The 105,039-nt window shown below is 35.7% G+C and overlaps 2 protein-coding genes across 4 annotated transcripts; both read right to left on the bottom strand.

Moving 5' to 3' along the window:
* Positions 1-35,131: 35,131 nt before the first annotated feature.
* On the bottom strand, positions 35,132-101,891 carry rad18 (RAD18 E3 ubiquitin protein ligase). Of its 3 annotated transcripts, XM_048199536.1 has the most exons (14): positions 101,777-101,886; positions 101,428-101,667; positions 80,785-80,863; positions 80,610-80,671; positions 80,401-80,471; positions 73,090-73,382; positions 72,647-72,746; positions 68,903-69,084; positions 68,100-68,170; positions 65,745-65,805; positions 58,314-58,433; positions 56,795-56,933; positions 45,734-45,780; positions 35,832-36,032 (listed from the first exon to the last, which is right to left on the bottom strand). In XM_048199536.1, exons 2-13 carry the CDS (start codon positions 101,521-101,523, stop codon positions 45,756-45,758), a joined length of 1,299 nt encoding a protein of 432 aa, XP_048055493.1. In that variant the 5' UTR covers positions 101,524-101,667; positions 101,777-101,886; the 3' UTR covers positions 35,832-36,032; positions 45,734-45,755. The 3 variants fall into 3 exon arrangements, with proteins under 3 accessions (XP_048055491.1, XP_048055492.1, XP_048055493.1); XM_048199534.1 differs by lacking the exon at positions 45,734-45,780 and having other exon boundaries at positions 35,132-36,032; positions 101,777-101,891; XM_048199535.1 differs by lacking the exons at positions 45,734-45,780; positions 101,428-101,667; positions 101,777-101,886 and adding an exon at positions 81,269-81,467 and having other exon boundaries at positions 35,132-36,032.
* LOC125273826 lies at positions 86,762-92,646 on the bottom strand. Its single transcript, XM_048199537.1, has 2 exons — positions 91,060-92,646; positions 86,762-86,953 (listed from the first exon to the last, which is right to left on the bottom strand). The coding sequence occupies exons 1-2, from the start codon at positions 91,603-91,605 to the stop codon at positions 86,882-86,884; spliced, it is 618 nt and encodes a 205-aa protein (XP_048055494.1). The 5' UTR covers positions 91,606-92,646; the 3' UTR covers positions 86,762-86,881.
* Positions 101,892-105,039: the final 3,148 nt, after the last annotated feature.

Below are 105,039 nucleotides of genomic sequence, written 5' to 3'. Positions count from 1 at the left end.
TTCATTATTTTTTCCCACATGTCATGTGCGGGTCCTTTTGATTAACAATTAATATATTGCATGAAAACAAAACATATGTGACAAACAAAGAAACATGTGTTGTTTGTTATAACATGTACAACAAATTTAAAGTCCTTTGGGGGCATAGTGAGTGGGGCATGATATATTTCTCAACATCTTATATTTTTTCTCTCGGTCATTCGATGCTCTCAGCCTCACCGAATATCCCTCCATTTTCTGGTCCTGATAGCTGCACGATTATGGCCAGACATGAGCTCAGGGCGACAAAGCAGCAAATCTTTTAGAAGTGTCCTGAGGATAACACAGAAATAAAAAGCCATTTTTGCATCAGACTGGCATGCAATGTAAGCTGTGTTGGCAAAATAGTCCAAAATGAATTAGCTCAGGTCACTTACTCGCTCACTGAACCGCATGTTATCATGTCTCGAAATGAGCTGAGGATCATTATGCATTCATTTTGAAAACATTAAATTTTTTAAATTATTAAAAAATGCTAATTTTTAAGGTTTTGCAAAACAGAGGCTCCTATTTCATATTAGGTGTCCATAACAACTCTTTAATCAACTAACATTTAAATTAATAATTTGGTACATTAGCACTTATTGTGCAAATACATGTTTTTACAAGTACTTATATTTTAAAAAATACTTGCATGTAATTAAAGCTGTAATTAATTTCTGTAATTACATCTATAGTTACATTGTTGAGCCTTCCCTTACCCGTATCCCACCTCAATAGCAGCAAAAGTGTTTTGCAATGCAATGAACACAATAAGTATACAGTTTTTATGTAAGCACACAGTTGTTAAAGACACCTAATAAAAAGTGTGACCAAACAGGGTTTTGTTATTATAAATGGTATTTTAATACCAACACTATTAATTATCATTTAGCATGTCTCCCTGAGGCTGCAAAAAAAAAAAAAAAATTCTTTAGGAAATGCTATAGGATTGTGAATACGCACACTTAAACCCAAGAAACGTGTTGTATCCTTGACTGACCTCGTCATCAACCCTATTTTATGCTCAGCATGATGAAATGTGTGTGTGGCATTCAGACAAGAGGATTGACATGTTCACATTTGGTATGCACCCATTGACACATGCTGCTGCATAGCTGCATAGAGTCAACAAACATGCATGCGAGAGCGCATGAGAGGCAGTAGCCACGAGTGAGAGAGTCACAAACAAATAGACCTAGGAAGAGCATGGTGACCTTTTGGGAGAGACCATGTTTGACTATCGTAGCATTGAAAGCAGCAGAGCCATAATGAGTGTGTGGAAAAGTGAAGGGCAGTTCTTAAAATTCACCTCCATTCACCACTGAATCTCCTGAGTTCTCTCATCCCTGCTAGAAAGTTCTATATAGACTAGAAAAATTATTCACTGGAGTGCCTAGTGCCCACAATGATGGTAAAAGACACAGAGAGAAAACGAAACAGGACTTCAATGAATCTCAATGCAGGTGCAACAATAATTAATCCCAGAGAGTAGGGAAAAAGCCTATGGTGGGGACATAAACCATTGAAACCTACTGCACTGTGTCCCACAGGGTGAGCACTTGACTGATTAAATGATGCAGAGGCATGAAGGGAAAACGGGTTCAAACGAAAGTGTATTTGGATTGGCTTTTGCAATTGTTCTATTTTCAATTTTTTTTTAAAATTCAGAAACTTTTTGGCTCTCAGTGTTTGGGGGAAATCAGTGCCAGTATTACTCACTATAAACTACACTGCTACTATATATATATATATATATATATATATATATATATATATATATATATATATATATATATATATATATATATATATATATATATATATATATGGGTAATTTGGTTTAACCGTCCAAAGGCCAATACAGCCATTTCATTTGCAATTAAAATATCTTAAAATGTAATAAAATATATATATATTTTATTCTAGCATGATTTTATAACATCATACATCAACATAGAACAAAACGGAATTAAAATTATGTGTAGAAGTCTTTTTTTTGTTTTTTTGTTTTTTTGTTATGAGAAAGAATGTCCGGAAAAATGAATTTCATCGATTGGGTTTCATTGCCAAACCCAGACTCGTCCATCGGATTGCCAGACAGAGAAGCATGATTCGTCACTCCAAAGAACATGTCTCCACTACTCTAAATGCCATAAAGTAGACATTGTCATAATTCATCAACTTGCGTTCATTAGCAATCGCTTGGCATAAATCTGCGCTTTTCATTGATTGGCTGTTGCACGAGCCTGCAGAACGCACAACAGCGCCGCCTTAATATGGAGTTGGCCCACCCTTTGCTATTACAGCTTCAAGTCTTCTGGGAAGGCTGTCCACAAGATTTAGGAGTGTGTTTATGGGAATTTTTGTCCATTCTTCTAGAAGCACATTTGTGAGGTCAGGCAGTGATGTTGGATGAGAAGGCCTGGCTCGCAGTCTCCGCTCTAATTCATCCCAAAGGTGTTCTGTCGGGTTGAAATTCCTCCACACCAAACTTGCTCATCCATGTCTTTATGGACCTTGCTTTGTGCACTGGTGCGCAGTCGTGTTGGAACAGGAAGGGGCCATCCCCAAACTGTTCCCACAAAGTTGGGAGCATGAAATTGTCCAAAATGTCTTGGTATGCTGAAGCATTAAGAGTTCCTTTCACTGGAACTAAGGGGCCAAACCCAACCTCTGAAAAACAACCCCACACCATAATCCCCCTTCCACCAAACTTTACACTTGGCACAATGCAGTCAGGCAAGTACCGTTCTCCTGGCAACCGCCAAACCCAGACTGGTCCATCAGATTGCCAGACAGAAAAGCGTGATTCATCACTCCAGAGAACACGTCTCCACTGCTCTAGAGTCCAGTGGCGGCGTGCTTTACACCACTGCATCCAACGCTTTGCATTACACTTGGTAATGTAAGGCTTGGATGCAGCTGCTTGGCCATGCAAACCCATTCCATGAAGCTCTCTATGCACTGTTCTTGAGCTAGTCTGAAGGCCACACGAAGCGTTCAATTCAATGATTTGGAGGGGTGTCCCAATACTTTTGGCAATATAGTGTATATCTATAATATATGTGTGTGTGTATGTGTGTGTGTGTGTGTGTGTGTGTGCATGCATGCATGTATGTATGTGTTTATATATATTTCCACAACTGTATATTTATATAGTTTATATAGGAAAAAATAAATAACTGTTTTCATATATTTTAAAATGAATTTATTCCTGTGATGGAAAGTCTGAAGTTTCAACAGCCACTGGTGCAGTCTTCAGCGTCACATGATTCTTCAGAAATAATTCTAATATGCTGATTTTTGTGATCAAGAAACATTTCTTATTATTATGTTATGTTTTTTTTCAGGATTCTTCATTTAACAACAAAACAACAGCATGTTTTATTTTTTAAATTTTTAATATTATATCTGTCTTTATTGTCACTTTATTTTCACAATTTAATTTGTCCTTGATGAATAAAAGTCATAAAAAATCTTACTGACTTACTGACTACCTGAAAGGTAGTGTATATATAGTTATTTACAACACTTTTGTTTCATTTTGAGCCTGTATATCACATCTAATAGAGGGCACAGCTAAAACAAACCTTTCAGCTGTGCTGCCATTCTGGTTCGCAGAAGACTAGGGATATGTTTACATGACAACAAGTTTTTCCTTTGTGTTTTTCATATACAGACGACAACATTGTCAAAATTATCTTGTTCACATGGATCTGCAAAAATGACTAAAACCGCTGTATTATGCATGCTAGGCCAGTTGGCAAGGTTACAGTGTAAAGAAACACCACGTGCCAACAGACTGAACACGTAATGCGCATGAGCATAACATCACTGTTTTCACAAATTCGCATTTTTGTTGTTTACACGGAGACGACATCAGTATCATTTACAAAAAATTGCACTTTGAAACCTGTTTTCAAAAGCTTGCGTTTTCAGGCAATTTTTGGGCAAATTTCAGCAATAAACTCCAAAAAAACATGAGACTCATATTTTTTTTTTTATATTATCATATTCCCTGTAGGTGTTACCACAGCATGAAATCACCTCTGAATGCCTAAATACATCAGGGCATTGATCACTGATTTTAATAAAAGCACTTACATGTGCACAGTGAAAGCAGCTCAGAGACAGAAATCTGAATGCTTCTCTGGCTAACCTTACCTCAAGCATTAAGTCAGACTCTGCTCAGATTGTTTTACTTTGAAAAGTAAATAACTACTGCATTAGACTCTCTGAAACTTCATCCACCATGAATCTTTTCAATTCTCTCCTCCTTACTAGAAAATACTATATAGACCAGAGAAAATATTGAGATTATGCATGTCTGGTCCCTACAAAGGCTGATGTGCATGTGAGTTTGAGAGGCACAGAGAGAGAAAAAAATGAGGTAAACAACAACAGCATTAGATTCTCTGAAACTGTCAAGAGCACACTCCTCACCTCACTTTATATGTCTTCAATTATACCTGCATCCTGACTGAACAAAACAAAAAATGTAAAAAATAAAGTCTGTAGGGTTCCCACTAGTTTCACAGTGTTGGGGAAAGTTACTTTTAAAAATTATTTATTACAATAATGTGTTACTCCCTAAAAAAGTAACTAAATGTAATGGCCCTTTCACACCAACAGTGAATTTAATAAGCCTCAGGCTGAAATTCACATCTGTATAGTAGAGGGCACAGCTCAAACAAACCTTTCAGCTGTGCTGCCATTCTGAATCGCAGAAGACTAGGGATATGTTTACACGACAACAATGTACTAAAAACGGAAATGTTTTTCCTTTGTGTTTTTCGCGTACAGATGACAACTTTGTCAAAATGATCCCTGTTCACACGGATCCGTGAAAATGACTAAAAACGCTGTATTATGCATGCCAGGCCAGTAGTTGGCGATGTCACTTTGTAAAGAAACATTATGGATGTCACCATTTTCACAAATTTGCGTTTTTGTTGTTAACACAGAGACGATAACAGTATAGTTTTCAAAAACGTGCACTTTGATATTCATTGTCAAAAGCTTGCATTTTTGAGCCCCCAAAATGCCAATGTCATGTAAATGAATGACCAAAATGCATAAAAAGTTGTCAGTTTTTAGTTGAAAACTGTCGTGTAAACGGCCCCTAAGACCCAGGAGAAGAAAATTCAACACATTTACTTCAGTAATAATAATAAAAAAACAACAACAAAAAAACAAATGTGTTGTTTAACTAAAGTCATTTTGCTTATTCATATGGTTAAACTGAATCATCAAAAGTCAGCAGCAAAGGAAAGGTTAATAAAGTGAGATTAAATACATAAAGTATATTTGTGTTACTTAACATTTATTTATTACAGGTTTGCGTAACCTGAGTTTGCATTTCACTGTTTTTGTTAATATTGAGGAGTATGAATCTGTTTTTGTGCAAGTGAGATGAGACTTGTATTACTTATTTGAAAAAGAAACTCAGATATTTTTCTGTAAATGCATTACTCTACTAGTTACTTGAAAAAAGTAATCTGATTACTTCTGATTGTAATCTGATTGTGTTACCCCCAACACTGGTCTCACATGAATATTTACATGTGATTCAAGGAAAAGTGAATCTGCAATAGATGAAACCACAATAACAACCCCACATAAAAAGTAATGTTGCGGTCACAGTCACAGAAATGTTTTGGGAATGTCACTTCAACGTACAATGACCTATAACATAAAAACGGAAGATGATTGCAAGCAGAAAATTCTTGGAAGAAGTGAGTAATCTGTCTGGTGCAAACTGATAATGACACCCTGATCATACGCATCCGTCAACAGATAGAACACTGGCCTTTAAATCACTTCCTATTCTAAAACAACCTTTTAAAGATTATAAAGTGTTGAGGAAACACATGTAGCCCACACAAATGAGCTTTAACTTCTGTGACGAAAAAGGAATGGACAGAGTGTGAATTTAATGACTTCGAACACAATGCACACTAAGCACATCGGCTCTATAGACTCATTTAAAGTAAGTCTTGGGATTAAAACAAGTGTAATTTTCCAAGATCTGTTCCAAAAAGGCTGATGGGTTGTTTTTTCTCCTTCCCACTGTGGGCTTCTTGACATCGTCATGACAACAAATTTGTTTTAATCAGTGGAGTCCATTATAAAACAAATTTTGCGACTGACATGAAAAATGCCCTGAGGCTATAGTGTTGCATGGCAATTCATGATGGAAGAGATCTTCATGCAAATAAGCCTGTTTGAGCTAACGGCAAAGAAACAGAGAATCTCTATTTTTAAATATGATCCATGATTTGCAAGCACATACTGTATAGGTCACTGTCAAGACAGTAGGTCCCATATCCTCAGAGCTATATATAAATTGAAACTCAGAGCAGAGGGTAAAATTATGGCATCATAACAGTAAAACCCCAGGAGGAAGCTAAACAAGCACCACCACAACTAAACATGAGCACCTCTTAAATTTAAACTGCACCACTAGTCTGGAAAAACAGCTATACAAAACCACAAATCATTAGGCTTGTGAAATGAGAAACATAGTATATGTGACTGGTTCAAGAATGCTAAATGGCCACAGTGTGGTCAAGAAATGACCACAAGTTTATTTATGATTTGTAATGAGTGTTTTCTTTACTGTGTGAGATATTGATGTTATAAAGTTGTATTTGTATGATAATCCCCCTTATTTATTGATTTAAGCTCTGATTCTACATCCAGGGTTATTATTGTTAACTAAAAATAAAACTTAATAAAAGCTAGACATTTTTTTAAAGAAAAAAAAAAATACTAAAATTGTTTTGTATTAAAATACTAAATACTAAAATATTGTCTATCTTTTGACTATTAGGTCTACCAGGATTGTAGAACTCAGTGTTAGGACTATTTGTGCTCTAATGTGGTTATTTGTGCTGGAATTGTGTCATTCTATTTTGTCTTCAAAGAAGCATTTTAGTCCAGTTCCAAGAGCTTTCTGCCCGTGAGAAGGAAGCTAATGAAACCTGCCATTAAGGAACTATTAGTCTAAAAATACCTCCCTTGGGTTATAAATTTCACCTCTCCCTGAGGTAACCATTTAATTTCCGCTACCACCAGTTTTCACCTCTTCCCAAAAATGTAACAAAGTATTTACAGTCTCTCAGTTCTTGACTGAAGCTTAATAAACCAGCATAAAGTCCAAATAAATGAACTGTGAATTTTTTAATATGGGTTTAAAGCTCTGTTTCCGCATTTGTTATAGGCAAAGCAAGGCAAATTTATTTATATAGCACATTTCATACACAATGGTAATTCAAAGTGCTTTACATAGAAAAGGAATTAAAATAATCATAAAATAACAATAAAAGCAGAGAATAAATAAAAGTTTAAAAAATGAAAAGGTTACATAGATAATGTAAAATGCAATCAGTCGGACATAAAGTCCAGTTCTTTTTCTCCTTAGCCCAGTTAAGACACTTCTGACATTGTCTTTGGTTCAGAAGTGGCTTGGTACGTGGAATGTGACAGTTGTAGCCCATTTCCTAAAGATGTCTGTGTGTGGTGGCTCTTGATGCACTGACTCCAGCTTTAGTCCACTCCTTTTGAAGCTCTCCTAAGTTCTTACATTGGCTTCGCCTGACAATCTTCTCAAGCCTGCGGTCATTCCTTTCACTTGTACACCTTTTCCTACCACACTTTTTCCTTCCAGTCAACTTTCCATGAATATGCTTTGGCACAGCACTCTGCGAACAGCCAGCTCTTTCAGCAATGACCCTCTGTGGCTTACCCTCATTGTAGAGGGTCTTGATGATCGTCTTCTGGACAACTGTCAAGTCAGCAGACTACCCCATGACTGCTGTTGGGATCACTGACCTAAACCCAGTATTTATACACTGAGAATGGTAATTTAATAGAACTTGAAATTAAATATTCTAATAATTTGAGATACTGATTTTTTTATTTTGATGAGCAGCAAGCTGTAATTGCACATATTTTACATTATGTCTAATAAATCTAGAATATATTTAAGTTTTACTTTTTAATTAAATTAAAGAAAAAAAAAAATCATGATATTTTAATTTATTGAGATGCACCTGTACTGGTCCAATCCAATCAGAGTCACAATTTTATTTTCAGGGTTGTTCCTGCATCCTTGACCAATCAACCCTATTTCTATCATAGCCTAATCTTAGTCAATGATATAAATGCGGGGTAATTTTGCATCAATCCAAGACATTTTATTGAAATTAAATCTCATTTAATTCCCAAAATATATATAGAAATATAGAAGAAATATATAAATAAAATGACATGCATTAACATTAAAGAGGATGAAATTAATCTACTAATATTAATAAAAACAACAGCAACAACATTATTTTTAATAATTGTCCCCAGCATTTTTTGACAGCCAATTATTTTCCAAACACATGAAAACAGTGTGACATTTACTTTCCTCTAAAACTTGGACTAAATCCTCCAAATTCTCAGTTTGGAACAACTACGACTGTTACCTATAAAATCAAAAGCATAAGCAGCTGTAAATATTCTACAGGTATCACGATAAACTCTTTATTTATTTAAAATAATTGGCCAGTTCTTTTGTTATATTATATTTTCTACCATCACACTTTTGATGTATACAGATTTCTGTTTCATGTCTGAAGTTGAGAAAACAGGGAAATAAGGTTGGTTATAAAGTCAGTGAATACTCAGGGCTTTGCTCAGACCACTGAGGATGCATATGGGGCTATGCTTTAATGAAATGGAATTTTATACACATCTCCGGGGAGTCATTTTTTATTAAGTAAATATGTCAATATTACTGAAACTACAACAAAAAAGTTGTAACTAACCCCCAGACTGTCCATAGTCAGGAGTGTTTTCTTCAAAGTCAAGCAAATCCGTGCCTGCATAAACACTAAACCCATACTAATTGGAATTAGAATATTATGGAACATATAAAATGTTAAATTAGAATTAAATCATAAACGTAGCTAATTTTTTTTTGTCCTGAAATCAGACATTTGAAGCAAGTGGCTTTCATCAACATGAAGCAAGACTCTCAATTTGAGTTCCTAAGAAGGTATCACATGGTGTAATTATGTCTAGGGCAGGCTGTGAATGCAAATGATGCTCACTAAAGCTGTTCAAATGTCGACCTGATAATGGCGTCGCAGTGACGCAGGACAGCAGCATTCAGAGGACAAATTCAAAGCTATCGAATTGTCTTCCCTCATTCGCCCTGACACTAATTAGTCATTTTCATCTTGGGATTCAACACTCTCAGCCTTCTTTTGCACCGCACACATGAAGACGTAATGATTCTCTATAAATACTACTAATATTACTGTAAATCATGGTGACATTTGGCATAAGTGGTCTCGGCCAGATGCAGCACATTCAGCTGTTATGCTGTTTGCTGCCGTTTTGTCTCCCAGACAGGTAGAAAGATGCAGGTTGAGGAAGGAGAACAGTTGCATACTTTATGCATCCACATCGATTTCAATTCAGCTTGTACTGAGAAATCAAGTCCAAGCATGTGGAACTCATTTAAATGTATAAACAGAACAAGAATCTATAGATCCTGCACCAGTATTTGCTCTTTGCAAACAAATGGGCTACGATGCTTTATTCGACAAAGTCTCTTACATCATTATGTTTTGTTCTACAATGTAAACTGCGCAGACACCAAACTGTCTTATCTAGTTACTTAATAGAAACATACGATTTCAAAAATAAATATAACTGCTTTAAAATGAGCATTTTTGGTAAGGTGTGTGTATTTTACATTGTAGAACAAAACGTCAAAGTGTTGTCAAGTTATGTTTACCACAGGCTTTATTTTACTCATAAATTAGTAAAATCTAGAGGGAACCAGTGGCGAATTCGTCTTCCGGGTTTTGACGTCATCCCTGCACCACTCTATAGAAAGGGATTTTCACTGCAATATGCACATAAATGTTTTTTGATGCTAAAAATCAGATTTTATGAGCAAGTAAAATTAAAAGTAAAATTGTCAAAGCTATTTTTTCATGTACAAATGTGGTGAATAGTCATGAAATTTTTTGGCAAATGCTTTGGGGTAAACTGTGCCAGTCTTTAAGTTAAGAATGATAGTGATTTTCATCGAAATCCAAGAAATATTTTCAATTATTCAGAATATTTAATCTATTTTTTCCTCATTTATGTTCATTTTTAAAATGTACACATGTACCCTTAATTCAATGTACCCATAACATGGGGTGAGCTGCATCACAGGGCTTATAAAAGTCCTTTTAAGTCATTTCACTCGGCAGCCATCTTTGAAACGCCTCTCGGGCATCCTGGGCATCATGCAGCTCCAAAGCTGTTTGCCAAGCTTTCGATTAAATTTCATATTTGAAATCACCAATGAAATCTGACAACAACTGTCTCATAATTTTTTTTTTCCAAACGCTCGAATCATGACCAAAAAAAACAGTATTTTTATGCTGGATCAAGCTAATGCGCATGCGCAGACCTAAATGCGCGTCTCTTGTGCCTCATTTCGGAGGCGCGCGTCTGCTTCTAACGGCCGCTGCAGTGACACGATGACTTTACCAGTCGGCGATTGGCTCTTATTTAGAAGGCGGGACTTATTCCGCCATTTTGCGGGTTACACTTTCTCCCATTCAAAACAGTACGAGTGACCATAGACAGTAAAAGAACGCGACGCGAGTGACACGTCTTGTGTTATTCTATAGTCTTTGATAAAAGTCAGTAAAATATAAAAATATAATTTGATATATAGTAAAGTTTTCTTTGCATAGAAGACAATTATTCATAGTTTTCGGTCACATGACTGCACGGAGAGCTGGAGAGCAAAACATCCATAGAACTACAGCACAGGCATGTCAGTTTTCCATCTGTTTCAAGCCATGAATATTTAGATTACCTATCAACAGAAGAAAATATGTGAACAAAATGCATGTTTGGCCACTTGGGACCCATATACAGCAGTTGCTGCAATATTTCAAACAATAAAAACAGCGGGACATTCTAAAATGTTTAACATGAAAAACACCTAAAGTGCCTTAATGTGCTAAAACAGTGATACTAAAAGATCAAATTCAGTACACGTTACTGATGATGCATACTATATTCAAGCGAGCAGATGAGCCCAAAATATGAAGGCAACACTTTAAATGGTGAATGGTTTTCTATGGAAAATCGCTTAATGACAAACTGCACATTACATTGGTTTATCTGCTTGCCTGTACATAGTATGCATCATCAATAAGGTAAATATTGAATTTTGGTCTTTAAATATCAGTACTAGGTGCATTTACATGGAGCATTGTAATCGGTTTAAAAGTCCAATCCGAATGAAAATGCTCCTCAATCGGAATAAAATGCCAGAACCGAATGAAATTGTAATTGGTTTGAGAGTGGGATAAACCTTTCTATAAAACAAACAAAATAAAAATTCTGCCATGTAAACGCATTAAACCTATTACTTTGCATCTACATCATCATGTCAAATGGTCAGGGTTTGTCAGAATGCCTAATGGTGGTGGCAAAATGAAACTGGAGTAAAACTGAAACAACAGGCACTCAAACTGTTCTCTGATGCCTCAGGTCTGTCTGTGAATCAGTCTAATAGTGAGATTATGGCTGTACACCAGTTAGAAGACTCATGTATATCTGGAATACAGGTTAAACAGGTAGTTAGATGGGTATTGTAATTAGTAAATCAGCCTCAGAGAGACTTACAGAGAATTTTTCGCAAAGATTACAAAAAAAGAAAAAGAAAGAAATGTATCTAATCAAGCTTGTGTATTGATTTCCAAGGCTGAAGGGATCTACAGACTTGTACATCCTGCATTATCTCTTTATGTAGATTCTAAAATGTGTGCCGCAGTTGATAAAATTTTATTTAAATTTATCTGAGGCAAGACAGAGTATATTAAAAGGAAAACCATAATCATGTGTATCAGACGTGTATCAGAAGGAGGACTAAATGCTTTCGATTTTGACACTATCAATAATATATTTAAAATTAATTGGATCAAGCACTGTCTTTGTGAAAATAACCTTCCATGGTTCTTTATTCCCAATATAATCTTCAAAGAATGTGGTGGTCTTAATTTTCTACCTGCTTGTGATTTTAAATGCATTAAACTCCCAATTGAATTTTCACAAACAAGCTTTGAATGTGTGGAAATTAGTCTACAAACACAATTTCTCTCCCCATTCCTTTGTTATTTGGAATAATCTATATATAATATTCAAAAACAAAAGCATTTTTTAGAACGATTAGTTTAACAAAGGTTTCATTTTTGTTACAGACTTGATAAATCAGTTAGGTGACCTATATAATTATAAAGAATTTGTTAATTATTCTGGGACAAACGTATCTTCTAAAGAATATTTAAAACTCATTCATTGCATCTCCCTGAAACTACCCTATCTTATAAAAAACAAAAAGATATATAATCCTGTAATTGGTTCTCTTCCTACTCTGACTGTTGGGGGCCTTTCCATTAGGGATAAAAATGTAATAAGATGTATATCAGAGGAATATTAACCAGAGCAAAAAGTGCTTCACCTAAGGCAATGGTGAAGTGGAAACAGGATTATCACTCCCTTGTTTTTCAGAATTTGTGGTCAGATATAAATAAATATGTAATTTCTAATAGTCAAAGAAACTCACTTTAAAATAATAAACAGATACTATCCATGTAACGATTTTATTAGTAAATTTAAAGAAGAGTTTTCGCCATTATGCAGTTTTTGTAAAAAAAAAAAAAGAAACAGAAACAATCATACACTTATTTTTCAGTTGTAATTATACCAAATTATTTTGGTCCCAGTTTCTGTGTTTCTTTTTGAGTTATTTTACAAGTTCACTATAACTGATGTAATGGTCTTGTTTATGGATTGTGATACTGGTTTATTGGAAATGGATAATATAATTAAACTTCTTATTCTATTAGGGAAATATCATATACATAAAGCAAAATGAATATCGACTGTACCAAATACTAGACTATTTTCTGAAGATTTTTTTTATGACTCTCTAACTTCAATTCAGAACAAACGAAAAGCTGTTAATGTACTTGATGTATTAGAAACATGATTGATTTGTGATATAAGAAGCAGAAATTTGATTTTATTGTTTTACAGATTCAGATGTCTTTGTATTCCCCTATTGTTATCTTAAAAAAAAAAAAAAAAAAAAAAAAAACTGAAACAACACATTTATTAAATACACTTAAGGAACTCAGCTACAGACCTTCTCATCCACACACTTCTGCTTTTCTTCAGAGGAGGGAGGGGTAGTATTGAGATGCTCCTTAGAGATGCACAGCCACCAAAAAGGTCAGCTTCCTGCGTCCGTCTTTTCCTCACACCTTCCAGCAGTAATATGCTACAAATTCACACTGTTGCTTGATTAAGAGCAACACTTTACAAAAAAATAGCACGCATAAGAAATAACTCCATGTTGACAGGAATACAAGGCGGCAAACAGGACATATGCTAATGTGCGCATGTCACAAAGTCATTCCGATTGAAAGCGCTGGCACATGTAAACATCATATCAGATTAGATAACGTGTCATGTAAACAGTCCACCGAATCTTTCAAATGGAATGATTTTAATCAGAATGACAAAAAATTGTACATGTAAACGTGGCTGTCTTAACAAATTAGTACAAACCTGGTAAAAAGGACTGGCAAACAATGAAGGAAAACCTTGCTTTGCCCTCCAGGTGGGTGTTCCTATAAGAGTGTGACATCACTTGAAAACTATGAATAGGTAAGAAGTGGCACAACTTACCCCACTCCTCCCTACTGCTCCAAAGCACTGTGAAAAGGAATGAATGAAGAGAACTTCCTATTAACTGATTGGTAAGCCTTTCTTAAAATCAATTTCAATTGTAATCTTTGTTTTTGCATCAAAACATTTTTGCAAATATGCAAATATCAAAAAGATTAATCGCGATTAATCGCATCGAACATAAAAGTTTGTGATTACATAATATGTGTATGTGTATATATATTATTACATTTATACACACGTGTGTGTATCTATCTATCTCTCTCTATATATATGAATATATATATATATATATTTTCACACATATTATGCAAAAAAACATTTATGTTAGATGCGATTAATTGTGATTAATCGATTTGACAGTGCTAAAATAAACATAAGACATCAGCCATAAATTATGTAATTTTGGAAAAAATCATTGTCAAAACACAATTGCCTGTAATTAAACACTTACGGAGTCTGGAATCTGAATGCATGATCAAAGCTTCACGCTCAACTTGATTAAGCAACGTCCAGCATATGTTTATGGAAGACCTACGAAAGCGAACGTGATAAAAATAGCTTTAAGCTGCACTCTTCAATTAGTTGCCTGGATTGGCTTCGCATTGAATCTGTCCTTGGCCTGAACACACTGCCAAGTCGGAAACAACATGAGATGAGAGGCTTCTAAGAGATGGTGAAAGCACACTACAGACTGAGGGAGAGCAAACTCACATCTGCTCATCTGAACATACAGACTCTAAACTTGAGGATTACAGGCACAGAATTATGCAGTAAACATGATATAATTGTTCAGCTGAGAATCAGCATCAATGGTCTCAATAGACATAGCAAGCAATGATGCATTAAAAAACACATTAAAAACCAAATAAATTTATTCAGAAGGCAATAAACTCTCTGCAGGCAGTGTTAAAAATGTCATCAACTCCACTGCAACTGCTCACTTCTAATATTTGTATTATTTATAATTAAATAGCAGAGTACTAATCTGAAATTAATGTAAAAAAATTAAGATGATGAATGAAATCTCATAGATCAAAGGGCTCTTACAAATGGAACAGCTTCCTGAAATTCCCCCATGGGACGGTAAAGCACGTCGAGTGCAAGAAAAAAATCAACATCTGTGAAAGCCAACTGTGAACCTCTCCTCCTGAATGAATTTAAAATCACACAGACTAAAGGTAAACAACTTGGAACACAGTATGTTCAGAGACTGTCATACAGTGAGGAGGTAGAAGTCAGAGGTTTATCCATTACGCTTCGAAAGATTTCTCTGCATGTAAGATGTGCTTTCTCTCTCGCTCTCAATTTTTACTGCACTCTTTCCTTCTAAATTAAATCAGGGCTTTTCCCATGTGTTAAATAGAAGTCGCACCCCACTACTCCTGTGGTATTAAGCAGTGTAAACGTGTGTGTATTTCCACACTAGCACTCACTATGCTGCACTGCATTAAATCACATTTAATTTGCCCAAAAACTGTTGGTTTGAAGGAGCGGCTAGAATAAAATGAGGTAGTCTGAAGTTCAACCATCATCCGGTGAACAGCAATTCAGGTTATTCTGAAGTCTGATAATAAAAAGATCAGAGGGGTACCTGAGATACATTCCACCATCATAAATTACATTAACTGCAAGTTAATGTGGCGAAAGTACATCATATGGAGGACAAAACTTGGAAAAAATAAATAAATAAATAAATGTTAATGATAAATAAATACGCTACCATTCAAAAGTTTGGGATCAGTAAGATTTTAAATTAAGAAAGTAAGAAACTAAATTAAAAACAAAAAGGAAATTAAATGTACTTTTATAATTTTATTCAACAAAGATGCATTAAATTGTTCAAAGGGAGAAACAAAGATTTCCATTTCAAATAAATACTGTTCTTTTGAAGTCTCTATTGATCAAAGAATCCCACCAAATGATCAACATTGATAATAATAAGAAATATTTCTTGAACACCAAATCAGTATATTAGAATGATTTCTGAAGTATCATGTGACACTGAAGACTGAAGACAATGATGCTTAAAATTCAGCTTTTCCATCAGAGGAATAATTTTAAATATGCAATGTTTAAATGTTTAAATATGCACCCAGACCATCCAGATCGCCCCATGAAATGCATAGCAATACCTAAAAGTCATCTAGAACACCTAGCAACCACATAGCAATACCCTGTCGACCACCCACAACACCCTAGTATTGAAGTGGCTTCATCAGAATAAAGTAGAAAAGAAAAATCTAGTTTAACAACAAGAATCTTGTTCTTTGTAAATTATAATAAAGAACAAAACAGTGCTAGCCACATTTATACAAAAACTACATAGCTCACTTGAAAGCACAGTCACTTTCACACACACAAACAGAGCGAAGGACCTGAAAGAAGAAGAAACTAGGCAAAATAACCTAAAATGGTCTTGCTTCAGCAGCTCATCACACATTGTTGTGAATCCTCAGCAGGTTGGTTTGTTTTCAATTTCTCAAGGCCATCTGGAGGCAGAAGAAGAGATTGGGATCAAGTTGGATGTTACAGATTCTACAGTACTCCATATCTTCTCTACCTTAATGTGACTTGTGGGATGGCAGATATCTCCCACACAATCACAAAAGACATGATAGAACCCTGAACACAAATTACATGTGATTGTTGGTGCATCGGGGTTATCAGAGTTAGCTTTTCTTCCAATTGACAAATAAGGGAAAATTCAACTGTGGAGTCACAGTACAGTATGTGCGTATTGTTGCCTATTTGTGCACTCTGTGTTTGATGTTACTGGTCATTTGGGGAATCAGTGAAGTATTTTTCCATTTTTCAGTCCAACTGCATAACTACAAAAGGCTCAGAACTTGACCAAAAAAGTCAATTAAAACAATTGGATTTCTACATTTTTGCACTTTAGCAACATTTACATTTCATTTAGCAGATGCTTTTATCCAAAATGACTTACAACTGTGGAAACACAAGTGATTCTTTCTAATATGACATAAGTGAAAGAAAACTATTTTCTGTTTTTAAGAAAATATAAATGGTTTGCATGCAAGACTAGTCGGCATGATGCTAGGGTGTTGTGGTTGCTGAGTCAAAAGAGCCCACCTCTAAGGCTCTGTGATATTTAGGTCCTTAAATACAGCACAAGTCCCTATAGGTCAATGCATTTTTCGTCCATTTGATCAAACACCAAGTGAAAATAATAGGTACCACTACCTAGATAAAATGTGGCAAGCACCACTTCACTCTTTAAAAAAAAGGTTCCAAAGGAGGTTTTTGCAGCAATGCCATAGAAGGACCATTTTGGGTTCCCCAAGTCTTAAAAGAACCTTTTAATTATCTAGTGTAGAACATTTTAATAATCTAAAGAACCTTTTTCACTATAAAAAACCTTTTATGTAATAAAAAGGTTCTTCGTGAAACCAGTAAGGCCAAAAAAGAACCTTTATAGTTAAGAGTCTAACAATAAAAAAGAATATCAAACTACATTGCCTGGCCAAAAAAAAAGTTACTGTTTGGATTTCAATAAGAAAATACAGTGCTCAGTGTAAATGAGTACACCCCCCTTGAAAACAATATGTCAATGAACACAAAAACAATTTCCAAAATGTTGACTAGACTATGTTTAATATAACATCTGTTTAACTTATAACATGAAAGTAAGGTTAATATTACACATTTTTCAGTTTTACTCAAATTAGGGTGATGCAAAAATGAGTACACCCCACAACAAAAACTACTACATCTAGTACTTTGTATGGCCTCCATGATTTTTAATGACAGCACCAAGTCTTCTAGGCATGGAATGAACAAGTTGGTGACATTTTTCAACATCTATCCTTTTCCATTCTTCAAGAATGACCTCTTTTAGAGACTGGATGCTGGATGGAGACTGATTACTTAACTTGTCTTTTCCCCATAGGTGTTCGATTGGGTTCAGATCAGAAGCCACTGAATCACTTTCACCTTTCTTCAGAAATCCAACAGTGGCCTTAGATGTGTGTTTAGGATCATTGTCATGTTGGAAAAGTGCACGACGACCAAGGGCACAGAGTAATGGTAGCATCTTCTCTGTCAGAATAGAGCAGTGCATCTGTGAATTCATGATGCCATCAATGCATGAAATGCATGCCGATTTTCTTCAACCCTTCTCATCAGAAGATGCTCCTGTCGAGGTGTTAACTTCCATGGACGACCTGGACGTATCTGTGAGATGGTTGGAGTTCCATCTTTTGTACCACTTTTGCTACAGTATTCTGACTGATAAGTAAAGCTTTGCTGATCTTCTTGTAGCCCTCACCTTTCTGGTGTAAAGAAATTATTTTCTTTCTCAGGTCTTGTGACATTTTTCTTCCATGTGGTGCCATTGCTGACAGCATGAAATGGGAAGGGGTTTTAACAGCCTTTCTGCTGGACACCTGTGTAATGAATAATTAGACTCACCTGTGGTTGAATTCTTGTTAAATTAGACATCTGTAGTCTAAAATTTAGCTTTGCTCCAGAGACTTTCAGTGGGGTGTACTCATTTTTGCATCACCCTAATTTGAGTAAAATGAAAATTTTGTTCTCTAAGTTATAATATGAATCTTACTTTCATGTTATAAGTCAAAGAGATGTTATATTAAACTTAGTCTTTTGTTTTTGTGTTCATTAAGATATTGTTTAAAATGTTACTTTTCTAAGGGGGTGTACTCATTTACGCTGAGCACTGTACTTAAGAATCTATGGATGGATCATTATTACAGTGATTATTATGTTTCTAGCATGTTATATGTTTGGCAACGGTTCTTTTAACCCTTAAAGATGGAGTGTGTAGCTTTTCATTTCTTAAACAACCATGTAGGAAGACACATAATGGCCATATTCCAGGATAACAATGTCAAGATACACCTCTTGATGGAAAAAACATCACAACATTTATTTCCATCGAGAGGTGCATTGGTCAAGATCTTGTATTGACAATGCAAGAGGTGTGCACTCTGTAAAGTCTCCTCCAGCACATTCCAAAAACTTACACTGATGTTAAGGTCAGTGCCAATTCATGTGTGAAAATTATTCTTCATGCTCCCTCCCAACAATGTTGAGCCTGATGAATCTTGACATTGCCATCCTGGAATATGGCCATGATTCATCTTAATACATGGTTGTTTAAGAAATGAAAAGCTATACACTCCATCTTTTAGGGTTAAAAGAACCGTTGCCAAAAAATAACATGCTAGAAACATAATAATCACTGTAATAATGATCCATCCATAGACTCTTAAGTATTTGCCAATTAAAATCCAAACAGCCAGGCAGTGTATTTAATTTGTCAATATATTAAAAACATTATAATAACTAATTTCATGTCTTCTGATTCTAGTATTTTCAGCAGATGTGTGTTCTTGTGATCAAGCGAATCACATCAGTTTCATGCTTCATCGTGGACCACACGCTCATCAGCTGCTGCTGTTTGCTTCTATTTATGCCTTTATGGGCTAATCAAGAGCTTAAGACATGCAGCCATCTGCTGTCACAAGGCGTCAATGTTACATTTATCAGCGTCATTCAGGTGTAAAAATGAAAAGCAAATTTGATAATAGAAGGCTCTTCAATGAGGAATCAGCTGTAAAAACAAGGTGGGAGTGTTATCGCCATCAGTTATTGACACTAGATTATATGATTTTTTTTAAGTTCTTAATCATATCATGTTTACTTTCAGGATAGTAACATGAAGATACTGTTGCTTTAGCATTTATCATGTATTAATCATATGATAATGGTCATAAAATAATAATTATATGCTTCATGCAGCAATACTAATATTTCTGAAATACATGTTTGGCTACAGAGTTTTTTCAGTGCAGTGTTTACTTACTTCTGTATCCTTTTTATTTGAAAATGCCACCCCTTCAAAGAAACTGAGTTACATGATGTGAAGGGGGAACAGAGCTCTGTGGGAGTTACATACACTTGAGAGGCAATGCATCATGGGAGCAGACTCACCTTTCCGCCCATGAGATTGCAGTGGGAGAAAATCAGAGCAATCAATCTGGTTCAGGCCCTACACTAAACATGGTCCACTGCATGGCTGGAAAATAACTAAAACCAACAAAGCCATTTCTCAGTTGCTTTTATTCAAGTGAAACTTGCCAAAGCACAAGCCAGACAATTTGTGTTCAATCATCATAGACGAAAAGGGAAGCCCAATTTTCAAAGCCCAGTGCAGGTACCTGCATCTTTACATAGCATTCCACTTTAAATGAAGGATGAAACAACACAAGGAAGATTTCATTCCAGAAAGTTCAACATCAAAACACAGCGCTTGATCAAAAATAACGGACAGATAGTGAGTGTTCTGAAACTCTCATTGAGTGACGCGTACGCACATCTACTTTAACGTACAATGAGACTTCATATCTTCTTGACTGTGCTGTACTAGATACTGTACTAGTTACAGATAGACTGTTGAAACGCTGAACTATACAGGTGCTGGTCATATAATTAGAATATCGTGAAAAAGTTCATTTTTTTATTGTAAATTATTTTTAAAAATGAAACTTTCATATATTCTAGATTCCCTACATGTAAAGTAAAACATTTCAAAAGTTTTTTTTTTTTTAATTTTGATGATTAGAGCGTACAGTTCATGAAAGTCCAAAATCCAGTATCTCAAAATATTAGAATATTTCCTAAGATCAATCAAAAAATTGATTTTCAAAACAGAAAAGTTCAAGTTCTTTAAAGTATGTTCATTTGTGCACTCAATACTTGGTCGGCAGCACATATTACAGCAAATGACTTGCTCCTAGCACAAATTACAGCATCAGTGAAGTGTGGCATGGAAGTGATCAGCCTGTGGCACTGCTGAGGCACTATTGAGCCTTCAGATCATCTGTATATTGTTGGATTGACTGTTTCTCATCTTTCTCTTGAAAATATCCCATAGATTCAGGGGTCAGGCATGTTGGCTGGCCAATAAAGCACAGTAATATCATGGTCAGCAAACCACTTGGAAGTGATTTTTGCACTGTGGGCAGGTGCTAAAGTCCTGCTGGAAAAGGAAATCAGCATCTCCATAAAGCTTGTCAGCAGATGGAAGCATAAAGTGCTCCAAAATCTACTGGAAGATGGCTGCGTTGACTTTGCACTTGATAAAACACAATGGACCAACACCAGCAGATGTCACGGCCCCCCAAATCATTACTGACTTCAGAAACTTCCCAGAAGACTTCAAGCAGCTTGGATTCTGTGCCTCTCCAGTCTTCTTCCAGACTCTGGGACCATGATTTCAACATGAAATGCAAAATTTATTTTTATCTGAAAAGAGGACTTTCGACCACTGTTCACTGTCCAGTTCTTTTTCTCCTTAGCCCAGGTAAGATGCTTCTGACGTTGTTTCTGTTTCAGAAGTGGCTTGGTAGTCCTTTTCCTGAAGATGTCTGAGTGTGGTGGCTCTTGATGCGCTGACTCTGGCTTCATTCGACTCATTGTGAAGCTCTCCCAAGTGCTTGAATCGGCTTTACTTTACAGTATTCTCAAGCTTGCGGTCATCCCTGTTGCTTGTGCACCTTTGCCTACCCAATTTCTTCCTTCTAGTCAACTTTGCATTTAATATGCTTTGATACATCACTCTGTAAACAGCCACCCCATTCAGTAATGACCTTCTGTGACTTACTCTCTTTGTGGAGGGTGTCAATGATTGTCTCCTGGACCATTGCCAAGTCAACAGTCTTCCCCATTAGTGTGGTTTCAAAGAACAAGAGATACCTGGAATTTATACTGTAGGGGTGGTCATTTAACGAAACTCAAATGTAAATATTCTAATATTTTGAGATACTGGAATTTGGACTTTCATTAGCTGTACGCTCTAATCAACAAATTTAAAAAAAAAAAAAAAAAAAAAAAAAACTTTTGAAATGTTTTACTTTACATGTAGGGAATCTAGAATATATGAAAGTTTCATTTTTTAAAATAATTTACAATAAAAAAATGAACTTTTTCACGATATTCTAATTATATGACCAGCACCTGTAATATACACTCTGAACATGGCAATAGAAAAAAACCTGTTGTTTCAAACGTTGGTGACCATTACTGATCATGTGATCATTAAATACCCCAATTTCCTATTTAAGCTCTTTTCACAAAAGCCCACAATAAAGCAGAATAAGAAGTGTGAGAATGTCTTTTGGAGAATGAGCTTATTTTATGGGCAAATTAACTCATGACTGCTGTTAATATCTCTATTATTTACACTAATTACGTTCTCTCTTCCTCATGGAATGACACAATAACACAAAACCAGAACTGTCTTCATCAGCTCATACACTGATTTGGGTCTGAGCATTATATTTCTCAAATGAAACTGACAATGTATTTACTGTGTTGTACCTTAAAATTTGTATCACAGGGCTTGACATTACTTATCCGAGAGATTAGGTCACTTATCCAAAAACATTTTTGTTAAACTATACAGTTTGTGTTCAAACAGGAAGTTTGGAAATTCAACCATCTAGACAACTAGAAAATGTGCATAATTCAGATTACAGTAGTGTGTTTCTTCACTTGTGGCAAGATGGCCAAGGTCACTAATGAATATATATCACTTCCCCAGCCCTTTTTCATAAGGAACCACCATTTCAACTGCCAAAAGCCTATTATTTTGTCTGAAACTTAAAGTGCTTCATTCTGTTCTGAAATTCTACCCAGAATTTGAAAAAACTCTTTAGTTTATTGCAGTAAACAGAAAAAATGAATACAATAGCACAGCGGCACTTCCTTTATCAACAAATTACACAACACAAAAGACTATATTTATACCTGACATTCTCCTTCACCCGCAATCCATTATTCATGAGGTACCAAAGTAAGAATCATTCACAAAAAAAAAAAACCCTGCTACTCTTTATTTCAGTCCATTCCTCCTCAGATTTCTTCAACACACTCATACTAACCTATTCAAATCCTTTAATTTATAGTCATTATTCAAATCTCCATGTGATTACAATCCTGACAAGCTAATTAGGAGCTTATTATGTTTTGTCCACACTTGAACCCACTTAAAAATCCCTTGTTTCACTTGTAATAAAATCATTGCACAGGTATCAGAATAAGTGTTTCAGTCAATACTGTGCTTTATTATATGTTGGAGACATGCAGTTTATAGTTTCTCCACTAGTTTCCACTGATAGGACAAAGTCATAGGAGAGCCACTTTTAATGTCAATTATCAAAAGTTACATCCAGTGAAAAAAATACTATATTAATTTATAGTAAATACTATAGTGTTTTTGAACCATACTATAGTAAATTGTAGTATACTGTATAGTATTTACAACACTTTGTTAATGAATGCTACTGCATACTGTAGTATTAACTATTGTGAACTGATAAACTGTAATAAATAATATAGTATACTTAAGTTTTTACTACAGTAAACTGTAGTGTATTGTGGTATAATATACCCTATATAGACGTAGAAAACTATTGGGTAAAGTAATTTGTTTATATTACTATAGTTGTTATATTACCACAACAACTATATAATTACCACAACAAATTAATTCAAGTACTTTACTATACTATGGTTCAAAAACACTATAGTATTTACTGTAAATTACTATTTTTTTCATGTGTTAGCATATCTGCTTATCAATCTGTCATCCCTGAACATACAATATGCAATGCAATAAATACAAAAGGTGGAAAAATCATTCTTTATCATTTACCAGTCAAATATGTAATTGAGACAAGATGATTTCCATAAATAGACAAAAAAGCAGGATAACCTTAAAGGGAAAGTTCACCCAAAAATGAAAATTTGATGTTTATCTGCTTACCCCCAGCGCATCCAAGATGTAGGTGACTTTGTTTCTTCAGTAGAACACAAATGATGATTTTTAACTCCAACCGTTGCCGTCTGTCAGTCAAATAATGCTAGTGAATGGGAACTTCTACTATAAGAGTAAATAAAACTTGCATAGACAAGTCCAAATTAAACCCTGCGGATCGTGACGACACATTGATATCCTAAGACACGAAACGATCATTTTTTAACTCTAATACACCACTATGTCCAACCACGTTCAGCATTCGCTTAGTGAGGTCTGATCGCGCTCTGACAGCGGCAGTGATGTCTCGCTCTCATTGAAGTATATGCGCGAGACATCACTGCCGCTGTCAGAGCGCGATCAGACCTCACTAAGCGAATGCTGAACGCGGTTGGACATAGTGGTGTATTAGAGGTAAAAATGATATAAATACTGTTCGGTTTATTGCACAAACCGATCATTTCATGTCTTAGGACATCAATGTGTCGTCACGATCCGCAGGGTTTACTTTGGATCTGTCTGTGCAAGTTTTGTTTACTCTTATAGAAGAAGTTTCCATCCACTAGCATTATTTGACTGACAGACGGCAACGGTTGGAGTTAAAAATCATCATTTGTGTTCTACTGAAGAAACAAAGTCACCTACATCTTGGATGCGCTGGGGGTAAGCAGATAAACATCAAATTTTCATTTTTGGGTGAACTATCCCTTTAATGCTAGAATGAGTGAAAGATTTGTAGCTTGTTGCAATCCTTGTGAGGCATGCAAGATGTTCATTGGTGAGGCTTCCTCAAGAGGTTTCCTCTTTATAGTGTTCATGGTTGATAATTTTTCGGATTTTCTAGACTAATTTAAGTCGTAAAGTGAGCAGGATATATTAAAATGTAGAGCATGGATTCGGCAGGAGTGTATTCGTGGGCAGCCGGTCTCTCTGAGGATGTGTGGAACCCTCCCTAGCTCTACAGCGCCCCACAAATTTCCAACGTAAATCTGTGGTGAACAATGGAACTGCAGGGTGAACGTGATTTCACCAAGTACATGTTTCCTGGATCAACGTCTTTGTTGATCCTGGAACAACATTCCAATCAACCAATCAGATTTGAGAGACAAGTTTACCATTTATGTCAAGTTTAAGTTTACAACCTGGGTTAGGTGCTTCCACAACAGTGTTATTCAACTATCATTTCCCTCTGATTTTAGGGATAAGTTATGGGTAGGATTAGGTTTAGGGGTTGGGAAAAGGTTAGGACTCAATTTTTGGATAGGAATGTTGTTCCAGGATCAACAAAATATGTTGATCCAGGAACATGTCTTACTTGGCAAAATCACAGTGACCGAACTGCAGCGCGCTCTCATAGAGAGCCACTGGGGCAGGTTTCTGGCTGCCCCGCTCATTTTCACGTTCATATCATATCATTCAAGGTCATATCACAGTATTATTTTCTGCCATGCGAGCCACAAATTAAAGCTTGACGAGTCGCACAATGAGTAACACTGATGTTCAGCATGAGCCTCTGCCACTGGCCTGCAGTTCACAGCAAATGCATTTTACAACTGAGTTTGCCAATCTCCCTCATCCCACCATTTTTAAGACATGCCAATTTAAAAGTAGTTTGAAAATTGCATCATGTGCAGTGCCTGTGCCTAATGCTAAACCATAATTAGATCTTATTCCCACTACCACACACTGATACTGTTCAATGAATCTGCAGTATACTTATCCTCCATCTTTCTCCTCAAGCACACACAGGGGACATGCTTGCGTAAACTGGAGAGATTCCACAGTCCTTCTCTTCACACAGGACACGAGTGAGCCTCATCTAATGACTGTGACCTTTCTCCATCAGGGTCTGGCAGACAAAAAAAAACTTAGAATCACAACAAATACAGCAGTATTATCTCAGGCACCATAGCGACACCTATTATTAATTAAGCACCTTCAGCACAGAACTTATTCAGACACTGCTTTGAAAGGATGACACCATCTTCATATCTTACATGTTCAATAGATTGGTGTTGTAATATGCAGAAGGAAATGATTTGCGAGATGTACTGGTCGTTTGATCAAAAGGTCACATGGACACTTATTTGCATGGTACAATGTGAAAAAAACTCGATATGAAAAAAAAGTCGATATGAGATCAAAATGTACTTTCTTAATACACATCCCAGGTGTTTTTGTGTATAATTAATCAATCCATAGTGTTTCAAAGACAAGAAAGCTTATCTTATTAATGTTTCATCAAAATGTAATCACTCGCTTGAACAATAAAACAACTTTACTTTTGGTTTTGTTTAATCTTAACAACTTCGCAAGAAGGTTCATTAATATTAGTTAGGTATCATGAACTAATGATAAATAATACTGTCCCATCCAATGCAACTACCACAAGGTCCAGAAAGGTAGGAAAGACATAATTAAAGTATGTGACTCCAGTGGTTTAACCTCAATTTTATGAGCATTTTGTTTGCACAAAAAAACATAATTTACTACCTTTTTATGAAAATATTGATTTGCATCGCGCAGTCATGAGAGCATCACGATGCATACATGTTGAATTCACGCAAGAGCTGACATTGCTGCGTGAAAACGCTTTGGATAATATTTTGTAAATAAAGTGGTAAATTATTTTTTTTTGTTTTTTTGCGCAAACAAAGCACTTGTGTCACTTCATAAAATTGAGGTTAAACCACTGGAGTCACATGGAGTACTTTAAAGGTGCCCTAGAATCAAAAATTGAATTTACCCTGGCATAGTTGAATAACAAGAGTTCAGTACATGGAAAAGACATACACTGAGTTTCAAACTCCATTGCTTCCTCCTTCTTATGTAAATCTCATTTGTTTAAAAGACCTCCGGAAAACAGGCGAATCTCAACATAACACCGACTGTTACGTAACAGTCGGGATCATTAATATGTACGCCCCCAATATTTGCATATGCCAGCTCATGTTCAAGACATTACACAAGGGCAGGCAGTATTAACATCTGGATCTGTGCACAGCTGAATCATCAGACTAGGTAAGCAAGCAAGGACAACAGTGAAAAATGGCAGACGGAGCGATAATAACTGACATGATCCATGATTACATGATATTTTTAGTAATATTTGTGAATTGTCTTTCTAAATGTTTCGTTAGCATGTTGCTAATGTACTGTTAAATGTGGTTAAAGTTACCATTGTTTCTTACTGTATTCACGGAGACAAGAGCCGTCGCTATTTTCATTTTTAAACACTTGCAGTCTGTATAATGCATAAACACATCTTCATTCTTTATAAATCTCTCCAACAGTGTAGCATTAGCCCGTTAGCCACGGAGCACTATCAAACTCATTCAGAATCAAATGTAAACATCCAAATAAATACTATACTCACATGATCCGACGCCGGCATGCAGTATGCATGACGAACATCTTGTAAAGATTTAAAGGGGCCGCAGCCTGAATCGGTGCATAGTTAATGATGCCCCAAAATAGGCAGTTAAAAAAATTAATAAAAAAAAATCTATGGGGTATTTTGAGCTGAAACTTCACAGACACATTCAGGGGACACCTTAGACTTATATCACATCTTGTAAAAACTGGTACAAGGGCACCTTTAATGATGTCTTTCCTACCTTTCTGGACAGTGGTAGTTGCGTTGGATCTCTATGGTGGGACAGAAACCTCTCAGATTTCATTAAATATACCATTGGTATACATCAAGATCGATGATGAACTTGACTTTAAGTCTTCAAAACCTCCAAATCTTGGACAAAAAGTCTCTAAAAAGAGGGTGTTTTCTGAAAGTCTGGCCTGCCTCTAATGATGATCTACCCACACTATACATATACACAATATATGGGTTTGGGGTACTCATGGTGTCAGCACATCCTGATAGGTATTTTCTTCCCAACATGTCTGCTAACTACAAGATTACCTTCTACATGTTTTTAGAAATTTAATTATAGTGGTAGAGTTGCCATATGAAGTGTGCTTTCCATTTTGTAATGTTAAAGTACAAAACAAAAGTTTTATTTAAACTACTGATACCTGAGTGGGTAGCTCAGATTGTCAGAACAGTCACTTGACTTCAGGTCTGGCTCCATTCCAATCAATTCCTGATGGAAATACATCACACTATGGGAATAAAATGGAATAAAGTGAAGGCCATTAAAACAATACAGTCATGTTATGGGACAGTCGAACACGAAATATCAACATTGAAATTTAGTCTCCATTTCGAATGATTACTTACCTTTGTGGACATAAAGTTTCTTGGCTGCAAGAAAGAAAACACATATGCGTGTGGACTGACACCAACTGTGCAACAGATGTAATGATGTGAGTCATGGAATAAATGTTATTCACCACAGCTGGAGAGTGGTATTGTGATGTACTGTAGAGTGCAACTTAATTATCCTATCTCTCGCTATGATTTCAAAGTTAAGTTTCCATTTCACATCTCATATTCTATGCTATTCTGTTCTCTGAAAACAAGGACGTTTCTAAACCCGAGTGTTCTTGGCAATGTTCCACATAATTACGAAGAGGTCATGACTGGTTTGTTTGTGTCCCTTGGTGGGAATGGATTGGAAGCAGAAGTGAACTGAGAATGGACAGAAACATTGTTAGTGGAGCAGAATTGTACTGGGACGTGTTTCCGTGCTCACAACGGAGTGTCTGGCAGCATCTTCATGCAACAAACTGCCCAGTCAGTGTTCTGCTCAGACTTAAGGGTTTTAATTCCAATGGGGCTGAGATCAATGAGCTTTCACATTTGGGGGAGCTCACGTGGGTGAGGAAGCCACTAGAAGACGGGGTAAAATAGCGAAAGGGATGGGCATATGCGCAAAATCTGTGGAAGACAGGAACACTAAGCAATGTACTGCAGTGAAGAGAGAGCGGAGCACCTCAGGGATCACAGCAAATTGTTTGGTGTTGTTTTGCTATCGATTGGTCATGTTGCTCATGCTCCCTATATATCAAACTCTGCACTGGAGAGACTAGCACGGCATAAAAAATATCATAAATATGTGATGAACACTGCAGTATTGCCTACATCATTTCATGTCGCAAGATTTTTGCATCTGCATTCTGGGGTCTAGCTTATATCATGCTGAACGTCAGTCTTTATTTTTCTTTTCTTTTAAGAGTTTTCTTTATATTTGGGGTATCCAATGATGAATATGTAAAAACAATATTAATTTAGAAATGAATCCCCCAAATTTCATAAATAAAGTTTCATAAGTTCATATGACCTAATTAAAATCCATAATTACATATTATTGAAGGTTTACCTCTCTATTTTACAACAAAGTAGGCATGTACATTTCTGAAATATGACCGGAATTCATTTTAATTATGTTTTTGTTTGGGGACAGAATGACCCCAGCAGAAAATAAATGCGTAACTAATTGAAGAAATAAATAAAAGGCTCCGGCATCCACGCAACACTATGTATAGGACTAGTAGTTTGGAGAAAGGATGGAGAAATGCATAAATAAATAATAATCATCATGATCAGCTCTAGGAAAATTTCTCAAGTATCATGCTGATACAAACTAATGTTAAAGGGTTAGTTCACCCCAAAATGGAAAACTAATCCATATGAATTGAGCGGTTTAGTCCAAATTTTCTGAAGAGTTAAAGCCTAAATTAAATCTGTTCATCATAAAAAGCGATCGATTCTCTTCAGAAAATTTGGACTAAACCACTCGATTAGATTTCTGATCTCTTTATGAACTTTTTGAAGCGTCAAAGTGTTCGTTGCAAAGGCAGTCAATGGAGGACCTAACATCTCTCAGATTTCATCAAAAAGATCCTTCATTTGTGTTCTGAAGGTGAACGAAAGTCTTACAAGTTTGAAACGACATGAGGGTGAGTAATTACATAATTTTTATTTTGGGGTGAACTAACCCTTTAAGTATGTTTTTTTTAAAAGACATTTGAAGGGTTAGTTCACCCAAAAATTAAAATAATGTAATTTATTACTCACCCTCATGTCGTTCTACACCTGTAAGACCTTTGTTCATCTTTGGAACACAAATTAAGATATTTTTGATGAAATCCGATGGCTAGGTGAGGCCTCTATTGCCAGCAAGAGCGCCCAGAAAGCTACTATAGACAGTTCATGTGACTACAGTGGTTCAACCTTAATATTGTAAAGTGACAATACTTTTTGTGCACCAAAAAAACTAAGTAATGACTTTTCAACAATATCTAGTGATGGCCAATTTCAAAACACTGCTTTGAATCTTTTGTTTCGAATCAGTGATTCGGATCGTGAGTCAAACTGCCAAACTGCTGAAATCATGTGACTTTGGTTCTCCGAACCGCTGATTCAAAACAAAAGATTCGAAGCAGTGTTTTGAAATCGCCCATCACTATATTGTTGAAAAGTCGTTATTTTGTTTTTGTTTTTTGCCGCACAAAAAGTATTCTCGTCGCTTTATAATATTAAAGGTGCCCTAGAACTTTTTTTAAAAAGATGTAATATAAGTCTAAGGTGTCCCCTGAATGTGTCTGTGAAGTTTCAGCTCAAAATACCCCATAGATTTTTTTTAATTCATTTTTTTAACTTTGGGGCATAATTAGAAATGAGCCGATTCAGGGTGTGTGGCCCTTTAAATCTGGTGCTCCACGCCCCAAGAGCTCGCGCTTGCCTTAAACAACATAAAAAAAGTTCAAACAGCTAATATAACCCTCAAAATGGATCTTTACAAAGTGTTCGTCAAGCAGCATGTCTAATCGCGTAAGTACAGTGTTTATTTTGATGTTTACATTGATTCTGAATGAGTTTGAGGCTGTGCTCCGTAGCTAACGGCTAATGCTACACTGTTGGAGAGATTTATAAAGAATGAAGATGTGTTTATGCATTATACAGACTGCAAGTGTTTAAAAATGAAAATAGCGACGGCTCTTGTCTCCGTGAACACAGTAAGAAACGCGCCAATTGCCAACAAAACGCAGACATCTGATGCAGCTTTACTCACCACCCGTGATCTGTAAATCCAGCACTGAACTGGGACTTGTTTACAAAGCATTCATCACAGAAATCCTGGGAACAAACAAACATACATGCACAACTCCATTGCTGCCCCGGAAAAAAAAACTTCATTCACTGTTCCCTTGACGCTGGGTTCTTTGGGAAGCTGAAAAAGGTAATCTTTCCCTCACAACCAAAAACACACTCCTTTGTTGACAGGAGCTGCATCTCATTTCGGAGGCTGCGTCCTCCGGAGGTCGCATTTGAAGGCTGCATATGTCATCAAGGATGTCATATTTAAGAAAAGTAACCATTGACTGATATTCATTGTGAGGTGTAAAATACTGTAATTTCTTTCTCACTTTGCAATCTAACGGTTATTTTTCTTAAATGAGACCGCCTCGATGATGTATGCAGCCTTCAAAGGGTGCAGCCCCTGAACTGGGACACAGCCATTGTTGAAAAATCTCTCGGCTTCCGTGTCCTGAACGAAGTGCATTGATGTGTGTGCGCACGCTTATCAGGGAGAAGTGCCTATACAAAGAATGGCAAAACATGTCCACAACCGGAAGTAGTATATTGGCATAAAAATACTCCGTCATACGTCCATTTCTAGTTTTGAAACTTTGGCCATGTTTAGCATGAGATGCAAATTTTAACAGTGTAAATAAGAATGCATGAAACAGCATTACATGCAGCATTACAACCCCTCAAAAGAGCACTCAAAAGAGAAAAATTAGATTTAAAAAAAGTCTAAAATGTGGAATTGTTTCTTTTGCACTGCATCAAGAACAAACAAAAAGCATATTAAGGAGAGCAGAAAACTGATTTTTGAAAATGTGTAAAACTGATTGACATAGGATTTCAGACTTCTTTATGATTTTGGAAATAAAAACAAGTCCATGCAATGCTGTATGTGCATTCTGTTGCTATGGAAAGCTGTGTGTGTGTGTGTGTGTGTGTGTGTGTGTGTGCAGTGTTTTCAGAAGGATTTGTGGGAGTGTGTGTGCACATCCCTCTTGATTCTTGGCTCTGATGATAAGCCCCCTGCTTGCTTGAATGCCTTTCCAAACCCAGAGTCGGGGTGTTATGACTATGGATGACAAGCACAGGAGCTTTCCAGCCTGAGACAGAGGAGCAGGAAGACACAGATAATAGAGGGTAAAGAGATACAAGACATGTGAGAAAGTAAAAGATGGTCTCAGTCAGAGAATACAAACATAGGCCTATAGAGGAGTGATGAAGGAGGGGAAAGATGGAAGAATAGCATTTTAAAGAATAACAATAAAGCAATAATGTTTGAGAAATTAAAGGAAAAGCAGCAGAGAATGGAGGCCAACATTTTTATACCACAATGCTGTGGGAAAGTGCCACATTTAATGTGTGTGTGAAATCTATTTTAAAGACTTGCCTACTCAGGAAAATAGCAATACATGTGCACATTTGAGAACAACAATCAACCAATTTTGAAGCAGTAAAGCTGACATATTTCAATTTGTCACTTTTTTTTTAATCTGTATTTGCATTCGTTTTCAAGTATCGTATCGATCGCACACACAACCCCTATTTTTTTCCCTTTTCTTTTTTACCTACATACCCTTCTTTTTCGTATTGTTTTTCCTAAGACCTTGAGTAGATTGAATTATCTTGTCCCTACCGTGCACATTCAAACAAACACAAAATCAATTTAAAAGCAGCTTATGGTGAACACTTGACCAATAATTACAAATGACAGGCAAGCAGAGGGGATGTAATACTGTATATTACATAGAGAATGTCTCTTGGAAATAAGGTGAAAAAACTTCAAGGTCTAAAGGGAAAGCTTAATAAAAATGTGAAATCAACTAGCAGAAACAACAAATAGAGGCCTTGAAGCAATGAGTGACTGTTACTGTATTTTCCATTGAGAAATGTGTCCAATGCAAAGAATTTCCGCTAATTCCATTAAAGGGCTACAAATGGTGCCAAATGTTTTTGTGCAAGTTTTCTAAGCCTGTCACATGTACACCATTTTAAACGTAACTTTCACTGTAAAAAATTACGGTGATTTCAACGGTAAAAGACTGTAAAAATGCTATGGTGAAAAACAGTTAATTGGTTTACAAAAAGTTTCGGTAATATATACGGTGAATAACAGATCTAATGGTACATTTAATGTAATTTTAATGGTAAAATACAGTTAAATTTACAGTTTTTGGAAGTGAAAAATAACAAGTCATTGTATAATTTACAGTGAAAAACCTAAACTGACATTCCCAAAATCCCATACTTCATATTTGATGTATTTTCGTTGAAAAAACTCAGTTTCTTCTTAGTTTTTTTCTAATCAGTTATGTACGTTAGAGTTTTATGTTACATCTAATGTTGTTAAATTGTTTATTAAATTTTTTAAATTTCATGTGTGTTACCATGATGGCGTTTAGTGTTTGTGTGAATGATACTGTGTGCTCCTTCTATATATTAGTATTGTCCTCAGCTTGTGGAAAAGCTGCTTGTGATGATCGTTGATTCATCATGTGACTCTCATCACCACTGTGTTTGGTGACTGTCAGTGTATCACAAAGGTACAAAACAAATATTAGAACTTCATTAGATTGGTATATTATATTCTTTTTTACATTGCTACCGTATTTTTTTACAGTAAAGTTCTGGCAACCACAGCTGCCGTTTTTTTACCGTAAATTTTACGGGAATTTTTTTATAGTGTGACATTTATTTAAATGTTATTATAGCCAGTTTTGTGCTTTACTTTTTTCTTATATTTTGCAAGAGCATATAGAGGTGAAAAAATTTAGTGATTATCCGTTTTGCTGTCATCAATTACAAAGCCGTACATAATTTGAACTTTGAATCTTGCCATATAAAAATCCCAGTAAAATTTACGGTAAAAAACCGGCAGCTGTGGTTGCCAGAACTTTACCGTAAAAAAAACAGTAGCAACATAAAAAAAAAAAAAAATCAGTTAAATTTACGGTAAAATAACGTATTTCATTAAATGATATAATGTTAATTTCCCAACCTAATGAAGTACTAATATCTGTTTTGTACCTTTATAATAAACTGACAGTGTCATTCACACACACACTAAACACCATCATGGTAACATGCATGAAATTTTAAAAATGCAATAAACATTCATTTAACAACATTAGATGTAACATAAAACCCTAATGTACATAACTGATTAGAAAAAAAATGAGAAAAACTAAGAGGAGATATTTCAATGACAATATATCAAATGTGAAGTGTCACGCAGGGAATTGTGGGAATGTCAATTTATGTTTTTTTACTGTAAACTTTACAATGAATTGTTATTTTTCACTTCCAAAAACTGTGAATTTAACGGTATGTTACCGTAAAATTACATAAAATGTACCGTTAGATCTATTACAGTTATTCACCGTATATAGTACGGAAACTTTCTGTAAGCCAATTGAGTTTTTCACCGCAGCATTTTTACAGTCTTTTACTGTTAAAATCACGGTCATTTTTTACAGTGTAGAAACATAATTTGAGAATAAGGATGTGGACAGCTTCGAAGAAAAGCTCAGTTGCAATCTTGTAATTACAGCAATTCTCATAGGACGTGAACATTATTTAAATCACTGTTTATGTATATGCAACATCGACGTGAAATTTATTATTCTAAAATAACGTAAAAAAAAAAAGACTATTTTCAACAAATATATTAATATTACAAGTGTTTTAGAACAGTGAATACATTTTTGTGCTATATATTTTATGCTAAGTTTCATATCTTAATGTTACTATACTGAAGTCTAGCCTCAAGCTGACAACTGATTGTTCTGTGGATTGTAAACATTCTGAGGTGAAGTACAGCTTTGCAGCAGTAGACAAGTTTAATCCTTCCGAAAGAATGTTTCTAGTCGTGTAGTCATTAAGAGAATTATCTAGAGTGGAGCTCTGATACAAGAGAGATGCGACAGGACTTGAATGCAGAGATTGTTTACAATGCATGTGCATTCTTATGAGTCTGTTTATCTGCTTGGATGAGCATCAAAACCCTTGAGCACAGGAAACCCTCACTATTGATTACTCCTGACAGCGCGATTGGGTACAGTTCAAAAGCGGGTGGTAAGGTAATCTCTTAAAAAGGTACACTATGTAACTTTTTTAGTTCAAAATGAACATTTAAGTGATGAGCCAATACATCATCAATTCTTCTTCCAAAACATGTTTTTTGTCTTATCCTGATTCCCTATGGTAAGCCTATTATAAGCGTTTATATTTTAGACCTGGTGGAATGGGTTTGCAGGAAATTGTGTAATACGTCACTCGCACGTGCGTGTCTCATCATATCTGTAAATAGAGAAAAGATGCTCTGGCTACTTTGACGTGTCTGGTGTGGGAGTGGCATAGGTTAGTTGTCACAATGAGTGAGAAAGGTTGACATGGAGCAAGCTAAATCTTCACCCATTTAAAAAAAAGAAAAAAGAAAAGGCTAACAGTCTGGTGACATAGATAATGCAACAGAGCTCGTATAAAACGAGAAACAACAGTGGCTGAGCTTTGGAGATGGCGAGAACTGAGAGATTTGTTATGTAAAAATGGCATTTTTATTACTCAATAGGTAAAGTATTTTATTGAACAGATACATTTCCATAGCTTTCTAACAGAGTTCATTGGAAAGCATTATCTATTGTGAAGGATAATTTCATTATGGTGGTTGTAGAGCTGTGCTGGAATTTTTCAAGGAAGTTCCTTGTCTATTAATGAGTATAGCTAACATCTTCAGCTAGTCAGGTTGAGATCAAAAATATATTCTGGGTATTCTACAAAAAAGCAAATATTTAATAATGTTTATTATTAGATTTTTTTTTGTAGTTTTCTTTATTAAAAAAAAATAAATAAAATAAAAAGAGAGAGAAATAGACTTATTTGCATCTTATTTGTGCCAAAGGATTCTTGCTCCTGACATCCTTTTCTTCCAGCTCAAAAGTAATTATCCACTCAGAGTCAGGAGAAAAAAAAAAAAAAAAATGGCAGATTTCAAACCACATGCTTTTGGGGAGTCCAGCATCAACTACAATGTATGAATGGAAATTCTAACAAATTTCTTCAGGTATTTCTCCACAGAGACAGACATTCTTAGTTTTTCATTATATAATGAGTTCCAAATGAATTGATGAATTACATACAACATTTCTGTTGATTCAGTTGATTTTTGTTGTTTAATTGGAATATGAAGAAATGATTAAAAAAAAAAAAAAAAAAAAAAACCTATTGTACATAACATGTTGGCAATCAATTAATTTAGTCCAGATATTTAGACCACACATTCAGCTTTAAAAAAAAAAAAAAAAAAAAAAAAAAAAAACCTTGAAACTGATACTTTTTGGTTACATAATGAATTGGGAACGTTTCTTCACTGGGTCTTCAAACGTGTTCCCATGGGAATGAAGACCACGCACTGTACCAGGCTGCTCTGGACTTCTGGACAGGAGAACTTGGTCACCGTGTCTAGAGAGAGAAATTCACATGGTTGAAAAGGGCCTATTTGGCACTATAGCAAAGCACAGGTTAAATTGAGCAGAAAGCGAGAACTGAACAAAAACGAGTGTTACAAAACAGCTGAGGTACTGATCTCCCTCCTGAAAAGACATTTATTGCATAATCATTATTGCAGACCGTAAAAAGTTGCATGTCATGACATTACACAAATTAAATCCATTTTTTCCTCAATGGAAACCTTTTCACTTTCATTTTTAAAACATACATCTTGGGGGAAAACTACAGCACAAAGACTAATGATGATAGATAACTAAAGACATTAGAGCAGCAGCATGGTATCCACAGAGATGGCAGAGCCTGAAGATAGAAATAAAATTAGAGAAAAAATTGAAATAGAACCTGCAACTAAAGCCATTTCCTCTCTAGAGCTCACACTAAGACAATTATTCAGTGAGCCCCTAGTTAATTTAGCCATTTTTGCTTCAATTTGTGTTCAGTGCCCCCGCAATACACACCAAATTACACCCACGCCACAACTTTTTTGTATTTTTTTCTAAAATCATCCAGACAGCACTTCTGTCTCTCCATTTCTGCTTGATAGCTTTTTGCATAGGGTGATGAAACTGAGAAAATCACGAATCTGCTAAAAAATTAACACATTAACACTGAGTAAGCTGTCTGCAGTTCAATAAGATGTCTAAATAAAATAGCTTATAATACATTCTGCATGCAACAATGAAAAAAAAAAAAAAAGCATATCATTCCCTAGAATTATGATTCGCATGAAGTAACATCATTTGTACACTATAGCATGGCTAGAAGACAATTTCATAAAATCTTAAATTTTTGCACAAACTGTAGTGTTGTTGACTGCATTCATTAAAGGAACACCACTTTTTTTAAAAAAATAGGCTCATTTTCCAACTCCCCTAGAGTTAAACAGTTGAGTTTTACCGTTTTCGAATCCAATCAGCCAATTCTCCAGGTCTGGCGGTACCACTTTTAGCATCAAAACTCTTTGATCATTTTTTTTGAGCAAGATGCTATTGGTCACATCAGATTCAATGAACTATGCTAAGCTATGCTAAAAGTGGTACCGCCAGACCCGGAGATCGGCTGAATGGATCTGAAAATGGTAAAACTCAACTCAACTCTAGGGGAGTTGGAAAATGAGCATATTTTCAAAAAAAAGTGGAGTGTTCCTTTAAAGCTCATCCCTGGTACATATTATTATATTATATTATATTATATTATATTATATTATATTATATTATATTATATATATTATATTATATTATATTATATTATATATAAAAGGATGTCCAAGAATGTTCTAGTTCTAATATTCTAGTGGATGGCAAGTGTTTTGGACCCTGTACATCACTGACTGCAGTTGCCGTAAGGCCTGATAGTCAGAAAGCTCCCTCTTACTCTGCAGACAAATGCCTTTCCACAAACAAAATCTTGTATGAAGTCACAGTATGACCACTATTTCTAAGGACTGGTAATTCCACTGCTTCTCAAGGACATGCTTTTATCATTTAGAAGGACTCATCTGCATTCGCTTTCAAGTCACTATGTACAGTGTCTCAGTTATTGAAAATGAAGTTTCTTTGCCAATTTCTCTTTGTCCATTCTGGTTAAGATCATGTCTTGTCTGCACAATATCCTATTCCTTTTCTATTCTTTTTGTTCCCCTACAACAGAACAAAGGATTTTTGAGGGGGACTTAAAAAGTGAAATCCAAAAGTGGAGTAAAAGTGAAATCCAAAACATACCAGAATCTACACTTTGTTGTCCAAACATAATTTCCTCCTTAAGCCAAACTATTGAATGCAGAAACTATTTCAAAATGAAACGCAAACAATGTGCAACATATGCTATCACATAAAATAAATAAATAAATAAATTTCAACCAAAAGTGAAGTTAAGCTAAAGCTCATCTAAATGTGTCCTTGCACCTCCCACATTAAAATCACAAAAAAATATTACATAGCGTTAAAACATACAAGTATATAAATCTGTATATAAATTATTATTTTAATGGCTGTTATAAATATAGTATGGCTGTATATAAATTATTTTAATGTCAATAATGCCTTATAGGCTGTTTACACGACACCGTTTTCAACTAAAAACATAAAACTTATGAATTTTGGCTGTTCATTAACATGACAATGGTGTTTTGGTGGTCTGAAATGCAAACTTTTGAAAACAGGTTTCAAAGTGCAAGTTTTTGAAAATGGTCTGTGTAAACAACAAAAACGCAAATCTGTGAAAACGATGATGTCATGCACATGAGCATTACATTTTCAGTCTATAGTGTTTCATCGCCATCTAATGGCCTGCCAGCAGAATACAGCGTTTTTAGTCGTTTTCACGGATTTGTATGAATGGGGATCGTTTTGACAAAGGTGTCGTCTGTACGTGGAAAACTCAAAGGAAAAACTTCTCTGTTTTAAGCACAGCGTTTTCGTGTAAACATACCCTTAGACAGTAACAAATGCATCCCGCATTAGAAACATAAAAAGGTAGTGAAATTGTGGGCAGCGCCCTGAATTTGAACCCGAATTTTGGCTTGCATCCCTCTGGCTTGTTCCCCTACTACTCAATGTACTCGAATACAAAATCTGAATGATAAATTGAAATAGGTGCAAAGATGAAGCAATCATTCAGAGATGATGACTATTGACTGAATTCAAACTGGTAAAGATATCTAGTGCTTAAAGGGATAGTTCACCCAAAAATGAAAATTTGACGTTTATCTGCTTACCCCCAGAGCATCCAAGATGTAGTTGTCTTTGTTTCTTCAGTAGAACACAAATGATGATTTTTAACTCCAACCGCTGCCGTCTGTCAGTGGTATAATGCAAGTCAGCGGGAACTTGGACTATAAGAGTAAATAAAACACGACAGACAAATCCAAATTAAACCCTGCGGCTCGTGACGACACATTGATGTCCTTAGACACGAAACGATCGGTTTGTGAGAGAAACCGAACAGTATTTATATCATTTTTTACCTCTAATACACCACTATGTCCAACGGCATTCATCACTCGATTCGTGAGGTCTGATCGCGCTCTGGCAACGGCAGTGATGTCTCACGCATATACTTCAATGAGAGCGAGACATCACTGCCGTTGTCAGAGCGCGATCAGACCTCACGAATCTCGAAAAATTATATAAATACTGTTCGATTTCTCGCACAAACCGATCGTTTCGTGTCTTAAGACATCAATGTGTCATCACGAGCCGCAGGGTTTCATTTGGATTTGTCTGTCGTGTTTTATTTACACTTATAGTCCAAGTTCCCACTGACTTGCATTATACCACTGACAGACGGCAGCGGTTGCAGTTAAAAATCATCATTTGTGTTGAAGAAACAAAGACACCTACATCTTGGATGCTCTGGGGGTAAGCAGATAAACATCAAATTTTCATTTTTGGGTGAACTATCCCTTTAATGACAGATGCAGCAAACATCTCATGACCAAGGGATTGTGTAAGGAACTACGAGGGTTAAGCAGATGTTTTCATTATACTCAGGCTACAGATGCCAAAAGGCAACCCTCAGAATAAGCTTAAACTAGCAAAGAACGAGAAAAATGCAATGGTTCCTTTGCAAGTTTTGGTTTATGACTCTGGATTACTAGGACGACATTTGCAAAGGCTTATCCAAACATCCAACGATCCTAATATCTTCCAGATCAGCTCTTAACAAACGGAACTAATTGATTTGTCTCATCTGAAATGGAGGAGCTTTAAGATGGCTTCATAGCTTGAACGCAAGCCAACACGTTTCAAGGACCTTCACTGTCAAAAGGGTACTGCAAGTTTAGACAATGTGCACACATAAACAGCTCAGCCATTGCTTTTTCTGGGAAATGTTACTCAGTAAGGGACAGAAACAGTCAATATGATGCAAACTAATAAATAAACAAATAAATAAATGAGGGTGAATGTTGCATGTGTCTACAAAGTTGTTTTCTGTAAGTGAATAATGACAAAAAGTGATGGTACAAGGTTGCATGTTAAACAAGATTTTTATATCCTGAGATGTAAAGAGCAGAGAAGTTCATAAGAAAAAGTGGGCGATTGTGAAAGAGACAGACCTTTAAACACTCCACAGCTATACATATGGAGACACTTTCACATGAAGAGGGTTTTTAAATGACAAAAAAAAACTGTTGCTCTTGTCCTAGACTAAACAAACTTAAAAAATTGAAACAAAGCACCTTAAAAACAAAATTCTGGTACTAAAGAAAGTCAAAGTAAAAGAAAGTACTACAGGAGAGCTAAGTTATGTTGAAAAAATTGTATTAAACAAAACTGAAACTTAAGTTAAGAAGCCAAAGTTGTGATACATTTTTATTATTCATAAAGCAGTAATGGCTTAACATGCACTACTGTTCAAAAGTTTGGGGTCAGTAAGATTTTTCAATAAAAGCTGTGATACTAAATATTATTTCAATTTAAAATAACTTTCTATTTGAATACATTTTGAATTGTAATTTATTCCTGTGATAGCAAAGGTGAATTTTCAGCATCATTACTCCAGTCTACAGCCTCACAGGATCTTTCAGAAATCATTCTTTTATGATTTGGTGAAAGAAACAGGTTATTATCACAGTTGAAAACAGTTGTGTTGCTTAATACATTTTTGTAACCATGTAAAAGTCTTACTGTAACTATTTCAATTTAATGCATCCCTGAAAAACGCAACACTCAGTTTTATACAGCATTAATTTTGACAGCAAATTTTGATTTAGTTTTAGTCATAGTCTTTTGACTAAAATGCCATTTAGTTTGTCATATTTTAGTCTAGTTTTAGTCGACTAAATCTACAGTAGATTTAGTCAACTAAAATCTAATTTGGTTAAATTTTAATATATTAAGCATTTCTCTAGCAATACACAGATCCTATACACTGATATAGGTACATCTGATATTCCCCAAACTGTTTATGTTCACCCAACTGTACTTTGCTCACCAAAGCAGAGGGTTTTTGACCGTTCAAGTGCAAAAAAAGACGCGAAAGAGCGAAATTCAGTACTTTTCAGGGATTGACACTTTTCATTGAGGTATTATTATAGTTTTTGTTTAAAATTTGTATTAGATTTGATTTTTAGTTTTTCTGCTTTCATTATAATTTTAGTTAAAAGTTTTAGGGTTTTTTTTGTGTGTTTATGTATTTTAGTTTTTGCTTTTATATGTCTAAGTTTTTATTTCTGTTATTTTAATACCTCAGGTTAAGCTAAGGCTTAGAAACTAGATGAAGTAAAATAAGTTTACTTTTTTATACATTTATTTTTTATTTCAGTTAACGTTTATTTCAAGTAATGAAGATTTCTTTGGTTTTAGGTTTAGTTAACTATAGTAACCCTTATACTTGTAAAATATATTGAATAATGTGTCAAATGTTCTTAGTCTTTCCTTCCTGTGACAAATTAAATAGAAATGAACTTAAATACAGTTTATTGTGTAAACAAAATAACAATAATGACTAGGAAAAAATAATAATTATAAACCATCTCGAAATACACCATGACTCTTATTCTGAAATGTCTGCAGTCTGCACTGTAGCAGGCTGCTCATGAGGGTGATAAATATGAATTCTTACAACCATCTAAAACATACTACAATATAAACATTGTGTAGTAAACACTGTCATAATTCATCAACATTAGCATATAAGTAATCGCTTGGCATAAATGTGCGCTATTCATTAATTGCGAAGCAGTCAGATGTGCTGCTGCTCGAGCCTGTAGTGAGCGCAACAGCGCCCCGTTTCCCGCAGTTAGATCAGCACATTACACTTCAAATGTGCGCATTTTCCACACAGGACAGCAGTCCTGACTGGATATCTACCCAAATCGTCCCACTCTTTCATTTTCGTCTCGTTTTTATTCACTGACCAAATTTAAAGTAGATTTTAGTCATAGTTTTAGTCATTCAAAACACATTTTTGTTTAGTCATCGTCTCGTTTTCGTCCATGAAAAAATGTTGTTGAAGAAAATTATGACGAAAATTATTTGTCAACAACATTAACACTGGTTTTAAACAACATGTAACAGGTTTCTGCTCCAATTTCTCTACCCAATGGGGGGGGGGGGGGGGGAGTCCTTCACCTGAAAAAAAGAGGTTGAAGACCCTCTGAGCTATGGAAATTGGCTCAGTCGTATGCTGAAAGGAGAATGTGTGTGGGATTTGATGCTACTTAAATAAACCAGCTTCCTCCCTTCTTTATGCCTTTGCAAAGAGATTTATTGTATATCAATTAAGCAGGAGCTGGGCCTGCAGATAAGCCTTCTGAGAGCCATAGAAGAAATATTTTATTCATAAGAAATATTTGATCCATATGCTTAATGAGAAAAACACAAACAAATCAGTCCTTTCAGTCTCCTGGTTCATGAATCACACAAAGCGCTCGAGAAACAGTGAGTGACACTGAGCGCTTGCTTACGGCTCCCAAAGCAGCCAGTTCAAAAGAAGAACGAATGACATCGCCTGGGACACAAAGGCAGCCGTATGTCTTGATGAAGGTTTAACCAAACAGAGATTGAGTAGAGGGATTTTCTGCATTTTATAAACAATGACGAGGGCGTTAAAAGGACGATCTATTCTGGAAACGCATGAAATCTTTCAACATTCCTGTGTTTGGGAACAGGCTGTAAGAAACAGCTATGAGATAACATTTCACTTCTGAGAGAAAACAAACAGCTGAGAACTTCAACTCTCAACCTCATCTTAGCTTCAAAGTTTAAGCTAGATTCTTAAATTCTGATTGAAGAAAATTAGGCCCTTACTGTAATAATATGCTACAGGTTACAATTTATAAATTATGATTGAGGATCATCGAGTTATATATTGATATAATAGCCAATAAATCAGGCATTTTGACATTCCCTCTTGTATTGTTTCAAAAATCTACCTTAAAGCTTTGGGGAAATATATTTTTTCTGTTGTCAATTTTTTTGTTGAATAGCATGTAAAATAAATCATACTGTCTCAATAACTGCATTAAACATTAACAAATGTTTAGGTCAACTACTAATTAAGACTACAATGTCCTAAATCTCAGTATATGAAAACAGTATTTCAAAGGTAACCAAATTATATACCACTTCCAGAGAACTTTTTAAGCATGCATTTTGGGGTCATATTGGCCAGATATTAGACAACTGGTTTGGGTGGTTCTCAAATGCACTTAATAAAGTATTTTATTATCACTAGTGCAATACACTTTTCGTACTTAGCAGAAGTATGTAAATTGGGATTCAGCCCTGGCCTACCTCAGATGTGGTAAGAATTCACTTTATGAGTATGATGACAGTTCAGTTTTGGCTAAAATAGAAACATTTCTGAAAGAAAATCTGGAACATTAATCATGCACCATTTCTGTTATTGCTTATGTTAGGCATTTTAAGTGGCTAAACGTGGTTGGGTGGGTTATTATTAGTAAGCATGTAAGTAAGTGGGTCGGTTGGTTGGATCAGATATAAGCCTTTCAAATGCTCTTTCCCTGTAAAAAAAAAAAAAAGCTTTTTCTGCCATGTATGCTGATGAGCTGCACTATCAGTATCAGTGATCTCCACTATCCAGGAACATAGAAAAGCTGTAAAAACAGTGCAATTTCACCATCTGGACAGTTCTGGCCAAAACTTCTATGTGCAAAAAAAAAAAAAAAATAACATATATACACAGTGCTCAGCGTAACACACCCCTTTGAAAAGTAACATTTTAAACAATATCTCAATGAACACAAAAACAATTTCCAAAATGTTGACAAGACTAAGTTTTATATAACATCTGTTTAACTTTTAACATGAAAGTAAGGTTAATAATATAACTTAGAGAACAAAATAGTCAGTTTTACTCAAATTAGGGTGATGCAAAACTGAGTACACCCCACTGAAAGTCTCTGGAGCAAAGCTAAATTTTAGACTACAGATGTCTAATTTAACAAGAATTCAACCACAGGAGAGTCTAATTATTCATTACACAGGTGTCCAGCAGACAGGTGAATATAAAAGGGTGTTAAAACCGCTTCCCATTTCATGCTGTCAGCAATGGCACCACATGGAAGAGAAATGTCACAAGACCTGAGAAAGAAAATAATTTCTTTACACCAGAAAGGTGAAGGCTAAGAAGATCAGCAAAGCTTTACTCATCAGTCAGAATACTGTAGCAAAAGTGGTACAAAAATTTAAAAAAGATGGAACTGCAACCATCTCACAGAGACGTCCAGGTCGTCAACGGAAGTTAACACCTCGACAGGAGAGTCTTCTGATGAGAAAGGTTGAAGAAAATCAGTGACATTAGATGTAGTAGTTTTTGTTGTGGGGTGTACTCAATTTGCATCACCCTAATATGAGTAAAACTGAAAAATGTGTAATCTAAGTTATATTATTAACCTTACTTTCATGTTATAAGTTAAACAGATGTTATATTAAACTTAGTCTTGTCAACATTTTGGAAATTGTTTTTGTGTTCATTGAGACATTGTTTAATATGTTACTGACGTCCTGCAACAGACGTCCTGGCAAGCCAGCTAGCCTTAATATCATGTCTGACATAACACTTTCCCACAAAAACATTTTTCCATAGCATATTTATAAAAAGATCTGAGGTGGATCCTCGAGACGGGCTTGTGGGTAATGGGTGGGAGTGTGTTGTCTCTAAACAGAACTGAACTAGAAAGAGAGCAGCTACTGCCTGAAACTCTTATCCCCCAGTGAGTGGCTCATAGTGGGGGGCACTACTCAATCAAAGAAGAGCAATCCCTTGCTGAAAGAAGGCCTTACACACTCCAGATGTGCTGAAACTAGAGAGATACAACCCAAGCCAACAACAACTAGCTAGACTCTAAGCCTTCATTTGATGACTGTAGATGCAGGGATTTTTGCGGGACAACATCCTGTCAAAGAATAGACCGCATGTTTATTGCTGAAAGTATCAAAAAATTAACATGGGAAAATCAGCACTGGAGTCAGTGCAGTGCAGTCACTACAGTCAGTGCAGAATATATTCAACGTGAAAAACCCTGCATCGTTAACATTAACCAACAGACCAGCCTACACTACCGTCCAAAGGTTTTGGGTTGGTATGATAAAAACAATGATATGGCAATGATATGACATAAAATGATAAAAACCTATTTTTATATTGTAATATATTTTAAAATGTAATTTATTCCTGTGATGGCATGGCTGAATTTTCAGAATCATTACTCCAGTCGTCAGTGTCACATGATTCACATGATCGTTTTCCAGGATTAGAAAAGAAAACAAACAAACAGCATTTAATTAAAATATTATAAATATTTCTAACAATATTGTAATAAAAAAAATGTAACATTATAAAGGGTTTCACTGTAACTTTTGATCAATTAAAAAACAAAAAACAAAAACGTTCTGACCTCAAACTTTTGAATGGAAGTGTCCAAAAATATCCAAGGGGGGATATTTTACATTACATCTTACATTATGAAAAACAAATTTATGTAAATATTGGGAGTTATCATGAAATAATGAATCATGCACAATAAGAAAAGGAATGTGCATCATCCGAACAAAATGAATCAAAGGGAATAAAACAATTAAGAAAAGCAATAAAACGTTTATGATGTGTACAAATTTTTATTTTTTATGTGTATGTGATGAAGTGTGAAATAGGTGTTATTTTGTTGTATGTGAAGAGCTACTTACTTAATTATCTGCTGCCATGTCTTCAACAGAAAACATCTGAGATGGAGCTGAAGTAAAAGACAGAAAAAAAAAAAAATGTAATATTTAATATGTAATATTAAAAAAAAAATCTGTAAGGATTCAGCATGGACCAGTTTATCAGTACAAGTGTCTTACCAGGTCTATTACAAAACATTGTGGGTTGGAAGAATGCCATTACAAGCAATATAATAAATGACTTGCACTCTGTCAAATACATTAATATAAACATGGCTGCGTGGTGTAAAACATATTTTTGTGTTATGCTAAAAAGCTTGCCCAGGCATAATGTGTTTATAATATGTTTGTTTTAATGGTACTCTGCTCTAAAACCTCAGAGGTTTCATTGTATTGAAGATGTTGTAGGAAATCTGAGAAAGCGATTAGGAATAAATCCATACAATCTATGGTTCCCTCTCAACGGGGAGATATCTACATTCAGATTCATTCATAATATGGCACAATTTTTAGCATTTTGACACAAACTGGAAAATGGCCATATTTTATTATTCTACATAGCCTGCATACAAAAGGCTATCTGGAGAAACGGACCAAAAATGTTCCTAGACACAAGCATGATGTTACATGATATTTGCACAAAGTAATAGTATAATATTTTAAAGACTGATGCTGTCAAAATCAACATCTTGACAAGGTATAGACACAGTTGACACTATGAGGTGTCTTCTGAAGGCACATGCTCTTCACTCAGAAATATTGTGATTCTGCAGGCATGGGCTGAATTGTGAGACACTAGTAGTGACGATAACTTAAGTCAAGACACAACGCCCTGTCACTGTCACCCTGGTGCTTTGGGCCCAACTCTGCTTGAGAAATGATTACAGAACTGCTCTCTACTGATGAAAAGCATGAGGGACACAATAAACCAGCCATTTGTCATGTAGGAAGTGAGGAAATTGTGAAGCTGGAGGCAGTGATGGAAAGGGGAAAGCAGTGACACTGGGGGGAATTGGTTGCACAGGACGCCATGGGAAATGAAAGAAAGGAAAAAAGCAATATTATAAAAACCATAATTGAGCCCCCAGCCATGCCTGACTTTAATTTTGATGATACAAAAACAATATACAAAAACATACCAGAGACTGAAAGTATTATTAATCAATAGTTAATGTGGCAGATGCTGAATAAGCTAACCTTCACTTTTATTATTACACAAATAGGAAGAGGAGGTAGGCAAGCATATAAGATAGAACTTTGTTGAACTTTGACTTTTTCCTTTTTGAAAGGTGTATTCTTAAATGCTTGAAATAAATTGTAGACAATTTGTACCTACATATTAAGGATGTGTGAGGATAGTCGACTAGTCGATTAAACAATACTACTGCTGCTGTTACTCAACTTGGAACTTTTTTTTTGCACATATACCCCCAGTTTCACAGACAAGGCTTAAGCTAGTCTTAGACTAAAATGCATGTTTGAGCTGTTGTACCTGAAAGCAGCTTGCACTGACATATCTTAAAATACGTAATTTTCATTGTGTTTTTCTAGTGAACGTTTATAAAAGCTACTTAAATGCCTTAATTGAACTAAGGCCTAATCCTGGCTTAGGCTAAGCCCTGTCTATGAAACCGGACCTTAATGTTTTGCTTTATATTTTTACAAAGGCTACATTTAAATTACTGTCATGTTTTTGTTACATTTTAAAATTAATATATTATTCTGAAAAAGTGTATATCTGGAGTTATGGTTGGGCTAGGGTTATAAAATGCTTTTAGCTATCTACCATCATTATACATCATGGTTATTAATTGCAATCTTTGGTTTAAGTTCAGCCTAATGCAACTTTAAGCTGTAAACATTTAAGATCTGAAATCAGTTGAATTTATTAACAGAAGGGCCGAGATGATTTAGTGGAAGAGGAAGAATGAAAAACCAAGAAAAAGAGAGGGAGCCACATGTATCAAAAGCATTTACAAAATGACAACAAGGCAGCCACACACATCTGTTTCTGCCCTGCATAAGAAGAACGGGATGTAATACATTCTGTCACAGTTTAAACCAAAGTTTGTTTTAGATTCAGGGATCAAGTAGACCCAGAAGGGCTTAGATTAATGTTCACCAAATTTACAATTTAATAAATATTTACAGGACAGACACTTTCTATATAGGACAAATACTTTCTACTGAAAAAGTCACATTTCCTTACCTCCATAGAAATATTGCTGTTATTAAAACAAAAAGGGGCCAGACCAAATATTACCAATTTAACAAACTCTTAATATTTTATTTCATTATCAAAATATATATTTTTTTACTTTTCACTCAAATGTACATGCTAATAAGTAATAACAGAATAATTTAAAAAATACAAATTAAAAATAAATATTTTTTTGTTAACTTTACACACCTGCAGTCACACACTTCTTCATATTACCTAAAGACCACAAAAATGGTAAAGTGGAATTTCCTGCTGAATCACAGGACATACAGAGGACATGGTACCACTGTAACTTCAAAGGAGAAGAACTTCAAAACCTTTTTCTACCTGTAGAGTTTTGATTGGTTTTACACCTATGAATCACCTCAATGTCACGGTTCAACAAAAGCACTCAAATACATAACTTCAGGGTGAATAAATGCCACAAAGCAGATCAACTCATCCTATGAAGCTGTGATTTCAGACTTTCTTTAACAACAATCAGAAACTTTTTTTTTTTTTTTTTTTTTTTTATTTATCCTACAAAACATTTTTATAGTTTATCCTGATCAACCTTTTCTGATAAAGACTTCAATTATAGGAACTTTGTGCTTTTATAAAGGAAGAGACAAGTTGAAATGTAGTACAAAACAGAAGACTTGCACCAGAATTCAGACTTAAGCATTTTTACAGCATGAGCTCAAAATTTCAGGACGCAAAGTAATAATAAAAAGGACAGTATCTTGAAAAAAAAAAATTAGTTCATAGGCTGCAATATTTTAATAAGCATATACAAACTAATCCCTAGAATACAAGAACCATCCATGCAAATAAGATCCTAGTATCAGTTAATTACCCAGAGTGCCAAAGCAGAACACCATCCATCCATCCCAAGACTCCAGTATGAGCTTCAGTTGTGAGCCTGTAATAGATCTTATCACTTCTGATTTGTGTTCTTACACTAGTGGGGCTGCCAACGTTGCTGTATTGATGCATCGCTTAAAATTTACTCTAACCTTTTGACTCTTTTGTCAGCAAATCAAACATTTAGATTGAAGGATGTGCCACAGCTACATATTCTAAATTAACTGGCTGATGTGAAAAACAGGAAGATGTGAAACATCTACCTCCTTTTTGTGTCCATTAATGTGTAGATTCATCTGGCAAGCCAACTAAAAACAGCAAATGAAAATGTTTTTCTCATTATCATTCACCTTAGGTAAAACGGTCAACCCACTTCCTAAAGGCACAATGATTAACATCTGTTACTGGAGGCCTTTTACAAATTAATAAAACAAATACATCAAATTATAGTGCCCTTGAGCAATCAATCTCCATATATAAATTTAATAAATGCTGTGTGTCCCACAAAAGGCGACATGCAGTGTCAAGAAATGAGGGCCACTTTAGAGAGTAAACAAGTGAGTATGTGATTATTTTTTCAGTTTAAAAATGGCAAAGATTATTCAAGTTCAGTCATAAACTCTTTACAAAGGTTACATTCTTTCAATGAAAATGTTCAGTCTTAAGATGAGCATGACCTGGCATGAATATTTTATGAAATCTGGTTAAAAGTTATTGGCACATCAACAACATTTTCAGTCAACAAAACCACACTGATAATGAACTTCATCACACATTCTACACCATTTTCCACAAAACTAAATTCCAGTCTGAAGTTTCTCAGGAGACTTATTTAACAAATTAACAAATTATAGCACTGCACCAAAATATAACACCATTAAAAATGGATTTGTAAAATGACCATTACGACTAGGGTACTGTTTTGCAATGTGCAGCAGCTGCTCACATTTAAAGTGTAAAGGGCATTTTGTGTGCCACAAAGGACAGTGCAATCCAAAATGCATGCAAAATGCACACTGAAGAAACTAGGTGCGCTATTCAAGTAAACACAGGCAGTTTGTAAGTAAAGGTAAAAAAATGGGATGCATAAAGTTACTTAATGTAACTAATGTAGCCTTACAGAGTTGTCAATGCTTATGAATTCATTTATACAGATCATTAATAATGTTAAATCATTATTGTAAAAATTAATGTTTTAACAATTTTGACAATATGAAATAAATAAAAGACCTTCTGAATGTGGTGAATGTGTTAGTGACAAGACAACCCTAGTTGGGAGCAGTAATTGAAAGTGGCAACATATCTAAAACGATGATGGTACATCATGGATCACGTCATCATGGATCTTTGAAACTATGTAATTGGAAAACTGTCTCTAATGGTTGATATTCCTTTATGTCCATTACTTTTCTTAGTAGTAACACTATTTTATCAGTAGATTCAGGGAAAGGTTGTTAATGGAAGCCTTGACAACATCTAAAAAACATTTTTTAAAAGTAATGCCAGACTGATGTGCCCTAAAAAGCCTGTTTTTTTTTTGTTTTGTTTTTTTAAAGCTTTGCTTCAAAATGCATCACAATGACCATTTTAAAACTGGACAACAGTAGGGATGGGAGATATATATATATATATATATATATATATATATATATATATATATATATATATATATATATATATATATATATATATATATATATATATATATATATATATATATATATATATACACACACACACATACACAGTGGGTGCGGAAAGTATTCAGACCCCCTTAAATTTTTCACTCTTTGTTATATTGCAGCCATTTGCTAAAATCATTTAAGTTTTTAATTGATTTAATTTAATTTTTTTTTCCTCATTAATGTACACACAGCACCCCATATTGACAGAAAAACACAGAATTGTTGACATTTTTGCAGATTTATTAAAAAAGAAAAACTGAAATATCACATGGCCCTAAGTATTCAGACCCTTTGCTGTGACACTCATATATTTAACTCAGGTGCTGTCCATTTCTTCTGATCATCCTTGAGATGGTTCTACACCTTCATTTGAGTCCAGCTGTGTTTGATTATACTGATTGGACTTGATTAGGAAAGCCACACACCTGTCTATATAAGACCTTAAAGCTCACAATGCATGTCAGAGCAAATGAGAATCATGAGGTCAAAGGAACTGCCTGAAGAGCTCAGAGACAGAATTGTGGCAAGGCACAGATCTGGCCAAGGTTACAAAAACATTTCTGCTGCACTTAAGGTTCCTAAGAGCACAGTGGCCTCCATAATCCTTAAATGGAAGACGTTTGGGACAACCAGAACCCTTCCTAGAGCTGGCCGTCCAGCCAAACTGAGCTATTGGGGGAGAAGAGCCTTGGTGAGAGAGGTAAAGAAGAACCAAAGATCACTGTGGCTGAGCTCCAGAGATGCAGTCGGGAGATGGGAGAAAGTTGTAGAAAGTCACCCATCAATGCAGCCCTCCACCAGTCGGGGCTTTATGGCAGAGTGACCCGACGGAAGCCTCTCCTCAGTGCAAGACACATGAAAGCCCGCATGGAGTTTGCCAAGATGGTGAGAAATAAGATTCTCTGGTCTGATGAGACCAAGATAGAACTTTTTGGCCTTAATTCTAAGCGGTATGTGTGGAGAAAACCAGGCACTGCTCATCACCTGTCCAATACAGTCCCAACAGTGAAGCATGGTGATGGCAGCATCATGCTGTGGGGGTGTTTTTCAGCTGCGGTGACAGAACGACTGGTTGCAATCGAGGGAAAGATGAATGCGGCCAAGTACAGGGATATCCTGAACGAAAACCTTCTCCAGAGTGCTCAGGACCTCAGACTGGGCCGAAGGTTTACCTTCCAACAAGACAATGACCCTAAGCATACAGCTAAAATAACAAAGGAGTGGCTTCACAACAACTCCGTGACTGTTCTTGAATGAGCATCTCTGGAGAGACCTAAAAATGGCTGTCCACCAACGTTTACCATCCAACATGACAGAACTGGAGAGGATCTGCAAGGAGGAATGGCAGAGGATCCCCAAATCCAGGTGTGTATCTTTCCCAAAAAGACTCATGGCTGTATTCGATCAAAAGGGTGCTTCTACTAAATACTGAGCAAAGGGTCTGAATACTTAGGACCATGTGATATTTCAGTTTTTCTTTTTTAATATATCTGCAAAAATGTCAACAATTCTGTGTTTTTCTGTCAATATGGGGTGCTGTGTGTACATTAATGAGGAAAAATTATGCTTACAAACTTAAATGATTTTAGCAAATGGCTGCAATATATCAAAGAGTCAAAAATTTAAGGGGGTCTGAATACTTTCCGTACCCACTGTATATACTGTGTTAATATATATATGTATATATATATGAGCTGAATTAACATTGCTTTATATTATATAACATCCGCATTTTTGGTGTTGTTTGTCTATTTGCAATCCGTTTTGGAGCACGCATACACAATTCAGCCTTAGGAACAGCGTCTATGCGCGGATTATTGTGCTTTCAACGTTTTAAAATGTAGATAATAATTATCAAACATTTACTGCAATTTAGCAACAGTAAAGACTGCATTTTACAACAATCACCAATTGTGCTGATTCTGATGTTAAGTTTGGGTTTAGGGAGGAAGGAACGCACACAGCTGTGAAGAGAATGAAGGTGTGCTAGACGAAACTAGTTTTTAATAGTTTTACCTCAGATATCTTCTTTCTGATCCTTGGAGGCCAAAATCGAAATCAAAAATAAAATTAGCTTAATATCACAGGCCTAAAGTGTAAGCAGACGTTTAGTTGTTTAGTTCTCTCCTTCAACAGGGCTTTCATGTGAGCGGGCGTGCTGTAACTCCTCTGCGTGAACGCGATCGATTGCTCTTCTGGATTGCGAAAGCAAAAATGCATCATACACAAATGTCCTAATATTATTGCATACAGACACAGCTGTCAACTCTGGCAAGATAGAATTCACAAGATAATGTCTATATTGCAATAATAAATGTACGTGTATTTTCTTCATAATTTCTCCAGTACCGATAGCAGAACCGTTAACGTCAGAGCTTATCGATACACCGGTCTTTCATAATTTAGCCCCGGGGCCAATTTAATACCAGGTTTCGGTACCCATCCCTAGACAACAGTAGGGTTGGGTATCGAGAACCGGTACTATATTTCCAAGAACCAGGGATTCGAAAAAAATGTGCATATTGATTCCACTTTACGATTCCTGTGTTTGCATTTTAACGTGATTTTAAACTATTTAAGTGCAAGAAGAGGTGAAAGAGAACATACCGCGCAGTGTAACACATATCAGAAGCGTGGCCACAGAGAGCCACTGTTTCAGTACATGTTCCTGACCTGTGTCCGTAACTCAAACAGCTGTGCATATTTGCACTGCAGAACAGATAGTTCCGGGCCGGAACTGACTTCTCTTATATATTTGCTTGTGCTTGAATGGACCAATATGCACAAAATTGCGTCAATATATCCTCGTAAACACAGTCGGATTTGTCTTAAGTGAACGTAAACAGATGTGTATTTGTAACAGTATTTTGAATCCGTGCGTTCGGTCTTAAAGTGACCGCAGCCTAATAAACGTAATAAACGTGCCGTCTGTCATTAATGTTAGTCAAAGAAAAAAAGAAAATCACTCACTGATCATAATTAAATATCTTTTGTGACTTTGAGGATTAATCTATATTTTATTTATAAAAAGAAAACTATGCAGTTATTTTATTATTGATTTCAATTTCTGTACCTGAAATGTGTTCATTTGTATTTATTTATGCCATTGCTAATTTATCTGTTTGTTCTTATTTTATTACTGACTGTTTACTTGTCTTTAACCATTTAATGTTTAAAATTTATATTAGTCCAGTTGTTTTTTCTGTTATATTTTTGTTAAAACCATTGGCAAAATTTCCTCTTGTAGGCCTAAATGTTCTGTACGCTGCTGATTTTTGTTCATGTTATTCAGTTACAACAACAGAATGTTTTTTAAAAAAGACAGAATAAATATGTTTGATATCTATATGTTTTGACTTTTTTTATTTACATTTAGTCATTTAGCAGACGCTTTTATCCAAAGCGACTTACAAATGAGAATAGTAGAATCAATCAAATCAACATGATAAATACACAAATAGGTGGGAGAAGAATAGAAATCAAGGTAAGTGCTGCTATTACTGGGTCAAGTGCTGACGAAAAAGATATGTCTTTAGCATTTTTTTGAAAATGGCTAGAGACTCAGCTGCTCGGATAGAGCGTGGCAGGTCATTCTACCAGCCAGGAACAGACCCGGAGAAGGTCCGTGAGAGTGATTTTGTGCCCCTTTGTGATGGCACCACAAGTCGCCGTTCACTTGCAGAACGCAAGTTTCTGGAGGGCGCATTTTTTATTTACCTTATTAGAATCAAACCTAGGATTCGGAATTGATAAAATTCAAAAGATACTCAACACTAAGCCACCGAAGCTCATAGAATAAATACGTATGTTTGATACTTTATAAAGTATGTATATACCCTGTATATTCAATGCATTTATGCAATTGATACTTAAAGTATTTGTAATTTATGACATAGTTCCATTATTCTGCTATTTTTTTAGCTTAAATATATATATTTTTTTTGTTTCTTTGTTGTGAAAATCAATAAAAAAGCAAAAAAAGCAAAAAGGTAATGCAATAAAATCCAACAAAATGACTGAATAGATTCTAATGAGAAAGGGAACAAGGAGCTCTCAATCACCTAAATATCAAAGTATGTGAAAGCCTGTGAGATTAAAAAAATTCTCAGAATCCATTTCCTTGGTGACTGACAGGTTCTTTTCTGCCAAAGTTAACATCCCATGCCTTGACCTAAACAGCTCACAGGATAATTACAGAGCAAAAGACCTGTCAATATTGCTTTAAAAACAGCAGGAAATTGGCTAATGTACTCTGAGAGAGGAAGTGAGCCAATGAAAAATCATATGAGACAGTCGGGAACAGTGGATAGAGAGGGCACTGGAAATGATTTAGAATGTTTCCACACCTGAACGTGTTCTCAATCTCAGGATCCCAATAGCAGTGATATTTAATACTAGAGATGTGGACATGGTCGTATTTGAAGTGGACTAGACAAAGAAAGGCAGGGAGGAAGTGCCCTCAGGTTAGGGTTTGCAAGCAGCTGTGGTTAAACGGTATTAATTTCATCACATAATCCAAGACAAATCAAAGCAAGTCCAAGGATCTATTAAATTTTTGTGGCTAAATGAAATGCATACTTGTTTTCAAGACCACATTTAGTATAAGTATAACAAAGTATAACAAAAAGAAAAATTAAGAGACAGCACCTTGACTACAAAATAAAAAAGAAAAATCAGCTTCTCCGACTGAACTTGAACTGAATAATAAATACTAAGTTATGATGAATGACTGTCCATGCTGACAGATCTTCCCCACAAAATTTCTCCACATGAAAATTAATTAGCAAATGCATGATTTCAAAGTGCATGCATTTAACACAATACTATGCTTGCAAACACTATGCTGTTTCAAAGTCAGGCCAGTTTGTCTCTATATATACAGTATATAAACAATTATCAGCCAATTATCGAATATTATCGGCCGAAAATGGCATTTTTGGTTTTTGGCCGGAAAAGAGAAAAGCAGGCGAAAATATGAGCCAAAAACATATGCTGCCCTGCCCCTCAGAGCTCAACGCTCAAGTTTCACTCTATTTATTTATTGGCTTGTATATATATATATATATATATATATATATATATATATATATATAGATATAGATATAGATATAGATATATATATATATATATATATATATATATATATATATATATATATATATATATAAAAGAAACTTTTTTTTTTTTTTTAAGCATTCACGCACGGATCTCTTTTGAAATATAAGCAGTAATGCAGTTTGTTCTGTCCATTTAAACCCTTAAGACAAAACTGGCTGTGTTACATTACATTAATTTTGCGTCATAAAACCATACTGAGACGCACATGAGAAGTACATTAAACCACTTACACGGAGTCGCGCACAGCCACATACGTGAGCACTCTTCACAAACAAAGCGTCAGCATTTGAAATTGAAAGCAGCCTTCTGTAAATGAGTTTCATATTTTAAATATATAAGTCCACTGCATTCCAAACATCATAAATGATGCCTTTGTAGAGCATTTGTAAGGAAAATACCGACGGGCGAGACCGCGCACTGCATGTGTAACATCAAACAAAGCACGCGTCTCTTATGTGCAGTGAAGCCCGCAGATGTTGTTGTAATTCGCTTCAACCTTTCCGAACTTTAGGAAATATTATTTTACGGAAGATTCGAGTGGTGTATGTGTGAGAGGACATGGAAGCAAGCAGAACCCGGGTGTTTCTTAAGCACACTCAGCGTTTTTGTGCATCTGAATAAAAACTAAGCTGAAATTCTCAGAATCGTTGGAGAATCATGATGCATTGATGGATCAATTTTTTTCTCCCACCCCTAATAATTTTTTTTTTTAATAAAACAGATGGTTCTGGATGCTGATTTAGATAACAGGGACTAGATCACATTAAACAAATTTGCTAACTGTGTTAATATTTTTTTTTCAAGGGCATGATGTATTCTGAATATATTCATGACTTAAGAACATTGGTAAACAAAAAGCTCAATTTAGTATGGCCTCGCATGCTTTATGCTTAAAGGGATAATCCACCCAAAATGCAAAATCCCATCATCATTTACTAATCCTCATATCATTCAAAACATAAAAAAACAGATTAAGAACAAAAATATTTTGTGAAATGCCTCACTGTTATTTTTTTGCTCATACAATTGAAGACAATGGTGACTAACATTCAACAAAATTTCTTCTTTTCTGTTCCGGAGGAGAAAGTCATATAGGTTTGAAATGACATGAGGGTGAGTAAATGACAATTTTCATTTTTTGTTGAACTATCTCTTTTGTACCACCTACAATTAGCACAAATACAAGGGTGGAAATGGTTTGCTTTCAAACATAAGTACCTGCTGACTGACACTTCACTGATTGTAGGGCTTGATGATCTTGATGGAAGCTCAATTACCCCATCCATCTCTTCACTCTTTACCTTCAGCAGTGCAGAAACAAGAGGCTGGGGAGCGTTCTGAATGCTGTTGGGCGCACCTGTTGCAAAGACATGGAAGAAAGAATACATGTCAGTTATGTACACACCACTAGAATACAATCTTGAGTAAAAACCTAGTGAAATAACCCCCCTTGAAGTGTGTAAACATACTTGGCAATAAAGCTCTTTCTGATTTCTGATATTGTTAATGGGGACAACCATAAGCTTGTTTTTGTTATTTTTGTTAATAAATCTCTCTCAAATAGATGTAGTCAGGGTTCAAAATTCCTCATCAAGGGCCAATTGTGAGTAAAAATTGGTCTTGGTCAGTTAAAAAATGTGTTACTTGTCATTTGTGTCACAGCAAAAGCCACACTAAAAAAGGTCTGTGCTTCTTGCCACAAATAAATAACTACATTTAAGACAGTGGATGTATCAATACACACCCTATATAATGTGTTTTTGATAAATACAGTTTGATGTTTTTGGAAAATGATGAAAAGGGTATTGTTGTTATAATGATCAGCACGCCTCCGAATTCTATTTTTACACAGTCTTTACTAGAGAACTGACAATTCCAAAATCAATTGCAACTAATCTGATTGTGCTGGCACTGACTGATAAAGAGATTACCAATCCAGACTGCCAAGTCGTATATTTCTACACTGCAAACTGCTTATTGACTCTGAAGTCCACCTATAGAGCCATTAATGCTTTGGTGATGGCTGGTGCCTTATCATCAGAGTAGGCGATGGGGTCTACAGACTCTTGTTTTCTGCAATTGTCAAGGTGCCGCACAACAGTACTTAAGTTTCAAACAGTGTTTGTGTGTGTGAATGAAATGGGCAACTTCGAGTACAGTGGTTGTAGATTTGTTGTTTATGAACTCTTTATTTTCCCTTACATTTCATCAAGTCCTAAAACTAGATAAAGATAGTCTAAATCAAACAAATAACACAGAACATTGCATATTTTCACATGTTTATCAAGTAAAATAGTCCAAGATTCAATGTCTTTGCTGGAAAAAGTATGTTAACCTGTGCCTTGGGAGGAGTAATAATGCAACCAAATGCTTCCATAAACTTTGGATAGGTCCTGCACATCAGATTAGAGTAATTTTGGTCCATTCCTCCATAGTGCACAATATACCAATACTACTAAAAATTAAATACTACTAAAATTTAAAGCACTTTCTAATTTTATTGTTTGTAATTTGCATCTTTGCTCATTTTTAATAACAAAGAGAAAATAAAATACTTATATTTTGATATAAAAATCACAAAAAAACCTCATTGTGAGATTTTGTTCATATCACCCACCACTATCCACCTGTTCAGAACTGTGAAAGGTTAGCAAATGTTAACATGATTGGTAATGTGATTGTTGCAAATAGTAACATTTTTGAGCATAATCTGAAAAGAAACTGAGAATAATGGGACCTTTGGAGTCTGTCTCTTCTGTTGACTTCCCCTCTTGTTTGATCTGTGCTCTCTTGGACGTCTCCAGACGACCTCTGACCTGGGCAATCAAACGGGAAAATTCGCTACTATGCTGCTTCCCTAAGAAAAAGAATAAAAAAGACAGAAAAGTAAAGTGTTTAGTATTAATTTCAACTATTTTATCAATTAGTATAAGAAATTAAGGAGTAAGTTCATTTTTAATCAAATTCTGAATCTTGAAAAATAAGCATTCTATATTACAATGAATATTTCAGGAGTCAAAGCATATTATTAGATTTTGATGAAAGATTAATTAAAACCTTTTTTTTTTTTTTTTTTTTTTTGCAATAATGTGACTTGTTTATTATGTAACGTTTTTAACCTGGAATATTCCTTTAAATAATACCAAATTATTATTAAATTATTACATAGTCAAAATGAACTAATAATAATAAAAAGACTTAACAGGAAAATCTGAACACAACTTGTACTGAAAAATGATGAAGATTATACTTCAATCTTAGCTTTATCTTCTAACAGAATGAATCCTGCAATGGTAAAGAAAAACAAACAGTAACTCAGTAACTCTAAGCGCTGGCATACCCAGGCAGACCATGACAAATGTAGTGGCGAAAACCATCAGAAGCAGATGAAAGGTCATATGGCCTGGTTTTAAAATCATATCAGCCAAAAGACCCAAGAACAGATCAGCTGAAATAATGACGACTGAAGAACAGCGAGAGAAATATCCAGAGATCCAGCACAGTTCGCTATCACAGAAGCACATCGCTTTTAAACAACAGCAGACCCTGACATGCATCTGTGTTTGATTTTGTTACAGCATATGAATCCTGTTTCTAGTATATTTGATATAACAGAATAGGCCAAAGGGTTGAATTGATCATATTTGCATTCTATCCATAGCACACATGTATAAGGTTATCAACGCTAAGGATTTTTTCTACATGCCCAAAAACTACTAGCCTAACTAACATCAATCTCAAATATTACTCAATCCAAATTAAACAGCCAGTAATAATATAAGAACAAACAATAGCAATAGCACAAATAAAGACAACAGAACAAACATACAAAAGAAATGAACAGAGCTTTTCAGGATTTTCAGGTAGGTCCATCAGTAGTTTTCAGGTAGGCTACAGAAATTCAAATGTAAAAAAAAGAAATCAAATGTAAAATAACACTGCATAGTCTTTATTGTAAAAATTAAATGTAGTTTAATCCTTAAAGTTACAAACGATATTCAGTCAAGAGCAATGTGATATTTTTTCTGTCCTTTGTTGTTTGATTAACATTAAAAACACAGACAGCAGCAGAAATATTAGGCCACTGTCACTTTTAGAGCTAATGCCCAGATTAAATAAAGTGTTACAGAAGTTTTTTATTTCTCAACTATTTACGTTCACTTAAGACATAACCTACTGTGTTTGCGAGGATACTCGCAAAGATGGCCATTTTGACGTAATTTTGTGCAAATTTGTCCATGCATGCGCAAGACGATGTGAAAGAGAAATCAGTTCAGTACTTGTGCGCCGTCTAAAACTCAGCTTTCTCGGCGCGCGTCCCAGATATGCACAAAAAACTTCTCAAAATGCACAAGTACTGAATTTACTTCACTTTCACATCTTCTAGCGCTTGAACATTTAAACTGGCAAGGCTTAAAAACACATGTAAATGATAGACTTTCGTGACTATGCAGCACTGGCCCGACATCCCGACCGTCGTTCATGCTGGCCCCAGGCCATTGGGCAATCCTTACTGTCGAGCCCTGCATTTGTGAAATCAAGTTAATGCATGTATAAGTGTAAGTATAAGTGTCCATTTTTAGACATTAAAACTGAAAAATGAGCAACATTACTTATATAGTGTTATCTTAACCATACTGTTACTCACTGAAAACACTAGAACATGGCCTCTAATCTCAATTATGTGCATTAGTCATGGGCTTTGTGGCAAGGCAGCCTGATATTTATTCTAATACTTCATACTGCAACAGCTGAAATTCCATTTTGGCAATTCCATTAGAAACCCTGTTTAATGATTTAGACCCCATTTAGTTTTCATTCTTCAAAATTTGTGAAAAAAAAAAAAAAAAAAACTTGTAATTTGTCTTTTTTTGAACTTTTTAAAATGTTTTGAGCATTTGTACATTGTGTATTTTTAATATATTATATGTAGTAATATGTAGTGTGCTGTACCATGCTGTTGATTAACTGATGTTTTGCTGTTGCACTGCAATTTCCTTCACAGAATCAATAAAAGTATCTAATATCTTAAATGCTGTACAGGATGCAGACCTTAATAAAGTTTTAACCCAAGCCATGCCACCCGCCAGCTGTATCTGATCTGTCTCTTCTTGCACAAGTCATTCTTACGTTGAAGACACTTAGTAAAGAATGAAATCGGACCCTTCTTCCAGAGCCAACACCATTTTATATTGTGATAACATTGTCATATCAAACAGACAGTTCTTTCTTATAGCTTTCTCCTGCCATTTCAGACCTCCTTGGGTGCAGGAAAAAAAAAAAAAAAAAAAAAACTTAACAGCAGATCTTGAATTTAACAGGTTTTCCTATTTGATCATAGTCTACATTAAAATAAGAACGTGTTGTGAACATCTTGAAACAATTACTAAGAAGTGGGTGAAGTGTTACAAGACATGCAATGTCTAAATATTCCTTCTCATACTCAAGTCACATTGCGTCATACTCACTTATAAAAGAAATCGGAGGTTTCTTCATGGAAGACTAAAGTTATTTACTATGGAAAAAAGCAGGATCAAATCTGATACTGGCCAGTCACCCGACAAGCTCGAGTTTAGTATCTTTGTGTATCTATATTATAACACTCACATAAAGATAAAGAAAAATGATTACAAATGTAATGACTAGCAGAACTCACATCTATATACAATATTATAATGTACAGACTAAACTGAGACATCAGAATCATTCAACAAATAAACCTCTCAATGCAACACATATGTGCCAAAATTCAAAACGCCATGTACAAGAAAACAGATCACTGCTCTGTTCCTTTTCATTCACTCATTTCTGACAGACATAGTGGAGATGGTTGGATTGAATCTGGGTAAATAAAACATAATGATATATGTATATGCATTTTCAAGAGAGAGAAAAAATGTGGTTCCTTGTAAACATACAGATCCAAGGGGAAAGCACATGAAAAATTTAAATTACGTTTCCCTATTCCTATGGTGTTTACACATTAAATTTTTAAGGATGTCATCATTGTCAATCAGGGTTTGAATGGCAAACACAGTAAATTAGTGATTAAATTTTGTTTAATAGAAAAAAAATTATAATAATTTTTTTGAGTTGTACATTATTTCTAACCATTTATACTAAGTCAGAATTTTTAATTTTGCAAGTGGCCGACAACCTTTTCAAGGTTGACGTGATTGAAGAAATATTTTCATTGATATTTGCGCTGTTGCTTAAGGGTGAACTTTTGTTTCATTATCTAAGATGTACCTGTTGTATAGAAAAGCTAGATTTCTGAGTGTGTGTCTTATTCACCCCGTGTCATTTCCCCATTCATCGGACACTCCATGAGGCTGGTGAATCATCAAGCCCTTTTGATGATTAATCAAGAGTTTATCTCAGCACGGCTCTATTTATAGAACCCCTCTGTGCTGTGCATCAATATTTCAACATCCTGTCTCAGACATCACAGTCTGGCTTCTCTAATCGCAAGGTGGCTTTAATCTTTTCCTGCTAAGTCAATTTTACATGACAAATATGGACCATGTTTTCACACTTTGTGAAAATTACACCAATCCACTTTAAATGGCTTTGTTTCTAATGTTGGCCTCTGGGAGGAGGTTGTTAGGGTAAGTGGCTTTTCATTACGGCAGAGACGCCATTAGGACTAGCAGCTGTAACCTGTGCATGTCAAATAGAGACATGGTTTGAGCACTAGGGACTAAACCTTAGAGTTGAAGTTTACACAACATTAGGAAATGTGAAGATATGTGAGGATAAACATTCATATTAAACAATTAAAGCAATAGTTCCCTCTCAAAATGAAAAGTCTGACATCATTTATGGACCCTCAAGTCGTTCCAAACCTGTATGTCTTACTTTCTTCGATGGAACCCAAAATCAGAATTGTACTGGTCTCTTTTCAATGTCATTAGTCCCTATACAGACTGAGGAATTTATTCAAGCTTTAATAAATAAATAAACGAGAAGTGTCATAAAATGGTCCATAAGACTTGTGAACTTTATTTCAAGTCTTCTGAAGTCATACGATAGCTTTGTGTGAGGAACAGACCAATGTTTTTCAATGATAATTATCTTCTCTATTAGGCTATTAACTGCTACAACTGGATCAAGTCAGCCTAATTGTGAATTAATCTTTCAGATCAGTTTTGTGAAGCATATCAACCAAATGAAAGAAATGATCTGACTTAAAATAATGATTTAATTCACAAAATGATGCAAGCCACTTTTATAATACTTTTATGGCGCTTTTTCCTTTTTGTAGCTTGAAAGCATCAGCCCTCATTCATGCACAGAGAAAAATAAATCAGGTTTGGAACAAAATGAACGATTTGAATTGTATTCCATTAAAACAACACAAAACACTTGACACAAACTAACTTACAACTAGGGGTGAGAGGAGGGAGGGAAAAAAAAAAAAAAGAGGAGAAGAGGAGAAAAAAAAAGAAAGAAAAAAGAAAAAAAAAAAAAAAAATCGATCCATCGCGATTCTCTCTCCAAAGATTCTGGATCGATTCAGAAATTCTCAGAATCGATTCTGAGCTTAGTTTTTAACCAGATGTGCCGTGACACTGAATGAGCTTTTGAAACACAAACGCCTATATTCTGCTTGCTTCCAATTCCTCACACACATACACCACTCGAACCTTCTGTAAAATAATTTGGACCCACTTTATATTAAGTGGCCTTAACTGCTATGTACTTACATTTAAATTAATCATTTGATACAATGCACTTATTGTGTACATACATGTTTTTACATTGTACTTATATTTTAAAACACCTGCATGTAATTAGATCTAATTAATTTCTGTAATTACATTTATAATTGCACTGTTGACCCATCCCTTAACCGTTACCCCTATCCTTAAACCTACCCATACCACCAAAGCTTTCCCTAACCTTACCCGTATCCACCTCAATAGCTGAAAATGTGTTTTGCAATTCAATATGAACCCAATAAGTACATTGTACTTATTTTTTGATGTAAGTACATAGTAGTTAAGGCCACTTAATATAAAGTGGGACCAATAATTTTTCATAAAGTTCGAAAGCGAATTACAAGGACATTCGCGGGCTTCATTGCGCAGGATGCGCTGTGAGAGACTAGCGCTTCGTTTGATGTTACATTAGCAGTGCGCGGTCTCGCCCGTGGGTATTTACTTTACAAATGCTCTACGAAGTCATCAATTATGTCATTTGGAATGCAGTGGACATATTTAGAATATGTGGCTGTGCGCGACTCAGTGTAAGTGGTTCATGTACTTGCATCTCAAAATGGTTTTATGACGCAAAATTAATGTAGGGACTAAACACAGCCAGTTATGTCTTAAGGGATTAAACGGACAGGACAAACCATTACTTCTTATATTTCAAAAGAGATCCGTGCGTGAATGCAGCTTATTAAATCTCCAGCTGTCTATGATATCATAGTAACAATCAAACAACAGTAAAAATCTTTCATAGTTCTTGAATGGAAAACGTTCAGATAATCTTAAATACTGAAAGCATTCTTTGTTTAGGCTATTGCTTGTAATATGTTTATTTGCTCCTCTTTATTATTTGCTACTTGCTTGTATGTTTTGAAGTAATTAGTTTAAAATTATAAACATACAATTGTTTTAATTTGTTCAATTTGTAATTGTTTTAAAAAGTACTTATAATTACTTATGTAAGGATATGTATATGTAAGGATTTTAAGATTTTCAAGTCAGTAAACTAATTAATAAGAGAGAAAAAAAGTAGATCAAGAATCTTTTTGAATCGGATCGTGACTCCCAGAATCGGAATTGCATCGGATCTTGAGGTGACTAAAGATTCCCACCCCTACTTACAACCATAAGGCAGCATAAAAGTAAGCCCTCTCAACAGAAGTCCATTAAACGGTGGACAGTATCTTTAAAGCTTGGAGCCCATTGTCTGATTTTTTTTGGTCTACGCATTCTGAGCTGGGTCACTAAGGCAGATTGGAACCTTTAATGAGGTAAGATCGATCTTGGGACCCTGTTGGTATTGTCGTATTGATCACCACCTTCTTCTCCAACCCCTCAAGGGATCTTTCTGCCTTACTCTCTCACTCCCTCATACACACACTCAGATGCCTAGTGAACTTGGAGTCACAAAAGGCAATGGTTTCTGGAAAACATTTTGGCTGAGAACTACTGAGGATAACTGAAGCGAGATTATTTATATCGAAATCAACAGGAGAGAAACTTAAAATTGAAAGCGTGCGGCTCTATTCAAGATGTAGCTAAATCTGTTTTCAGTTAAGAAATCTCTGCACCACAGTTCTGCATAGAGTCCAAACTGCACCTGAACAAGAAGATCTAATATATATATGGGGTGGAAACGGAAATTGCAAATGCCCTTTCAGAGCACACTGATGATACATGGGCATTACATTAAAGCAGCAAAACAGAAAAGGAATTTTTGATGATTACGATCACAGCTGTGCCTTCAATCTGACAGCCATTTTCTGCCCAGAAACTCACTGTAGCATACACACTAACACTTCTTTAATGTAATTACACAGTATTTTTTTGCAAACGGCTTTGAATGTAGCCTAATGAGACTTTAATAGCAGGATTTTCTTTCTGTCCTGACTGTCTGGGTCAGTTAAAGAATACAAATGACAATCTAATCATTACCGACGTAAGTGCAATGATTCAAATGTGTATAATCTATTTTTTGCATTAAAACTTAAAAAAAAGAATAAGAAATTGTCAATTTTTTCTGACCAAAATTAATTAATGGCAGAACTGAACTATGCCTTCTCATCAAAGACTTAGTGTACACTATACACATTAAGTAATAACAAGAACGGCTTAAAAGATTCACCCCAAACACTGTTAAAATAGTGTGCTGGAGCCACATGAAAAAAACATATGCAAACATCCTTAGCTGATAATTAGCTGCAAAATACAGAATGCATATGCTCAGTCAACCTTGAGGTAGGGGAAAGTAGTCAATGTTATTCAGTACATATATCAAACAGACATTTTTATTTTATAATGCACAGGACAAGCAGGAGAATGAATCTGACCCTGTTGTGACATCACTCAAACATTATTTTCCAACAGTGCAAGGACAGCGCATCCTCTACACCTCCAAACTGACAAGAGCAACAGTCTCATTTATTCAATGTCAGTTTTTATAAGTCAGGACTTACGGTACTTTGAGTGTAACTCCTCAATTTCTTCAGTTGTCTGATTCTTTGTAGTGACGATTACCTGTCAAACACAAAACATTATGAGAAAAAAAGAAAAAAAAAATCTAAAAGCTAAAGTTATTTCAATATGACTGCAACTGATTTGATTCCCAACAAACTTAACAGAAATACATAGACACTCACACTTATACATATACTGTATATACAGTGCTTAAATATATTACACCACTAATCATAATAAAGAGAAAAAACAAATATTTTAGGAATCTGTCAAAATCTTGTTTAAAACTAATTACTTTATTGTCATTTATTAGATAAATAAACTGAAACAAGTAAATAGTCTTTATACATACATAACCAAAAATGACAAACCCAATTCCAAAAAAGTTGGGACACTGTACAAATTGTGAATAAAAAAGGAATGCAATAATTTACAAATCTCATAAACTTATATTTTATTCACAATAGAATATAGATAACATATCAAATGTTGAAAGTGAGACATTTTGAAATGTCATGCCAAATATTGGCTCATTTTGGATTTCATGAGAGCTACACATTCCAAAAAAGTTGGGACAGGTAGCAATAAGAGGCCGGAAAAGTTAAATGTACATATAAAGGAACAGCTGGAGGACCAATTTGCAACTTATTAGGTCAATTGGCAAAATTATTGGGTATAAAAAGAGCCTCTCAGAGTGGCAGTGTCTCTCAGAAATCAAGATGGGCAGAGGATCACCAATTCCCCCAATGCTGCAGCGAAAAATAGTGGTGCAATATCAGAAAAGAGTTTCTCAGAGAAAAATTGCAAAGAGTTTGAAGTTATCATCATCTACAGTGCATAATATCATCCAAAGATTCAGAGAATCTGGAGCAATCTCTGTGCGTAAGGGTCAAGGCCGGAAAACCATAATGGATGCCCGTGATCTTTGGGCCCTTAGACGGCACTGCATCACATCCAGGAATGCTACTGTAATGGAAATCACAACATGGGCTCAGGAATACTTCCAGAAAACATTTTCGGTGAACACAATCCACCGTGCCATTCGCCGTTGCCGGCTAAAACTCTATAGGTCAAAAAAGAAGCCATATCTAAACATGATCCAGAAGCGCAGGCGTTTTATCTGGGCCAAGGCTCATTTAAAATGGACTGTGGCAAAGTGGAAAACTGTTCTGTGGTCAGACTAATCAAAATTTGAAGTTCTTTTTGGAAAACTGGGATGCCATGTTATCTGGACTAAAGAGGACAAGGACACCCAAGTTGTTATCAGCGCTCAGTTCAGAAGCCTGCATCTCTGATGTTATGGGGTTGCATGAGTGCGTGTGGCATGGGCAGCTTACACATCTGGAAAGGCACCATCAATGCTGAAAGGTATATCCAAGTTCTAGAACAACATATGCTCCCATCCAGACGTCGGCTCTTTCAGGGAAGACCTTGCATTTAACAACATGACAATGCCAGACCACATACTGCATCAATTACAACATCATGGCTGCGTAGGAGGATCCGGGTACTGAAATGGACAGCCTGCAGTCCAGATCTTTCACCCATAGAAAACATTTGGCGCATCATAAAGAGGAAGATGCGACAAAGAAGACCTAAGACAGTTGAGCAACTAGAAGCCTGTATTAGACAAGAATGGGACAACATTCCTATTCCTAAACTTGAGCAACTTGTCTCCTCAGTCCCCAGACGTTTGCAGACTGTTATAAAAAGAAGAGGGGATGCCACACAGTGGTAAACATGGCCTTGTCCCAACTTTTTTGAGATGTACTGATGCCATGAAATTTAAAATCAACTTATTTTTCCCTTAAAATGATACATTTACTCAGTTTAAACATTTGATATGTCATCTATGTTGTATTCTGAATAAAATACTGAAATTTGAAACTTCCACATCATTGCATTCTGTTTTATTCACTTGTACAGTGTCCCAACTTTTTTGAAATTGGGTTTGTACATATTTTATTTTATATGGCATCCTTTAGTGCTGATAACAGCTTGCATTCTTGCTGGCATTTTTTTAATGTACTTTTCCACATTCTCTTTTATTGAATACCAAATAGTTTCTAGCTGTTCCCAAAGACATGCTTTTGATCAAAGTTTTGTGTGATCTATCTTTGAACCCATTAAATCACAACAATAATTCTATTTTAGCATTAGAAACACTACTGTGACTAAAGAGCTAACACATACTTGAGTGGATTAACCATTACAGAAACATAAAAAATTATTTTTGGTAATCTAAAATACTGTTAGTTTAGGGCAGCTGTAGCACAAACCTTACATTGGGTGGTGGCGTAATAAATGTTAAATGTATTTATTTGAAAGAAATTACAATCCATAGTAGTACATACAGGTTTTCGTTTACTGTCCAATTGATTCTTTAACCTCGCGTTGTTTTCAACTTCTTTGGCAATTTCTTCAGCTGTTAACAAAAGAAAAAGCAAACAAATTGACTATAAACTACAACCACATTTTCTGAAGACGTAAAAAATCCTCTCCAATACATACAGCATCTATTTCTAGGTTTTCTTGCATTTTTTAAAGCACACAGGAGGAGGCTCATTTACAAATCATTCTTGATAACATGACCATCTGATTTCACACAAACTGGTAGCTTCCAAGAGTACTGTAATTCATCAGTTAAATCTGTCATTGTATATGACAAAAAGAAGTCCACAGGTAATGTGGAAAAAACACAAAGCACACTCAAACAAGTCCAGCTTTTAAACAGAAACCATGGTAACATGGGATGAATAAAAGAAAAATAGAAGGTTTCCTGTGAAACCTTTGACAGCTCAATGAAAAGAGATAAATTCAGCTCAGAAAGGGTCAGTGAGAAGCGAAGCAGTAACTCAAAGAAAACTTGAGGGATGAAACAACTGTATTTTTCCAGCAGCCCTGTCATCTTTCTGCTAGGGTCCCCCACAGGGTGACTAACTCCAGCATATAAATTACATTCCACCGCCTACAATCACTGGACAGAGAGAAACTGTACCCAGCTAAACTCTCTTTCACCAGCAATACAGGCTTGGCCACAGCATATAGCTGTCATTCATTGTCATGTTGAAACTCATTTACATGCAATCTTGACCATGTTTTTCACTGCCTAAAAAGGAATGTCTCACCATCCGGTTATTGTTCTCTGATCTTATACCTGATTTGGGGTTGAGTGAATCACACTGTGCATTATAGATGTGGGTGAATTCCTGGTGGCGTCGCACAAGCTGATCTCTGCTGCCTTGAGTGGACAGGTGGCATTCTTTAAGCATCTTCTTGAGCTTTGGAACCGTAATCAAAGTATACAACAACTTAGGCATCGCCTTACGCCTTCCACCACTGAAACACAAACACATGCACAAGTCCCAGGGTCATTTAGAGAAAAAAAATAGTGCTTAATATAATGAAAATTACACAGAAGAAAACTAGTTGTCAAAACAAATTTACAAACACAGTTACAAAAAAGATAAGACTTTAGAAACCAATGAAATGATTCAGTCATTGTACAATCTTGAATGTTTGATAATTCTTCCACTGAGTAGTAAAGTCCATTAACTGTGGGCTATTGACCATTTCAGAGAAAGGCAGCAACTTGGCACATTAATATAAAATTCTTCTCAAGTACGGTAATAAGTGTGTGTATCAGCTGTTTTCATCGATTTCATCACATGCAAAACAATGCTAATTAGATGGAGAGTGACTGTTCAGGTCATAGCACAATTTTTTAAATTGGATTCAAGTCTGTGTCTAGAATACTGACTATAAACCCTTAACTTTACAGTTTTGATGTGTAGTTTGTGCAACTGTCATGTGACAAAGTAACTAACTCGTATCTCTGGCTGACTGAAACAGGTTCTCTCAAGGATTTGCATGCATTTGGCTTAATCCATTTTGGCCTTGATGCCAACAAACTTTCCAGTTCCACCATCTGAAAAAGAAATCCCACAAACCTGACACTGCCACCGAGGCAGATTAGGTGTTACCTGGTACTAGGTTGTATTTTTTGCCAAACATGGTGCTTTGCTTTTAGGCCAAAGAACTAAATTCTTGTCAAATCACAAAATGTACTACCAAAATGTTTCAGGGTTTGTCCCATGGCTTTTACGTGACTTAATGCTGGTCTTTCTCAGAAATGTCTTCCTCCTAGGCACTGTCCCAGAGATGAATCTCAAGTGATGAAGAGGTTGTTGCTAACAGGACAGTTTCTCTGATGTCAGCCAAATAGCTCTGCAACCCTGTCATTGTTTTGCTGGAATTCTCTGAAAAGCATTTGTCTGGTTGCTCAGTTTGTCAGGATGGCATGATCCTAGTTGGCAGTATTGCTATTTACTTGTTTATTAGTCTTTCTTATCTTTATATGGGTCATATCATAAATTATTTTATATGTCCCTGACAGAGGAAATGCGTCACATCTATAATGAAAGGAAAAAGTGGCATGTCTATGAAACAGGCCTGTAAATTGCCTGAAAAACACATTGCCTTTCAGGCTATTTCTATTTCTATTTCTATTTTATCTGTTATCTTATTTGCCATGATATATACAGTACAGTCCAAAAGTTTGGAACCACTAAGATTTTTAATGTTTTTAAAAGAAGTTTCGTCTGCTCACCAAGGCTACATTTAGTTAATTAAAAATACAGTAAAAAACAGTAATATTGTGAAATATTATTACAATTTAAAATAACTGTTTTCTATTTTAATATATTTCACCAAGTAATTAATTCCTGTGATGGCAAAGCTGAATTTTCAGCATCATTACTCCAGTCTTCAGTGTCACATGATCCTTCAGAAATCATTCTAATATGCTGATCTGCTGCTCAAGAAACATTTAATGTGTACAATTGTACAAAATATTTGTGTACAATATTTTTTTTCAGGATTATTTGATGAATAGAAAGATCAAAAGAACAGTGTTTATCTGAAATCTAATCTTTTGTAACATTATAAATGTCTTTACTGCCACTTTTCATTGATTTAATGCATCCTTGCTGAATAAAAGTATTCATTTCTTTAATTTCTTTTCCAAAAAATAAAAATAAAAATTCTTACTGACCCCAAACTTTTGAACGGTAGTGTATAATGCTACAGAAGCTTTGTATTTCAGATAAATGCTGTTATTTTGAACTTTCTATTCATCAAGGAATCCTGAAAAAAAAAAAAAAGTACACAACTGTTTTCAACATTGAAAATAATCATAAATGTTTATTGAGCAGCAAATCAGCATATTAGAATGATTTCTGAAGGATCATGTGACACTGAAGACTGGAGTAACGATGCTGAAAATTCAGCTTTGCATCACAGGAATAAATTACTTTGTCAAATATATTTAAATAGTACACAGTTATTTTAAATTGTAATAATATTTCACAATATTACGGTTTTTTACTGTATTTTTAATTAAATAAATGTAGCCTTGGTGAGCAGACGAAACTTCTTTTAAAAACATTAAAAATCTTAGTGGTTCCAAACTTTTGGACTGTACTGTATATATCTTTGATATATAGTTTTTATACATGTCCTTACCTGATGGGCTGATTCACAAGATAGTATTACTCAAATTTAATTATGACTAACACAGCAATATTTCTTTGTTCTCAATTAAACTGCATACAACTGCCTTTAAAAAGGTGTAGTGATTAAAGGGACAGTCCACCCAAAAATGAAAATCTTGTCATTATTTTCTCACCCTCATGTCATTCCAAACCTGTATGACTGACTTCCTTTTGTGGAAATTTTGGGAGGGGATTTTTTTTCTCTGTGTTTTTTGATCATTCAATGAAAGTCAATGTTCTTCAAAAATATCTTTTGTGTTACTTAGAAAAAAGAAAATCATTAAGGTTTGACATGAGGGTGAATTATTACTTGTATTTAATACTTAATATCAGGTATAAGTATCAGACCCAACACTATTACACAAAAATATAGACAGATAAGCATGAAAGGGTACACATTTCATTCATCTCTGTAGCATTAGTATGTCAGGATGGGCTTAAGGCCACAGGAGTGCTGACACACACCCTCATTCATCACGTTACCCTCAAGGTGTCCAGTAAATGAAATCACCCTTTCTGTCAATCAGACATACACACCAAATGTCTGCCCTTCAGAATGTCCCTCAGGTGGAAAAAGGGGTGGCTTAGTAGCAGGGAGGGATGGAGACATGCTATAATCTATAGTAAAAAGTTATTTAATAAGGATTGAATCCGTTCTTTAACCACCATCTTAAGTACTATTCGGCTACTTTTAAAGTGGCCATTATTATTCCCCACAGAACAATGTTATCTTAAATTTAACTATCTATTCAAGAAAAGTTTTTTTCCAGCAATCAGTTTATTTGTTATACTTCATCCAACTAACTCAGACACATGCATAAAAGGGAAAAAATGGGTTGAATGGGGTCTCTGATTAGGTAGAAAAATAAACAAGTCTAAGAATGCTAAGCTTGATGGACAACTTGGCAAATAATTTGTACAACAAAAGCACAATTTACTTGAAGAAAAGTGAATTACATTATGTAATACAGAAATTATTTCAGCTCCACTTATTGGATAAATGGTGTTTCAAGATATTTGAAATGTTTCGCCGTTTGCATCAATCCTCTTGTCCACATTTGCTACATTGAGTGTTTGGATTCTTTTGAAAGCATTTTCGTTTGCAAAAATGAACAATATCTTGCCCTATTATGTCTGAAATGCAAGTTATTCAGTATTCATTTGTTTGTTTTTTGTAGAACTACTGCACAAAAACTGACAATTCTGAATTTGAATAACAGCAGGTAAATTAGCAGCATCCATTTTCTAGAAAATCACGAAATGTGTCCTGCAGTCAAAGACAGACAAGACAATTTGCTCCATCAAACTTTACATAGTGCTATGCATTATAGGGTAAATATTCTCCATACCTTCTCAATCCCTCTTTCTTATCATCTCGGCTCAAGCACATATCCAGATGTTTATTAATGTGCTGTTCAGGCACACACACACCACAGACAGGACATTCCACTGCAAAAAAAAAAAATATTGAAAACTATTGCTTATTCAAAAAAGTACAATTAGGCAAAGCACAAATACAAAGTGCCATTAAAATCTAAAAAAAAAAGATTAAAAGATATATATAATGCACTTACTGTGAGGAAAACAAATCAATGCATTATAGGGCAAACCATTATCAATAAAAATTACCCTTAAAAAAAAAAAAAAAAACACCATACACAGTCAAAAATTACAGTGAATTAGCCTGAAAAACATTTCCATAATCCATTATTTTCAACATTTAACTAATATGCATGTTTATACCTAACATACAATATAAATGCAATAAAATGGCATATGTGATGCTAGGTACCTTTAATCACTGGCTTAATGCTTTGTGATGTGGAAGGAATATCCATCTTCTCCTCTTTCACCATTCCAATTGTATTTTCCACACTTTCTTCCTTGAAGCTGCCTGGCTGTTGAACACACACCTCCATAGGTTCTGATTTTGGAGTCATGGGGGTCTTCTTTTGGAAAAAATGACTGAGGGTGTTTGCTTCCTTTTTGAGGCCCTTCTGTCTTGCTGCTTTGCCTTTGATCATCATAGCCGGGGTTTGAGGTGAAATAGGGGGTGATTCAAAATTTAAATGACACAACTTTTGCCTGGAGATGAGAAAAAGAAGGAGAGTTACAAACAATGTGTTAATAAAAGTGTGAATGCTAAGAATGGTATTGGAGTTTCTGGTTAACTCAGTGTTTTAATCAGATTGTGAAACATTAAATGAAATTTAAATACAGTAATGTAGTTTGCATGCTTGCATTGTGGCCAAGTTAACAAAAAATTTTAATTGTAAGTGGACACTTTATAAATACTTTGGACATTCAGAAATGGTTAGCATTCTATTAAGTGGGATTGTGCATTTACACTAGTGTACTAGTTTTTTAAAATGTTTTTAAAGGAAGTCTCTTATGCTCACCAGCTGCATTTATTTGATCAGTAATATAGTACAAACAGAAATATTGTGAAATATTACAATTTAATATTACAGTTTTACAACTATTTTACAACTATTTTAAAATGTAAATTATTCCTGTGATGGCAAGGCTGAATCTTCAGCATCATAACTCCAGTCTTTAGTGTCACATGACCTTTCAGAAAACATTCTAATATACTGATTTGGTGCTCAAGAAATATTTCTTATTATAGATGTTGAAAACAGTTGTGCTGCTTAATAGTTTTGCGGAAACAGTGATAAATTTTTTCATGACTCTTTGATTAACAAAGCTCAAAAAACAGCATTTATTTGAAACAGAAGTTGTAACAACATAAAAGTCTTTACTGTCACTTTTGATTAATTTAATGCACACTTTACTAATCCCAAAAAAAAACAGTTGTGTATACTGACTTTGTATTCAAAACAATTTTAACCCACATTTTTCAAATACATCATCAAAAAGGCAGTGCCCTGGCTTTGACTGGACTGAGTGGTTTATCCCACTTTTACAGAGATAAAAGGGTCTTCCACATACTTTGGGTCATGAGGTGTATGTGAGGGACATGCAATATGTAATAGCAAAAATTCACAACTCTTGAAGAACATAAAATGGGCCAAGGACAAAAAAAAAAGCTGTTTGAGCATCCTTCATCTGAGCCACTAAGGTGACAATTTGTCAGTAAAAAGTGTTTTTGACAGCAAAGCTGTGACTTTCTATACAATGTGTAAGCCATCGAATATCTCCCGTTCCCCACAGAGGGAGAGACGAAATAGTGAAAAATAATTTGAAGGGAGGACAGAAGGGCAGAAGGAACGAGAAGGAGAAAGGAGTACATAAAAGGAAGCGCGAGAGAGAGTGAATGCAGGAAAGCACCTGTCGGTTTCGCAATTCCAGTGGAAATGTGGAAAGCCAACAAACACAGTGAGTGGCTGTGAGGCCATTACTGAGCCATAAAGTGGAGTCAATGAGGTGTGCAAACGCCACTTTCCATATTGAAACGTTTTATTTCTCTTTGTCTGACCGATAGTCCACATATATGCACACAAAACTAAACACTTAAAAATTTGTGAAGAAAAGAAAATTGGTATTAAAAGTGCTTGTGACCATTTTTGGTCTAAATTAACATCTGAACATCAGTTGACATCAGTTTCCCTCCTTATATGTCAATGCTATTAAAAAAGATCTAACATCTCATCAAAACCCACAGACTAAAGCTAAAAAGGAAAATAAAATACAATCTTCACCCATTACCCTAAGAAAAAAAGGAGAGATACAGCCTCATTCCCCATCTTCCTGTTAAGCTAAAAATAAGATTTAATACATGCTCTGAAAGCTCAATTTACAGAATGGCACGGTGACTGAGGTTACTAAAAACTCACTATGTGGACCTATATCTCAACAGAATACCTCTGGCCCCTGGATGAATAAACAAATGTGTGTTTGTAGGTTATTTGCAAGAGTCAGTGGAGAGTAAATGAAAATGTCAAGAAAGATTGTAAAACAGCCTAAACAACAGGATTCAGGAAGGATGCACATTTTATGCACTGATTGTTGGCAAAATTAGGAAAATGTGTTTAAAGTATCTGAGAGTATATTGTGTAATATGTTCTTCTGAAACATCAATGTGTAAACATGTAAACATGTTGTTTATGTTATGTTAAGTCTTAGACAGCAGAGAAAAAAATGAAAAAAAATGAAAAAACGATGGTGGAAAATCTTTTTTTGGAGAAATTACTTTGACTAACATAATAAAGGGAATGCAGGCAAAAAATAAAATGCTAAAAAAAAATATGAAAAATGATTTGATCCCTTTAACTAATAAACAACAAACTATCCTAATTGTTTGGCCTTTCTTCAGTAATGCTTTTAAAAATCAATTGCGGTCTTGTACCTACAGGCATAACTATCCAAACAGCAGGACCATAAAAAGCAGGCCACAGAAAATCCTTTCTACTTTCAGTCCCCCAAAGCGCTTATGTGAATCCGGTAAGGCAAACAGAACACACCAAGAAAATTTATTGCTTTAGTGAACCAAATATGTTACATAATCACAAGTACATTACAGCTATAAAAAAAAGGACAAAGTAGTGGAAACGCAGTTTTGAAAAGGTTTATAAAGAATAGCCATAACTGAAGAGTACATTATCCTGGATTTAAAACCAAGTATATAAAAACTATATATGAACACAGCTCAAAAACTATGTTGTGGTCAACATTTTAACAAAGCCTACGAAGGCATTTAAATAAAGCTTTCCCAGTTTGAAAGTGAAATTTCAAAAAAAATTCAAAACTTGGATCTCTTTGGAAGCTCATTGATCTTCCAACAACAAGAGAAGGAAAAGTCAAAGGCAGTGAGCTTGCAACAGCAGTAGCTCAGAGGGGTCGATATTCAGACCTGGAAACGCAAGGCTAATTGCACTCATTGAGACCAAGGAGGTCTATAATATAGGTAAAAAAAAAAATAAATAAAAAAATTAGCATTCCCATTCAACTCATTGACAGTTTCCCAGCTCACGCGGGACAGTGGACGATTTGAAATCTTTGCTAATGGGTGCTCAGCTTACCTGAGCCATGATTATTCCACTCATTCTCAAATATATATACAGTACAGTGCAAAAGTTTGGAACAACTAAGATTTTTAATGTTTTTAAAAGAAGTTTCGTCTGCTCACCAAGGCTACATTTATTTAATTAAAAATACGGTAAAAACAGTAATATTGTGAAATATTATTACAATTTAAAATAACTGTTTTCTATTTGAATATATTTCACAAAGTAATTTATTCCTGTAATGGCAAAGCTGAATTTTCAGCATCATCACTCCAGTCTTCAGTGTCATGATCCTTCAGAAATCATTCTAATATGCTGATCAAGAAACATTTAATGTGTACAATTGTACAAAATATTTGTGTACAATATTTTTTTTCAGGATTATTTGATGAATAGAAAGTTCAAAAGAACAGTGTTTATCTGAAATCTAATCTTTTGTAACATTATAAATGTCTTTACTGCCACTTTTGATTGATTTAATGCATCCTTGCTGAATAAAAGTATTCATTTCTTTAATTTCTTTTCAAAAAAATAAAAATAAAAATTCTTACTGACCCCAAACTTTTGAACGGTAGTGTATAATGCTACAGAAGCTTTGTATTTCAGATAAATGCTGTTCTTTTGAACTTTCTATTCATCAAGGAATCCTGAAAAAAAAAGTACACAACTGTTTTCAACATTGAAAATAATCATAAATGTTTATTGAGCAGCAAATCAGCATATTAGAATGATTTCTGAAGGATCATGTGACACTGAAGACTGGAGTAACGATGCTGAAAATTCAGCTTTGCATCACAGGAATAAATTACTTTGTCAAATATATTTAAATACTACACAGTTATTTTAAATTGTAATAATATTTCACAATATTACTGTTTTTTACTGTATTTTTAATTAAATAAATGTAGCCTTGGTGAGCAGACGAAACTTCTTTTAAAAAAATCTTAGTGGTTCCAAACTTTTGGACTCTAGTGTATATATATGTGTATATATATATGTATATATATTACACATATATATACACTAGAGTTGCACGATTCTGGAATCATGATCTTTTTCTTTAAAATAGAGAACACAATTCTCCCACTATTCCGAATAGACAACTAAACAAAATAACATGTAATTTACTAAAGGTTCCAACATACTAATTGCTGCAGTCAATGTAAATTTTGGCCCTCTAGTGTTTAAAAAGCAAAAATGCATACATTTGCAGAAGATCATTCTCTAATAATTGCATAAATTATTTCATATTTGTACGCTCAGGAGAACTTCTCACGAATAACCTCCGCCTAATTCACAACACATACATATGCGCATGAATTTGTTCTTAATCTCATTCTAATGATAGTGAATTTGGAGTATTCTGAAAGAGTGGACGTGTACACAAGATTAGTCATTTGCATAAAACACACACAATTTCTCCATTTAAGGGCTTTCAGCATGACTTTTCCTTTACAGCCTTTCATCACTCTCGTCAAACATATGCCGCTCTCTGCAGACGTGCTCGATTCTCGCCAGATCCTCAAGCAATGCCAAGTGTGCGCTATTCTCAAAACCAGTTCAAACACAACAAACACATTTTATACAGACCGAGATTACAGACCTCAGATTAGCCAGCTGTACATACACGTACATACACGTATTATTCAGAGAAACCTAACAGCTGAAGCTATAATGCAGCTTTTCTTACTCTTTCACTGTATATTAAGATGAAATTAAATTGTATTATTTATTAGTTTTATTATAATTTTATATAATATATGTTAAGATAAAATATAAAACTTCTTAACACAATTTTAAGTCTGCACAGACAAAGTTGCTTTTGCGTATGTGTGGTTTCAGTTGTTGCTACATTTTTTGGTAAATTTAGAATAAATTTTAGACAAAAGTTTTTGGTGAATCGAGATCTTTTATAATGTAATACTATGTACACATATATGAATGTAATAAATCACAAAAAGATATTCTACCCAACATACACTAACCAAAGAAATGGTAAAAAAAAAAAAAAAAAAAAAACGCTATATCTATACCAAAGGCCTTAATAACCCTGTCCTAAAAGATGACACATGCCTTTGACATCATCACTCTGAGAAAACAGGAAATTAAAACACTGTCCCATAAGGAACCGCTCTCTTCACCCCGATGGCCATCTGTAACTCCACCGTCCAACTATATTAGGTACACTCTCAGGCAAACAACACAGAGGAGATTGATGACACCTAGAGAGACTGAATTAAAAGCCAATATTGCAAATAAAATCTACTGTGCACTCTGGCTATTCACTACCTTGCACTTTTAAACTTGATGCGAGGTACATATGTTGGAAAAGTCTTACTACAGGATAGTAGGTTTAACAATATTAATTATATTAAAAAAAACATTCCTTGTCAGTTTCTTTGTAATACATTGTAAGACTTTATGTCTGTAATATTGTATGTCTGTATGTCCACAGTCTGAGAACTTAAGACTCTTTGAAGAGAAACATGGCCAAGCAGCTTCCTTCAGTCCTGCAGCAGGTGAAGTATGCCAAAGATATAGACCTGAATATTGAAAATAAAATCCCACTTGATTGTTAAAGGAAATCCACTATGTCATGGGAGACTAGGACGTTAGGGCAAATGAATTACATATTCAAGTTAGTCACGAGAATGTGAACCATATAAGAAAATGCATTCAATAAAGCACCAGAATTAATTCTAAAATAAATCTCTTAATTCTAATAAATAGCTGATTTTCTGATACCTTCAGGCAAGTTAATAAACTTTAAAGTCTCCTTTCATTAATGGATTTAGAGTTACAATGTCACAAATAGTTGTTTCATGCACATGGCAGAACTGAAGCATATGATTGATATATAAACTTAGAAAGAACATTTTTGGTGCCAATTCACACAAACTTCTGTGATCAAACATATTTTGAGACAGTCAATCAGCATGTCTGGGACTTAATAGCAGAATCTAAATCAATGTTACAAAGACAAAGAAATAAGAATGGTATTCATTAGATTATGTAGTTTTAAAGGCATGTATTATTTATAGTAGTTTAATTACAATTTTTTTTTTTTTTTTTTTTTAAATCACTCATTGGATTCCATTCGTAGTCATGTCTACCAACATATTCCAATATCAGGAGTCTCTCCATATATGCAGTGACATGCACCATATTCAACCTTTACCTTCTGAGATTAAATCCTTGAGCAAACGAAGACTGAGTATGAGCTCTCACTCTGTCCATATATCAAAAACGGACTAACTTCCCAGGTATTTTCCATTCAATTTGAAGTAATTAATTTTTCCTGTTCAGTTTTATCACTACCCACTAATGAACCCTCAACTGACTTTATATCAGACTAATATTCAGGCCCACACATAATTTGCAGTTGTAGAACTCCTCAGAAATTAATCGTAAATAATTCACAGAGCGATCGGCATTCTTGTTTGTATAAAAAAATATATATTTTTAAAGAGTTTTACCATGTTTAAACCACTTCGGTAAAATTGGTTTTATATTCGCACATTCGGACTTCTGATAAATTCAGACTTTCCAATAAATGTGCAATAAATTAATGTTTGCGAATTTTAAAGGTGATAAAGAGGATCTTTTCATCGACTGAGAAACCAAAGACTGTTAATGAGTTTTTGAAATGAGCGCATGCGTAAGAACAACCCCCCCCTCCTTTCGAGGGAACGCCTCCCAAAACTCGTGCACGTTTACCACCGGCATTTGCTGTATCGTGTTTGTGGATTCATTATGTCGGACTCACCGCAGATAACTCATAATCTGCAGTTGTTACTCCTGTCTCCGGATAAAAACATCGCATGCGGCGCCTGTGGAGTGTGGAAAGTTACTGGAGCGCGCAGCCACGCTCGTCTCTCACAAGGAACGTCATGGCAGTGATTGACAAGCCAGAGGGCCAATCCGCGCACGTCTCTCACAAGGAATGTCACGGCAGTGATTGACAAGCCAGAGGGCCAATCGTTTACCGAAGTGTTTAAACCCATTTAGCATAATTCCAGATGTACCCCATAACATTGCAAAATGCAAAAAAAAGGTCTTCAGGAGAGACCCACTTACATCATCTAAATAAAAAATCAGCACAAAATACTTGTATTTTAAAAAGAAATAAATTTTACCTTGCTGCTTGGAAGCTCTGAACTAAGTCATCTAATAATCTGTTGTTCCTCAGGTCTTGTTCTGTTGATGGCTGCAAGGAGAGTTGAACTAATATTATTGGAAGCTCTTTACTGAAAATATTAACTTAAATTTATTAAATTATTACAGACAGACAGACATGATTATTTAATTTTTTTTTTTTTTTTTTTACATTTTTTACATGACTCACCATATTACAAACAGGACACAACAACTTATAGGAGAGAAACTTCCGTATGCACAGAGAACAAACTGTTAGAACACCAAAAAGAAAAGAAGCAATGCTTTAGTATCTTGCTTAGAGAAATTATTTCAATTAAAACATCAAATGAATATAAACTGAACTGTAAAAGTGATATACGTACAGTTGTGTGAACACTGGGTCATCATGGTGATGTTGAGACACTCAAAGCAGATAGGACATCGGAGGAGAGTGTCTATGTCCTAATACACATAAGAATATACAAGATCTGATGTCAAATAAACCTGCATATCTCGATTTATGACTACTGGATATCTATGACACTCTGCTGTGTGACATGTTTTTAATGATGTACAAAAACATGCAATGCAATTTATTCTGTTCAATTTCAGGGAAGCAGTTGGCATAAAACATAACAGAACATGAGCACAGTGGTGTGTTAAATCTAGAAAACAACAACCACTGAAGACGTCGTATAACGAAGTAAAAACGTCGAATTTGGGTTAATATTCTCTGTCGGATGTGTTAGAGCTCGAGACTGCTGCCGTGCAATTTTCTTAAACACATATGAGCGGCAAATAACACATTGGTAGCGGATAGTCTTGTTTTAACTGCAGAGCTAAACAAAGTTGAACATCTGAACGTACTTTGAGACATGACAGGTTCGGCGGGAAGTCCACTTCATTTAGCTGAGCCATTCTATGCAAATTCCTGTTCTGTTATTAGCTTTAGTAAGATTTAAAAAAACAGAAAAATTAATTAGAACTCTAGCTCTCTAGACAGCAACAATAAACTCCCGCGCATCGCTAAACACTTCCTACAATAGCGTCACTTCCGGTTGAATCATGTAACGTCAGTATCACGCGTTTACAAAAATACCATGGTAACCATTAAAGTAATTATGGTATTTTGACAGAAACTTTGACTGCCATGATGATTTTACTAAGGAAGGCACACTTGCATTAATTATGACAACCTCAGTCAAGATTTTTTTTTCTTTTTCTTTTTACACTTTTTTGTTCAGATGTCAACTTGAGTGGACAGAATGCATTTTTGGTTTTAACTGAAGAGATACTGTATTAAACATAATACAGCAATAATAACACAGTAATACTGTGTGTATTTAACAAACTAAATATTAAAATGATTTTAAATCATGTAAAAACTTTAAAACCTATACAAAAAAATAATACAGCTTCAGTTATTGCAAATGCAACTGAGTTTGTTCCCTTTCGACCAGCAGATGAAGAACTTCATAAAAGTCGATCTTTGCGTGTCTTTGATATCAGAACATGAGGACGTGACTTAATAAAAGATCTCTAACCGGTGAAGGTAGGCTACAACTCTGGAAACCCAACTCAGACTATGCAGAAAACACTCATGCTCCCTCCAGAGTAGGTCGATTTACCCTTATTAGCTAATAATTCCAATTATGTTCAAAACTGGCACACCATAGCTCCCCTCTCTGGGAAATTCAACTGAAATATACATCAATAGACCCATTGATGTTTTCAGACTGGATAAACTAACAATCGGGTGTTTTCAATCTCATCTCAAATGAGCAGCTTTGGGAGTAACGCATTACAAGTACCATGCATAAAGTAATCAGATTACTTTTTGATGTAACTGCAAATTACATTCTATTAGCACAAATACATTTAATTACAGCAACAAAAAAAAACAAAAAAAAGTTACTGGAATGGGTTGATATCCCAGAGCAACTTGGCATTTCTGACTAACCATTGGCCATCTTGGTTTGGAGAGGGAAAAAATCCAAATACGTCTTGCCACTTGGTGGCAGTATATAGGATAATTCACTAGTGTCCACTGTAGAGGTTGATATGCAACTATGCCATCAAAAGCCATGCATACACAAGAAAATGCTTTTTGAATAGCTGTCCACTAGTGACCTCTATGTGTGAAAGGATTAGGCTAAATTAAAATACAATATGATTGCTTTGTTTTAGATATATATACTTTTTTTTTTTTTTTAATAATTTGTATATTTGTTGAATTATAATAAAATGGCCTCAGAGCTAAATACTTTGATAATTGTTAGATGTTTTTTAGTCTGGCCTGATCGTGATCTTTTGATTTATTCGACAAAACAGTGGAGAATAATTTATGGCTATGGTATCCTAATATTATGAAATATTTGAAGGGGTCAAGAAGCCAAATTGTAATCCTAATATTAATCCTTTAATATTAATCTTTATAGTTGCGTTTTAATAATACTATTGTAGATATACACTGCTCTATTGTAAATATTTTGACAGTGAAAGTGAGGCTCCACAGCACACATAGTGTCACTAAACTAAATCAGTGATCATAGCCAGGTGTGAGACTGAATGAATAAGTCAGTTCAACAGTCTTGATGCACCTCAAGTTCTCTGGAATAACATACATAGTTCCTCTATCTTGTCTCTGAATGTCAAGGCTATGGAAAATAAATAAAGTATGTGAATACAATCTGTGGTTTTAAGATAAATCTGTTCTGTATGTTTGCTGAAAGGTTATGCATACTGTACCATATAAAGATAATTAATGTGAATGGGAATTTGTAATATTGCAAGAAAAGAAAAACTGAGACCAAAGCCATTCACTTTCATGAAACATACAATTGTGAACAAAACAGTATGTAGGACAGGGTCCCATTGCTCTGTTAAACTGAATATTTTTCTTTACTAATATTGTTCTTAACAAAATATCCCAAAATTAAGAGAGTTTCATACAGTATTGCAGTAAAAAAAAACACATTTGCTACTACATGAGTAAATCACACACATATGTAACTGATTACCTAGGCTTGACTTGGATAGCCAACCTCATCAAACCTGAGTGCTCCAAGAGTATGGAAAATTAAATCACACAGGTTGACGCTTGAGGTTCAGTTGCACTTTTCAGCTGCTTATTTTACATGAATATAATTACAAACGAGGCTGACTGACAAGTCTAAGTATACAGGAATATGTTCCAAATGACAAACATGAAAGAGGTTATTCTCCAGATGCCAGAGATGCCTCTCTTTGTGGGATGCATGTGTGGGCAAAATGTAATGGATAGCAAAGTAAGACTGCAGTCTTAACCGCCAAGACACATGAAAACCTTGTCCTCAAGGTGGATATCATTAAATCGGCGTTCTCAGATCATCAGACGATGTCCACCAGGATTCACTTTAGATTTGGTTGTGTGACATACATTGGTGAGCACCACGGAAACACCTGTGACGGTAAAGAAGGGGCTTTCAGCATTGTATGTCTTGGCAGAGCTACAACTGGACCATAAAATGTGCTAGGTCAGTAATTCAATATCCACAATGGGCATTTGACTAAGCTTTCTTTATTTATCTAAATCAAAAAAGTGCAAGTTTTTTCAAGTGCAAGTAGCACTTTATTGACTACCTAATTTAAATTAGCTGCTATGACCACAAAATTATTAAATAATGCTGTAACAAATTTGTTAAATTATGAAAAAAAAAGTCGTTAAATTACGAGAACAAATTCGTTAAATTACGAATTTGTTCTCATAATTTAACGACTTTTTTCTCGTAATTTAATAACTTTATTCTCATAATTTAATGAGTTTATTCTCAACATTTTATCTCGACTTTTTTCTCGAAATTTAACGACATTTTTCTCATAATTGAACAAATTTGTTCTCATAATTTAACAACTTTTTTCTCGTAATTTAATGACTTTATTCTCAACATTTTATCTCGACTTTTTTCTTGAAATTTAACGAGTTTTTTCTCGTAATTTAATGAGTTTATTCTCAATATTTTATTTAGACTTTTTTCTCGAAATGTAATTATTTTTTTCTCGAAATGTAACAACTTTAATCTTGAGATGGTTTAATTTTTTATTATTGCTTGGCCCTAATCCTCTTCCGTATCATAGAGTGTAAAATGTTTAAATTTATTAAAATTATTAAATGGATTTTTGCCTTACTGGGAGAATAAAAACCCTCTCTTCACCTTTCCCTAACCCTACCCAATAAACACTTTTAATATTATTAAACACTCATTCACAGTTTATTTCCACTTTTAGGACATACAAGTAACAGGACATTCATTTTTATTGAAAATAAATGTGAGCTTGGCAAAAGGTGGATTTGAACCCGCATCAATCGTGTTAAAAGCCAGGTCTGCAAGCCTTAATAGCTACTGCAGCGCCACTGAAGACATTGTGTTTCGGGTGTCTTTTTTAAAGGTGCCCTAGAATCAGAATTTGAATTTACCTCGGCATAGTTAAATAACAAGAGTTCAGTACATGGAAATGACATACATTGAGTTTCAAACCCCATTGTTTCCTCCTTCTTATGTAAATCTCATTTGTTTAAAAGACTTCCGGAAAACACTCGGATCTCAACATAACACCGACTGTTACGTAACAGTCGGGATCATTAATATGTATGACCCCAATATTTGCATAATGCCAGCCCATTCGACGCATGAGACAAGGAAAGGCAGTATTAACGGCTGGATCTGTGCACAGACAAGGTAAGCAAGCAAGAACAACAGCGAAAAATGGCAGATGGAGCAATAATAACTGACATGATCCATGATATCATGATATTTTTAGTGATATTTGTAAATTGTCTTTCTAAATGTTTCATTAGCATGTTGCTAATGTACAGTTAAATGTGGATAAAGTTACCATCGTTTCTTACTGTATTCACGGAGACAAGAGAGCCGTCGCTATATTTCATTTTTAAACACGTGCAGTCTGTATAATGCATAAACATAACTTCATTCTTTATAAATCTCTCCAACAGTGTGTAAATGTTAGCTTTAGCCACAGAGCATAGCCTCAAACTCACACAGAATCAAACGTAACCATCTAAATAAATACTTTACTCACATAATTCGAAGCATGCATACAGCATGCATGATGAACATCTTGTAAAGATCCATTTGAGGGTTATATTAGCTGTGTGAACTTTGATTATGCGATGTATATATAGTCGAGAGCTGGTGGGGCAGAGGGAGCGCATCTCTTAAAGGGGCAGCGCGCTGAAAAAATCAGTGCATAGTTAATGATGCCCCAAAATAGAGCAGTTAAAAAAATTAATTTAAAATTTAAATCTGCAGTGGCGTATTTTGAGCTGAAATTCACAGACACATTCAGGGACCCTAGGTTATATTCATGATGAAAAAACAAAGGGCATTTAAAACTGTGAAAGAGAATTTAAAGAGAAAAGGTTTACAAGGGTTATTTGCCTTAGGAATTAATATCAAATTCCAGTTAAATCAAAAAGGTTGTTAATGGTTTTATTCACTGTTACGTCCCCCTGGCGTCTAGAGGATATGGAGACGTAACATGAGAAAAGATTAACTATTAAAAAGCTGTTAAAAGAATGGACTCATTTATTAAGGAGATGTGATGTGTGTAGTAAAGAAACAGGCAGAGAAGAACTAAATTTGTAGTTGCTTTTAGTAAGGGAAAAATAATTCAATGTAACAAAACACCAATGATACAATAAGCAGTGAACCAAACATACATCCAAAACAAACAAATACCTATTTACAAATTATGTACAAAAGTAAAATAAACGATAACAAAGCGAGGGACGAGAGCGGTGCTAAAACAAAAAAAATCAATAAAACAAAACAAGTTAACTAAACCCCAACAAATTCTAAACTAATCAAAAGAAAGCAAGGAAAATAACATCTTCAGTGTAGAACACCGCTATCTACACTAACTAACAAACATAAATACATAAATTGGCACCCGCTCCTAAACTAGTGTGTTTAAACAACTTTACTCTACGTGTTGCGAGGTGTAAGTCACGTGACATACTAACCTGGTCCCATCACTATGTATCGGAGAAGGACTTGAACAAACTCTGACAAATCAAGAGTCGAGTCACGCCATAATCACAGTATCAGTAGTAGGGCATGATGAACACAGTTTCAAGTGAAGAAAACACACAATAAACAAATCAAACTAAACAAGAGCAAAAACACGACAGCAAACGCAGGAGAGCAAACAAAACAAAGCAAACGCTTCTCCCGCGCTCGTGTCGCATCCGGGTCTTTATACGCGCCCACTAGCGTCTCATTGGTTCTCGGGATGTCGCGAGACTCCGATGACTGGCCGCGACGTCATCCAATTACGGGACCTGTAACAAGTGACAGTGAAGAGAGAGAGAGAGAGAGAGAGAGAGAGAGAGAGAACGCTACGGGACGTAACACCCCCACCCTTAAAAAACAAACATACACATGTTTGATAGAACCAACCTATACCAGTAGGTACTCTTCCTTAGACCCGAGACAGAGCGTCTGCCACGACATTATCTGTACCCTTCTTGTACCGGATCTCAAGATTGTAGTTCTGAAAAATAAGGGACCACCTCATCAACCTTTGGTTCTGGTTACGCATACGTGAAATAAAAGTTAAAGGGTTGTGGTCTGTATAAACAGTCACAGGAAATACAGAAGAACCAACGTAAACCTCGAAGTGTTGGATTGCCAACAGCAAAGCCAAAGCCTCCTTCTCTATCGTTGAATAGTTCCGTTGACTTCTATTAAACTTCTTAGAGAAATAACAGACCGGGTGATCGATTCCATCCTTATCCTCTTGTATGAGTACGGCACCAGCTCCTAAATCACTCGCATCCACCTCCAGTTTGAACGCCAAGGAGAAATTTGGAGCAGACAGAACAGGCTTACTACACAGCAACACTTTAATATTTTCAAATGCTGTTTGACCAATCAGTTGACCAGACAAAATGTTCTGAAGGACTGAGTAAAGTAGTTAATGGTGCAGCAACGGAGGAGAAATTGCGACAAAAACACCGATAGAAACCGGCCATGCCCAGGAATCTACGTAGCTCACGTCGGGTCTTAGGTACTGGAAAGTCATTTATCGCTGAAATTTTGGCCATCACCGGACGTACTTGACCATACCCCACCTGCTTACCAAGGTAAGTCACTGTAGCCTTACCGATTTCACACTTGGAGAAATTCAAAGTCAATGAAGCCTCCTGCAAATGCTTGAACACAGTCTCTAAAAGAGATACATGCTCACTCCAACTCTGTGAATAAACCACAATATCATCAAGATAAGCGTTACAATTCGGGACATCAGCAAGAACCAAATTAACCAGTCTCTGAAAAGTGGCTGCGGCATTTCGCAGGCCGAACGCCATAACCCTGTACTGAAGAAAACAATCTGGTGTTACAAAAGCTGAAATTTCAGATGCTCTGGGCGTTAATGGAACTTGCCAATATCCCTTGAGCAAATCCAGCTTACTCACAAATTTGGCGGAACCAACGCTGTCAACACAGTCCTCTATCCGTGGCATCGGGAAACAATCAGGGACAGTTACAGCATTGACACGTCGGTAGTCTGTACAAAAGCGTGCGGTACCATCTGACTTTTGTACCAAAAGACATGGCGAACTCCATGCACTAAGACTAGGACTGGCTAAACCTTTCTCTAATAGATACTGAGTTTCCTTCTTCATTGCAGCTCTTTTAATAAAGTTAACTCTATAAGGATGCTGCTTAATCGGCTGGGCCTCCCCTACATTGATATCATGCTGTAAAACATTGGTTAGTGTAGGAGTGTCCCCCAGTATAGAAGAAAAATTGCTAAGGAGTTTAATGATATCATCCCTCTGATCGGTATTAAGATGTGCCAAGAAACTTGACAGATTGGCTAGGGTTTCAGAATTAGACAATCTAGCAGATAACAATGGGGTATCTAACTCCAATAAGCCTTCCGCATTGTCTTGATCGTCAGCAAATGAGCTCTTGTCACATGCCACACCTACTGGACGGACACAATCGTCTTCCTTCTCCTTAGGTGACTCCCTGTCATCTCTGGTATGGTAAGCTTTTAACATATTGATATGACATACCCGTTTCTGACGTCTCCTATCTGGTGTACGCAATACATAATCTGTCTCTCCTCTCTTCTCCAAGATCTCATAAGGCCCTGAAAACCGTGCAGTTAATGCAGACCCTGGAACGGGAAGTAGAACCAGCACCTGATCGCCAACTGCAAAAGATCTGTTGACAGCAGATTTATCATACCACATTTTCATCTTGCCTTGAGCTTTAGCCAATGTCTCACGAGCCAGCATACATGATTTCTGAAGTTGATCACGGAATTTGCTAACATAGTCTAACACGTTTGTTTTCTTAGAGTCCTCAATGCCTAACATCCTCTCTTTTAGGACTTTCAATGGTCCTCTAACAGTATGGCCAAAGACCAGCTCTGATGGGCTGAACTTGAGGGACTCCTGCACTGTTTCACGAATTGAAAATAAAAGCAAGGGAACACCTTCATCCCACTCGGACCCTGTCTCGAGGCAGTATTTCCTAAGCATTGCTTTTAAAGTCTGATGGAACCTCTCCAAGGACCCCTGACTTTCTGGGTGATAGGCACTGGCTATGCGATGTGTAATATTGAGTGACTTAAAAACTTGAGCACACAACTTAGACAGAAAATTAGTCCCCTGATCAGTCTGGACAATTCTTGGTAAACCAAATGTGGTAAAAAACTTTGTTAAAACTTTAACGACTGCTCGGGATGTGATTTTGCGTAGTGGAATTGCTTCCGGGTATCTGGTAGCTGAACACATAATAGTCAATAAAAACTGATTACCAGATTTGGTCTTTGGCAAAGGACCAACACAATCCACAATCACATGTTCAAAAGGTTCGCCTATGACGGGAATTGGAATTAAAGGGGCTGGTGGAATCACCTGGTTTGGCTTTCCAGCATACTGGCAAACATGACAAGTCTTGCAGTACTTTACAACGTCACGCTTCAAACCGTACCAAAAGAAATGCTGTAAAACACGATTGTATGTTTTCGTCACCCCTAAGTGTCCGGAGAGCAGATGATCGTGCGCCAACGACAATACCTGTTGACGAAAAATGGAAGGAACCACCACCTGATAAACAACGTTCCACTCATCCTCGACAGCATTATTTTTATGCCACTTCCGCACCAGCAGTCCATCTCTCACCTAAAAATGAGACATTGTTAAGTGCAGGTTTCTCAGCCAGTTTAAAACATTTCACAAGTGAAATATCATTCTTCTGAGCTTCAATTAGCTTTTCACGAGTTACCGTCAATATTAATGGGTCGCTTACGACAACCTCATTCCCCTGATCACTGACATGAGACTCATCTGCAAGACTTCCCTCAGCCTCTTGATCTGCACATAAGAAAGAGTCAAATAAAGACACACCACCATCTTTCTTTGATTGAGCACGTGTGATGACGCAAGCAGTAAATGCACTTGGATATTTCTGTGCCAAATCATCAGAGCTATGCTCTGTCAGAGTATCAACTACCTCAAGTGAAGGTACCACCTTCCCTCCGGCCAAATCGTTACCCAAAATGAAGGATACCCCTTTCACTGGTAAAGCAGGGCGTACTCCTACCTCCACAAAACCGGACACCAAGTCTGTCTGCAGATGGATACGATGAACCGGGACTCTCATGACCTCCATGCTGAAACTCTGTACGAGTCTATTAGATCCAACTGATGTCTGATCTGAAAAAGGCAAAACATCTGCACACACAAATGACTGGGCAGCGCCCGTGTCTCTTAACACCCGCACTTCTACCTGATCTTCCTCCTTACCTGATAATGATACGTAACCTTTAGAAAGAAATGGTACATAAACACTGTCAACCTCACCTTGAATCTGTTCAAGATGTGCACCCGGATCAATGGCATTCACAAATGCAACCTCTTTTGTTTGGGTCTGCTGCTTACGCTTCAGAGTCAAACAATCCGCTATAACATGTCCCTTCTTATGACAGTAAAAACACTCCCGCATTTCTTTGGGCTTCTCGCCATTTAACTTGGGTTGCTGAACTTTCGTCGGCACCCTAAAAAAGGACTTTTCAATGCTTGCTGGCTGAAAAACATTTCGGTGTGTGAGCACAAACTCATCCGCTAACACTGCTGCCTGAGATAAAGTTGTTACTTTCTGTTCATTCAAATACAGCACCATTCTCTCTGGAAGACACTGTTTAAAATCTTCTAGTAGCATAAGCTCTCTAAGCGATGTGAAATCATCCACCTTACTAGAAGCGCACCACCTATCAAAAAGGATTCCCTTGTCTCGGGCAAATTCGACGTACGTTTGACTGGCGTTTTTTCTACGAGTACGAAATTGCTGCCTATAGGCCTCTGGGACTAATTCATAAGCTTTAAGTACAGCTAGCTTAACCACCTCATACTTAAGACTGTCTTCTAAAGACAAGGTTGAATAAACTTCTAAAGCTTTCCCAGCTAATTTACATTGCAACAACAATGACCATACCTCTTTTGGCCAACCCAAAGAAGTTGCAATTCTTTCGAAAGCGTTAAAATAGCTATCCACTTCCGTTTCACGAAAACTTGGCACTAAGGCAATATGTTTGCCAACATCAAAAGTGGCTGAAGTCGAATTAGCTGAATTGTCACTTACCGATGAAGAGTTCTGTGGAACAGAGGAAACCGCAGCAGCCTTCGCCGCCTCGATGTCCAACTGTCGAAGCTTAACCTCCTTATCGGCTTCAATTTCGAGCTTGCGCACCTGTAGACGCAGATCTAGTTCTGCTTGGCGGGATTGTGCTCTTTCTCGAGCTTCCATACGGAGCCGTTCAATCCGCACTCTCAACTGCGCCTCCCCTGTTGACCTGGGAGAGACTGGTGAAAAAGGTTCAAAAGGTGGAAGAGTTGCCCCAACGGTAGCCTCCGCCTCCGCTGTGACTAACTCGCCCTCACCTTCACCTACCTTCCCAGCATTCTGCTCCATGCCCGCAAGATCTGCCCCTCGGTCTACCACCGGCAAGCTTAACACTCCAGAGTCAATTAAGCAGTCAATCAATTCAGCTTTAATTTTCTTTTTTAAAGTTTGCTTTGGAATCGCAATTTGGAAGTGGTTAGCTATAATTAACAACTCATCTTTTCTGCACTTCTCAATCACCTCTAATGAGGGATTATTAACAAAGCTCTGCAAGTTAAACGCCATCAAAACTCATCAACATATGCCACGAGACCAAATTTGCTCAACCTGCATTCACACAAAATTCTGCCTGTAACCACACACACCTTATTCCTTAACAAAGGAGACAGCATCGCTTTGGGACGAGCCCCCAATTATGTTACGTCCCCCTGGCGTCTAGAGGATATGGAGACGTAACATGAGAAAAGATTAACTATTAAAAAGCTGTTAAAAGAATGGACTCATTTATTAAGGAGATGTGATGTGTGTAGTAAAGAAACAGGCAGAGAAGAACTAAATTTGTAGTTGCTTTTAGTAAGGGAAAAATAATTCAATGTAACAAAACACCAATGATACAATAAGCAGTGAACCAAACATACATCCAAAACAAACAAATACCTATTTACAAATTATGTACAAAAGTAAAATAAACGATAACAAAGCGAGGGACGAGAGCGGTGCTAAAACAAAAAAAATCAATAAAACAAAACAAGTTAACTAAACCCCAACAAATTCTAAACTAATCAAAAGAAAGCAAGGAAAATAACATCTTCAGTGTAGAACACCGCTATCTACACTAACTAACAAACATAAATACATAAATTGGCACCCGCTCCTAAACTAGTGTGTTTAAACAACTTTACTCTACGTGTTGCGAGGTGTAAGTCACGTGACATACTAACCTGGTCCCATCACTATGTATCGGAGAAGGACTTGAACAAACTCTGACAAATCAAGAGTCGAGTCACGCCATAATCACAGTATCAGTAGTAGGGCATGATGAACACAGTTTCAAGTGAAGAAAACACACAATAAACAAATCAAACTAAACAAGAGCAAAAACACGACAGCAAACGCAGGAGAGCAAACAAAACAAAGCAAACGCTTCTCCCGCGCTCGTGTCGCATCCGGGTCTTTATACGCGCCCACTAGCGTCTCATTGGTTCTCGGGATGTCGCGAGACTCCGATGACTGGCCGCGACGTCATCCAATTACGGGACCTGTAACAAGTGACAGTGAAGGAGAGAGAGAGAGAGAGAGAGAGAGAGAGAGAACGCTACGGGACGTAACAACGACGGAAAAAAATGGTCTAAAAGGGTTGTCCCTATTCTCTTAATGAGTAATGGGTGTGTTTTGGGCATAACGTCCAATAAACCAATCAGTCTCATCTCCCATTCCCTTTAAAAGCCAGTTGCACTCACACCATGGTGGATTTGCTATTTACATGGTAGAATTTGCAAGCGGAAAAACTGAATGCTTCTATAGTGAGGAAACGGATCTGCTAGTGTGCGAGGTTAAAGCGTGCAAGCAGACCATCTAAGGGACAAGCCAGATTCCACCAAAGCGTTTTTATCTTTATGCACACAATAATAATCTTTTACATTGTAATCCTTTTCTTTTTAATATTTGGCATGTTTGTGTGCAGCTGCGAGTCTCTGTGTGTGTGTAATAAGCACGTGCTCTTTAAATAACAAAACAAATATTGCGCCATTGACTTTAGACCAGGTTTCAGTTGGTCAATGGCGCAGTCTATTTCAGATGCCTCAAAATAGCAACACGCCAACAGTGCACCTGAACACACCTCATTTTCAGACTAGCACGCCCATGGGAGCACAAATGGGTGCAAATGCATTTGCTATTTAAACAATGTGGCACAGGATGTGAAAATGATAACTTCGTTCGGCTGAAACTAGCAAAAAACACTTCCGTCACACAGTGTAAATTGACACTCCGTTTAAGGCAAATGCGAATGCAAATGCAATACTGAGAAAAGCCCAAAAGAAAGAAAGAAAGAAAGAAAGAAAGAAAGAAAGAAAGAAAGAAAGAAAGAAAGAAAGAAAGAAAGAAAGAAAGAAAGAAAGAAAGAAAGAAAGAAAGAAAGAAAGAAAGATTTCTAGACGAAATCACAAAGAACTATCTAATAACAACCACGTAAGACACTATGTAGAAGGGTACACATTCGATTGGTTGATTACACATCAGATATCAATGCCTTTGTGAGGTGTCTCAATTAAAGCATCAGATCAGGTCAGATCAATGCTGCTTTCATTGAGACCAAGCTGCACTTGGAACTTTCAGATAAATCTGGACAATGTTTGAAAAACCATCATGCTTTACTTGGCATTATGTGAAGTCCACATATAAAATATTTATAAAACAACTCAGCCTTTAATCAGACTCTTCTACCAAATTAGACAACCAAACAGGTAGGGTAATTGTAAGAGTGGTGACCAAAGACCAGCTTGGATGAAACAGCAGAAACTGTCCAACAACAATCTTTTCAACACTTCATTTGTTGGCCTCTTTGGGAGAATGGCTGAAAGAAGGCCAAATATGAGAAACGCCAACAGTACTGCAGTGATCTAGAAGCAATGTGAAGCATTTGAAAGTGATGAAACTAAATTTGTGCTCCTTGGCCCGAATGCTAAGCACTGTGTTGACCGAGTAACACCTTCCCTATCATCAATCAAGAATGGTTGAGGAAGCATAAGGCCTGTACCATAGTGTTTCTTTTAAGAAACTGGAAAATTTGCATGCAAAAAAAAGAAAATGAAATATTCTGAAATGACACAGGCAGAGCTCAGACTTGAATTCAAATGAAAAAAAAAATATATGTCTTATGACTTGAAAATTGCAGACTGAATAAAATCTTGGTAGAAAGCTATTATAATTGAATAATGGGGAGAAAAACAGTATCTAAATGTGCAAAGACTTAATTGCATTGAATAGTATTGGATTTGGGAGTTAAATACATTTATAAATGTGAGAGAAAAAAATCTTTATTCTATTTAACATTAATGTGTTAACATTTAAAATTTGAACAGAAAAGTAAATGCAGAATAGAACAGCTTTGCAGCACATTTGTTTTCCCCACTCAATGGTAAATAACACCCAGTTGCAGTGCCGCTAATGCACAGATTAGTTCCTAATTATGCATACACATGCTTAATCTCGCTCCGATTTTTACTTGCAAAACAGTCAGTGAGATGGAACCTTTGGAGAACTCTCCTTTTCAGTGTACTCAGCTTAATTTATATTTCCCTTTCTAAACACAGGGCTTGAACCCAGCAAGATTTGATCACATTCACTGGTCTGATCAAATCCGACAGGATAATAATTGGAAGTTCTGTCGGATGACGTCAAGCACACACACAAGGACATATACAAAACGGAAAAATATTATTTTATCTGATGAAGCAATTCCTCAGCCATTAATCTTTGACAATTGCACCAGTCCTTCTCTCACTAGCCCAGTTTTAAGCTCCTTACAGTGGATAAAATCCATACACACATGCCTATCTGATACTGGTATATTGTATAAAATAACGATTTGTACAATTGCAGCAATGCACTGATATAAAGCAATGTTAATGTTTGACTGGGGTGACTGTCCATCTCTTATCCTATGGCTCAGGATCATTAAATATGAAGGCATATAAGACAGAGGCTTTTAACTATATGTTTACTTACATCTATAAATGACTGTCAATCTTAGTTGTGGAGCATCTGGAAGAGCAAAAGCCCTGCCAATCATGGTATGACCCTGATGTCTTCAATTGAAGTGAGGAGGAAAATGACATAAATTGGCAAAAAAAAATTGTTCAAATTGTTCTCAAAATTTGAGCACAAACTATTCAATAAATTCATATGAAACACTTTTATGATACCTAAATGATCGTTTTTAGTCATTTATTGAGTTTGTCAGGCCATGGTTATCATTCACTTTTCGTTATTATTAAAAAGAGCCTCATTCATAACAGCTATTTTGTGGTCCATGGAGAAAGAAAATCCATTTATCCTTTTAAGTGAACGCAATAGATAGAATCACACTGATGATTTAAATAGCAAAAGTCCCAGTTTTATTTCTTGCCCTGTGATTGTTGAAGAATAATTATGGAGGTCAATTCACAAACACACGCACATGCTCTCCGGGGACTTGTAAATGTCACAGCCAATCAGTTCTCTCTGGCTCAATTCATTTCATTAGTCTGACTGATTAAATACCTGAGGATAAGCCAATACATCTTCAGTGCTCAATCTCTTTAACTCTGGCACAGTGAGAGACCTGCTTTTAGAAAGAGAAGGATTTAGACGACAAGATAATTCTTTGCTCACTTAGTTTCTGTTTCTGTGGGAGATATCATTTGTTTTCCTTGTTTTAGAAGAATTAGAAGCTAGTGAAACACCTGGGTTTCATTAATTAACTACTTTTGGATCCAGAACAAACAAACAAGAAGACCCGTGAACACTGACAGAGACATATGGGCATAAACAAATAAGGATACGAAATTTCTCAGGTTCTGAAAGACATTAGATCACAAAACAGGTTGTTACCTGCAAAAGCAATTATTTGCATACAAAGATGCTCTCTCTCTCTCACACACACACACATACGCACAGAGAATAGCTCAATGTTGAAGTTAACCAGATTCTTTGTCAACCAGACATTCATTGCCTTGGGCTCAGAAGGTGATATTAAACTATTCAGAGCTGTTCCACTCCAAGCAGCAATCGAGTTTGGAACAGGATGACGTTCAATTACTAAACACGCCGTCACACAGCAATCTTATCCGTGTGGCCGCTATAGCTTGGGTTTCAATCAAAAAGGCAGCCAAATATTCTGTTATAGCAAAGCAGTGCCTTCTAGAATGAAAAATTACCTAAATGCAGATATACAAAACATATTTTGCTGAATAGACTCTGACACTCTAAAATGCATTTTTGTATAAGTTTTATTCCATTAATGCAAATTATACCAAGTTTTATAGCATAATGTGTATGGTATCAATAAAAAAAAATAATTACATTGCAAATAAAAACAGCACATCTCAGGTGATAAATTATGGCAGAACAGTGATAAGGATTTTGAATTTGCTACATAATGCAATGGAGATGCAATAATACTGATCATTTGAATTCATGATGCTTTTATCATACTATAAACCAGTGGTTCTCAATGTTTTGCTTCAGATTTAACATTGGAGTGGTGACTCATGTTTATCCTTGATGGATGTGACCCCATATTTAATGTAGTCTGAGTCATACTTTCTTTTACCTTCCATAGTTTTGTTCATAGTTTTTGAGAATGAGGGGATGTCAAGCAACATTCCATGTTGCCATCTGTCCAATTTGGCTAGCTGAATTGGCACCAGAACGATGCTTGATTGGACAAACGACCTTGACGCCAACAACAAAAGGTGTGTGAAGCATTTTAAACTCCCTTTTAAAAGTTGATAAGCATATTTATTTTTCTACCGTAACTATATACGATTATTTGCTAGGTTGCATTCTGTTATTTGCATAGTGTTAGCGTAGCATTGTTTTCCCTGCTGTCAGAACAAACCTGTGACTGCAATACATTTTTGGGTCATGACCCACTGCTATAAACAACCAAAAATAAGTTAGCATTGTCTCAAATCTACCCTTCAGCACTGCCATTAACATATAAACATCTCCTCGCTGAAACTGTTCAGAATTCATATATACAAATGTGAGGATGTGAGGAGATTATATAAGCACAGCTCTCAGACAGCCTGTTGGATCTGGGAAGAAATGTAAGCGCTTACTGACACCTGCTTTTAGGCGCTTTGACTGTACACAGATATGCAGCTGATAAATATAAACTACACAGCAACCATATTAGAGACAACAGAAATAATAAAACCAAATCATAAAAATCAAAACACTTTCTGCAAAGAAATACAAGCCTGATTATTTATTCCAAATATGGAGAATGATAAAATAAACAAATTTGTAATGGTGCATTTAAAAAAAAAAAAGAAAGGTATTTGTGGCAGTTTTCATGAGCTTTCTGAACTTGTTTCATTAATTATATTTTAAATATGTCTTGGCTTAACTTAAAAATGTCAAGTTGTTTACCTGCGGCTCCAGATTAGTCACAGGAATTTATGACCAAAGATGGAAGATTTCAAGTCATGCATTTTGAGGGGTCTTTCAGTATCTGAGCAAGCGCATTGAGATGAATGGGAATGCTAACAGATTGCTTTCTCTTTTTTCTTATTTTTCATTTTTCTTCATACAGACTTCCTGTACTTCCCGTGCAAAAGGTGTCAAGATCAAGTCACTATTCATAACAACAAAATCAAGAAAAGCAATATAAATAAAACTGTCAAATTCTATTAATTTTTCATTCCCCAATGCATGCTGGGAAGAATGCGAATGAGAGGATGCATTTCTTTAGAATATAGCAAGATTCTTGTAAAAGCAAATAATAAATGTTTGTGGAAGATGGTTTGGCCTTTACAGTTCTGTAGCTCTTCTCTTGTCCATTCAGAGCACAAAGTCATCTCTGGCTTCTGCATGAGCTCTAAACACAGAGTTTTAAATTGGATGTTAAGTGAGCAATTAGACTATTGCCTAACCTTACCCCCACATTTATTTCACTAACTAACTGTAGAGTCATTAATCCGGGTAGAACTCATTAGTATTCTTAGAAAGCAGTACATGTTATCAGAGATGTATTTGTATTGTGAGGCAGACAAAAAAAATGACAGTTTCAACCCAGAATTCACCTGTTTTGTCTTTAATTCTGGTGTTGAAAAAGACAAAGTCAAATTTTATATATTTGTACCCCAATTCAAGTTAAAATCCAACACTAAAGCACACAATGATCAAATAAATGTTAAATTACATTATACAAGTAATTTGAAATTATTTGAATATCAAAGCAATTGTATGACTCAGGTCCTTGTCTGTTTTATGCCACATCATGATAGTTAAAACAAATTACGTGGGGACGAATTTCAGTGATGTTCATATGAAGGACAAAGGGCAACAGGAAATTATCAGCTTTACACTCATATGCTAAAGACTTTTGAGGCTCACTTGTAAAATTCTTAAATGTCAGGTCAATGAGCACATAATACAGCGTTTGCCTGTAATCTTGCTTTTTAATGTCTCCTACAGAGAGATCAGCTTAATATGACAAACCATTAGGTGAGTCATCCAATTGCATTATCAACTGTTACAGGTTTTCTTCACCGATTGAAGGCTATATAGCAGGGCTAAATGCAAACACACTCTTTTACTCTTGCTTGCTTTCACTCTCTTGTCCATTTCATCCACTCACTAGTTTAAGTGGTACACTATGAGGACACACTCCATGTTTTGTAACTAATTAAGGTAAGGTATGTTAACGTGCAGCATTTCAAATTTTTTCAAAGATACAATGGAAAAAAAAATCACAAGGATGATATCTATTAAATACCCCAAACATGTTTTGTTTTCCTCATTCAGCCTCACAGTGTGCTCTTCTCTGCATTTTCATTAGCTGCAACAGTGTGTAATTTGGCTCCCTGGAGCTGCTTATAGGTACAATTTGCAAAAGCAAAGATCCAATGTCCTCTAGTACTTATTTGTGAACATGGGCAGCATCACCAATGCGGCTGGCAAAAATTCTTGGCCAGCCATATTTTAGGCCTGCACGGAAAATATTGTTTTTTGAAAAAAAATGTAAACATTCAAAATATCATTTTTGAATTATGACAAATGAATGCATATTTACCATATATATGTGCCTTTGTCATATGAAAATACCAGAACACCCTGTAGCTGTGTTCCAAAAAAAAAAGTATAAAACACTGGCAAAATATTCTTATTTACACTGCACATTTTATATATTATATATATATATATCAGTACTGAATAAAATATATATATCCATCTCATGAGCCGCAATATATTTTAGGTTTTCTTTCTCAAAGGAGGAATAAAGTCAAAGGTAGGGTAGGCAATTTCGGAAAGGCTTGCAATAGCAAGCTTACAAAGCATGAGATCCCACCCTCTCTTCAGATCACTCTCCAAACCCATGCCTCCTCCAAAACACATGATCGAACACAGCAAAGGTGGCGTTAAATTAGCTCATGTCTCAAAGAAAGCAAATAACATTACAATAATAATGAACGTAAACAACTTACAGAGCGCTGACTTGACTGCTGCAGATTCATTTTGGCATTGAAAGATGCTGTGAATGCAGCATAAGCTTGTTGTTTTTGGTCAGAGGCAACTGTAAAAGGTGGCCACAGTTTGTTTTTGGTGCTTGGAGATTGCATAGTCTTATGGAACGTGCTGATAACGTAACATGCCTGCACAGGGTGCGCTGAGGTATGGAAATGTGTTGACAGGCAGGACCGAATGCAATGATTGGATGAACATTTTTTGGTTCTGAGACTTCCACAGAAGATATATGTACGTTTTAATGACCACTTCTATTATTGATTGCTATCAGTGGGAAGAGAGTTTCAACCAGTATAACAAAAAGTGTTTATATTTAAAAAAAAAATGCCTACCCAACCTTTAAAATAAAAATTATGCTTGCAGCCCATGCTGACAACATTTTCCAAATGCTTTGTAAAATAGAAATATTTTAGCATGAACTAACTCCATACATTCCTTCATATGATTTTTGTGTTAACTGACCTTCACATTCAGTCAGCAAAAACCAGAAACCATTCCTTCTGAAGCTCAATGGTTGTCAACTTTTTCCAAAGCCTGATTCCTGTTTATTGCTGTGCATCGCTCTCTGTCACCCCTCATCTCCTTTGGCCAGAGCCTAGCATTTAAGAACAGATTACTGCTGGATTATGGGTATGGTCCAAAGTGCTCTCTCTGCTCCCGGAGCACGTCCCTATAGCCCCTGATGCTCACTCAGAGAGAACAGAGAGCCCTTGCTCAGACAGTTAGTCTACGGCTGACTGTGTTCTCGCTTGGAGAGAAATGTACAGAATTAAAGGCTTGCTGTCTCCAGACTTCACCAGCATACAGACAGACTGCTTTTGACAAGTAAACTCGATAGCCCCTTCAGAACAGCTAAAATACTTTTTAGAAGCAGTTTTGCAGACAGGGGGAATTGGTAGCCTACCTGCTATGAAACACAGAAGGGTGCAAAGTACAGACATAGTGTTTCCTTTTATGGTTTAAAATACACTGCAATTAAACCCCTGAGCAGTTACTTATAATGCTGACAAGACCAGTAATGTGCTAATTTGCCTTTCAGGTTTACATTGACATTTACTGTATTTTTCCCCCACATTTAGGCTCAAATATTATAAATAGACTGTTAGATGGAAGCTTTTTACTTATTAAAATTATGTAAATACCTTGTAAAGACATCTTGTAAGGGTCCAACATTTAAATAAAATAAATCTATAAATTCTATAGACACTCGTTATATAATTTTTGGACATTTAAGTATAACATTTATGGACTGTTCCTTCTTATTAGGAGTTGACCTATACACACACACAAACACATATGTGTGTGTGTGTGTGTGTGTGTGTGTGTGTGTGTGTGTGTGTGTGTGTGTGTGTGTGTGTGTGTGTGTGTGTGTGAGTTTGGGGGGGGGGGGCTTTCCAAGTAACATGAGACCAAAACATAATAACATTACATAACATAATCATGAGACCAAAGATGATCTGTATATATATATATATATATATATATATATATATATATATATATATATACATATATATATTATACAGTCATGAAGCTTTGTTGGATTTAAGTTGTGATGACCTGCAAAAATATGTACTTTTTAAATTAAATTAAGTTTCTTCTTGGAAATCCAACTGAACAAGATCAAGTATTCAGTTAAAAATGAATACTTCAGTATGTAATGATGAAGTACAAGTCAAGTAACTGCTGCTGTTCTTGGCACACATTTTCTTAAAAAAAACAGTGTGAGCTTACTGTTAAGTGCATTAAGTTCAGCTTTAAGAATGGACAAGCAAGTTCTTTTGAAAAGCTGTCCATTGTCTGAAATCAAACCACCACCACTCAAAGTATTTGATCATCATTGATATAGGCCCTCCCTGGAATATGCTTTACCTTTGTCTGGTGTGTGATCTGTCTCTTGCTTTGGGTTCTGTAATGAGGTGCTGTATCGATCCGTTGATTGCACGTGGATACAGCACAGTGAGCCATCTGCCAAACTGCACTAATTCAGACTGATTGCCCCAGCATTAGCACAATACACAAGCAAGCATACAGGAGCTGTTACCATGGTAGCAGCATTAGGACAGCATCACAACTTCCTGTGGGTCCTTATAAGGGTTTGAATTAGAGATGCTGAAATGACAGACAAATGTGTTGGTGAGAATACAGAATTGCAATTAATAATACTTTATATGATGTAACATTTCACCCAAAAATAAAAATTCTGTCATCATTTACTCACCCTAATGTTGTTCAAAATCTGTATTTCTATGGACCCCTTAAAAGTTTGTAAACATTGCAACGTTTCCTGGTGGGCGGGGCTTAGCTGGAGGCAAAAAGAGACGCTGGACTCAATGTTGACAAGCGTAAGCTAGCATGTTTTAGGAGGGATTTATTAAACATGGATGGAGGTTCAGAACTGTCCGAATATGTACAGTCACTGACTCTGCGGGACCGTGACAGCTATTTTTGTAAATTAACTTAAGTTTTGAATATTTCCTAGACAACATATGAATTACTTTCGGGTGGTTCGGGGAATTTTGTCAAGGTCTAATCATGTAACCTAACGCTGGGCTAACTATGATTATGGCTAGCAATGTGGATTATTTTAAGAGACCATTCAAAGGATGGCACACACATCTATCGCTGTATGTTTGTTTAACATTTAAGCTAGCTAGTGCGCTGAAAGTTGGCGACTTTTCACCTATAAAACAGAAACTTGCTGATTTGTACTAGATAAAGCCAACACACCATTACATATGCATCGATTATTTTACCTGATATGAAGTGTGCACTGCAAACACGAGCATTATTTATGATCGTCTCCGTCCAGTCTGTACGCCGTATTGCTTTCAACCACAATTATCTTTTTGATTTCTGTGAAGGAATGTCTGCCGGGATCTGGTAAAACTTTAGTTTTGAACCAAAAGTCCTGTCCTGTCCTGTCCTTCTATTCTGGCAGCCAAAAACACAACAAGATGACATTTTAAAGTCAAAACCTCAAACTTTTAGCGCGCCCGCTATTAGTTCTTATTTATGTTTTGCCTCCAGCTAGAGCGGTGACGTCACAGTGACGTAGGCGATTAAGGGGTCTATTGCCTTGCAGAAAAAGCACTCCATGGAGTGCTATGAAAGCGTTTAGGACCGTTTGCAGAGGCTAATAATGTTGTGAATAATGTTGACAAAATGTGACAAAATGTGACAAAAACGCAATCGTAAACATGGCATTTTAGCTTGATTTTTAGCTTTTATCGTGACTCGTCTTGCACGGGATTCGTATACGAGCTTTACGCATCGCAAGTACAATTCTGTACCAGAACATATGGAGCTGGGTAAGTGATGCAAACTCCAAAATATATTCGTTTTCTAATCATGCACTATGGTAAAAAAGTGTTTGAGGTCATAACATAATTGTGCAAGGAGCCGCGTGAAAAAAAAAAACTTTATTAATCATCCTATCTGGCCCTGTAATCATAATTGTGCGTGTGAAAACGATTAAAGGTGTTTTACTGCCTCTTGTGTTCATTTCTGTTAGAAACTGCAGTCCCAACTAACAATTTTTGGTTCCCAGAACGTTCCGGGAACGTTCGTTTCTGGTTCCCAGAACGTTCCGGGAACGTTCCCAAAACAAAGATTCTAACGTTCCCTGTTGGTTCTCCAGGAAAGTTTTCTTTACGTAAATAGAACGTTCCCTTTAGGTTAGGGGAACGTTCCCGCAACGTTCTGGGAACGTTCTCCTTAGGTTGTAAAATGATCCCAAAAAAAGAACCTGCAGGGAACGTTCTCTTTAGGTTAAAAAAAAGGGAACCAATAGAGAACGTTCTCAGAACGTTCTTATTTGGTTCCCCAAAAAAATAACCAAATGGGAACCATATGGGAACGTTAGGGGAACGTTCTGTGTTTACTGGGGTGATATGGTACATATTTTGCGTTTTGCAGAAATGTTGACACAGGTATGTTTTACCAATGAGCCTGTGTTGCTGTTTGTTTTTTGCCTCTCAAAGTGATGGTAGCCATTGACTTGCATTACATTAATCACCAAGGACCACAGTTTCAGCTAAAAATCTTCTTTACTGTTCTTCTACTGAAGAAAACTTTGGATAGCCTGAGGGTTAGTAAATTAACAGCAAATTTTCGTTTATGGGTGAACTATCCTTTAACTTACTGTAACTGCACTGCACAACAGAAATGACATTTGTGAAAGCTTCATGGAAGGTCTATGAGAACAATGGGACATTTGAAAATCCATTTTCCATGCATTTTGATCCACTCAAATGTGGCAATGAAAAAACATTATTCATTCCCGATTTGCCTCAGTAAAGATGAACAAGAGAAGCAATAATCAACGGCTCTCAAACCAAGTGACTTTGTTCCATTATATGACTATAGCTGTCATGGTCATGATGGCATGTAACTCTCACCGAGTTATTTTACACTGAAGAGTTGGACTGATGAATAATAATAAATCAATTTACTGCTCTCCTCACACTGTGTCTCACACTGATCTAAGTTCACATGCATTACAATGACAATCTATCTTTTCTCTTATCTTGGTTCTACTTTTGCCTACAATAACACATTTACAGACTTTTTGCATACCATATTTGATATCCTGCCAATAAACTTTCAGAGTGGTTTTCTTTGTCTTGACTCAAGTGAGTTATTAATTAACACACATTTTCACCTTACAGTATATAACCAGCCAGCCTACACAATCAATCAATACATCAGTACAAAATGAATGTTAAATCAGTGTCTAAATTCCTTCTACATTCCAATTTTTCTTCTTCTCTTTTGTGTTTCTTGCCCTTCTCAGAACTTGGAATCTAAAGATGTAGCCAGATTCTATAAACAAGACAGAACACAAATGTATATCAATAGACAATGATGAAGAGATGTATAAATTATCTTTTCTCTGAAAATAGTTATGTTCCCAAGGCCCTGGCTCATATAAAATGAAGCAGCTTCCATTAGAAGACTATGGCTGAGTAGAATATGTAATCTCCTAGCTTTTCCAGGGGGGACAAAAATAATAAGATAAACATGTGATATTCATGAAATTGTTTTCTGTATAGTCCCAATGATCACACAGTATTTAAACACTGAATATACAGGAAGTGCATTATGCATTATGATACCAGAACTAATACTGTTATACCTGACCGGAGAAATCATAGGCACTGACTTTTTTTCTTTATTATATTGAGCAAACAGATTTTATAATGATAGTGAATTATGCAATTCTGATGGCAATTTTGCCAGCAGTTCATTTGCCTCAATAAAGTAAAAATGAGAGGCATTAAGACAGTCAAAGAAATTATCATAACATTTCCTGTTCTGACATAAACACTAACAATTTATTTTAATTACGGTGAATGTGCTCATTTGCTTGCTTAACATCGCAGAGAAAAAGCCAAATTAGAGAAACTTTCACATCATCCTCTTTCAGGTCCCCAGCTGTATACAGATAAACAATGTTGCTTTAAACCAGGCCATCTTATTATA

The sequence above is a fragment of the Megalobrama amblycephala genome, linkage group LG8 (assembly GCF_018812025.1).
Source record: "Megalobrama amblycephala isolate DHTTF-2021 linkage group LG8, ASM1881202v1, whole genome shotgun sequence".
In the NCBI taxonomy this organism is placed as follows: domain Eukaryota; kingdom Metazoa; phylum Chordata; class Actinopteri; order Cypriniformes; family Xenocyprididae; genus Megalobrama; species Megalobrama amblycephala.
This window is presented reverse-complemented; position numbering and strand designations above follow the sequence as displayed.

Coding starts and splice junctions, on each gene's coding strand:
- LOC125273826 (XM_048199537.1), bottom strand. CDS start 91,605: ATGGCGTTTAACTTGCAGAGCTTTGTTAATAATCCCTCATTAGAGGTG. Junction 86,954..91,059: donor TTCCACAGAACTCTTCATCG/GTAAGTGACAAT, acceptor CTTATTTTTCAG/AACTACAATCTTGAGATCCG.
- rad18 (XM_048199534.1), bottom strand. CDS start 101,523: ATGGCTCACTGTGCTGTATCCACGTGCAATCAACGGATCGATACAGCA. Junction 80,864..101,427: donor AGATCACACACCAGACAAAG/GTAAAGCATATT, acceptor TATGTGTATTAG/GACATAGACACTCTCCTCCG. Junction 68,171..68,902: donor TTCACTCAACCCCAAATCAG/GTATAAGATCAG, acceptor TTTTGTTAACAG/CTGAAGAAATTGCCAAAGAA.